Here is a 144,179-nt window from a genome sequence, read left to right as displayed (position 1 = left end):
GCCTATGGACTAGAGCTGGGCTCAGAGGGGGACACACTGCGGACTTTTTATGGACTCCTGAGAGAAGGGACTGCTCCACGAAACCCCACAATGGGTTTGAGAAAGGAAGGGGTGCCCTAGGTCAGCAGGCGAGGAAAATATTCCAGTGGGAATTTAATACATCTTTGCCTGCTGCTTCTCAGAGTTTCAGCCTATGGGCTAAGACTGGGTGCTGGCTACAACCAGACCGAAACAATCCTGGCAGGTGGTGGAACAACTAGCATGTGCGCTGTTGCTTAGAGCCCTCCCCAACTAACTCGCCCAGCTGTCCTGGGGACAACTTATTAAAAACATGATCTTTTTAATAGAGATTACAAAAATATAAGAGCGGAGACCTACTCAGGAGAATCGGAATGGCAACTGTGTGAAACCTGATGTACCTGCGTCTCTATATCTGACTCCCATCTTCACACAATCAAGCAAACGGCGGGTACTCCTGAGACGAAGTCTAGGCTACCTGGTGGGCCAGGGCATGGTGAAACCACAGTGTTCTAAAGTTGATGCTATTCTACAATGACCCTGTCTGAAAACAAAGAGGCAGATCCAAGCCTTTCTTGGATTAATGGGCTACTATCACTGGTTTGGGCCCCGTTGCTATGAAAGAGCGGCGCCCTTGACCAATCTCACAAGGAAGAGGAGCCCAATGGTTATGGTATGGGATGCTAAATCTGAAGCTGCATTTAGTGACTTAAAGCAGGCCCTTATGACAGCTCCAGTATTGTAAGCTCCTAATTTTTCCTTACCTTTCATCCTCCAGATGGACGCTTTGGACACAGGTCTTAGAACTGTGCTGAGGCAAAGTGTCGATGGAGCTAAAAACCACGCCATGTTCTTGAGTTGGAAACTGTTGCACCAGGAAATCAGGTATGTGGCCATGGAGGCCCTGGCAATTAAATGAGTGAACTCTCAGCTGAGGTACTACCTCTTAGGCTGCGAGTTCACCCTGGTAACAGACCATGCATCTATACGGTGGATGGCATTTCATAAGGAGTCAAACCCGCAAGTCAAGAGGTGGTTCTTGGACCTACAGCCTTACAAGTTTTCCTGCAAGCCAATGCCAAAGCCCTTTCTTGTTGTCACGACCTCTTGGCCAGGTATACTGACTCTATGGGTCTAGGCTAAATGTCACACACATGCGCATGGGAGGAAGCTAGAAAGGCCCAGTCATCTTCCATTTGTTACTCAGTTTCTGTTTGGAACTTAACCTGTACACTTTTGTCTTGCCAAAGCTCCATTATTGCAGCCTTACTCAAGTATACGGGTAGCTGCCCCAAACCTCTTTTTGGTGTCAAGGTCTATTGATTTTTACACCACATTAGGTGTGTAGGTATTTATCAAAGTCACTTTACAATTAAATAAATAACCCATCACCAACACATATTTACCATCAGGATCAGATACTACATCAGATACTGCAAATGAAATTGTTCTATGAATTAAAATTCCCACATCTCTAGATTTCTTTTTAGAACTGAAGTGGAATATTTGGCCTGTCCAGTCTCTTTGCAACCAAAACTGATCCTTGATGATTAATTGAGTCTCCTGTAAAAATACAATCTTGGCATTTAGACCTGTTAGGCAAGAGAATACTTTCTTCTTCTTCATTTCGCGATTGAGACCTTTAACATTCCAGCTCATAAAGTTCACTGTTTGATCATAAAGAGATTGCTTCTGAACTTTTGTTGTTATTGTATAGTCTTAAATTAAGGTAGTACATTATTACATATGATAGTTTAACCTTAGTTTCCAATATTGCCAGGGATCATGGTTATGACGCCTATTTTTGTGTTGGCACTTACAATTGTGGGCATAAAATGGACAAATCAGAAATAGCTTTCTCTCCTCCCCTAGACCACCTGCCTCAGTACTTTCAGTACTTCAGCAAAAACAGCTCTATTCAGCTTGAAACAGGAACAGCATGGTTATTTATTGTAGCAGGATCTGCCACTCTCCTATACACAGACACAGCAGTCGGACAGGGTTGTGGCTAGGTTAGTGGCCAAGTCATACTGTTTCCTGCATTTACAACGTTCATTGCACCACCCATTGAGATCTTTTATGTTTACTTCGGTGGTGAAACACAGCAGAGCTGTGAGCCTGCTGTTGCCCCAGCATCAGATAAACAGTCTTCCACAGACGCTGTGATCACACTTCGGGATGCTCTTCGGCATGTTGTCCAGTTGGGGGAGGTCCCAAGAGAGTTTAGAAACCTCACATTTTCTTGAATTAGTGACAGATTAATAGGAATGTTTCTTGAACAAGCATCACTGAACCACATAAAAGCAGCTTTTTCGACATCTTCAAATGCAGCAGGTTGCATATTTTGCAACTTGAGATTTGTCTTCTTTTTTTGCTCGGTCTTTCAAGAAAGTTGACAGTGTCAATGACGAAATTCTAAATTCACTGGCAACGTCTATTTTCTTTTTCCGGAATCGAGAACTGCAAAAATTGAAAGTTTTTTTCTCTAAAATGAAGTGTTACTGTTTTTTCGTGTCTGCCATTTCTATAGGAGGGTGACAATGAGTGAATTTCCAATGGATGTTTTTCAAATGTTGATGTGCAATAAGCAAAAGAAAACAAAGGTATCCCTGAAAACCACCGAAAACAAAAACAGCAAAAAAAAAAAAAAAAACAGTAGGAGGAAAGTTTGAAGAAAGAAAATTTTTTTTACAATGTTTCTATTTGGAGATCATTGTGCACAACTGAACTGCGACCACAGAACTAACTGCTCTGTGAATGATTCATTCAGGCATTTCAAGGTCTTTTGGGCACTTCGTTGTAATGAAAGTATCTGCTTAATTTTTTTTTCATAGTAACAACATTTCTATAGACTTGTGTCATATAAGGAAACTGTTGGGACCATAAATATACAATTTTGTTGTAAAGATATTGTTGACCTGTATATGTTAAAGTAGCAGGGAAGGGAAGGGAAGGGAATGGAATGTATAATTACTGCAAAAGTCTCATTGCAGATAGGCCAGTTTGCAGGTGAAAGCTTCTTTTCCTCGCCAGGACACAATGTGACTCACAATCGTATTTCAAAAAGTGTCAGGATTTTTTTTTTTTGCTCTTTTTCTGCTTTATCCGGAGAAGTAAAAATGTAGAACTTGCCTTGAATTACCACTTTATTAAGCTGGATACAAGATGCTGTATCTGATTTCGACTTTCCATAAACTCTGTTTAATGCTGTAAAATGCAACATGTTTAGCAGCTGTTGAAGGTGAAAAATCAGGGAAAACGCAAATTTCAAATGTAATGTCTTATTTCAGTCTAAGAAACAACATCAAATTTAGTTTAGATTGAAATTTGTTGAAACATACAATGAGGCTTCTAGGTTTTGAGGTGATTGATTCATGTATGTGGTAAGCTGCTGATATTCTGGTGTCTGATTTGAAGCTCCCTCCAATTATTTGAGAGAATAGTTCATCAATGAATTTCACTAGGTTTGAGCTGTCACTGTTTTCAGGGAGACCTTTAATTCTGATATAATTTCTTCTATATCCATCTTCCAGCGCAACTAGTCTTCACTTTGCATTCGGATTTTGTAGCCATCACTTTTTCATCAGCGGTGGAAGCCAGTTGTTCAACTATTTCAATACGAGTCATGCACATTTGGCTTAACATCTTCAAGCTGAGCACCAAGTGCTCTAAATTAATTTTCAAAGTTACACACATTTTTCTGTATTTTTCCTCATTTTTTTCTAGCATACCTTTAAGGTTTGCCTCAAAGCAATTACTTAAACGCTTATCCAAGTCTTTAATATCCTGAAGTTGCTTCTCATTTGTCTTGTTTATGTCCTTTATTTGTTTCCTTATATCATTTGTAATCTTCTTTATATTACTCTTTATCTCATTTATGTCCCCCCGAGTGCAGTAGTTATTGCGGTAGTAATTGCAGCGATCGTTACCTTCAGCTCAGATTATTTGTTTCGGTCTACTCTGTGCTCATCGGATGGAGTAGCAATCTGGTTGGTGCTGCTGACTCACAGTGGGTAATTGACAGAGCAGAAAGAGAGGCCATTTTAAGTTTTCAATTAACCTTCTGGAATCGATGAGTTCCTGGTTTTACTCAATTGCAGTTTCTCCCCACTTTCACTCTTGGCTAGACTTACTTTGGACTTTAACAAAGCAAATTTAAGGAATGTTTACCCTGAATATCACCAGCATATTACCAAAAGAGGTGCTAATACTCTAGTTTACTGCCACATCCTGATACCTATTACTGCTCCCCCACCTTGGATGGGTAGATCACCTTTCAGTACTAATGCTGACAGCTTAGAAGCAGTGACTGAAATGAGATGAACTGGCACAAAAAAAAAAAATAGTTCAGTGGTAACCTAAAGAAACAGACAGAAGTATGTAAGACTGCTTTGATTGTGTTAAATAGGGGATGTTTATAGATTTCTATAAATTCATCAAAAAATGTTTGGATAACTGTGTTCCTACAAAAATAATCTGTATATTTCTTAATAAGAAACCATGAATCACCATAGACGTTTGGAATTTAGCAATACATAGAAGAATCACAGATGCAAGCTCAGAAAAGCAAAGTGACTAAACGTGAGTATAGGACAGAGACAGAGTATAGCAGCTACAAAAAATTAGTTCAAACTTTAGCAGAGATCCAAGATGTGTATGCACTAAAAACTAAACACTAATCCAATCTCATCTACATGTTCTCTCCTCAATGAACTTAATGCTTTATATGACTGTTTTGATCATGACAACAAACAGCTTGCCATTCAATTGTCTGAAGCACCACATTATTCATCCTTCTTTGTTTCGCACATGACATAACAAAGACTTCAAAAAGGACTTTAAAAGGACAACAATTATTGTTTGCCCAAGAAAACTAAAGTGGACCATCCAGAACAGTGACAATCGCTCTAGTTAAGACGAATTTCTTTGAGAAAAAGTATTGGGACATATTAAACAGTAGCAAAATGCTAAGCGCTTTGCAGCGGCGAAGTACTGCCTTAAAATTTTTATTAAGAGGACAAGTAAACCTTTTTAAACTAAGGGAAAATATACCAATTTTTGGTAAGGATCTCTTTGTATACCATGTCAGTTTGGCCCTCCAGTTGTAATATGACCAAGCTGTGCACTGAGCTTACTCTTGAGCATGCAATGTACAGTTGGCCATGTGAAAAGCAATCTTGCCTGAAATCTCACAGCTTGGATTGCTGCTGTCATAATCGATTTGAGTTTCATGGTTTGTTTCAATTACGACAGTATTTGCAGGGCTTGTTGTGTTGAAGTGACATTTGGCATCTATCAAGAGTTGTAAGCATACAACCGGTTTCATTGATAACTTTGCATCCAACTTTTGAGAGTTTAAACATTCATAAACATCAAAGTGTCCACTATTGAAATCGTCACCTGTGAATCTAAGATGTTTAAGAGGCATTGGCGGTTGTCCAAAGGTGTAAAATATTTGGCCATTTCGGTACACTTGAAAGCGACAACCGAACAATTCAGCGGCAGCCATCAACTCACATGCAGAACCATAGGTGAAGGGCTTAAGCATTTTACTCTTATAGTGCTCCTGTATTGTATAATTATCTCCTGTACCGTCATCAGTCCACACCTTGAACCCGTCCCAATCATTTAATACATAAGACACAATGTTCCTCCGGATATCAAGTGTGAGCCTGATATGGCCGTGCAATATGTAACACAGAGAATGGAAAATGCAGGTGCCATCTCCGGGAATGGAAACCACTCGGTAAGTGACAGTTCTTTGATCGATGGTGATCACTTCGATAGACATGTTAATGGGGGTACGGTTGGAATGATAAAAGAAATGGGTACCTGAACAATGTAAAGTAAGTCTAAAATACCTACACAATAACTATAATCGTAATAAACAAACAATAAAACAGCGGAGAAGCCTTGGATTAAATAGAAAGGCTGCAGTTATCAGCAGGGAGACGTGAATTCCGTGGCAAAGCAAGGAAGGGAATGAAGAGACTGGAGTGACAGATGGCCTTAAATAGGCAGACAGCCAACAACGTGGGAAGCGTGGGAATGGGGGACCCAACGCCGCCTCACACGGCAACCGAGCTGCAGGCTATGGACGTATATATATTGTAATGGATGGCCGGCCATTTATCCCGGCCAATACCCCCAAGCCGCCAGGTGGAGCCCTCCTTGCAGCGTGGAGGTCCCCAGAAGACCAGCAGGGCATCACGGACATTGGAGTTTTATGCAAAGCCCTGCTGGATGCCGTGGGGGCCACAGGAGGGAGCTGCAGGGAGGACCGAGGGCTTCTTCGTGCCCTGTGACCCGGAGGTTCGTCACAGGAAGAGCGACGGACTTCTGGGTTGAAGAAAGGGAATATTTACCCTGACCCGGAAGGGAAAAGGACTTGTGGACTATTGGGCAGAAACATTTCCGGGTCAGGGATTATAAAAGGACTATGGAAACTCACAGACAATGAGCTGAGCTGGGTGGAAGGGTGGCAACGCGTCTGGGAGCTGGAGGATTGTTTATTATTGTGAGTTTAATGAGAATTGTGGTGGAGAGTGTGCTTTGTGCACTGTGGCGACAAAATAAAGTCAACTTGAGGACTTTTACCTGGTGTCTGGAGTCGTGGACAGGGGTTCAAGAGAGCGAGAGCGCCCCCTATCGTTCACAGTGGCGTAGTCGGCAGGATACTCTAGCGTCGTTTGCAGAGGACCTGAATCAAATATTTCTGTGGATAATAAACCCCAAGAAGACTACGGAGTCAGGAATCACCACAGCATCGCCAAAACCCGAAAAAACCGAGTCCAAAATGGGAAAAAAGAAGGGCAAGCAAAGCGACAACGCCAGCGGAGTGCCGTAGGTGCAATGGCCGATGCTCGGGAGGAGTTAAGGAGAGGCCTTACAAGTCCGGAGAAACCTCCAGGAAGCAGCGATCCCTCTAAGGTACGTGCCGGGAACGACATTAAAAATCCTTTTATTGTTTCTCACCTTGTCCCATGCATGTACCTTGGAGATGACCACCTGGAGGCTCCGAGGGGAAAAGGAGACTGCCCCGACGATGACGGCCTTCTCCTGTCGAAGCCAGAGCACCTAGAAATCGACTTCCGCATGATGGCAGCCGACGAGGGACACGGTAGCAAACCCGGTGCATCCTGGGATGGAGGAGCTCCGCGTCCTGCTGTTTGCACCTTCAAGCCCGAAGGAACGGACTTGGTCTTTCCGAAGGGGAAGGGGGAGGCGAGCGAGGCATCGCTAAAACCACAAGAAGGTAAGGAGGGTCGGAAGTAGCTGATCGGGATGTCGCTAAAGTATTAAAGACAGACCGCAGTTTGCCGAAGAAGGCAACTCGACCCTCCGAGAACTCCAAGTCCCAGAAGCCTCCGCGAGACCCGTCAGAGCACGTGCCTGAAGCGGGCGTGCTCATTGGCTTCCGGTCGGCAGGTAACACGAACAAGGAAGTGAGTGTTCTGCCGGTCGAAATGAATAATTATATAAACTTACGGGAGCTCGAAAAACTAATCGAGCCCGTAGCGAGTGTCTTGCAGGTCCTGGCGACCATTGAAAAGATCGTCGGGATTTGGGAGCGGCAGCCAGAGAGCCGTTGGAGAAGGTGAGGGCCTACGTGCTGCGATTTGGTGGGGAGCCTCCCGTAATGAATGATGCGGCGATACAGGTAAGCGAGACCCGTATCGTACATAATAGAGGGACGCGTGTGATCCGGGCCCGCGTTTAATAAGTAGCGGTGCCAATACACGCATACCCTACAAGAGAGGTTGGTACGTTAACCGAGCGGTCGGCGGAAGGGCTAATCGATCCGGGGCAGCTAGACAGTGCTGACTCCCGGAGCGAGGCAGCCCTGAAGACGCCGCCGTCGGTAATTTGTAAATCAAGAGGGGTGCAGACAGTAAAGGGGCTCTCTTCATTTAGTAGAGAGACTCAGACTGTGGACAAGCCCCAGATCAAGCAGGAGATCCCGAAAATAAACCGGGGTCTCCTGACAAGAAAGGGAAAGAAGCAAAAAGAGAAAAAGCACCAGTAGAGGCGGCAGGGGGTTTCTCTCCCAGCAAAAGGGGCGGACCTAACATTTCCCAATTGTTTTCAGTCCCGTAGGGAAGAATACCAGGAGGACAGAGGCAGTGTTACGGTGCGAAGGTTGGGCCATATTTGGCGGAACTGTCCTTGGAGAGAGGGGGACAAGATGTCAATTTGGAATAATATTCCCCCTAGGTACTCCAGGGACCAAGATGTTCGTTTTAATCAAGACTCAACCAGGACGTCCTCTTGGAGGAAGACTTCCCTCTCGGGGCAGGCCGCTCCAAATAATAATTCGTCGCTGGGGGGGGAATACTGTAATGGATGGCCGGCCATTTATCCCGGCCAATACCCCCAAGCCGCCAGGTGGAGCCCTCCTTGCAGCGTGGAGGTCCCCAGAAGACCAGCAGGGCATCATGGACATTGGAGTTTTTATGCAAAGCCCTGCTGGATGCCGTGGGGGCCACAGGAGGGAGCTGCAGGGAGGACCGAGGGCTTCTTCGTGCCCTGTGACCCGGAGGTTCGTCACAGGAAGAGCGACGGACTTTCGGGTTGAAGAAAGGGAATATTTACCCTGACCCGGAAGGGAAAAGGACTTGTGGACTATTGGGCAGAAACATTTCCGGGTCAGGGATTATAAAAGGACTATGGAAACTCACAGACAATGAGCTGAGCTGGGTGGAAGGGTGGCAACGCGTCTGGGAGCTGGAGGATTGTTTATTATTGTGAGTTTAATGAAAATTGTGGTGGAGAGTGTGCTTTGTGCACTGTGGCGACAAAATAAAGTCAACTTGAGGACTTTTACCTGGTGTCTGGAGTCGTGGACAGGGGTTCAAGGGAGCGAGAGCTTCCCCTATCGTTCACAATATGTACATAAGTAGGATTCATTTAGTGTTAGGAGCCTGCCAAATTTCAGCCTTCTACCTACACGGGAAGTTGGAGAATTAGTGATGAGTGAGTGAGTGAGTGAGTGAGTGAGTCAGTCAGTCAGTCAGTCAGTCAGTCAGTGAGGGCTTTGCCTTTTATTAGTACAGATAATATTTCACATGATCATCTCTAGTTTGCATATTGTCACAACACATCCACAGAGGATGCCATATCCCTTGCATGCTCATATCATCCTGGCATATCTGGATGGTAGACTACATCTCAGTATTTAACATTTTGTACCAGCAAAGCTCCACTAAACTGATCAATTTAGGACACAGCACCAACATCTGCAACTGGATTTTGGAATCCCAATAGACCAGTATATGTGGACTGGCAGCAACATATTCTCCATACTGACCACCAACACAGGAGCTCCACAGGAGATTATACTGAACTGCCTTTTATGCTCATGTTTCACCTATGACTACATGGCCAAACATGATTGCAACTCTATCGTTAAATTTGCTGATGACACCACCATCATAGGCCTGATCACCAACGACATCTGCTTACTCAGTAGTGTCAGGACAATAACTCTAACATCACCAAAATCAAGTCGAAGCAGACCACACTGATCTAGCTTTAAATTTCTTGGAGTCACTATCACTGATAAACTGAAGTAGCCACAACACATTCTGGCAGTTGTCAAGAAAGCTAACCAGTGCTGCTTCTTCCTCAGATGTCTCAAAATGATTCTCATTTCTCCCTCTGTTCTCACTAACATCTACTGGCACACAGTTCATCCTCACTGGCTTTGTGACATCCTAGTAAGGCGCCTGCTTGACTCAAGATCAAAAACCCTATAGAACGTGGTGAAGGTGGCAAAGAACATTATTTTCACCCAGCTGCTTTCTGTTCAGGACATGGCTAACACTTGCTACCTTCGACACTCACACAGGATCATTAAAGATATTCATCCTGCAAAGTCACTTTTCTTACTCTTTCCCTCTGAAGTGGGCTGCACCTTTGGACTGCAATTCACATGCCACCCTGCAGGGTGAATGGAAGGACCGGGATGCAAGAGGGAAGCCCCTAATGATTGCACTGGTGCCACAGGTGTGGGCTTGGAAGCTCAACCTTGTTGGGGGGCGCCCGGATCATTCCAGAGCCATGGACTGCAGCACTTCCGCCATGCCAGGAAGTGCTGCCGGAAGAGGAACCAAATGCACCTGGAGTGGTTCCGGGTGACCATGCAGCACTTCCGCCACACCAGGAAGTACTGCAAGATGTTCATCAGGATGCACAAGGAGCACCTCTGGGGGCAACATAAGGGGCCACCTCACTCCATTCAAGTAGCCAGAGTCAGGTGGCAGAGGACAGAGCTTGCGAGAAAGGAGTGGAGGCAGCAAAGGAAAAGAGAGGAAAAGGAAAATAAAGCACTGAGCAGTGAGCTTTAGTGGTGATTTGTGCACTGTGTGCAATAGAAGAAAATAAAAGTGTGTGTTTTGGACTTCTGTGTGTCCTGTGTCTATCTGTGTTGGGACTGATCTCCACATGGCATCCCAGAAGGGGACTGCCTGCCTGTAAATTTTCAGGGGACCCTGTTAAAAATAATTTTGTGAACAACCCGGCACAGCAGAACAGGGCTCGTACACACCTTTGCAAAGAGGCACGCACAGCAGTACAAACGGCACACCAGGAAAACTGCCGACGGTTCACGAAAGTAACGTCTCCAACCCGATGGGGAAGAAGAAGAATAGGAGAACCGTGAGAGCAGTGGACTCCTAAGCATGCACCATTGTCACAGATGACCGGGTCGGCACAGCTGCTGAAGAACCCACAAGGTGTTGTGCCCAGTGGCAGTCAGTCCTGGGGGGAATGCCTTGCAGTCCCGTTATTCTTACTTTTTAGAAGGGGACTGCCTTTATCCACGTCTGTGGCTGAAGCGTGTTGACCTGTGGAGCGACAGCGAGGCGACGTTGGAAGAAACTGCTGACGAGGAGGATTCGCTGCATGCCGAGAAGCCATGGCAGGGAAAGGAGCACCTGGAGGCTTATCTTGCCATCGGGCTCATTCAAAGGGAGGAGGAGATGGTGGAGGACCGGATTGCCCTCCCCGAAGTAGGGGCAGTGTGGCAGACGGCTGGGGATGCTGCCCTGACTGAAAGGACCGGGAGAGGGCAGCTGCCCTGGTCTGCATCAGGGTCACGGGATCAGAGCTTAGAAGATCAACCCTGTTGGGACCTGTGGCCACTGGCAGGGGGCACCCAGATGATTACAGAGCCATGGACTGCAGGCACAGAATCCAGGCACACCCAGAATGCTTGTGGGTGCTCATTCAGCACTTCCGCCACACCAGGAAGTGCTGCCGGAAGATCATTACGGAGCACCTGGAGCACATCCAGGGCATTATAAAAGGGGCCACCTCACTCCATTAGGGGAATCGGGTGGCAGAGGACAGACCTTGCGGGTGATGAGTGGAGGCGGCAGAAGAAAAGAAAGAGGAAAAGAAAGTAAGTGACTGAGCATTGTTGGGGATTTGTACACTGTGTTGTGTGCAGAAGGAAAATAAACAGTGTGTGCTTTTGGACTTGTGTTTCCTGGTATCTGTCTGTAGTCGGGCTGATCTTCCACTATATACTGTATATATTTTTATATATGTTGTGTACAATAGAGGGCACTGTTGCTCCTCAAACCCAACACAACAGACACAGGGCACAAGTTAAATTATAAATATATATAATCCAACGTCTGTCTGTCTGTGTGTCTGTCCGCTTTTCACAAGAGAACAATTTAACAGATTTAAATTGGTTTTTTTTTCTATAATTTGATGGAACATTCCTGTTGATTTATATATGTACACACACACACACACATATTGTGACCAAAAAGGGATAACATTAAACCCCAAATTCCAGATACAATGGCACCAAGACAATCCCAGGTTCAAAAGTAAGTGATTTTTATTTACATAAGAGGTTTGTATTATAGATATGAAATAACAACAACATTTATTTCTATAGCACATTTTCATACAAACAATGTAGTTTAAATTGATTTACAAGATGTCAAAGAGAAAGTTACAAGAAAAGAAAGACAAACAGGATTAGGCACACATATTAAAGAATAAGTAACAAAGAAACTACAAAAACATCTATGAGATCTTAAAAAACAGATAAATATCAAGCAGAAGTGTGGCATCCTTATGCATAATATCATAATATAAGTCAGAGTGCCAAGAGGACAGAAAAAACAACACAAAACAAAAGAAAAACACTTTAGTTAAGGTGGAGTAAAAAATGTAATCTGCTGTGGTTCCAAAGCCAAAAGACCGCTCAGCCCCTACTGGGCATTCCAGATAACACAGATGTTTTGAAGTCATTCCCCTTTATTTCCAGGCTTCATATGAGAGGATTTGAATAAGTCTTTCTCTTGGACAGCTGAGGCACCTGCCTTCATTTCAGCATCACAGATGGCTGCATAGTGCCTTGATCAGGGGGTGGTTTTGCTGCTAACTGGAAAAGATAGCAGAGAAAAATAGACTGATACAATATTTTTGTCTTTTTCCTTCCCAGAACTCTTGAGTGAGTGTCATCCACCTCCTCCCAACTCTGACATTTAGAGTGAGATTAGAATGCCTCCTTTTATGTTAGACCTGGGAGAAATTATGGCACCACGGCTATGCATGATAAGTGGACTTTTGGCCATATGAAAGCTGCATAAAACAGGGATCCCAAGGTCCCTGACAGAGTTGCCGTTCTGAAGTGTAAGTCCCAGGCAATCCTGTGGCTATCGAAACTGAGACCAAGCTAGAAGAGCACTGCCACCTATAGTACAAGGGAATTTCTTGATATACAGTCTCCCCCAGTCCATCCATTAGCCTATCAACGTAACTGGGATAAGAATTGAGAACCATCCTGGACATGTTGTGCCTTCATCCCTGATGTCCTTCCATTGTGGCCTCCCCACCAGAGCAAGTTATCACCCTCCATCCCATTTGGGATGCCAATTCATCCATTACAGTATCTACAATTTATATAGATGAATTACATATAATTTTATATATATACTGGAAATGTTAGGTCACTAACCAGAAGAACCCCATTTAATGCCTTAATACACAGAAGAAAAAAATGAAAAATTTGCAACAATAAATCACAAAAAGGATAAAAGTAGTTTTGAAGATTTGCAGGAGCAACTGTACAGATCAAACTCTTTTGGCCAAATGACAGCTCCTGTTGGGTGGTCGTTGGTGTAATCACAACTTGGCAGAAGAGGCAGAACTTGAAGAGGATGTGAAGTCAAGCTTCTTCTGACCACTGTTCTTCCACTCTATGGAGGGAAATTTAGATTACATGAATAAACGTTCCATCTTCTTGAATCACCCTTGGGTTATCCTAAGAAAAGTCTGTGTAAGAGACTTACCAAGCCTGCATGCATCAGAGTACATACATATATAAATAAAATCGTAATACCTTCTGTATGTAGGAATGTTCTGATCAGGATTTTAAGGCCGATACCAATCACCGATTTCATGCTACTTGATCGGTTATTTATTTTTTTTCTTTATCCCTTTAAAAACTTTTTACACTAAGCTCCTGTATAACCAGACACATAGATGGCTTTTGTCCTATGTTAAAGTGTATTTTTATAATTAAACTATAGACCAAAGGTGTTAACTGCTGATTTTTTATTAAAAAAAATGAAAATTTTGTAGGCTTATTGTTTAGTGACCATAAAAATAGTAATATAAGTAAACCTTTCTTAAAATATATACTAATAAAATATATACAAAAATATGTATCCATAATGCATATGGCATAAAAGAAAAGAAATTACATTAATTACAAGCTGTCATATGGATTAATTTTTTTCTGTAATGTACCCATCTGAAGCAAACATTTATTAAAAAAAGTAGTTTTCATTATCACTCTCTCTCTCTATACAGTATATTTTTTTCACACAATCAATCAATTGACATTGGCAATTAAACACCGCTTAAATGTAAATACACATGCACTTACAGGTTTTACTCATTTTAAATCATTAATTGCACTACAGCTTTTTTGCTGTTAAAATATACATTTACTATATTTATACAGGTGTGCTTTTTTCTTATGTGTATCAGCTAGACATTCATAATTCTAGAGATGTTACTATTAAATATGGATTAGCATTTAAATTAAGTAGTACTTGTTTCTTACCAAAACTTATGCTGTATGAAACACAGCAACAAATAATAAACACATTACAAATCTTTGAAAAATCCACAAGTATATCAAATGTTCATAAGTTGTTTCTCAAGAAGACAACTGTACAAGAGGACAACTTTTTGTTTATGCAGCTTGTTGCAAAAAAAAAGAAAAAAAGACATCTTCTCTATTTATCTGAGTAGTTATAGGCACGGACCTGCTGTCAAACTGTCAATCAAAATGATTAATGACCTTTAAGCCCACCCCTATGATGCAATACCGGAAGGACCGCCCCGTCGCCCCTGATGACGTAACACTAGAAAGTCCCGGCCCCTCACGTGACCTGGCACAGCCCCTTTGGCACCGCCCCCGACACCTGATTGGCTCAACAAACTGTCAAGGGCATTTTGATGGATGTCTGACCCCTCCTTGAACTCACCACTGCCCCCCACCCACTTCCCAGCCCCCATCTCCCGAAAGACAAGCCCGGGCATGTTACAGACTTTACCTCGACAAACACAGACATGCCCAGGGCATGTCCTGAAAAGATCAGACATGCCCAAGATCGTCCCTCGACCAGTCCGACCACGTTCCCATCCATACCCTGTCGGTCTGAAGGGCCTGCCTCAGCCTGCGGTGAGGCAGAACCTGACCGCCGGCCTCCCCACACTTCCCAATCCTCTCTCCGGAGGACGTGTGCTCCCTGTTGAAAGCCCTTCTGAAAGGGCAATATAAAACAGCAAAGCATTTTCTAAAGTCTCTGACCGGGGTCCCAACTTTCCAGACGGACCGAGCTACCTTATATAGCCTCTCCTGCTTTGGGTAAGAACCCCTATATCTATAACTAGCAAAATACCCGCGCTTCGCAGCGGAGAAGTAGTGTGTTAAAGAAGCAATGAAAAAGAAAATGAAACATTTTGAAAATAACGTAACATGATTGTCAATGTAATTGTTTTGTCACTGTTGTGAGTGATGAGTGTTGTTGTCATATATATATATATATATATTTACACACACACACATAAACATATATATATACATATCTACATATATACACATACATATACATACACACATACATACATACACACACATATATACACACAAATACATATATATACTGTATATACATACACACACACATATATAAACATATATATACATATACATACATATCTACATATATACACACACAGCTATTTCAGATCAGTGCAATACGCTGCTTGTTAAAATGGATAACTCCGCTCTTACGTGCAAGTCTGCGTGGATATTATGAACTATCGTATTTGTTCAAGTTCTATTTAAATTTTAAATAGAAGGAATTTTTATTTAGTCGACAGAAATATCTTTGGTAGGAATGGTAAAAACAGACAGGAATATTATTCCTGAATAAATCAACTCAAACCTTAAACAACTTATAATATTTTGCTCTCCATAAAAATATATCCTGTCTAAATTATACAAGTTAGAAATAAAGTAAACATTAAAAGAACAAACATTCAAATTTCTTTACTCTTATGTAATTTTATATAAAAATAAACTTAGATTTTAAATATCCCAAAAGATTTTGCTCTCCATAAAAATATATCCTGTCAAAATTATACAAATTCAAATATGAACATGCTGCATAACAAAACCTGGAAATATAAATAAAATGTGTTCCTTTCAGCAATAACAAATCAAATCATTCAGTTGTCTTTGCTCATATGTCATTTTAGAGCTGGACGCCTGGCATCTTTTTGGCAACAAATTCGTTTATGTTTGGTGTGAGGTTCTGTGTTGTGGAGATTCTCAGGATGGATTGCAGGTGCTCATCAGTGAGGCGACTCCTGTGTGCTGTTTTGTTAGTCTTTATCACTGAGAAGAGCTTCTCACACAGATATGTGCTACCAAACATGCACAAGGTTCGAGCCGCATGTAGACGGACTTTTTGTTCTTCAAAGTCACCAAAGCGCCGTGCAAACTCAGCGCTCAGTTTATCAGCAAAGTGCGTATTTGGGAACACCGTAGTGACGACTTGGTTTAACATTACTTGGCAACAGGGAAAGTGGGGCAAGGTGCACTGGTGCATTTGTGTCTCCCATAAAAGCAGCTTCACTTGAAATCACTTTGTGATTGTGCACCGGTAAAAACGTCCGCTGAAGTGTCAGATTCTTATTTAATTATTCTGCTTTCTGTATCTTCTGCATTGCATTCAGGTTACCCTGATGTTTTGTCTCATAGTGCCGTCTTAGATTAAATTCTGTAATTACAGCCACATTAGCTCCACAAATGAGACACACGGGTTCAGTAAACATATACTCAGCCTCCCATCGGTTTTAAAGGCTCTATTTTCAGAATCAACTTTTCTCTCAGCATCGTGTGAGCTAGCTTCGCAATAACTTGCAGCATCATAAGCTAGACTTGATTAACGCGTAAGTGTTCGCAAGGCAGCTGAAGCGCTGCATTATGGGATCTGTAGTTTATTGTGTTACCAGCGCTTCATATACCTGGGCCATTAATAACAATAATACAGTATATAAAATGATCTCGGGCGGATATAATTACGCCGGGCGGATGTGGCCCGTGGCCCTTGAGTTTGACAAATATGGACTAAATAGAACTTGAAAAGATATATTTTTGAAATGTGATCGCGCAATTCAGATAGAGTTGACGCGCACTACAGCCTGCATCCTCCCCTCGCTCTTACTTTTTTACCGTTCATCTAATGAATACACTGAGTATGGCTTTACCAAAACAATCATTGATGGCGAATAAAGTATCCATTATTCGAGTATGTAGATCGGGATATATATATATACATATATATATACCAGCGTATCGCAGCGGAGAAGTAGTGTGTTAAAAAGCTAGAAAAGAAAAGGGAACATTTTAAAAATAACGTAACATGACTGTCAATATACAGTATTTGTTTTGTGAGTGTTACTGAGTGTTGCTGTCATCAAGGATTTGATTATCATTATTTCTTTCAATCAGGTTCGTATTTGTAGGATGTGTTGTGTTCAAGTTACATTCCGTGTTTGTCAATCGTTGTAAAGATGACAGGTTTCTTTCATCGATTCGTTTCTTACTGCATCAATAAACAGCTTGTCTTCTTCTTTATCTGAGACCTGACACACTGCATGCACGGGTTTTTTTACACTGTCTTCCTTTAGCGGGACATTGACTTTTCCACCGTGTGCTTTGTTTCCGCAGTAGCTGGATTTATGAATATGCTTATCAGACGCTTCATATTTTTGCTGCCTTTTCAATTGTGTAATTCGGTTTTGTTCAGCGCTTTTGGAACTGTTGCTTTTATCTGTGCACTGCGTCAGTTCACGTGAGCCACTCGGTGTACATGCATCGAAGGTTCCCAGCTGTGCTGGTGCCATCTCGTGCTATGTCCATGGCTGTATTTAATGTTACCTTAGTCCTGGCACTTAAAACTTTCTCTCGCAGTTTCGCTGAGTTTGTGTCAAACACCACCCTGACCATCTCATCTTCCTCTCCATAAACACAGTCCTTCACCCGTGAATATTTAGTGGGAGTTTGCTATTGGATTGCCGCTGACGGACGGCCTTATATGGGCAGGCACTAAATTACAAATGCCAGCAGCAGCCTGTCTATGAACTTAATTTAAAGTGTAGGTTTACATCGTGCTTTGTTTCAGTAGCAGAACTCATGAATATGGTTGTATATGTCACTTTCGCTTCGCTTCTTATTGTTTCGCTGCCTTCTCAATTATATAATGCATGTTTTCTTCAGCGCTTTTTGGTGGTCTTCCTGGTTTTCTATGTACTGCGTGATTACGTAGGAGGCGTGATGATGTCACACGAAACTCCGCCCCCATGGCGTTCAAGCTCATCTCCATTACAGTAAATGGAGAAAAACAGCTTCCAGTTATGACCATTACGCGTAGAATTTCGATATAAAACCTGCCCAACTTTTGTAAGGAAGCTGTAAGGAATGAACCTGCAAAATTTCAGCCTTCCACCCACACGGGAAGTTGGAGAATTAGTGATGAGTCAGTGAGTGAGTGAGTCAGTGAGTGAGTGAGTGAGTGAGTGAGTGAGTGAGTGAAGGCTTTGCCTTTTATTAGTATAGATTTAAAATATCTATCTCATCTTTGCTTAATCTAAATCAAGATGCCTTTTCCATGTCACAGAAAATCCTAGACAGAATCCCAGAGAGAATGACCAAATAGCATGGGCCTGAGACATGCTCTGAGCCCCCTGACAGCCTCTGAGAGCATTTCTCAGTCAGCTCTTAACAGACCCCCTGCAAGCAGGCCTTTCTCTCTCTCTACACACAGAAAGGAAAGTCAGGATCTGCACGCGCGTGCCCACTCCTGCTACTCTCAGAGCGCAGACACGGGCTGAGCACCCCAGCATGTACAGCGATCGCAGCCCATTTCGAGCACCCATTTCCCCCGCTGGGTGAGTCCCAGCGAGGTCGCCTGCTTGTGAACAGCTGTGTGTAAACTCCCCTACCCCCATGCAGGAGCGGGCTAGAGACCGCGCAGACCCTAAAGTCATGAGCTGTACTTCATTTTTAAAGTGAAATTTAGGTTCTGGCAGGGATGATTTCACCTTTGAGCTGTGCAACTCATAGGATGACCCCCACGCTGCTGAGGAAATTGTTAGAGGTCCTTTAAAGCATCCCAGAGGACATTTTTCATCTCTTTTGAGGAATTTTAGGTTTCCACTTAACCTATACAAGCCACATAACAACAATGTTCAGATCTAAAGGACAGCTGTTTAAAAATTACTGGAGATTGCAGAGATTACATCACCTGCCCGTGTAAATTGTCTGGCAATTGGCTCATATCTCTTGATTATAAATAGCTGTTCAACCTTGAAAAAAATCCTGTCTTTTTCGTATAATTGGCCCATATCTCTGATTATAAATAGCCGTTCAAACTTCAAAAAATTCTTGTCGTATATAATAACACCGCGAGTGGCCCATAGGTCTTACACGTCTGCAGACTGCTAAGAAAAGACAAGATGAATGTCTCTCAAAATGGTGTGTCTTATTAGCATTAATTGAACGTTGCTGTATAATTTGTAATGGCTAAAATGCAATATTAACATTCTTCATACTGACTATTTTGCAGAAGCTATCGTCCCAGATGATCACGGTAAGCATTATTTTTGATTATTATTATTAATCCGTTATTAACTATTATACGTGTTAAACAAGCATGTATTAAAAAAAACAGAAGTCTAATTCCTTATATTTTTTTCTTAGCTGTCTATATCCAAACTGATTCTGGAAATGGTAAATTGTTATTTTATAAATATCTTGATTAAAATGTGCATGGTTTGTGTGGCCTGTTATTTTAAAGAGTTTATGCATTTTGTTTGCGTGCCTGTGTGTGTGTGTGTGCATGTGCTTGTCTGTGTGTGACAGTGTGTGGAATGTTATTTTAAAGAGTGTATGCATTTTGTTTGAGCTATGGCAGGCCATGTTATTTTAAAGAGCTTATGCATTTTGTACTCGTGCCTGTCTGTGTGTGTGTGTGTGAGTGTGTGTGTGCGCGTGCGTGTGTGTGTGTGTGAGATTGTCTGACCTGTTATTTTAGAGCGCAAACATTTACTTTTTTTTTTTTTTATAGATGAAAATCCTTTACAGAATGAAACAGTTTCTCAAAGGGAATCCCCTGAGTTGTACAATCTCAGTAAGTGTCATTTTCAGTGTATCGAAGAAACACAGGGATACAGATGTATCTCCAGATTTTGTGAAAAGAGGTCTTTAACTGAAAAGGGAATACTTTTATTTTCAGGTTCCCCGGGTGTTTTAACGCAATTGTTGGACGGTTCAGAAAATCTAGCCCTCTACCGTAACTGGCTGACTCCACAAAAACCACCCCCCTCTGAGATCAGCGTTGAGCATTCTCCCACTCCCTCTGACAGCCGCGGACGGCATTCTCCCGTCCGGTCTGACAGCAGCGGACGGCGTTTAGTCCACCAGGTGTCCCCTTCGCCGACAACGACTCACTCTGACCACGGATCTTGGCATAGAAATCGTTTTTCATCCCGATATTCCCTTCGGCCTATACATAAACAGAGACATCGAGAAAGACTACAAGAGCTGACTGAAAACCTTGGCCTGTTACTGAAACAATTTGTAGAATTAGAGGCTCCTATGTACAATTCTGCACCCGAAATGTGCTTACATTTGATGAATCTGTATGCTTTTTACATTGTTCTAATCTGAAATTAAAGGATAGGTTTTATATTACTTTTCTGCATGAAAAAGCTGTAGTTAACACTCTTCTGGAGCTTTTGAAGAATACCTCTTCTAAGGCCAGAACATCGTCAGTCCCTTCACCACAGCCTAATGCCCTAGACACAAATGTAACATTCCCACAACCTTCTACCTCAGGGGTCTCACGTACATCGTGTACATCAGTTACCTCAGGGCCCAGTAAGGCCGGTCTTCAACACTCGCCTTCTGAGGCCTTAACAGAGTCGGGTAATTCACCCCCGCATCCTCAGATGGTATCAAGAGTGACTAATTCATCTGGGGTAAACTTGAGTCTCGAAACCAACTCTCCACAGCCCTCTACCTCGCATACAGAGAATCCTTCGCCTCCAGAGCCATCAGTAAACTCTCCACAGCCCTCTACCTCGCATATGGAGAATCCTTCGTCTCCAGAGCCATCAGTAAGCTCCCCGCAACCCTGCACCTCTCGATTAAATAATTTGTCTATCACGAAGCGTCCAAAATTTTACACCGCTTCAATTTTTCTGAAGCCTACACACTTGATTCATTTGCCGAAGTTTTTAATCATATGCATGAGACCCTTCAGCAAATTTTAGACAGTTTTACCAACACTTTGAATCCTTAGGATCTAGTGCAACTATAATTATGTGCCGGCTATTTATAATCAGAGATATGGGCCAATTATACGAAAAAGACAGGATTTTTTTCAAGGTTGAACAGCTATTTATAATCAAGAGATATGAGCCAATTGCCAGACAATTTACACGGGCAGGTGATGTAATCTCTGCAACTCCAGTAATTTTTAAACAGCCGTCCTTTAGAACTGAACATTATTATTATGTGGCTTGCAACGGTTAAGTGGACTCCTAAAATCCCTTAAAAGAAATTAAAAGAAAAATGTCCTCCGGGATGCTTCAAAGGACCTCAAACAATTTCCTCAGTGGCGTGGGGGTCATCCTATGAGTTGCACAGCTCAAAGGTGAAATCATCCCTGCCGGAACCTAAACTTCACTTTAAAAATGTAGTACAGCTCATGACTTTAGGGTCTGTGCGGTCTCGAGCCCGCTCCCGCATGGGGGTAGGGGAGTTTACATACAGCTGTTCACAAGCAGGCGACCTCGCCGGGAGTCACCCAGCAGGGTTGTTCGAAACGGGCTGTGATCGCTGTGCATGCGGGGGGCTCAGCCCGTGTCTGCGTTCTGAGAGCAGCAGGAGTGGGCACACGTGTGCAGATCCTGACTTTCCTTTCTGTGTGTAGAGAGAGCAGGGCCTGCTTGCAGGGGGTCTTTTAAAAGCTGACTGAGAAATGCTCTTGGGGCTGTCAGGGGGCTCAGAGCATGTCTCAACCCCATGCCATTTGGTCTTTTTCTCTGGGATTCTGTCTACGATTTTCTGTGAGATGGAAAAGGCATCTTGATTTAAGTTGAGCAAAGATGAGATAGATATTTTAAATAATAGTTACCCAAAGCAGAAGAGGTTATAAGGTAGCTCGTTCCGGCTGAAAAGTTGGGACCCCGGTTAGAGTCTTTAGAAAATGCTTTGCTGTTTCATATCGCCCTTTCAGAAGGGCTTTCAGCAGGGAGCACAAGTCCTTCAGAGAGAGGATTGGGAAGTGTGGGGAGGCCGACTGTCAGGTGCTGCCTCACCTGAGGCCAAGGCAGGCCCTTCAGACCGACAGGGTATGGATGGGAACGTGGCTGGACTGGTCGAGGGACGATCTTGGGCATGTCTGATTTTGTCTTGTTTTAAAAACACAAAAATATTTGTTGTCTTACCCTAACTCATTATACAATGATAGCTAGGTAACTCCCAATACTTCATCAGGTTCTAAGATTTTTCAACCAGGCAAAGCCTTGTGTATGGCCACAGCTGATCTCTTCTTTGGTATGATGAAAAACTTTCATTTCCGTTGAGTAACATTTATATTTTGCCTGAAGGTTCACTTCAAGAGAAATGCTATTTTTAAATGCGCTGCAAATTCTTAGTGTAATAATTAACCTTCAGTTACCCTATAACTACAGTTAGCACAATTTTGGATTCACACTAAAATATGCATAAAATATTTAAAGACATGTACATAAATTACATGTACTATAATCTGAAGTTAATGCCATTGCATATAATTCTTTAGAGACCACAAAGTTAAAACATTTCTTTTGTTCATGAATATCCTGAACAATAAGGATTATACTACAAACCGGATTCCAAAAAAGTTGGGACACTAAACAAATTGTGAATAAAAACTGAATGCAATGATGTGGAGATGGCAAATGTCAATATTTTATTTGTAATAGAACGTAGATGACAGATCAAACGTTTAATCCGAGTAAATGTATCATTTTAAAGGAAAAATATGTTGATTACTGAACTGGCCAGTCTGCAGTCCAGATCTTTCACCTATAGAGAACATTTGGCGCATCATAAAGAGGAAGGTGCGACAAAGAAGGCCCAAGATGATTGAACAGTTAGAGGCCTGTATTAGACAAGAATGGGAGAGCATTCCTATTTCTAAACTTGAGAAACTGGTCTCCTCGGTCCCCAGACGTCTGTTGAGTGTTGTAAGAAGAAGGGGAGATGCCACACAGTGGTGAAAATGGCCTTGTCCCAACTTTTTTGGGATTTGTTTGAAATTCTGAATCAACATATTTTTCCCTTAAAATGATACATTTTCTCAGTTTAAACTTTTGTTCCGTGATTTATGTTCTATTCTGAATAAAATATTAGAAGTTGGCACCTCCACCTCATTGCATTCAGTTTTTATTCATGATTTGTATAGTGTCCCAACTTTTTTGGAATCCGGTTTGTACTTTATAATACTCCAGAAGCTTCAGTTCACCTTAATAATACAAACTCTAACAACTTGAGATTAGAATAAGGTACTTGGACCATTGGCAACACATCTCCAGAAGAAACTGGAGATAAAGCGGACTATCAGAGAAGGACTCGAACAGAAAATATCACTATATACAGATGATATGGAACTTTATATATCAGACCCACAACCATTAATCTTGTTCTAGGAGAATTTCATAACGTTTTCAATCTCAAAATTAATCTCAATAAAAGTGTGCTTTTCCTAGTGAATTCTTTAACACATTAAATTAGATTGGACAGATATTTATCCCTAATATCAAAACAGCTTAAATATCTGGGGAAACACATTACAAGTAAGTATAAATTCTCTGCCAATATAATTTTGTGTGAATTATGGATACAATCAAACAAGATATTAACAGATGGTTCTCCCTCCACCTCACCTTAGCAGACAGAATTAATTCTTTCAAAATGAGATGCTATATCTGTTTCAGAGTATCTCTTTATTTGATCCAAAATGCGATTCCACAAAGATTTAAAGCAGAAGGTGACAGTGCCCTATCTAATCTTCAGTTTTACTGTATTACTAGGCAGCAAATTTACGCACAATACAATCTGGGAAGTCATCATAAATTTTTGAATTTACATCGGCCTGGCTTGCAAAGAAAAAATAAATTATGCTCTAAATCTTCCTTGCATGCCTTGCTTTGTGCTCCAATTCTAATTATTGTCAGTTTATCAGAAATTCATCCATCCACCAATTACTTAAAATCTACAACCAATACAAGATACATTTCAAGGTACATTTCCACCTTCTCAATCAAAATCAGTGTTTAACATATGAACAGTGCTAAGGATTAAGCCATTCTGAGATCTTTATATAGGCAGCATATTTGCCTCTAAAGAACAACTACAAATTTAACTTTCCAGCTACACATTTTTTTCCTATATGCAAAGCAGAAATTTTTCTAAAAGAAATCTACCAAACCTTCCACATCTCACACCCATATCAAACCCAGAAGCCATATTGGTTAATCTTGCTGAAGACTCTGTGACACTATAGCCTAGGGATAGCCAGCTTCAACTCTGGAGAGCCATAGTGGCTGCAGATTTTTATTCCAAATCTGTTTTTTACTTAGAAAGTAAACCTTCATCACTATAAAACAGATCTTATGTAATTTCATGAATTTTAAATCTACCATGTCAGTTCATTCTTAACACATTCTTACATGTATCATCCAAGTGATATAAAGCCTAAATCGGATGAGTTTCAGTTCTTCACTTTCCCTTCAGTTTCCTTCTGAGTAGTTAATTAAACTAAACAGTGAATGATGAATACACAGGAGTGGAAATGGTGACAAGCTAGATGTATACCTGCTGGTTGCTTTATCATTTGCAACTTATTGCTAATAAAGGAACAGTTAAAACAATGAATACAGTTGTTTAAGATTAAAATCAGCAATTAAGGGTTCAAAATCTTAACAAGCGAGACAACTTAAATTAAAAAGAAAATTGTCACTTGAGCAATAAATGCTTCATTAACAATGAGAGATTTCTCATGTAACTATTAGGTGGAACAAAAACCTGAAGCCAGTGCTGCCCTCCAGGATCAATGTTGTTCAGCCCTGACTTAAAGGGTCTGAGTCTTAAATTGCAAATAAATTAAATGAAGTGAATTAGTAGCTATTCACTAATTAAGAAAATGGTTAGAATGAAAACTGTAACCACTCTGGCTCTCCAGAATTGGAGTTGGTCACCCCTAGTTATAACCTCACCAGGATGCAAATGCAGTACTGTGCAATTGGACAGACAGCAACTAGATGCTCCGTAAGCATTAACGTGAGCAGCAATAAATTCAAGTGATAAACAAGATGTTTACAAGGTTTTAGAATTTCCGGCAGGTTGTTTCTGTATTTTTGTATGTTTGGTGATTAGTTTCAGCTAAGGGGCTCAGACATAGTAGTTAATGTTTACCAGCCGGTATTTTAAAGTTGGCACTGAGGCTAAGCATAGTGGAGGAATTCAGAATGACAGCTACAGTAGAGTCCATTTTGTTTAGCATTTGATGTACACCGTAACATTTTTTTTTTAGTAATCGCGAGTTTAGTTGAAATTGTGGTTTGTTATGTTAGATAGTGTTCGATTATATTTATTTTGTTTGTTAATGCTTTGATGTTTGTTTGAGGTTTGCAAGTCCCCCTGCTGGACTAAAATGGTGTCTCCGTGTGTGTACACATGCTGTACGGCAATTGGGAATTGAGTTGATAGATAGATAGATAGATAGATAGATAGATAGATAGATAGATAGATAGATAGATAGATAGATAGATAGATAGATACTTTATTAATCCCAAGGGGAAATTTACATACTCCAGCAGCAGCATACTGATAAAGAACATTATTAAATTAAAGAGTGATAACAATGAAGGTATAACAAACAGACAATAATTGTGTATAATATTAATGTTTATACCCTCGGGTGGAATTGAAGAGTCGCATAGTGTGGGGGAGGAACGATCTCCTCAGTCTGTCAGTGGAGGAGGACAGTGACAGCAGTCTGTCGCTGAAGCTGCTCCTTTGTCTGGAAATGATCCTGTTCAGTGTATGCAGTGGATTTTCCATTATTGACAGGAGCCTGCTCAGTGCCCGTCGCTCTGCCACGGATGTCAAACTGTCCAGCTCTGTGCCTACAACAGAGCCTGCCTTCCTCACCAGATTGTCCAGGCATAAGGCATCCCTCTTCTTTATGCTGCCTCCCCAGAACACCACCGCATAGTAGAGGCGTTCGCCATAACTGTCTAATAGAACATCTGCAGCATCTTATTGCAGATGTTGAAAGATGCCAGCCTTCTAAGGAAGTATAGTCGACTCTGTCCTTTCTTACACAGAACATCAGTATTGGTAGTCCAGTCCAATTTATCATCCAGCTGCACTCCCAGGTATTTATAGGTCTGCACCCTCTGCACACAGTCACCTCTGATGATCGCGGAGCCCATGAGTGGCCTGGGCCTCCTAAAATCCACCACCAGCTCCTTGGTTTTGATGGTGTTCAGTTGTAGGTGGTTTGCACCATTTAACAAAGTCTTTGATTAGTTTCCTATACTTCTCCTCCTGCCCACTCCTGATGCAGCCCACGATAGCAGTGTCGTCTGCAAACTTTTGCACGTGGCAGGACTCCGAGTTGTATTGGAAGTCTGGTGTATATAGGCTGAACAGGACCAGAGAAAGTACAGTCCCCTGCGGCACTCCTGTGTTGCTGACCACAATGTCAGACCTGCAGTTTCTGAGACGTCCGTCTTTAAAATAGTCCACGACCCATGCTACCAGATATGAATCTACTCCCATCTCTGTCAGCTTGTCCCTAAGGAGCAGAGGTTGGATGTTGCTGAAGGCACTAGAGAAGTCCAGCAACATAATTCTTACAGCACCACTGCCTCTGTCCAAGTGGGAGAGGGATCGGTGTAGCATATAGATGATGTCATCCTCCACTCCCACTTTCTAATGGTATGCGAACTGCAGAGGGTCAAGAGCGTGGCAGACCTGTGGCCTCAGGTGGTGAAGCAGCAGTCTCTCCATGGTCTTCATCACATGTGACGTCAGAGCGACTGGCCGGAAGTCGTTCAGCTCACTAGGACATGATACCTTTGAGACTGGGGTGATACAAGATGTTTTCCAAAGCCTCGGGACTCTATCCTGTTCCAGGCTCAGGTTGAAGATGCGCTGTAGAGGACTCCCCAGCTCCAACGCACAGGCCTTCAGCAGTTGTGGCGATACTCCATCTGGACCCTCTGCTTTACTGGCACAAAGTCTCCCCAGCTCTCTGCTTACCTGTGCTGCTGTAATTGTGGATTGGGGGAAACTCTCTCCTATGCTGGTATCAGCAGAAGAATGGGTGGAGGGTGCAGTACTCCGAGGTGAGAGTGGGTTAGGGTGGTCAAACCTGTTGAAGATGTTGTTCATCTGGTTTGCTCTCTCAATGGTGTCACACCGCTTCGAGCTGCAGTCAGTGATGATCTTCATCCCATCCCACACTTCCTTCATGCTGTTATTCTGAAACTTCTGCTCCAGCTTTTTCCTGTACTGCTCCTTCACCACCCTGAGCTGAACTCGGAGTTCCTTCTGCACACGCTTGAGCTCATGCTGATCATCGCCTTTAAAAGCCCTTTTCTTCTGGTTCAAAAGGCCTTGATGTCACTTGTAATCCATGGCTTGTTGTTAGCATAGCAGTGTACTGTTCTTACTGGAACTACAATGTCCATACAGAAGTTGATGTAGTCAGTAGTGCAGTCAGCAACCTCCTCAATGTTCTCACTATGTAACCCCTGCAGGATATCCCAGTCCATAGTTCCAAAGCAGTCTCTCAGAGCCTGTTCTGCCTCAGGAGACCACTTCCTGAATAAGCGTGTAGTTGTAGGTAGCGCCCTCACTCTTGGTTTGTAAGTTTTCTTTATAAGTACGGTTGTGGCCACAAGAGGAGGAGCTTTTTCTGATTGATAATGGAGACTTGAGAGACAGGTTCATTGTGTGTGAGGTGCACGAGACATAGAGGATCTGGTGGTGAGGCTTCTATGAATCAAAAAAGGTTGTGAGATTTTTTTTGAGGAGTCATGTTTAGGAAACAGGCTCAAGCAGAGTTCGGTTTTTGTTGTTTTTTTTTTTAAAGGCTGCTAATACCATTGAGGCCTTTATTGCTCTTTTGTTTTCTTTTTTTCTTCTTTTTATTTCTCTTTTTGCTTTGTTCATTCTCACAACAAGGAATGTTTTAACTCTGGACTTATATATAAATATAAACTCCTCCAAAAAATTAAAGGAACACTTTAAAAATACATCAGATCAATCTATACATTATCCAACCCACTATATCCTAACTACAGGGTCACGGGGGTCCACTGAAACCAATCTCAGCCAACACAGGGCGCAAGGCAGGGAACAAACCCCGGGCAGGGCGCCAGCCCACCGCAGGGCAACATCAGATCTCAATGGGAAAAAAATCATGCTGGATATCTATACTGATATGGACTGGGTAATGTGTTAGGAACGAAAAGATGTAACATTGTTTGATGGAAATGAAAATTATCAAACTACAGAGGGCTGAATTCAAAGACACCCTGAAAATCAAAGTGAAAAAATGATGTGGTAGGCTAGTCTATTTTGCTGAAATTTCATTGCAGCAACTCAAAATTGTACTCAGTAGTGCTTGTATGCATGCCTGACAATCTCAGGACATGCTCCTAATGAGACGACGGATGGTGTCCTGCGGGATTTCCTCCCAGATCTGGACCAGGACATCATTGAGCTCCTGGACAGTCTGAGGTGCAACCTCGGATGAACCACAAAATAATATCCTAGTGGTTTTTTTATTGGATTTAGGTCAGGCGAGCGTGGAGGCTAGTGAATGGCATGAATTCCTTCATCCCCCAGGAACTGCATGCATACTCATGAGACCGGGCATTGTCGTGCACCAGGAGGAAATCAGGACCCACTGCACCAGCATAGGGTCTGATAATGGGTGCAAGGATTTCATTCCGGAAACCTAATGGCAGTCAAGGTGCTGTTATCTAGCCTGTAGAGGTATGTGCATCTCTCCATGGATATGCCTCCCCAAACCATCATTGACCCACCACCAAACTGGTCATGCTAAACGATGTTACAGGCAGCATAACATTCTCCATGGCTTCTCCAGCCCCTTTTGCGTCTATCACACGTGTTCAGGGTGAACCTTCTCTCATCTGTGAAAAGCACAGGGCGCCAGTGGTGGACCTGCCAATTCTGGTATTCTATGGCAAATGGCAATCGAGCTCCATGGTGCCAGGCAGTGAGCACAGGGCCCACTAGAGTATGTTGGGCCTTCAGGCCACCCTCATGAAGTCTGTTTCTGATTTTTTGGTTACAGACATTCACACCAGTGGACTGCTGAAGGTCATTTTGTAGGGCTCTGGCAGTGCTTATCCTGTTCCTCCTTGCCCAAAGGAGCAGATACCGGTCCTGCTGATGGGTTAAGGACCTTCTATGGCCCTGTCCAGTTCTCCTAGAATAACTGTCTGCCTCCTGGAATCTCCTCCATGCCCCTGAGACTGTGCTGAGAGACACAGAAATCCTCCTGGCAATGGCACATATTGATGTGCCATCCTGGAAAAGTTGGACTACCTGTGCAACCTCTGAAGGGTCCAGGTATCACCACATGCTACCAGTAGAGTATGCAGTAGCCAAATGCAAAACTAGTGAAAAGACAGTCAGAAAAGATGAGGAGGGAAAAATGTCAGCGGCCTCCACCTGTTAAACCATTCCTATTTTGGGGGTTGTCTCATTGTTACCCCTCTAGTGCACCTGCTGTTAATTTTATTAACATCCCCCTTTGCTACTTAACTGACCAGATCAATATCCCAGAGGTTTCATTGACTTGATGTTACTCTGTTTAAAAAGAGTCCCATTACAAATAAAAGGTGTCATTTTGCATGGCTTTTCTCTAAGAGTTCCATTAATTTTTTGAGCAGTATATATATACTCAGCAAAAAAAGAAATGTCCTCTGACTTTCAACTGTTTTTACTTTCAGTAAACTTAATGTGTAAATATTTGTATGAACACTAAAAGAGTCAACACCATAAGACATAAACTAAAAATGTTTCACAATGTGTCCCTGAATGAAGGGAGGCTCAAAATCAAAAGTACCAGTCAGTATCTGGTGTGGCCACCAGCTGCTTGAAGTACTGCAGTGCATCTCCTCCTCATGGACTGGACCAGATTTGTCAGTTCTTGCTGTGAGATGTTACCCCACTCACCCACCAAGGCACCTGCAAGTTCCTGGACATTTCTGGGGGGAATGGCCCTAGCCCTCACCCTGCGATCCAACAGGTCCCAGACGTGCTCAATGGGATTGAGATCCGGGTTCTTCCATTGCGAGGATGATCAGCTGTCCTTCCTGTCTCCCTGTAGCGCTGTCTTCGGCGTCTCACAGTGCGGACACGGCAATTTATTGCCCTAGCCACATCAGCAATCCTCATGCCTCCCTGCAGCATGCCTAATGCACGTTCACGCAGATGAGCAGAGACCCTGGGCATCTTTCTTTGGGTGTTTTTCACAGTCGGTAGACAAGTCTCTTTAGTGTCCTGCGTTTTTAGAACTGTGACCTTAATTGCCTACTTTCTGTAAGCTGTTAAGGTATTAACGACCATTCCACAGGTGCATGTTAATTAATTGATTATGGTCAATTGAACATGCATGGAAAACATTGTTTAAACCCTTTACAATGAAGATCTGTAAAGTTATTTGGATTTTTAAAACATTATTGTTGAAATACACAGTCCTGAAAAAGGGACATTTCTTTTTTTGCTGAGTATATATATGTGTGTGTGTGTGTGTTGTTGTTCATTGTATCGTACACTTTTCCCCATAAATAATTACAGTAAGTAATTTGATTTTCTTTATTTTTAAAAAGCCATTGTGGAATAAAAATCTACCTTTTTGTTTTGAGTATTTGCTTCTTTTGTGCCTCTCTTATTATACCCTCAGTCCCGGTCGGTCCAAAACCACTAGCAGGCCACCTGCTTTATAGACGACTGGTGACAGACTCAGAGCATTTCAACAATATACAAAAATTTCAAAGAATTAACCTTTTAAAGATCCTAGGGAATGGTTGGGAAGAGACAATTTGATTGGCATCTCAAAAAAAGAGTGGAACTTAGCCATATATGCTGTAGAATACACTCTAGTCCTACATGCACTAAGCATTCTATAATTCAACTGAAGGTCCTTCATCTATCACATTTATTTCATTTTAAATTGTCTGCAATGTACCCAGTGCAAGGCACAACATGCGAGCAATACTATACAGCTCCAGCTTCACTTAGCCATATGTTTTGGTAATGCTCTAAAATAACATGTTTTGGTTAGATAAATTTACACACTTATCAGGCAGCCTTAGTGTTACTATCACTTTATTCCCTTTCTTGGTGTACTCCTGGATGGCATTAAAGTGCATGGAAGTAACTTTATTGTAATAGTCTATAATATACAGTACTACAAGCACACAAACTTAATCTTGCTTAATTGAAACAATTCCAACCATCTATGTGTAAACGACATTCTATATCATCTCAAATTTGAGATAAACAAATTTTCTCTCAGAAGATATGTTCAAACTGCGGTGGGCTGGCACCATGCCTGGGGTTTGTTTCCTGCCTTATGGCCTGTCTTGGCTGGGATTGACTCCAGCAGACCCCCATGACCCTGTAGTTGGGATATAGCGGGTTGGATAATGGGTGGATATGTTCAAATGTTTTTAAAACCATGGCAAAAATTCATTAATCTTATTTTAAAATAAGCATATAAGCTTATGGTTGAATCACTCATGTTAGTTCTCAGTCAGTTTATTATATTTAAAAAAGTTAGACCAGTTAGTTTTTAATCGCTGAGTTGGGGCCAATGGGGTCAACACTCGACCCCTAGATCATCTTGAAATGCCGAAGGGGAAGCTTTGTATTCACTTCGAAGTAAATAGCTCTTATTTGTTAAGTTATTTTACTAAGTGCCATGCCATTGAAATCTTATGGTTTTTGGAAATAAAATAAATAAAAACAATAACAAAGCCTTATGGAAGAAATACTAGGAATGAAAGTACACGTGTATCTTAAATATTAATTTTTCACTATTGAATATTTTGTAAAATCTTATTTAGAGCAAGTTGCTGTGCTATTATGTGATTTATGCCTCAGTACCCAATCATTTGAAATTTATAAGAAATGGATTAATTCTTTTTACATTTTTGCTGAAATCGATATGCATAAAAAGTCTTCTAATGCCATATATCGAGAGGGGGTTAGAGTATTAGCTGTACTGTACTGTTACGTTTTCTTGGCCAATGTCATGCACTCACAAATGGTGTCATGGGACATTGTCACGCACGCACAAGACAGTGTCACAGGACAGTAGCATGCACTCACATGGATGTACGGACCAATGTCTTGCCTTGCATTACAGGTTACAGAGGTGTCTTCACACACTCTATAGCACGCTGGGCTGAGGAGGAAGTATGGGCTCCCAATGGCACAGGACTTTCATTACAATAGTTAGGAGCCAATATGTGAGCGTAGTTGCCATTGTAACATGTAACTTTTTCTCTTGTTCCTCTTCTTCTGAACGTAAACAGCATTACACCACAATACGAACACATGTAAATGTGCAATGGGACAGAGGCACGCATGCACAAGACAGTGTCACGGGACAACAGCGAGCGTTCATGGGGCAGTGTCTCGATTTTATGGGCCAATTTCTTGCCTTGCATTACAGGCTACTGAGGTGCCTACACATACTTCATAGGATGCTGGGCTTAGGAGCAGTATGGGCCCATTAATTGTACAGAACGTTTGTTACAATAGCCGGGGGCATTACAATTTCAAGTGTAGCTGCCGTTTTTAATAAGAGTATAAGTTTAATATGTTACTGTACTCTGTGCAAATGTATCTTATACATCTCTCTTTTTCTACTCACATGCACAGCTGACATAGAGCCAGATTTAGCACAGGGGTTCACCATATAGAACTGCTAGGCAAACATTATAAGACAAAACAGATAGAGACAACTGGGAAATAGGCAGTCAAACTGAGGACTGTTGTATACTATTTTTTGTCTGTCAAAGTCAGTATGAAACTGTATCCTCTTTTGCCTTGTTTGGAATGGAATGATTCACCTGTGGGGGCCTGCATGTGAAGAAAGAGTATAAAGCCTTGGAACATTGCCCGGTACACCTTTGAAGATGATGGATGGATGGGAGAAAACGTCATCCGATCCTGAAAATCCTTTCACTGCAGCAGCAAAAATGGCAGCCTCTACACATCGGGCCCCCTGCCATTGGCTTCCTTTATCTGTTATGCAGCGTATGCCTGTCATTACACAAAGCTAAGTTATTTCTCCTATGTGATTTCTTACCACTGTATCACTAAGGGAGGGGTATCACCTTTTACATTATATCTATATAGTTTGGGGTTATATAACACGGCACAATTACAAAAGAACTCATTCCCAGGGATCTAACGCCCCATTCTGGATACACCATTGTAACACAATTTTTTTCTTTTCATAATTTAAGTAGCATTACACCACAAGATGTAACATTTGCAATGTCTGAATTATAAGCAATGCCAAGTGTTGCATGGTAGTTCTGTATAGCAGTTAATTAAATTGTAATTTGTACCCTAAAACATTCTCTTTTGCTCCTAAGGGGCTATGTAGGACACTTCTGAAATAATTTCTACCCCTTTAAAAGTGTTTTTTCACTTTGTGGATGAGTAAAATTAAGTGTTTGAAGACCCCAGAAAAAGTAAATGTCTTCAAATTTTGTAGTGTGTTGGGGATGCAGTGCGGCGACAGTGGTTTAAGTATTGAGTGTACTGTACTGTACTGTTAGATTTGACTCTCACAGTCCAGTGTCATGCGCTCACAAGCCAGTTCCCCTTTCCCCAACGTCCAGCCCAGTCATTGACCAATGGCTCATCGTCACACACCAATAGCCCGCCATTTGCTGCAGGCCATTGGCTTGCCTTCACTGGCCCGCCTCTACAGAACAATAGTCCCCCTCCCTAGGCTAGTGATGCAACATAGAGAGTAAATAAAGAAACTTTTGACAACTGTGTGATTTTCTTAGGCTATCTAATTACTGTATGTTCTAGACCATTTTTAATTGTTTAAATGATTAAAAAAGAATTTCAATCAAAGCTTTTTTATAAATGTACTAGATTGCATGATTTTTTTTATTTTTCAGTTTCAGACTGTTTATTCCTCTGTTTTTCAAGTATGTTGAAATACAAAATTTAGTGTTGCAGACAGATTAAATGCCTCCAGGATGTGTTGTCCTTACTATCGCACTCAAACTGAGGTGTCACTGAAGCACATAGAGAAAAAACATGTTAAACACACAATTCATTATAGCAGCAGTTGTACAGGTAGTCATGTTAAAGCATTTCCAATGATGTTAAGAAATTCACATTTTAATACCTTACTGCAATTATGCAACCTGGTTTAATGGAGTTTGCTTATAATTCCTGAAATGTATGTTTGTAGAGGGCATGTTGTGGGTAACTAATCTGTTAAAACTGACATAAATATGGGAAAAAAATGCAAATAATAAAAATAATTTTTATCTAGGATAGGAACTTAGGATCCTGTAAGTGTGAGTCAACAGCACTAGTCATCACTATTCACATTAATCATCTGAGTTCATGATGTTTTCATTCCTTGTTTACACTATGTGACATTAATTTAAACTTGACAACTGGTGATGTACTAAATGTGCATTTTAAGACTCATGTGTCATGCCTAATTTCATATATTATATTTATTCTTGTTATTTGCTAATGCTGAAAATGCCATCTCTTCTTCCATTTTCCAAACCCTGAACATGTATTTTTCAGTAAATTCTTAAAAAGCAGTTTGAACTACACAATACTACTGTGCAATAATATGATACTTATTGCAAAATAACATTTTTTTGAGTGGCAGGAAAAATTTCTGCTGCTCTAAACCAAATAACATTCTGCTTTTAAATTAAGTTGGGTTGTCTCCTTAGTGTCTTTTATTTATAGTATTATTTCTAATAATACTATAAATAAAAGACACTAAGGAGACAGCCCAACTTAATTTAAAAGCAGAAATTTTTTTTGAGTGACAGGAAAAGTTTCTGCTATTGTCTCTAAACCAGATAACATTCTGCTTTCAAATTAAGTTTGGTAGTCTCCTTAGTGCCTATTATTTATAGTATTACATTTACACTGGCAATACAGATCTTCATACTGGATCGATCGAGGCCTGGGTTAACTATGGCTGCCACCACTAACGTTAGCCAACAGGGTAGTGGCAGAAATTGGGCTACTATTGTGCAAAGAATAATAAGAAGAAGGGGGGTGGAGGCAAGTCTGGGGGCAGGGAGAGAATAGGAAGGTAAAGAGAGTGGAAGTGAGGTTAGGAACGTTGAATGTTGGCAATATGACTGGTAAAGGGAGAGAGTTGGCCGATATGATGGAAGGAAGAAATTTGATATATTGTGCATGCAAAAGACCACATGGAAAGGGAGTAAGGCCAAGTGTACTGGAGATGGTTGGCAAAGAAGAAGTGAGATAATCAGAGAGTTGCAGAAAGTAGACAATAATACAAGGAGATAAGGAATAAGGTGAAGAGAAATGTGGTGAAAACTAAAGAAAATATTTATGATGAGTTGTATGAGAGGTTAGATACTAAGGAGGGAGGAAAGAACCTGTACAAATTGGCTACACAGATGGACCGAGCTGGGAAAGATGTGGAGCAGGTTAGGGTGATAAAAGATAAAGATGGAAATGTACTCATAAGTGAGGAGAGTGTGTTGAGCAGATGGAAAGAGTACTTTGAGAGGGTGGTGAATAAAAAGAATGTGAGAGAGAGAAGGTTGGATGATGTGGAGACAGTGAATCAGGAAGTGAAATGTATTAGCAAGGAGGAAGTAAGGACAGCTATGAAGAAGTTGAAGAATGGAAAGGCTGTTGGTTGAGATGATATACCCGTGGAAATATGGAAGTGTTTAGGAGAGATGTCAGTGTAGTTTTTAACCAGATTGTTTAATGCAATCTTGGAAAGTAAGAGGATGCCTAAGGAGTGGAGAAGGAGTGTACTTGTACTGATTTTTAAGAATAAGGGGCTGTGCAGAGCTGTAGTAACTGCAGATTGATAAAACTAATAAGCATAAAGTTATGGGAAAGAGTAGTGGGAGCTAGGTTAAGAAGGGAGGTGGTGCTTAGTGAGCAGCAGTATGGCTTCATGCTGGGAAAGAGCACTACAAATGCAATGTTTGCTCTGAGGGTGTTGATAGATAAGTATAGACAGTGACAGAAGGGGTTGCATTGTGTCTTTGTAGACTCAGAAAAGGTGTATGACAGAATGCCTAGAGAGGAGTTATGGTATTATATGAAGAAGTTGGGAGTGGCAGAAAAGTATATAAGAATGGCACAGATTATGTACAAGGGAAGTGTGACAGTAGTGAGATCTGCGGCAGGAGTGATGGATGCATTTTAAGGTAGAGGTGGGACTATATCAGGGATGAGCTCTGAGTCCTTTCTTATTTGCAATGGTGATGGACAGGTTGACAGACAAGATTAGACAGGTGTCCCTGTGGACTGTGATGTTTGCTGATGACATTGTGATTATGTATTGAAAGTAGAGAGCAAGTTGAGGAGACCCTGGAGAAGTGGAGATATGCTCTAGAGATGGCAGGAATGAAGGTCAGTAGGAACAAGACAGAATACATGTGTGTGAATGAAAGGGAGGTCAGAGGGATGGTGAGGATATAGGGAGTAGAGTTGGTGAAGATGAATGAGTTTAAATATTTGGGATCAACAGTACAGAGTAATGGGGAGTGTGGAAGAGAGCTGAAGAAGAGAGTGCAGGCATGGTAGAGTGGATGGAGAAGAGTGTCAGGAGTAATTTGTAACAGACAGGTAACAGCAAGAGTGAATGGGAAGATCTACAAGACAGAAGTGAGACCAGCTAAATTATATGGATTGGAGATGGTGGCACTGGCTAAAAAATAGGAGACAGAGCTGGAGGTGGCTGAATTAAATATGTTAAGATTTGCATTGGGTGTGACAAAGATGGACAGGATTAGAAATGAGTATGTTAGAGAGTCAGCTCAGGTTGGACAGTTTGTAAGACAAAGCCAGGGAGGCGAGATTGCATTGGTTTGCTCATGTGCAGAGGAGAGATGCTGGGTATATTGGAAGAAGAATGTTAAGGATGGCGCTGCCAGGTAAGAGGAAAAGACAAAGGCCTAAGAGGAGGTTTATTAACTAATAATACATATATATATATATATATATATACATACATACATAATCACCAACATCTAGCCCACAAAGGCCCTGAAAATACACAATGTAATATTTTTAATACCACAAATTTCTGTTCTGGAAAAAAGCTACTCATGAATTGTGCTGAATCAAAACCTCTGTCAAACTGCAAAATACCATAATCGAAGTATCACACCATTGAATGGGGAAGCAAAACACTGCCTACCAAGATGACTGTTTTCCAAACACAATTTCACTTTTTAGCCTTTTAGTTTCACACCCAGTGCTGCCAAATACACTATATACACTGAAGAATATACTCCTCAGTATGAATGAATGCTTCTGCTTTCAGTCTTATACTAGCCTTTACATATAACTTCTGTGTAGTGCTGTATCTAAAACTTTTTATGGAAATTTACTGTTTTGTTTTTGTCCTATGTGACTCTATTTTCCCCTTTGGTGCTCTTTCTTGTGTAGACTTAACCACAATGCCTCAAATATCATATACTTCGCACTGCATTTATAGTATTGTACTTTAGCATTTCTTCTCCCTTCTTTGCCACTTTTTCAATCCTGAAGAGAGCTGACCAGAAAAATGACTTGACCAAAAATATTTGTGTAACAAGTTTGTGTGTCACCTGAAACTACACATCTAGCATTAGATTGTATGGTTATGGTTTGCCAACATTCAGATTCCAGTTTGCTTCCATATTATTTTTATGAATATTATCAATAATACATTATTAAATGTGTAAACTGACACTTGTTTATCATTTTATACTAATTGCCTGAGGACATATATGTAGAAGTGGGGAGAAATTCCTAAAATACAATACCTTATAAAGAGTGTTAATTGTATGGGATTTGTGGCATTCTGGTAAAGCCTACATAATAAAAAGTACAAAAGGGTAAAGCACAGTCACAAAAAAAAAAAAAAAAAAAAAAAAAAAAGCAAGAACTTTTCAATTAGCACACATAGAATATTATCTTTATATGTACCAAGCACTCAGTAGTTCAGCTTAAAATCTTTCATCAATTACACTTACCTTGTTCAAAACTGTCCAAAATGTACCCAGGGCAAGATCCAACCTGAGAACGTTACCATCTAGCTCCAGCATCACTAGGCCATATGTTTTGGGTATATGTCAAATTAACATCATTTTGGACAAAAAATATTTAAATATTTAGCAGACTGCAATGGGGTCACAATCATTTCTAACCCATTTTCAGCTATATTTGGAGGATTCCCAGATGGGCTCATAGTGGATGGGGGCAAATGGATCATCTATGGCACACTACTAGCATGTAGACTCCCATGTTGTATGGGAAACTGATGTTGCATATTGTTTGAAACTGGAAAAAGTCTAATTCTTCCTTCGAGGATCTGTCCAAAACATCTTTAAAATATGGCAAGACTTAATTTAAAAAATCTTAGAATAAGCATACATACAGGGGAAAAATGTTTTTTCCATTGCTCTAGGCCACGGGTGTCAAACTCCAGTACTGGAGGGCTGCAGTGGCTGTAGGTTTTCATTCTGACCATCATCTTCATTGGTGACCATTTTTGGCTGCTAATTAACTTCTTTTTATTTAGTTTTAATTAACTAACTTCACTCAGGCCCCTTAATTGTCTCATTTTCCTTAATTAGCAGCCAAACAATAATGAGACACAAAATGAGCCGCCACGTGACCAGCTGACCTGTGTCCATCACACAATATGTGAAAATAAAGAAAGGTGGAGGTCTCAGTAAGGTTGATCTCCAAGGTCACCCAAACATTTTAACGGTGTTCTTAGAAAAAACAGAAAATCAACAGTTTTGGAAATGGTAGAATGAGAGTAACAACAAGCTGCAGAATTAAATAACGAGTTTAATGAACAGCAAGAATTGGTTTTCATTAAGAAACTGGTGGAAGTGAAATTGGTTGGAGTTTGACGTTTCAGTTTAGCTCATCATCTTTTGGCTCGTTTCATATCTCATTTCTGTTTGGCTGTCATTTAATAAAGAAATTAATCAATTCAGAGGTCTGAATCTTTAAAAACAGGGCCATTCTAATGAAGAGAAAGGAAGTTAAGTAGCAGTGAATCCTGGTCAATAATAAGGAAACAGGTTAGGATGAAAACCTGCGGCCCTCCAGGCCCAGAGTTCGACACCCCTGCTCTAGGCTATCCTCTCTTTCTCTTGGGTGGGGGTTGAATTTTTGTATTTTTAGGTTTTGTTTCATCCCTTATTCGTGCATCCACATTCCTCCTTCATAAGGAAACGTGCATATTCTTATTAATTCTTAGGGGGCTTGTTCTTTTTTTGCTGTCCTTAAGTCTTTTACTGCTTGCGTTCTTCCACGTCCTCAACACGCTGAAAAATTTGAACCTAATTTCGTTTTAGGACACAGGTGTAAAAAAATAACAGCAAAAACATTTCATGTGAGCATTGGTCAGGATAAAGGAAACTGTACGGAAGGCTGCTGCAACCCCTGTATTTTCTTTGGTTTTTTCTTGCATAATTTTTTAATTGCAAACATTGCATATTGTGGTGTAATGCTATTTACATTCAGAAGAAGAATAAGAAGAAAGGTTATGTGTTAAAGGACAGCTGCTCCTGCGTAATGACTCCTAACTATTGTAATAAGCGCCCTGTCCATTTGGGGGCCCATACTGCTTCTAAGCCCAGGATGCTACGGAGTGTATGAAGGCACTTTAGTAGTCTGTAATGCACGGCAAGACATTGGCCCGTGAGCGTGTGCTACTGTCCCGGAAACTTTAACAGTACAGTACACTCCGTGCTCTAACTGCTTCAGTATATCTGAGTGCAATTAGTCCGTATTTTAATTTCGATACCTTACAAAGAATCGAGCAATTTTTGGAGCTCAGCGGTACCTCTTCACTCGAAGAAAACATGCTTGCGCCTTTTCTTTAAGAGCGCCCAATTTTGACCATAACGTAAAACCTTGAAACGGGATTACACACTGGTTGTTTGCTCAGTTCATAAAAGCGAATAATATTTTAAATAAAGGGTAATGACACCAAGCTTTCTCTTGTCTTAAAATTGGCCGTAAATAAAGTAATGAAGCAGAGCAGACTGGTTTGGAGAACACTCCGAATTTATTGCTAGTTTGTTCACTTCTACAACACGCCGTTACGAGTTCACCGGGACAAAACAGACACACCCTATAGTATACCCAAGGGGGCAAAATATTATTAATAGTAACTCTATTAAAGAAAAGTACATTGTAGGCGGCCCTGATACAGTAAGATGGACCTTTCACTGCGTGCTCACGTTCTGTTTCCAGCGTACGGCCAGATCGTGGAACATCACTGTTTTGTGATTTTTCTGCCATAGGGGAGTGAATTGTACACAACACACGCTCCGCCCAGCCCCTTTGACAAGTGCAGTAAGAATGCATAAATCGTTGCTGCATCGCATCACTATGCTTCAATATTGTACGGCTTTCATACTTTCATTCACTTTGACGACGCTCACCCCCATCATCCAGGCATATTTTATCCAAAGTAACCAGCTCAAAATCAGATAAGCGGTAACATTCACCGGGATCCCGAATTCAAAACGGACCTCAATTATATTTCCGTACAGACACGGTCATAATGCAACCGAATAATTATGAACAGGTAAGTTGCTTTATTTGCTCAAATTGTGATTATCTGTTATTCTTTCGTGCCACAAAATTTCCAGCTCCGGGCTCCTTATTTGTATCGATAAGGCAGAACTGCGCGGAGTATTTCTTGGGGCACTCCGGTTATGCTTCCACGTCCCAAAGACATGGTAACCGACTTGTACCTGCATGACTATGTGTGGCCTGCGATTAGCTGGCACCCCTTTTTGATAGGCTTCTACTTGGGTGGTGCCCCCAATATTGCACCACGCGATTTAACCGATTTAAACGGGTCCGGAAAATAATGAATAAATGTTGTGCTTAATTACTTTCAAATTTAAGTCCATTAACTTTGGAATGGAGGAGGAAATTGTACCCCATTCAGTAAACCACCTCGTTCTGCTGAAGTGGAGGAATCTTAGTAGTACTGTACTAATACCACATTAAGAGGATCACATACTGTTTTAAAGTTTAATATGTTGTACTAATTTCTATATTTATATTTGTAATTCGATTTATAAATATCTGTAATCAATCCATTATGACTGCGGAAAGTATGAGGGAACCTATTTGGAGCTTTCAGTTGAAGATACTGTACCTACAATTACAACATGACTCTTAAAAATATTAATTACAAATAACTAATGCGTTTCAGTAACCAAATGTAATTTTACACATCAGAAATGAAGATATTTCTGGTTTTAATTTAAGTGCAAGTATATATGTCTCTGTCCATTGCATCTATTTTTAAATTTCAGATATTCCTAATTAACATTATGACTATTGAAAACACGTTTTAGGAATATAAAATGTATTTATGACTTCTCAGAATGGGACTGGGACTAGTCAAAGTAAGTTGTTAAAATTAATTACTATAATGTCAGTGATATTTTCTAAAAACATAAAGTTCATCGACATTTGTGATGCAGTTTGGGATTGTGAGTATGTATACTAATAATCTGGTTAAAAAAAGCTTTGTTAAGAACTCTGCTTTTTCACATAGCTTGGCTGAGTGTATAGAGCACCAGCCTGGAATTAGTTGTCACTGTAAAAAATGCGCTTTACACAATAAATGCTGTAGGATTTATGATCCAGGGTTCATGTAGAGCCAATGAGCTGAGAGAGGGTCTCACTTTTACATTTACTCATTTTTAATCGACAGCTGGAATTTTCACGGAAGATAAACTTAAAGAAGCACAGGCAATGTATTTGGGACTAAAGTTTTTAATAATATTAAAGGACAACAAGAACCGGTATAGCCTTAAGTATAAGGTGTAAATGCTGCTAACATCCTGCTAAGAGCATTTAACTCTTTACTTAACTTACTTCATCTAGTTTATTGGGTCAAGGAAATCTGGAGCCTGCCCTGCCTTCCACTCCTTTTCTGAAATGTTGAGTAAGAGATCCTTTTGCCACTGTACTTTGGGATCTTTGAAAGGAAGGGACTTTAAAATGTTGTATATTATAGAAACGCTGTCTGAGTCCCCAAGACTGATTAATATTTCTTTGCGAAAAATTGCGAAAATTGGGCAAATTTTGTTATCAAAGTTTCCAGTTTGGAAATAATGGAACAATTGTGTTGAAGAGATGTTAAATTTGTAGTGTAATTGTTTGTAGGATGCTAAGAAGCTGTCTATGTGTAAACCTCTAAGTGATTTAATGCCATACATTTTCCAAACATTAAAAACTATGTAAGTTTGAGAGGGTGGAAAAAGATGCTTATTGTGCAGAGGTGCCATACTGTAGGTAAAAGTTTCTCTATCTTTAAGTGCTTCTTACATTGGTTCCATATTCTGAGTGAATGAAGCATAATTCGGTTGTTAGTATATCGACGATAACTTGTATTTACTGGGGCACAAACAAGGAATATAAAGAAGTATTGTAGGATTTTTATTTGTGTCAATGTCAAGGTTTTTATAGTTTGTATATTTGCTGTCTAGTAATATCATTGAAAGTTAGGTAGAGCCATGCCACCTTCTGCCTTAGGCCTTTGAAGGGCCACCCTTTGGATCTGTGAATGCTTTGAATTCCAAATAAACAAGGTTATGATTGAATCTAATTTCTTAACAATGATTTGTTAATGTTTATGGGGATGCTTTGAAATAAGGTGTTTATCTTGACAGTGTTAATTCTCCCTGCTAAAATGAGATGGAGAGTAGACAATCTATGCAAGTTTTGCTTATGTTTTTCCATGCTGAAATTTTGTTGTAAAAGAGCTTTATGTTTACTTGAGATATATACCCCAGGCATTTAAACTGATCTGAGATGATTAAGGGGAAGGTGTGCAGTCTGAGATGATTAAGGGGAAGGTGTCCAGTCTAATATTGTGTGCTAGAAGAGGATACTTATATTTAAATTTATTTTGAGTCCAGATATCTTTTGAATTTTTTGCTAGTGCTTTTAGGAATGCAAGTGCAGTACTTTGTGGATCTGATATGTAGTACCATATCATCTGCATATAGAGATATTTTCTGTTCAAGTCCTTCTCTGATAATCCCCTTTATCTCAGAAGATTTTCTTATTCTTCTCTCCGTGTTCAAAGTAATGATGTCATGATTTAAAAATGAGTTGTTCCATTTCTTTCATTGTGAAGATGTTGAGTTCTGAATGCAAGTCTGTCATTTCATATAAAGTGCCTCATATGGGAACCTGGCTTGTTCTTCATCTGTTCTGATAATTTCACTGATTAACTCTTATGCCTTCTTGGTTTCCAGTTTATTTTGTGGGAGAGGTGTGAAATAATCTGTCCACTTAAAAATGCCATCAGAGTTTCCCAAAGTATTCCTGCAGAGACCTCTGAGGATGCATTTTTTAAAAAATCTGTTTGCTTGAATATAAACTCTGTACAGTTCTCATCAGCTAATAAAAGTGGGTTAAGATGCCAGCTGCAATATGAGTATGTGGGGCATAATGATTTGAGCTCCATGATCAAAGGGGCATGGTTGAAGATAACACTAGCGTTGTACTTGCAAGATTTAATTGTGGGCTAAAAAATTGTTATCTATAAAGAAATAATCAATTCTTGAGTAAAAGTGATATACTGGTGAGAACAAGGAATATGCTCTTGAGTTTGGACTTAGAAATCTGGTCTGATAAGTTGTGATCAATTACAAACTGTGCAATTGTTTTTGTAGTGTTAGATGTTATCGCTCCTGTGCCAGAAGACCTATCCAAGTCTGAATCTATACTAATAAAAGGCAAAGCCCTCACTGACTGACTGGCTGACTGACTCACTCACTCACTGACTCATCACTAATTCTCCAACTTCCCGTGTAAGTAGAAGGCTGAAATTTGGCAGGCTTACTCCTTACAGCTTACTTACAAAAGCTAAGCACGTTTTATTTCGAAATTCTACGCGTAACGGTCATAACGGTCGATAATGGTCGACAACGTCCGCCATGTTGAACTTTCTTATTTATGGCCCCATCTTCACAAAATTTGGTAGGCGGCTTCCCTGTGCTAACCAAAACCCATGTACGTACTTATTTCGGTGGTATGACGCCACTGTCAGCCGCCATATTGAACTTTCCAACGTCACTACTTCTCCAACTTCCCGTGTAGGTAGAAGGCTGAAATTTCGCAGGCTCATTCCTTACAGCTTACTTACAAAAGTTAAGCAGGTTTCATTTTGAAATTCTACGCATAACGGTCATAATGGTCAACAACGTCCGCCATGTTGAACTTTCTTATTCATGGCCCCATCTTCACGAAATTTGGTAGGCAGCTTCCCTGCGCTAACCGAAACCAATGTACATACTTATTTCGGTGGTATGACGCCACTGTCAGCCGCCATATTGAACTTTCCAACGTCACTACTTCTCCAACTTCCCGTGTAGGTAGAAGGCTGAAATTTGGAAGACTCTTTCCTTACGGCTTACTTACAAAAGTTAAGCAGGTTTCATTTCGAAATTCAACGCATAACGGTCATAACGGTTAACAATGTCCGCCATGTTGAACTTTCTTATTCATGGCCCCATCTTCACGAAATTTGGTAGGCGGCTTCCCTGTGCTAACCGAAACCAATGTACATACTTATTTCGGTGGTATGACGCCACTGTCAGCCGCCATATTGAACTTTCCAATGTCACTAATTCTCCAACTTCCCGTGTAGGTAGAAGGCTGAAATTTGGAAGGCTCATTCGTTACGGCTTACTTACAGAAGTTAAGCAGGTTTCATTTCGAAATTCTACGCATAACAGTCATAATGGTCAACATCCGCCATGTTGAACTTTCTTATTTATGGCCCCATCTTCACGAAATTTGGTAGGCGGCTTCCCTGCGCTAACCAAATCCAATGTACGTACTTATTTCGGTGGTATGACGCCACTGTCAGCCGCCATATTCAACTTTCCAACGTCACTAATTCTCCAAATTCCCGAGTAGGTAGAAGGCTAAAATTTGGTGCTTATTTCGGTGGTATGATGCCACTGTTGGCCGCCATATTGAACTTTTCAACATTCTTTGTTACTTATAGGCCCATCTTCAAGAAATTTGATACACGGGTTCCCAACGCTAACTGAATCCTACTTACGTACATATATACATCCATAGCCTGCAGCTCGGTCACCGTGTGAGGCTTTGTTGGGTCCCCCATCTCAATGCTTCCCACGTTGTTGGCTGCCTGCCTATATAAGGCCGTCCGTCACTCCAGTCTCTTCATTCCCTTCCTTGCTTCGCCACGGGATTCACGTCTCCCTGCTGATAACTACAGCCTTTTTATTTAATCCACGGCTTCTCCGCTGTTTTATTGTTCATTTATTACGATTATAGTTATTGTGTAGGTATTTTAGGCTTACTTTACATTGTTCAGGTACCCATTTCCTTTATCATTCCAACCGTACCCGCATTAACATGTCTATCGAGGTGATCACCATCGATCAAAGAACTGTCACTTACTGAGGGGTTTCCATGCCCGGAGATGGCACCTATCTTTTCCATTCTCTGTGTTACATATTGCACGGCCATATCAGGCTCACTCTTGATATCTGGAAAAACATTGTGTCTTATGTATTGAATGACTGGGACAGGTTCAAGGTGTGGACTGATGACGGTACAGGAGATAATTATACTACACAGGAGCACTAGAAGAGTGAAATGCTTAAGCCCTTCACCAATGGTTCTGCATGTGAGTTGATGGCTGCCGCTGAATTGTTCGGTTGTCGCTTTCAAGTGTACCGAAATGGCCAAATATTTTACACCTTTGGACAACCGCCAATGCCTCTTAAACATCTTAGATTCACAGGTGACGATTTCAGTAGTGGACACTTTGATGAATATGAATGTTTAAACTCTCAAAAGCTGGATGTGAAGTTATCGATGAAACTGGTTGTATACTTACAACGCTTGACAGATGCCGAATGTCACTTCAACACAAGTCCTACAAATACTGTCGTAATTGAAACAAACCATGAAACTCCAACCGATTATGACAGCAGCAATCCAAGCTGTAAGATTTGAAACAAGATTACTGTTCACATGGCCAACTGTACGTTGCATGTTTAAGAGTAAGCTCAGCGCACAGCTTGGTCATAGTACAACCAGAGGGCCGAACTCACAATGTGGTATACAAAGAGATCCTTAACAAATAATTATTGGTATATTTTCCCTCAGTTTAAAAAGGTTTAATTTTCTTTTTAATAAAACTTTTAAGGCAGTACTTCGCCACTGCGAAGCGCGGGTATTTTGCTATATATATACAGTATATAGATATAGATATAATGTGTGTAGAGAGAGAGAGAGAGAGAGAGATAGATAGATAGATAGATAGATATAATGTGTGTGTGTGTGTGTATATATATATATATATATATATATAGATATATATATAGATATACTAGCAGAATACCCGCGCTTCAGCAGCGGAGAAGTAGTGTGTTAAAGAAGTTATGAAAAAGAAAAGCAAACATTTTAAAAATAACGTAAGATGATTGTTAATGTAATTGTTTTGTCATTGATATGAGTGTTGCTGGCGTATATATATATATATATATATATATATATATATATATATATATATAGACACATATATAAACATATATATATACATATAAACATATATATAAATATATATATATACACATCTATATACATATACATTTACATATATATATACATACTGTATATATACACACACATATATATACATACTGTATATACAACATATACATATCTACATATATACTGTATATACACATTGTGAACGCTGGACCGGACACACACAGACGGACAACATGTTTTCAACCCACACACTGTTTATTTACAATATATACAATATAAAAGTCCAGTGCACACTCACACGACCCCAGTGCCTCTGCACCGATTTCCCCAAAGTCCAGGGCCAACAGTCCTTGTGCCTTCCTGGCCGCCTCCCGTCCTCTCTCTCCAGCTCAGTCCTGCTGCCTCCCGACATCCACTCCTGACTGGAGGGAGGCGGCCTTTTATGGGGAGCCGGATGGGCTCCAGCTGCTTCCGGCACTTAGCGGTGGCCACACCCTGTGTGGCGGAAGTGCCGGCTGCGCACCGGAAGCCGTTCGTGTCTCCCCGGTCGTCTTCCCCCCGGCACTTCCTGGTGTGGCGGAAGTGCCGGGCTCCTGGAATAAACAGGCACTGGGGTGCCGCCTGGCGGTGGCCACGGGTCCCTACAGGGCTGGGCTTCCAAGCCCTGTACCCGAGGCCCCCTGTCTAACCAGGACGGACGTCCCCACTCGGTCTGGAGGAGGCATACGCCCTCCTCCGGTCCTCTAAGGCGTCCCGGCCGGGCTCCATCCCCGGCCGAGGGCCACACGGGATGAACCGGCATCGGGGCGCCGCCTGGCGGTAACCACGGGCCCCTACAGGGTAGGGCTTCCATGCCCTCGACCCGTGGCTCCCAATAGAACCAGGACGGACGCCCCCTCGCGGTCTGGAGGAGGCACAAGCCCTCCTCACGTCCTCCTGGGCGTCCCGGCCGGGGACCACAACATATATATATACAAATCTACATATATATATATATATATATATAAGGGGTGGGACTCGATTAAAAAAATTAATCCAATTAATTAGAGGCTGTGTAAGAATTAATCTTGATTAATCGTATGTAATCGCACGTAAATTTGCCCCAAATCGCAAATTTTTTTTTTTTTATTTAAAACGGTTTTAGTGGGCTTACAGAATCAAATAATAGACATGGACATGAATATTGTAAACTGAAGCTGTTTTAATTTCTGAAAAAAAGCCTTTAAACTGCATTTGAATTCAAAACAGAAACAAAAATATCATCCCTGGTTAAAATTGGGCAGACTTAAAAATAAAGTGGTAGTTTAAGTACATTTTCAGAATAGTATTGTCTTTAAATAATAATAACCAAAATTTCACCATAAAGTGCAGTTTTCTTCTTAAAAAATAAGTCAGAAACATAAAAGGTAATTTGACCAGCTTACTCTTTAAACTCTGAGTAACATTAGCCAAAATTATTTTGTACATTAGGCTAAAACAGTGTGATCATTGAACATTTTGTAATTAGATGTATTTAGAATTACTAACGGTCACGGAAGTCCAATGATCCCCAGTAAGAGCCACAAAGTCCGCTTTCTGTAATGCATCTAATTTTGCTTGCTTTTCAGTGTGCACAAAACCATGCTTTTATCAAGGCTTCGGAAGTCGAAATGATCAGTCGTAGGAACGCGCTTTATTCCGACTCTAACATTTTTGTAGCTGTGATGTGTGCATCAGTGTAATGGATGTACCAGGAAATCATTCATTGACAAAAGTTCCCGCTTGCTTGGAATTGAAAGTGTGATTAAATCGTTATTTTTAACGCGTTATGGAGTACATGCATCGAAGCTTCTCAGCTGTGCTTGTGCTAAGAAAGGGAAAATTTTAAAAATAACGTAACATGATTCTGCGTTAACCTAATATTTTTCATACGTCCCAAACCAAGGAGATCGAAGGTAAAATGAATCGGTAGCGCATACATAGTCAGTACATCCCTCTCGGGAATCAACCTCGAATGTCGGCGTTAGAGGCTTAAGACTCTACAATTAGCCACAGCGTGTGGCTTGTCTATGCTAAAGTATGTATTGTAGATCGGGATATATATATACATTTATATATATACCCGTGTATCGCAGTGGAGAAGTAGAAGTTATGAAAAAGAAAAGGGAACATTTTAAAAATAACGTAACATGATTGTCAATATACAGTAATTGTTTTGTGAGTGTTATTGAATGTTGCTGTCATCAAGGATTTGATTATCATTATTTCTTTCAATCAGGCTCGTATTTGTAGGATGTGTTCAAGTTACATTCCGTGTTTGTCAATCGTTGTAAAGATAAGAGGTTTCATTCATCGATTAGTTCCTTACTGCATCAATAAACAGCTCGTCTTCCTTTTATCTGTGATGTGACAAACTGCATGCACGGGTTTTTTTTTACACTGTCTTCCTTTAGCAGGACATTCACTTTTTCCACCGTGTGCTTTGTTTCCGCAGTAGCTGCACTTATGAATATGATTGTATGTATAAGACGCTTCATATTTTTTTGCTGCCTTCTCAATTGTGTAATTCGGTTTTGTTCAGCACTCTTTGGAACTGTTGCTTTTGTCTGTGCACTGCGCCAGTTCACGGAGCCGCTTGGTGTTCTTGCATCGAAGGTTCCCAGCTGTACTGGTGCCATCTCGTAATGTCAGCTAAGACCCGCACTTAAAACTTTCTCTCGCAGTTTCAATGAGTTTGTGCCAAACACCACCCTGACCATCTCATCTTCCTCTGCATAAGCACAGTCCTTCACACGTGAATATTTACCGGCAGTGTTTGTATTGGATTGCCGCTGATGGACGGCCTTATATGGGCAGGCACTAAATTACAAACGCTAGTGGTAGCCTATGAACTTAATTTAATATAAACTTACGGTTCACGCCGTGCTTTGTTTCCGCAGTAGCTGTACTTATGAATATGCTTGTATGCATCATTTGCTTCATAATGTTTTTCTGCCTTCTCAATTGTGAAATGGCGTTTTGTGCTGATCGCTGTTTGGAGTTCTTCCTTGTGCTCTACGTACTTACGTAGGAGGCGTGATGATGTCACACTAAACTCCCCCCAGCCCATCTCCAACTCAAGACTCCATTACATTATATGGGGAAAAATAGCTTCCAGTTATGACCCTTATGCGTAGAATTTGAAATGAAACCTGCCCAACTTTTGTAAGTAAGCTGTAAGGAATAAGCCTGCCAAATTTCAGCCTTCTACCTACACGGGAAGTTGGAGAATTAGTGATGAGTCAGTGAGTGAGTCAGTGAGTGAGTGAGGGCTTTGCCTTTTATTAGTATAGATAGATATATAGATATACAGATAGATAGATAGAGATATATAATGTGTGTGTGTATGTATGTACAGTATGCATGTGCATATATAGAGAGATATAGATATAGATATATATAGATATTATATATATAGAAATATATATATATACTGTATATATAATCTGTGTGTATGTGTATATATATATATATATATATATATATATATATATATATATGACAACAACACTCATAACAGTGACAAAACAATTACATGTTACGTTATTTTCAAAATGTTTCCTTAAATTTTTCATTACTTCTTTAACACACTACTTCTCCGCTGCGAAGCGCGGGTATTTTGCTAGTTTAAGATACAATTAAAGTCTCAGGCCATTATAATTTTATGAGTGATTACATAAGGAATGGATGTAAATACATTTTGGATGAAGTCTCTATCATCCACATTGAGTGCGTAGATATTTATCAAAATCACTATACAGTTAAATAAATGTCCAATGACGATCACATATCACCTTTCAGAATCCGATACTACATCTGATACTACAAATTAAACTGTTCTATGTATAAAAATTCCCACACCTCAAGTTTTCTTTGTATAACTGGAGTGGAATATTTGGTCAGTCCAATCTCTTTGCAACTGAAATTGATCCTTGCTTAATAAGTGGGTCTCTTGTAAAAATACTATCTTGGCATTTAAACCTGATGGATTAGAGAATACTTTCTTTCTCTTTAATTTGTGATTGAGACCTTTGACATTCCAGCTTACAAAGTTCACTGTTTGGTCATAAAGACATTGCTTCTGAACTTTTGTTTTACATTTTGTAGTCTTAAATTAAGGTAGTACATTATTACATAAGCTATCTTTAACCTTCATTTCCAGTTTTGCCCGGAGTTATTACTATGAAGCCTATTATTGTGTATTGTGGGCACTTACAACTGTAAGGGTTAAAAGGATAAATTAGAAACAGTTTGCTCTCTTTCTTTCTACCCCCAGCCCCCTCAACCCCCCATTTTGCCTCCCCATGTTGGGCTTCACTAAGTCCCAGTACTTTGAGATGCCTAGTGACAGAGCACATCCAAAACAAAATAAGCACCCCAGCAGTAGTCTAGGAGGAGTAAAGTAGAGATATCTATTGTTAGTACAGTCTAAATACTATAAACATAGAATATAATCTTAGACAGTCCCGAAAGAGTAAACCCAGGGAATGATGTTAAACAGTAGCCATGGATAAATAGATAATGCATGATAGTATAGTCCTAATATGATAAACCAAGGGTATGATTTTAACCAGTCCCCTTTGGGGAGAAAAAAAAAAAAAACATAATTAAACATAAAAATAGCAGAGAAGGAAATGGAATGCATAATTACTGTAAATGTCTCATTGCAAATGGACCAAATAACAGTTAAGATCTTTTTTGACTTGCCATAGCACGATTTGACTCATGATCATATTTCAAAAAGTGTCTGGATCAATTTTCTTGGCTCTTTTTCTGCTTCCTCTGAAGAACTAAAAATGTAGAACTTGCTTTGAATATCTATTTTCAATTTACCAGGATACTAGAGGCTGTACCTGATTTCTGCTTTCTGTAAGCACTGTTTAATTCCGTAAAATGCAACATGTTTAGCAGCTGTTGAAGGTGAGAAATCAGGGAAAATACAAATGCAATTATTTTAAAATATAATCTCACTAGCCATGTGCGCCCAACTACATTGCGCGTGTTAAAGTTGTCTGTGAAGGGCTCCCTGTTTAAATCGGCTGCCAGTCATGAACTGGGCCCTTCGTCGCACAGCATTATGCTTTTTTATAAGGGAAACAAAATTACAAAAGAAAACCCTTGGATATTGATTCGATAGGAACAGCCTACTCTGAATCACTGTCCGAATAGTAATTATGTGGTAGTGTAGGAGCATTTCTGCTTTTGTCCGTTCACAGTCCGTCTCGTTTTCACGACGCTGTTGTTTCCTCTCACGATCTCTTCTCAACCTTTCTCCAATGTCGCAGGTTGCTTTGTGGCAATCCAAAGAGTAAGGCAATATACACGGTGCAATGGTTATAAAAGGGGGACACATAGGTATCCAGGCTCTTTAAAGCATAAATTAGGGATCACTTCACTGACATGTGAGCAAGCCACAGTATGACTGTGAGACGCGCAGCACTCGCCGGCTACAACGTAACAATAATAATTTCTGGAACGTGCTGTTACGTTGTCATTCATTTTACCCACTGTCTTTCTTTCATTCATATGTTACGTAGGCATGTACCTTTTATCTTCGGCAATCTCATTCTCTAACCAGGCCTTAGGAGCAAACCAACGTAACACTGTCCACCACCCCTTTCGTCATTCCGGCACATTGTTCACATCCGTGAGTAAGAACAACGTACTAAACTGGAAGGTGGTCTACGCATGAGTGGAATTCGCGGACAAACAAAGATCAAGATCTAAATGAAGATCTCTTTAGTTAATTTAAAGCACAACAATTTGTTTAGTTTGAATGTCTGTGTTTTGAGGTGTGACTGGAGTACTACAGTCTTCAGTAGTATAAACCTGGAGGAGATTCTTAAAGCAATGCCTATGTTTTAGCTGTCTCTCTACTGCCATCTAGTGCTTCTTCTTCTAATTCATTTGCAGACAAACAAAGATCAAGATCCAAATGAAGATTATATATAGAGATGTTTCAGTCTGAGACGTGACATCACATTTAATTTAGATTGTAATTTGTTGAAACACACAATAAGGCTTCTAGGTTTTGAAGAATTTGGTTCACGTATGTGGTAGGTTGCTGATATCCCGGTGTCTGATTTGAAGTCCTATCCAATTATTTTAGAAAATAGATCAGCTATGAATTTCAGGGTTTTCAGAGAGACCTTCAATTCTGATATTATTCCTTCTGTATCCATCTTCCAGTGCATCTAGTTTGTTTCCAAGCACTTTGCTTTCGGAATTTACAGCCATTGCTTTTCCGTAAATGGTAGATGCCTGATTCGAGTCGTGAATGTTTGCTTAATGTCTTCAAGCTGAGCACCAAGTGCTCTAAACTTATTTTGAAAATTTCTCACATTTTCCTGTATTTTCTGCTCAGTTTTTCCCCCAGTTTATCCTGGGATACAAAGCAATTACTTAAATGTTTCTCCTGGTCTTTAATAACCTGAAGCAGCTTCTCATTTGTCTTGTTTATGTCCTTTATATATTTCCTTATATCATTTGTGTCATTTGTAACCTTCTTTATATTACTCTTTAGCTTCTTTATGTCCCCCTAAGAGCAGTTGTTACTGTGGTAATCATTGCGGTGATCGTTACCTTCAGCCCAGACTGTTCATTTCAGTGTTCTCCATGCTCATTTGGAGTTGGTGCTGCTGGCTTGCGGTGTTTAGTTGACAGCGTGTATAGTTAGGTCATTTTGAGGTTCAACAAACCTGGAATCAACGAGTTCTCCTGGCCTGACTCACTTGCACTTTCGCTTCTGGCTCATTCTTGACAGATCCAGAGGGAATGTCTAGATGCACAAATAAAATGCTGTAACAGAATTATAAAAGCATTAAGCAGTAGTTTTCAAATCTACATTATGTAATAAACATACATATCTGTTTAAACACACAGTCATAAATTACCTAAATTTAAGTATTGTATTTTTTGTTTTTAACATTCCCAACATTGTAAATGTTACAGACCTCTTAATGTGTATCTAATATTTTCACTTCCTACATTCAATGTCCTACACTTTACATTTACCAGTAATTTAATCTGCCACAAATCTTTCCAATCTTACACTCTGTCCCAGTCTCTCTGTAATGACGTGACTTATTCTAGACTAGCCATCCCCACTGTAGTTCTCCCCAGAAATTATTTCCAGCCAGGTGGCATGAAAAAGTAGCCGGGTGGGGTGGAATGGGGAAATTTGGTGGTGGGGAAAATTAAATGTGCACTATTTTTATTAGTTAATTATTATTATTAATTATTTCCCAATGCTCAATATGACTTCCTTTTTTAAGGTTTGACACTTGTCCCAGAATATTTTTATTAAATGTAAGAAGTATCCAATTCAGGCTCCTGCAACCCTAACAAAAATTTTAAATAACAATTGTTATGACATAAACCAAGAGCCACAAGTATTGTCGCTGTCTGGAAGAAAAGTGAAAACAATAAAAAAAAAAGTATGGGAAACCTAATGAAGAAAAAGCAAACTTGCATATGCAGAAGGTGTCTTCAGTTAAATACTTATTCTTCTTTTCTTCCTAGAGGCCCAGTTGTCTGCAGCTTTCCCTTAATCAAAGTCCCCAGGATCTGGGCTCTCCAAGGAGACCAGCATGAGATTATTTAGTGTGCTTTGATTCATGCAATTTCTCAAACATGTCTTGATCCTTTTAAGGGCAGAAAACCCCCTTTCACATTCAGCTGTGCCCAATATGAGCTAGTTTGGCTAAATTTGCAAACGACTCATTGAGCTCTGATGTCTTTGCCATTTTTAGTAAAATCTTGTTTGGACTGAAGTCTTTGTATGATTGACTTCTGATCATTTTTGACACAACTGTCCATTCTTGCCTGCTACTTTCATATTTTAACATTGAAGGGCTACCATTTTTGGAGTAATGATCGAAAAGAATGTGGTATAGCAGGTCCACAGCTTCAAAAAAAAAAAAGGGCCAGTTTTAAATCCATAGAGCTGTGTCGCTGTCCGTGTGCATGATTGCACGAACGTGGGGAGTTATTGAGGTAGTTGGAGTGAGTCACACCTGCACGTGCAGGTATGATCATTCTCAATTGCTTCATTGGCTTCCTGCAGCGGGTGATTAAGGTGCTGCGCCCACGGAGACACGAGTATACAGAGGAACCTTGGTTCACGAATGTCTCTGAACATGTACAAATCGGGTTACAACCAAAAAGTTTGCCAAATATATATATATATATATATATATATATATATATATATATATATATATATATATATATATATGTGTGTGTGTATACAGGTCGGCACAAGGAAAGGGGGAGAATTCAAAGGGAAAGAATTCAAAGATGGAGAAATCAAAGAAGAAAAGAAACAGATGGAGGTTAAAGGATGTGAATGGCAGTCTTAGAAGGATGATCTCGCCACCTGAAAGGAGGAATCCGCATGAGCTGGGGCCCCGTGAGGGAGCGTTAGCTGTGGCACTCCAGGGGCTAGTTCGCCCCACTAAACATCCAGGTGGAGTGTGGCGAGCAAGGCAGGTGCCCTTCCTAGGCTTCAGAGGTGCGACCACGTAAGTGCGAAAGAAGAAGGGAGGAGAGCCAACCTCGGATGGTCTGGCCTTGATGCCTGGAGGCAGCCAAGGTAGAGGTCGGCCGAAAGGAGCTCATTGCTGCTGAGTCTCCGCCGGCTATGCGAGCAATGGGTGAGCCGGGGAAAATGAAAAGGAAGTGGGCTGAGATCAGGAGGAGTTAGACTGCATTTTAACCTCTGAACCTCTGATTTTTTAATGGATTTATTTGTTGATTTTTATTCTCACTTTTTATTGGATTTTTTATGGATTTATATATGTACTTTTTTTGGGGGTTTTACTTTTTTCATGGTCCAGCAAGTTTTCTTTTCTAATTCTTGTGCATGGCACGTTTACCCAAGGTAACTCCCCCCATGGAGGGTGTTTGTTTGAATATTTCATGCACAATTAGCACCACATACCATTTCCTTTGACCATTAGCCAATCAAAATCTTTAAACCATTGCTTGTTGATGCTGGATAAGCGGTGCCTAGATTTATCAGTTGGCAGAGTGTGTGCTGAAGTGATTTCCCCTGATGGACCAGCCTTTGCAATGTCTTTGAAATTGCCACATCAGGAGTTGACGCTGCACCATCATTAGTTTGTGGCATCTCTTTTTTGAAAAAACTGAACAGTGTTGTTTTCTGAACACTTTTTTTACTCATGTTGGTAAAACATTTGGAAAAAATTAAAAGTACCTATGAATAAGACTTTTGAGTGGGAAATGAATAAGACTTTTGAGTGGGAAAGTGGGAGCCTGTTGGATATTCAATGCACATTTGCACTACGGCAGGGCAAGATATGAACAAAAAAAGGAATGGCAGATGGGTCACTTTAACAAAACCCTCAGCAATTCAGTGACAAAACTTTTGCTAAGGACACAGTGTGTGGTGCAAGGGTTTCTACACACTTTATGCAATATGGACGCAGGTCCAAATATGAGCGAATATAAGAAGGGCAGATGGGGTCACTTTAACAAAACCCTCAGTATGAGCAAATATAAAAATGGCAGAGGGAGTCACTTTAAATGGAACCACAGTGAGTGCTACACAATGGATTTTTGCGTACAGAACACACCTAATGCTTAAACAACCGTATATATATATATATATATATATATATATTGGTTTGCTGTGTACTGAACAAGAAGAGAGCAGCTGTATGATTAGCAGCGCTACACAGACTGCACTAACACTGAGAACAGAGATCTCACTTCCTGACGCCCTTTTTCTGATATTTGACAGGCTGGTTCCACTAGACTTTTTTTATTTTATCAGTCCTCCTCTTGCCCGCCCACTTTCACATCCTCTTTCCTTGTGAACTGCCACTCCGCTCCCGCTATTAGCATGTACAGCCCCCTCTCGCCCCCCATCTCTCCATACTCCTTGCTACTGTATTAAGCTGCTCCGCCCCCGCTATTACCATGTACAGCCCCCTCTTGAAAGTCCACCTCCCCATACTCTTTGCTTGTGAACTCCGCTCCCCCTCTCCCCGCTATTAACTTGTTCATTATCAATTGATCGGCAACATCCCACCCTGGGCGCTCAACTAAATTATCCGGACACTCCGGCTAAAAGACGCTAGGAAGAACACTGCCACTGGCTTCACCCGTGTATTAGTGAAATAGGACATTGAGGAGGGCCCCGCCCTGCTCTCTACTCCTGATATTACTCTCTCCCCTCCCCTCGGCCTGCAGCCTCTGTCTCAGATAGTTCGCTCCTGTAAGCGAACTATAATTCTTAGCATAATGAGAGAAGCTCACAAAATCAACCAGAATGTTCATGCAAATTATAGAAAAAAAATGTAAATCTGTTAAGCATTTGTCTTGTTCGCTAACTAAGCAGAGTTAAAGTTACGCCCCGAGTGAGGAGGGCCCTGCCCTTGCAGCCCGATGAGTCTCTCTTGGATTCACACTAATAAATCGGTACTGCAAGCAAACTATGATACTTAGTGCGATGAGAAAGTCGCAGAATCAATGGAATGTTCAAGTAAGTTATAGAAAAAACCCGATCTAAATCCTTTAAGTAGTTCTCTGATGAAAGCGGACAGACATACAAATGGGTCTAAAAAACTCAAGAAATTTCGTGCTTAGACCATTACATTTTTTAAACTGTTTCTTAGTGAGCACCTATGGGCCAAGGGTAACCTACATTCCAAATTTCAAGTCCCAAGTCCTCATGGTTCGGGAGATTTTTTGATGAGTGAGTCAGTGGTATTTGGCCTATATATATATATATATATATATATATATATATATATATAGATTGGTTGCTGTTAACCAGCTTCTTATTTATATTCTTAACCAGATAATTTATACAGTACATGTTAAAAATAGCAATGGCCTCATCATAGACTCCTGATAAGGTTCCATACACCATAACTCTTTACTGCATGTATTTTAGCCAATTGTGAACCCATCTACTCACTCAGCCTTTGCATTCACTTACCCGCAATGCATATTAAACTTATTGACCTAGGACAAGTGTCCTTTCTGTGGAATTTTCTTGGTTACTATTACTGTTGTCTAAGGCTCTTGATTCTCACAACAGTGACTTGGAAAAGGATTGTGAAAATGGCTGTAGTGTTTATATATAAGCTACTGTGTTTCATTATATTTATTAATAGGAAGTGCTAAAATATTTTGTTTGAAATCGTGAGCTTTTTACTGATTCATTTTCCATAAAACAAAAATATATGAAATACATTTGCCTGACATTATATAATGTTGGTATAAAAAAGAGCAAGAAATGAAATGTACGCATTTTACACTTATTTTCATAAATGTCATTGATGGTATGTAGGCCTTAAGGCTTTATCCTTCTTAGTTGTATTGCCATTTATAACTTTAACAACTCAGAGTATAAATGTACACCTGGCTTTGAAAGCAGCGAGGTGTTTTGACCTCTCCCTTACAGGTCCTGACCTTTATGCCTTGTTTTGCAAAATGTAGATACTTTTTCTTTTTACTTAGATATACAAAGATACAGAGAAGAGTAAACTTTTATGGTTTGAGTTCTAACATTTGGTAGGTAAACTAAAATAATATGTTATTGTCTAAGAAGTAGCAGATTCTTTTATTTAATTTCAATTTTAAATAGTCAGTACAACACTTAAGTTGATTCTTCCTTCTGTTCTCCATTTTAAAAGGTTAACAACAGACAGAGAATGAAAACAGATAGATATTACTATTATGTAAGTATAAGAAATCACTGTTTATTTTACAGAAACAAATACAGTATGTGGAATTATCTGCTTAGCAGTCTGGATTAATATAGTTTTCTGGGAACCATTGTATCTTCTCTAACTATGTTATAACATGGGCTGAATAATAATTGACAGGTTGTAGTGATGAGTTTTATTTATTCATCCATGTTCTGAAAATGCCTTTTCTAACAGAGGGTCAGAGTATGATGGAGATAATCAAACGAGGAACAGCATTCACATCTACTGCAACACATTCTCCTGAACACACCTACAATCACATTATACTATTTACTTATAACTTTAACCATACAGTGATCCCTCGCTATATCGTGCTTCAACTTTCGAGGCTTCACTTCATCGCGGATTTTAAATGTAAGCATATCTAAATATATATCACAGATTTTTCGCTGGTTCGGTGGATTTCTGCGGACAATGGGTCTTTTAATTTAAAGTACATGCTTCCTCAGTTTGTTTGCCCAGTTGATTTCATACAAGGGACGCTATTGGCAGATGGCTTAGAAGCTACCCAATCAGAACATGTATTACGTATTAACTAAAACTCCTCAATGATATACGATGTGCTTCCCGAGCGGTGCTTGATTGTTTGCTTTTCTCTGTCTCTCTCACTCTCTCTGCCTGACGGAGGGGGTGTGAGCAGAGGGGCTGTTTGCGCAGAGGCTGTTTGCCTAGAAGATACGGACGCTACTCTAAAAAATGCTGAAAGACTACCTTCACATTGCTTCCTTCTTTGCGGCTGCTTTATCACGGTGGGCATACTTAAAAGCCCAACAGCACGTATTGATTTTTTGATTGTTTGCTTTTCTGTCACGCTCTCTCTCTAAAATTCTCTGCTCCTGACGGCACTCCTTTGAAAAGAAGATATGTTTGCATTCATTTAATTGTGAGAAAGAACTGCCATCTCTATCTTGTCATGGAGCACAGTTTAAACTTTTGACTAAACGGTGTTATTTCATGTCTAGAGGGCTCTAATAATGTTAACAGTGTTTATAAGGGCTTAAAATATATAAAAATAACCATACAAACATATGGTTTCTACTTTACGGATCTGGAATGCAACCCCCGTGATTGTGGAGGGATTACTGTATATGAATGTGGGAAGGAAAAAATCCATTCTGAAAATACAAGTTCCACACCCACTGACTAACCCAGCATTCAAGCCAAGATGTTTGGGTGTGAGAGGGAGTGACATTAACTACTACACCATTGTGTTGCCTGAATGAGTGCTTTTACTGTGTAAAACAGCAATGCATTCAAAATAGATTAGGAGTGAAAACCTAGAAAAAAGAGAACATAACCAAGAAAAAGAATGAGAGGAAAATGACAGATTTGTTAAAGCAGCTATCTGCTGTATGAACTTTTAGATGCCTTTAAAAATAAATTAAAATAATGTGCACGACATTTGATAAAAGGTCTTTCTTGTTTGGTGTCAGAGATGAATGAACCCCTTAGCACTGGGTCAAACTGTTACAATAAGTTGTGTATAAATTGATAATTTCTTCTTCTTGTTTCAAAATGCCTGCAAAAATTAATAAAAAATTACTTAAAAGTTGCCATGCCTGTGACAAGCACAGTGTAGATTTTTTTATTTAAAAAACCAAGAGCTTTTAAGGGATGGTCCACAAGAGTGGTCAGACAGGCTGGGTCAGTAAATGTTAAATCCACCAAAGCAACTAAAGGAAAGGGTTATAGGGGAAAAAAATTTGCAGCCAAAATTAAAAACCTGAAACAGATGAAACTGTTCCATTAGCTACCGTTCTCATTTGGTAAATCTTTTTCTCTTAGAATGAAGTATGCAGACACAAAATATGTGTTACAAACTTTTAATAAATGGCCAACATAATGTCACTTCAGAAACCAACAATGGTGCTGTTGGTGATATTGCTGAGAGAATTCCTCAAAATGGTAAAAAAAGTAAATAAATAATTTTAAATATCCTTATTTTCTGAAAGTACACTATCAAAAAAGAACATTGTGAGGAAAGGCTGATGGAAGGATTCCTAAAAATTAATAAAAAGATAAACAAATATGGTTTCTACCTTTTATCTGCTTGTTTAATGTGTAAAAGAATAGAATATGACTAGTATGACGTTTAGTTTAGTTTAGTTAGTTTAGTTACATTTATGCTTAGGTGCACAATTTTACATGTGTAAAATTAGTTACATTATACATCACTATCATAGTTTTTCCTAGGTTCAGCTTAGCCTTACAATTAATCATTCTACAACAAAAAAATCATTATTTATTATTGTGTTGGCCTTAAGTTTGAAGTGCATAATGTGTAAACTAATTCCAGAAGACAGTGTTTAAATGTTGAACTTGGCTATTATATTATTATAGTTATAATAATAATAATAACTTTATTTATATAGGATATTATCATATATTTGCATGCAACTCAAGGTGCTTCCCACAGATTAATCATCAAAAACAAAGATATACCACATTTACTTGGATTATCATTAATTAATATTATAATGGTTTATAATAAATTTAAGTATGCTATATACAAAATCAGCCAGGTATTATTAAGCAAAATTTAACCACTGAAGTGCAAAACAAAATTTCACTCTTATCAAAAAAGGTTTTCTAATTAAAATATTTATACATTAAGGTTGACAACCAGATCTAATTAATATATATAAAAACAAATACAGGTAAAATTCCGTTACAATGAACCCCCAGGGACCTAAAAAATATGTAACAAAAATTTTGTTGTAATGAGATTCTGTATTAGTTACTGTAGTGCTTTCTTTAACTTGCATCCAGGTATTTCAATAGCTTCTTTCACGTTAATTTTAATCCCTTCCTGCCTACAAGTTATGCTGACGAGAATTTTTCTCATCATTTACTTGCGATAATACACTTTCAGGGTGCGAATGATGCACACATCCAATGGCTGAAGCACTGCTGCTATTGGGTGGGAAGAATTCAACGCAAACATTATCTAAATGTAGAACCATGTTGCGGGCAGCACAGTTATCAATCAGGAGCCGAATCATTCTTTTCTTCTTCATATTGTGAGGTTTCTGAACCCTTTTGAGACACCGCTCCCACTCCCCATCCAACGGGAATGACACGCTGAAGTGCGTCCCGAAGCACGATTCCAGCGTCTGTGGAAGATCGTTTGTCTGTTGCCGGGGCAGGGCAACTTCAGGCTCATAGTGCTGCAGTGAAGCAACACAGAAGCAAATCATAAAAGATTGGGGTTGCCTTATAAGTGACTGTCTTACACCCCAAAACACGAGGCTTAGTCTCAATACTTTAGCAAAACCAGCTTTATTCAGCTTGAAATGGGAACTCCACACTTATTTATTGTAGTGTGATCTGCCACATTCTATACACAGACACAGCAGTCAGGCAGGGTCGTGGCCAGATCAGTGACCAAGTAAACCTGTTATCTGCATTTACAATGTACCTTGCATTACCCACCAATATTTTTTCTGTTTGCTTTGGCAGAGAGGCGCACCATAGCTGAGAGACGCAGTATAGCTTTGAGCCTGCTGTTGCCCCAAGTAACAGATAAACAGTCTCCCATAGATGCGGAGATCGCAATTCGGATGGATGAGGGTGCAAGGTGAGGAAAATCGGGAAGGTTCTGTTTAACAAAGTTCCTGATTTGAAGATAGTGAAAGAAATGTGTTGTTAAATTTGGAATGTAATTGCTCATAGGATGCAAAGACGTTGTCTATATAAAGATCTCTAAGCAAGTTAATTCCAAATTTTTTCCAGATATTAAAAACTGCATATGTTCGCGAAGGTGGAAAGAGATGGTTCTCTTGCAGAGGTGCCACAGATAGAAGCTTCTCCGTCTTAAAATGCTTTTTACATTGGTTCCGTATTCTAAGTGAGTGAAGTACAATTAGGTTATTAGTATATTGCCGATAACGTGTGTTTATTGGAGCGCAGAGCAAGGAAATACAATGAAGTACTGCAGGATTTTTCTTCTATTGCGGACCAAGCCTGTGTATGTTCTTCTATTTGTGTCCAGGTTTTTATCGCCTGTATATTTGCTGCCCAGTAATAAAACTGGAAGTTAGGTAGAGCCATGCCACCTTCTGCCTTTTGTCTTTGTAGGGTCGCTCTTTGGATGCGTGGATGTTTTGAATTCCAAATAAATGAAGTTATTGTTGAATCTGATTGTTTAAACAATGATTTATTAATGTATATTGGAGTGTTTTGAATCCTCAGTTAGAGGATCCGTACAGACCTTTTTCAAAACATGGCAGGATCTAATCAGTAATATTTTAAGATAAGTTTATAAAACACAGAGAATTTATTAATTTAGGTATGTTTACAAGCCTTAAATTTTACGCTGTTTGCGCGTGCTCTCTCTCTCAGGGTGGGGATCGATCTGTTCTTAACTCAATTCTTCTTTTTGTAAAATCTTGATTGCTTTGTATGGATTGTAATAAAATTAATAAAAAAATAAATAAATAAAAATAAAATGATTACCAGTTTTGCTGACACTATAATTTACAAGGGTGACCAAATCTCCAAATGACAATGAAATTCCCAAATTCAGGCTATGCATCCTGATAAATAACTGAAGAATATCAAAATGTCCAGGCTTTAACAGGCTGGCTATCTAGTAAAACACTAATCTGCTGACACAAATATTCTGTCAATATACTGTATTTAGAATTATGCATGTAAAATTCAGAGTACAAAACTCTTAAAACCATGCCATACATAACTTGTTTGTGTTTTATTTTTTGTTCAAGATCAATTTTAAATGGTTTTGTGTCATATTAGCATCTTGTTATAATGTGAAAAAATAAATACACCCCATGATTTTTTTTATTTTAATGTATGTGGACATTTCAAAATTTCATAATTCAAAGTAAAGTTTGCTCATGAACAGACCAGGGGCTTCATGTATAAACGGTGTGTACGCACAAAAGATGTTGCATACTCCCGTTTCCATTCTCAAATAGCTATGTATAAAACCTAAACTTGGCGTAAAGACACTTACATTTTCACGGTAGCTCAATCCTTGGTGTATGCAAGATCTCGATTTTGTAAACTGGTGGCACCCAGCGTCAAAACAGTGCTTTTCTTCCAGTGTGATTTCCCTTTCTTTTTTAGGTCCACATCCCTGACATAGCTTTATCATATACACTGAAATTAACCGCATATTGTTTATTAGTTTAAGGCATCTGATTGTTATTAATCTGTGACAATGTAATGGTCCACGGAATGGCCAAACTATTCCAAATACCATAGTTGCCTTAGCGTTGTTACTCTCACTGCACCTTCTTCTTCTTCTTTCAGCTGCTCCTATTAGGAGTTGCCACAGTGGATCATCTTTTTCCATATTACTCTCATTGCACCACTCTGAGTATTTATATAACTGTATCTGGGTGTATCTCTACAGTAGCTGAGCAGAAAGAGAATTATCAGTATACAGCATCTAGCACACGCTGCCTCAGCCATGCTGCCTATTTGAACTGCTCTCATGGGACAAACGCTTGAGAGCCTTTCCTAATACTGACCTCGTGGTATGGAAACAGTTTCAACCCAAGAAATATAAATGCAATCAATCGGTCCATCAAGTGCTCCTTTTAGAACTGTTTGTACTTATAAGTACAATTACCTCACTGTAAACTTGCAATGCAGTTATAATATTGCACAATCTGAGCCACTTTATGAAGCACGTATTTACATATGATGACGATATCATTTTTAAGATGAAATGCAGAAAAATATGTTTATTATATTATACAGATAAAACGTTAACTTTATTTAAATAATCTACACAGTATATTGTTAATAATTAAACATGTGAGGACACGGTGTCGCAGCGCTAGCAAGGAGCTGGTCCTCCATTCACAAATTGTCCCTGCCTCGTGCTGTATTCTTACTGGGGGTGGCGCGGAACTGGAAGGATAGGTGGATGGAATAATTAAACTTGTACTACGAAGATATTTCAATGTTCCTTTTTTGTGCGTACGAACATTTCCGCTTTTGTCTGTAAGCCATGTTTTAATGTGAATTCTACGCACAGCGTTATTCATGAGGCCCCAGGACTTCTGAAACAATGTCCTCTGAATAGATGAGGTTATTTGGACACAAAACTAGAAGACCTGTTTAGTGAAAAACAAAAAACTTTATCTCCCTGCATGGAGTTTGCATGTTCTCCCCGTGTCTGCGTGGGTTTCCTCCGGCACTGGTTTCCTCCCACAATCCAAAGACATGCAGGTTAGGTGGATTGGTGATTCTAAATTGGCCCTAGTGTGTGCTTGGTGTGTGGGTGTGTTTGTGTGCGTCCTGCGGTGGGTTGGCACCCTGCCCAGGATTGGTTCCTGCCTTGTGCCCTGTGTTGGCTGGGATTGGCTCCAGCAGACCCCCGTGACCCTGTATTCGGATTCAGCGGGTTAGAAAATGGATGGATGGATGGAAAAACTTTATAACAACTGTAAAAAATGCTGTAGTAAATGTTTTAAGATTTGATCTACCTTGCTGCATCAGAGCCTGGACAGCTCAGCATTATAAAATCCACTATACATTCTTCATTGTTTCAGAAGGTGTTTTAGGGTAATGGGAGACCATTCATCAGAAGTTTAAAGCTCAACCAAAAGTGGATCTTGCAGCATGACAATGACCCTAAACATTCCTGTTAATACATCAAGGAATGGCTTTAAATAAAGAAATGGCAGATTTAAGGAATATCCAAGTGAAAGGCCGAGTCTGAATCACATGGAGATTCTTCATGGAGATTTGATGCGGACTGTGCATGCAGGACAGTCTTTCATAGCCGAAAGAAATTCAGCATGAAGGAGTAGGAAAAATGTTCTCCCAATCGATGTACTGTATGGAACTGAACAACAGTTATAGGAAACACCTACTTGAGATTGTTTCTGCCAAAAAGGATAAGGTCAGGCATGAGAGAAAATTGTGTACTTACTGTCATATTGTAATTTATTTATTTACTTTTTGAAAATGAGATTATCTTCTTAAAGATACTGTTTTAAATGAAAATCAAATCTTGATATGTCATATATTTTAAAAAAGAAAAACAAAAAACATTTCATGGAATTTGTTTAAATTTTCACATGACTAGTTTTTTTTTGCAGTTTGCTTCTTACACCTTTTTTGTATTATTTTATATTATTATTTCATCTTTGTTCAATTACCATTTATTTAAACTGAAGTTTTTATTTTCTTAAAAGAGAATTTTTCATTCTGTTTGATTATTGATGCAGTATTTGCAATGTTCTACAAAATTTACTATCTAAGCATGCAAAGATGAACATATTACTAGTACACTTTGCTTTTCTGTTTGTTTTCTTCAGGCATCTGGGTAGGTTGATTGCAATCGGTAAATTGGTCCTTTGTGGATATGTGTGTGTGTGCCTTTTTTGGTTTATTGCTATATTATAACTCAGCAATGGAATAAGGAAATGTAAAAAGTAATGAATGAATGAATGAATAGATTTTGTTTGTAATTTTGTAATTGGTTGTTGTACCTGAGAGTAGATATTCTCTTAATACAGTATTTGCCTTCTTACTACTGGCATAAGGTATTTTGGTATGAAAAGAAAACAGAAGTAATTTTACTGTTCTTCATTACACCTTTCTTGTCACACAAGATTATATGAGATATTTTTCCTTTACCTTCTTTTTATATATATTTTCTTTCTTGCTCTTTTTTGTTCTTCTATAGAGTAGATATCTTTCAGTCTAAATTATATTTTTCTAATACTTTTGATATTTTATCAGTGTTTATTTAGTTTTTTGTCTTTTTTAGACTTTCTTCAATCCATTGACATTCATACTATTCCTGTACAGGACTGAGGGAGTCAAAGCCTATACTTCCATCATCAAGCACAAGTAGCCCATACAAAACATACTCATTCACACAACCACATTCAGTCATACTATGACCTAATTAACCTGAAATGTGTCTATTTGAGTTAAGGAGAATATCAGAGTATCCAGAGACAATCTCTACTGACACAGTATGTTCATGTAAACCACATACAGTCATTGTGCCTGAAAAGTATCTAAATCTCAGGAGTTATGAAACAGCAGTGGTAACTACAGAGCTGCTAAGAACCCTATCTACTGTCAATTGCAAAAAATAGACTTTTTGTGCTGTCCTGTTGTAGCGGGGCTACATAGGTTGTGTTGTCAAATGTCAGTACTGAGTGCATCTCGTTTCCATTGTCCCGTTTGCTATTTATGTGTGTGTATCAGTAATGGAAGAAGACCACAGCCTCAAACCTGGAAAACACCTGTTCACTATTAATCAATTACAGCCGCCACAGGACTATTTCAGTCATTAAAGAGAGAGAGAAGAGAAGAGGGAAGAAGAGAATAGAAGGAGACTTTTTCATTCCATGACCACGAGCCATCTATACCTGCCGTATTCTACCTTGTGCATTTCATCCAGTTTGTTTTTCAATTCGCCGGATTGACTTCGATATCCTCATCACGAGAGACCACGGGGTCGGACTTCATCATCCACCACGCTCCGAGGATCCACGGTGAGGCTGTTCTATTTTGTCCCGGGAAAATCAAATGACTCATTTACCATTAGTTCAATCAATCATATTCAGGACAGTTTTTATAACCGGACTCAAGTTCATGATCATTTCCGTATCTCATTCATTTTTGTTATTTGTGTTGTTTGTTATATGTTACAGGGGCAAGGGAAGGTTTTGTTGTATTTATATATGGTGGTGTCTCGTTGTTGATGTGGTGGAGGGATATTTATATTTAAGTTTCTTTCTATTTTTGCATTTGTCTTGTTGTTTCATTTAATACATTTAATCAGTATAATTTTACATATCTGCTTTTGTGAGTTTATATTTACACCGTCAATTGTGGGGAAAAGTGTAGTTTGTTAGAGGTACGGCTTGATAGTTAGATTCATCTCAGTAAATTATCCAGGCTACAGGTCTTGGAGGTGTAGCTGCCAGCTGGGTAAGGGGTCAGCCGTTACAATGTATTTCAGTTATGTGATAGATCAAGCTTCAGTAATAAGAGGACAATCCACAACCCAGCCTTAACTATTTTAATTCAGAGAAACCCTATCAACATTTAAGCCCTCCCTTAGCTCCCTCACTTCCTCACCAGCAAGATTGGGGAGTGTATGTATATGTGGGTGGGGGTGTGTGTGTGATAGCATGCACTTCAGACAGGTTGTTTACCTTAGACAATGTAGAGGCTTCAATAAAGTTCAAAGATGTTTCCTTCTTTTTTTTTAATTTTATTGATTTTATTGTAATCATTCCATACAAATAGATCAATTTTTGCAAAAAATAGGATTGAAAACAAATCAACCCCCACCCCTGAGAAAGAGAGCATGGCTAACTGAGTAAAACTTAAAGTCTGTAAAAATACATAAATTGATGAGTTTAATAGGCGGATAAAGATAAATGGAGAAGAAAAAAATGGGAAGAGAATCTACTCCCTCAGTGCTTTAAGAGTTTATTCTAAAATACTATTGATTAGATCCTGCCAGGTTTTGAAAACGTTCTGCACAGATCCTCTAATTTTGAATTTATTTTTTTACAATTTCAAATAAAATAAAACATCAGTTACCCACTGACTTAAAAGAGGAGAGTTAGGATTCTTCAAGTTTAGTAAAATAAGTCTACGTGCCAATAGTGTAGTGAAGGCAATCACAGTTTATTTGTCCTTCTCCACTTTAAGCCCATCTGGAAGAACACCAAACACAGCTGTTAATGGGTTAAGAGGGATTGTGACACCAAGACTGTCTCAAAGGCACTTAAAAAATTTTGTCCAGAATGATGTTAATTTGGTGCAGGCCCAAAACATGTGACCCAGTGAGGGTGGGACTTGATTGCAGAGTTTGCAGGTTGGACCTTGCCCTGGAAACATTTTGGACAGTTTCAAGCGAGACAGATGTGCTTGATATATAATTTTGAGTTGAATAATTGTATGCTTTGCGCATATGGAGAATTCTCTGCATTGCTACCTTCCACTCCTTTTCGGATATGTTGAGTGAGAGATCTTTTTCTCATTGTCCTCTTGGATCTTTGAAAGGGAGGGAGTGTAAAATAATTTTATATATTGCAGAAATGCTATCTGAGTCCTCGAAACTGAGCAATATTTTTTCCAGCATAGAGGAAGGTGCAAGATGAGGAAAATTGGGCAGGTTCTGTTTAACAAAGTTTCTAATTTGAAGATATTGAAATAAAATGTGTTGCTGGAAAGTTACATTTGGAATGTAATTGTTCATAGGATGCAAAGATGTTGTCTATATAAAGATCTGTAATCAATTTAATCCCAAATGTTTTCCAGATATTAAAAACTGCATATGTTTGCGAGGGTTGAAAAAGGTGGTTCTCATGCAGAGTTTTCACAGATGAAAGATTCTCCATCTTAAAATGCTTTCTACATTGGTTCCATATTCTGAGTGAGTGAAGCACAATTGGGTTATTAGTATATTGGTGATAACTTGCATTTATTGGGGCATAAAGCAGGGAATATAAAGAAGTACTGCAGGATTTTATTTCTATTGCGGACTAAGCCTGTGTATGTTCATCTATCTCTGTCCAGGTTTTTATAGCTTGTATGTTTGCTGCCCAGTAATAAAACTGAAAGTTAGGTAGAGCCATGCTACCTTCTGCCTTAGGTCTTTGTAGGGTCACTCTTTAGATATGTGGATGTTTTGAGTTCCATAAAATGAGGTTATGGTTGAATCTAATTGCTTAAAAAATGATTTATTGATGTATATTGGAATGTTTTGAAATAAAAAGAGAACCTTTGGAAGGATATTCATCTTAACAACGTTAATTCTTCCAGCTCGAGTGAGATGAAGGGTTGACCATCTATGCAAGCCTTGCTTTATTTTTTCCATACAGACAGTGAATTTTGTTGATAGCTTCATGTTTACTTGTGATATTTACCTATAGGTATTTAAACTGATCTGCAGTGATAAAAGGGAAGGTGTCCAATAGTGCTGGGCGGTATGACCAAAATTCTATATCACGGCATTTTTCAAAATTACTGCAGTAGACTGGCTAAGAATAACCTATTCCACTGTCATGAGAATTGTACATTGTACAAAAAAAACCTTTTAATGTGCACACAAGTATTAATACAGGTTTGCATGGCCCCATAAAGTGATAGTTTTCAAGGTGGTGGCACTAATGAAGAGAAGGAATCACATTGCATGACAGTTGCTGTAAAAATATAGAACCTTTTTATTGAGTAAATTTTGCAAACAACTTAAACTACAATTTTGACACATTTTCAACTATCCAAAGAGGCATTTAGACTCAGTAAAATATCCAGAGGTGCTTGTCAAAAGTTCTATTGCACTGAACATGTCTTAGAAAAGAAATAAATAGTAAATCTTTTTTGTAAACCAACTACACTTTATGTTAATGATAACAATCTCTGTTCAATGACACGTTAGCTTTATGGATTGTAATGGCGTTGGTTATCTCAATCCATCACTTGCTTTTGTTGTCGTAGGCAGTACCTCTAGCAAACGCGTCTATAAGTGACGTCTGACTCGAGTGTCCTCTAGCTTTTTCTGTTTTACCTGAGGATGTCGAGGGTGCCCATCTTAGTTCCATACATTCATGGTACTCCAAAGCATGTTTGCAGTTAAGGTGGTGCAGCAAATTGCTTGTGTTGTCGCCTCCAGCGACAACTTTACCTTGACAGCATTTGCAGTAAGTAGTTGTTTGGTCCACATCCGACCTTTTAAAACCAAAGTATCAACAGACACAGCTCCTTTTTTCAGCAAAAGTTTTCCTGTGTCATCATGTTAAACTTTATTGTTTGCTACAACTTAAGTTTCAGAATGTTTTCTGTCCATTTTCACCACTCATTACCTCCACTAACAGATGTACTGTGTTGCAGGCGTGTTTAGCAGTGTAGCAGTGAAAAAGGTCTGCCCTTAAACAGTTTTCAACTGAACCACTTTCTGAACATTATTTAGGCTATTTAAACCGGTGTTGCGGTATAAGAAAAATCCATATTATAACAAAAATAAAAAACGGTTTTCGGTATGAACTGGTATACCTCCCAGCACTAGTGTCCAATCTAATATTGTATGCTTCAGAATTGACTGGAAAGAGCACACTTTTATTCAAATTAATTCTGAGACCAGAGATCTTTTGAAATTCTGTAAGTGCTAAGACTGCAGGCACCGTATTTTGTAGGTCTGATTTATACAGTACCATATCATCTGCATATAGAGAAATTTTCTGTTCAAGTCCTTCTCTGATAATCCCCTTTATCTGATAAGCATTTTGACAGTGAACTGCCAGTGGTTAAGTGGTGATTGCAAATAGCAGTGGTGACAAGGGGCATCTTTGCCTGGTACCACGTTCTAGTTTAAAGTAGTCTGAACAAATGTTGTTAATACAAGCTGAAGCTTTTGGATTGGTATACAGTAGTTTGATCCATGCACAAATGTTCAGGCCAAACCCAAATTTCTCTAATGTAGTGAAAAGGTACTTATGTCAAATGCTTTTTCTGCATCCAATGATAATAATATCTCTGGGGGGGTTTGACTTTGCTGGTGAATATATTACATTATACAGGCATCGAAGATTAGAAGCTAAGCGTCAGCCTTTAATAAATCCAGTTTGATCTTGTGATATTAGTGAAGGCAGCACTTTCTCCATCCTTCTAGCTAGGACTTTGTAGAGTATCTTAACATCATTATTCAGAAGTGAAATTGGTTTGAATGATGCACATTGTAACAAGTCCTTATTTTGTTTAGGAAAGACTGTGATTAATGCTTGGTGAAAAGTTTGAGGTAGAATTTTATTGTCTCTAGCTTCTGTAAATGTTGCTAATAAGAGGGGAGCTAGCTGAGTGGAGAATTTCTTATAAAATTTGACAGGGTAGCCATCAGGGCCTGCTGCTTTCCTGCTTTGAAGTGACTTCATAGAATCTAGTAATTCTGATAGCGCCAGAGGTTTATCCAGTTCCTATGCACTAAAAGCATCTATGTGTGGTATCTATAATGTATCCAGAAATGCATTGGATTGTGTGTTGTCTTCTTTAAACTCATTAGAATATAAGGATTTATAGTTGTCTCTAAATATATATGTTTATGGTCAAAGATTTTATCTCCGTTCATGTTGGTGATTGCTGGGATTGCATTGCGAACATCTTGCTTATGGATTTGTTGAGCTAAGAGCTTATTAGCTTTCTCTTGGTGTTTATAGTAAATATGTCTTAATTTAAAAATGAGTTGTTCAGTTTCTTTGCTTGTTAAGAGGTTGAGCTCTGAATGCAGAGCCTGCCTTTTCCTATGAAGAGCCTCACTTGGACACCTGGCATGTTCTTCATCTATTCTAGTAATTTTGCTGGTTAGCTCTGATACCTTCTTGGTTTCTAATTTATTTCTGTGGGAAAGATATGAAATAATCTGTCCTCTTAAGAAGGCCTTTAGAGTTTCCCAGAGTATTCCTGCAGAGACCTCTGAGGATGTATTTGTCTCTAGGAAGAAACTGATTTCTTTGGATATAAATTCTGTACAGTTCTCATCTGATAATAGAAGTGGGTTACGATGTCATCTGTGAGATGAGTGTGTGGGGCCTAATGATTTTAGCTCCAAGATCATCGGGGCATGGTCGGAAATAATAATAGCGTCGTACTTGCAAGATTTAATTGTAGGCAAGAAATTATTATCTATAAAGAAATAATACATTTTTGAGTATCAATATTGCACTGGTGAGTAGAAGAAATATATGTTCTTGAGTTTGGGTTTAGAAACCTCCAGGGGTCTGATAGGTTGTGGTCAGTTAAAAACCGTGTAATTGTCTTTGCAGTGTTAGATGTCAAAACCCCCCCCGGTGACAGGAGACCTATATAAGAATGGATTTAAAACACAATTAAAGTCCCCAGCCATTATAATTTTATGAGTGTTCACATTGGGAATGGATGCAAATACTGTACATTTTGCATGAATTCCATATCATCACATTGGTCGCATAAACATTTATCAAAATCACTTTACAGTTAAATATATTGCCCATGACAATCACTTATCTCCCTTCACGATAAGATACTACATCTGATATCATACATGAGACTGTTCTATGTATGAGAATTCCCACACCTCTAGTTTTCTTTGTAAAGCTGGAATGGAACATTTGGCCAGTCCAGTCTTTTTGCAGCCGGAACTGATCCTTGCTTAATAAGTGGGTCTCCTGTAAAAATACTATTTTAGTGTTTAAACCTGTTAGGTGAGAGAATACTTTCTTTCTCTTTAATTCGTGATTCAGGCCTTTAACATTCCAGCTCACAAAGTTAACTGTCCCATCATGGAGACATTGATTCTGTAGTTTTGATGTCAGCTTTAACCTTAATTTCCAATTTTCCCATGAGTTATTGCTATGCAGCCTATTGTTATGTTGGTAGTTATAATTATAAGGATTAAAAGGATAGAATAGATATAGCTTGCTCTCTTTCTCTCCCCCCTTAAATTTTGCCTCCCCATGTGAGGCTGGACCCCACTTCACAAAGTCCCATTCCTTTGACATACCTAGAGACAGAGTACGTCCAAAACAAAGCAAGCCCCCAGCAGCGGCATTTGAGGATTAAAAAGTAGAGATATCTATTGCCGATAAAGTCTAAATATTATAAGCATAAAATATAATCTTCAACAGACTTGAAATATTAAGACAGTAAACCCAGGGAATGGTGTTAAAAAGTGGTCCTGAATAAGTATAGTATACCCTAATGCAATAATAACAATAACAATAAACCAAGGTTATGATGTAAAACAGTCTCATTTAGAATAGTAAAAAAAAAAAAAAAAAACCTACTTTAATTTCTTCCACACATAAGCCTATAAGTGCAATTAAAACATAAACAAAAAGTGTCCGAGAAGAGAAAATGATGTATAATTATGGTACCCGTATCGTTGCAAGTGGATCAGACAGCAGGTAATATCTTCTTGCCATGCCATGACAGGATGTGACTCACTATCGTATTTCAAAAAAGTGTCAGGATCTTAATTCCTTTTCTGCTTCCTCCTTGCTGGAGAATATGTAATATTTATCTTGAATATCCACTTTCAGTTTGACAGGATACAAGAGGCTGTATCTGATATCGGCTTTCCGTAACCGCTGTTTAATGTTTTAAAAAGCTGCACATTTAGCAGCTGTTGAGGTTGAGAAATCAGGGATATGAGAATGTGGTTATTTTCAAATATAATCTGTTGTTTCTGTCTGTGAAGTGCCATTACATTAAGCTTAATTTGTAATCTCTCGAAGCGAACAATTAGAGTCCTAGGTTTAGAGGTATTTGATCCATGTATGCAATAATCTGCCACTATCTCGGTATCTGATTTAAAGTCCTCTCCAATTATTGTTGAGAATAGTTCAGCTACGAGTTTCACTGGGTTTGGACTTTCACGATTCTCAGGTTGACCTTCGATTCTAATATTATTCCTTCTGCATCCATCTTCCAGAGCCACAAGTCTGTCTCCGAGTTTTTTGCATTCGGAATTCCCAGCTGTAGCTTTTCCATCTGCGTTAGATGCCGAATGTTCCACTGTTTCAATTCGAGTCGTGAATGTCTGCTTAACATCTTCCAACTGATTGGCAAGTTCTCTCAGTTTAGATACATTTTCCTGAATTTTTCCTAGCATACCTTTTAAGGTTGCATCAAAACAATTATATATACATTTTTCCAAGTATTTATTATCCTTCCGCAGTTTTTGCAGCTCCAGCCGCAGCTTCTCGTTTGTCTCATTTTGCAGCTTCTCATTTGTCTTGAGCAAGCCATTTATTTCTTTCTTCATATTTTTCTGAATGTCTTTCTTAAGCTCACTTATGGCCGTGGCCAATGTTGTGATCATTTTCTTCAGTTCGGACAAATCGTTACGGCTTTCGTGCTCCACGGGTGAAGTGGCAACCCCGGTTACAGCCAATGCTTCCGACTTGCGAGGAGTAGATGAAAGCACGGACTGCAAGGCCATTTCTAGTTTCACGTGATCTTCTGGAATCAGTGAGCTATCGTGACCTGCATCACTTGCACCTTCACTCCCATTTTCGCTCTCGACTGGAGATGATGCAGTGGAGCGGGGTCCTGGGAAGTCTGTGCTTCCGCCTGCCTGTTCCAGGTCAGTCTGTGAAAGGCCGTACCTTGCACTTGGGCTTGATGTCTATCTAGAATTGGGTGTAGCTTTAAGTTTCTTTTCCTTTTCTTTCTGACCCCCTTACTTGTTACTCATGTTTATATATTGTAGTAGAAACTCCTCGTGTTCGGTAAATACAGGATTACCTCGGGATAATAAGAAATAAGAGAAAAAACGAAGCTCCGCTTCAGACGTCCATCTTCTGTAACGGACGAGACCAACCCATCAAAGATGTTTCCTTCTTGAACAGTTGTTTGACCTATGGTGGTAAAGCTTTCTGTAATAACCAAACATTACCTATTTGGTAAATGAGAATGTGTGTTTATTTATGAAATAAAAGTGTAAGGTATAGTTAATTGATAAGGTTTTGCACTTTTATATTATCACACTATATTGTAAATATGTTTTATATTGTAAATAAGTGGAAGCCCTCAATAATGACATCAATGAAACAAATTAGACATTGAATTGAATAAATTAGTACTATAAGTGCTCATATTGTGTGTTTCCAAACATGCTTTAACCAGTCTACAAAATGCAGTTTTTTATCCTTTGTTAAAATAAATTAAAAATTAAATAAACACATTAAACATTGAGTATAAGCTGTACGTTATTGACAGCCACAAAAAGTTCAGCAGAGTCCTATGCTTGTCAAATGCAATAGAATTAATTTTTGTCTTTTGCCTTTCCCCAGTCTAGCCAAAATGCTAAAAATACATCAACACCATTTGTTTTACGAGCTAAAGGGCTGATTGTTAACTGGTGGAAAGACCTGGTGTACAGGTACCTGCATAAGAAAGACTGGAAGCAAGTGGTAGACGAGGCTCATCTACAACAGATTCAGAGGTAACTTAAACTATTAACAATCATACTTCAACTTTTACATAAACATGTAATTAACTAAAAACAAAACAGAAAAGGCATCTTTTTATACTTAGTTTCTTTATTCTTTTGCTGTAAACTTATGGAATGTATTTCTTCCTTTTATTGTACATGTGTGTTTAATATTTTGTTTATTAAGGCATAATAATATTAAAATAATGTGAAAGGTGCTATATAAACAGTCATTAATTGATATTTCTGATAAAATGAATAACTTATTTCTTTTGAATTTTTACAGATATTGTCCAATTACATTTTTTCTGTCATCAAAGTAAATAGTTAGAGAGCAATCATCTGTATTTTGCATTGAAGCACATACTCTCAGAAAAATAGGTAATTTTGTCATGCAGCCTAGTGCTAGTACAAAATACCCATTCTTATCACAAATCAGGCAGTGGAGTACTAAACACATGAGCATTAAGTAAAATGGCACTTAGCTTGACGTATAATGTTAATTAAACTTCTTCAGACAAACAGGTGTGAAGGAAGCACCATCAACATCATCAGCTAATAGTCTCTGGTAGAACAGGAAAGTAGGGGCATTTTTTTCTCTAAGTAAGGTCTTGACTCTCCATCTGCGTTTAGGTAGCTTGGTTGAGAAAGAATGTCCAAAGGCCTGATGGCTAGATAACTTCAAAATAGACAGCCCTCAGATGTTAAACTATTGTGATAAACTGACAGTCTGTGAGTGTAGAAGAAGCTTCAACAAGTACTGTTATCATTTTATTCAAATATTATTTACAAAATTATCCAAAAATCATACAGTTCCATAAATACCATGCCTTCCCTCTCTTTTACTGTCTGTTACCAGAATATTCCAACAACTTGTTAGTTATATGAAATAGATTTTGCCAAACCTTCAGCTCTGATTTGTTTTGTAATTTGTCTTTATCTATTTACATTTCAAAGGGATCTTGTTTTTACAACAAATTTGACCCTGGCTTTAAGTAAGGTCCGATGGCCAGGGTGGACAGAAAATAACCAAAACTCCAGCCTTCTGGAGTTTTTTTTTTTGTTTTTTTTTCTGTCCACCCTGGCCATCAGACCTTACTTATTCTATGTTAATTAATGTTGACTTATTTTTATTTTTTATTGTGTCTTCTAATTTTCTATTCTTCGTTTTTTAAAGCACTTTGAGCTACATTTTTTTGTATGAAAATGTGCTATATAAATAAATGTTGTTGTTGTTTAGCGTTGTGTATTGTTTATTTATTTATTGTAAATCATTTTGTATTTTCATGAATGCAATTATTTGTGTCTTTTAATATATGTTTATTTTTCCTTGATTACGTTCTTTGTCAATAGTTTTGCAAGCATCTTCCTATTTTCTGGATTGTTTTGTTTCTCTTTGCCTCCTTCCAATTAAGGAGGTGTACAGCTAATAGGGCCACCTAAGCCTCTGTTTAAAATGTTGTTGTTATTCCTTCTATTCTTAATCATCGTCTACAGTTTGAAATGGATTACCTAAGGTTAGTTTGGAATTCTTTGATTTAGTATTTTAGCTTTGTATTACTTTGTCTTTGCCTCATTACAAAATTTGTGGTGTTTTGTTTTTTTATCTCTTGCCCTTCTTCTAATCATAGTATTTTTTAATCCTAACTGGTTTCTTGGCCTTTGTTTTTATTGTATTTTTGCTTCTTACCCTATTTTTGTAATATTTTGATTGATCTTTAACTAATTGATTTTGATTAAGTGATTAGTCGATGTATCAAACTGTGACTTCTGAAGACTAAAGAATCTATTAGTATTAGTTAATTTTTGTTCCAATGTGTTTTTTACCAGTGACTACACTTAAAAGACTGGTGCTAAATTTGTTGTAAAACAAAAGCAATCTTGCATAATTAAACAGAATTTAGAACTGGTTTAGCAAACTAATGTGACTTTTTTCCATTACGAAATCATTACTTTCCAGAGGCTGTTACTGACTGAAATAACACACATTCCTTTCAATCAAATGTACTTGTCATCAGGTCAACATGCTAAGCAGAAATATCCATCGAAAAAATGAATACAAATTCTCCTGATTTTATTTAATTATAGCATTATATGTTTAACATGTTAAACATTTAAGTTACAAACATGCAAATTCTAATCTATTCTATGATGGCCCTATTTTTAAAAAATAATAATAAGAAGAAACCTAGAAACTGACATTTATATGAAAAGCGGTCTAGTGGCTGACAGGTTATGAAATGGGGTCAGTGTGAGCTGTTACCTTAAGGTAATTTCACCACCATTCAGTCAAGAATCCTTCTGAATGCCGCAATTGCTTTTACTTTATCTGCTTAATCCTCCCATGCTGTCATCTCAGCTATTGTTTTGTTACTGGAAATTGTATGAACACTTTCTTAAAAGGATTCATTTTGATTAAGCAAGTAATTCATACTGCAGTGGGCTGGTGCCCTGCCCAGGGTTTGTTTCCTGCCTTGCGTCCGGTGTTGGCTGGGATTGGCTCCAGCAGACCCCCATGACCCTGTAGTTAGGATATGGCGGGTTGGATAATGGATGGATGGAAGTAATTCATAATAAAAAGTAGTGTCGTAGAAACTTGAAAATAGCAATGTTGTGGTAACTCAGTACTAACTGATAGCCATGTATGTGTTCATATACAGAGAACTTCAACACCTCAAAAATGAACTTCACTATCTGTCTAAACATGTAAATAGTGTAGTATGCTGGGTGGCCTGTAGGAGGCGCTTCAGCTCCCCAAACACCCGACACAAGTCAGGCTCACACACAACAAACACGAAGATTTTATTCATGGGAAACTCTTCTGTCTTTGTCTTCCTTCTTCTTCTTCTCTTTCTCTCACTCTCTCTCTGTCACTGCCTCATCCACTCCTCCCAACAAGCTTGATCCTATTCCTTCTTCCTGACTCTGGCTTCCAGAGCAGTGGCAAACAGCTCCTTTTAAGTGATCCCAGAAGTACTTCCGGTATCACAAAGGCTTGGTCTGGGAGCACTTCTGTGTAAGGAGGGTGCCCCATAAAGTAGGGCACTTTTGTCCCTGCAGCACCCCCTGGCTGCACCCATGGAACCCTATAGGGCTGTGTCGAAGAACTCCCAATTCCCATCGTGCCCTGTGGGAATCCGTGGTGCTGTTGCAACACAGGGGGCTTGCCACCCTCTGGCTTGGAGGAGGTAATGTCCTGTGTATGCTATCTCACCCAGTTCTCCTCCACTAAGGCCGTCCCAGACAGGCGAGGCTCGCGGCCGTCCCTCATAGCTGATAAAGAAACTAAGATCCAATCCATGAAGAAATGCTGTAGCATCTCATTTTTATTTTAAAGAGCATTTATAGTAAAAGTGCGTATAAAAAGAAACAATAAACACAAAGGAAACATGTATTGGAAATATTCCTGCAGCCCTGCTTTATATTTAGCAGAACTGCTATATTAAAAATGTTTTGAAAAATTATTTAAAACCACAGAAGTAATAGTCCTAAAATACAAAAATTAAAAAAGGCCTCATTATCAGTATCATATTTTTATGTATATTTATCATCTGTCCAAAATTAGATCCAGTAGAACTGGGATATTCCCCGAAATTCACTAATACTAAAAATGTTCAGTGTTCTACATCACAATTCTGCAGGCATCCAATATATAAGATATAATTTTGCATCCTAACTTTAGAGGCATCTTCACAATTTCAACATGCCACGCATTAATATTAGCAGTACAGAGCACCTGACAGCATATTAGAGGAGTAGCTTATATTACCTCTAAGGGATGTGTTTTAGCTACATCCCAATACTCCATACAACCATAAGCTAAATTGTCTTAAAAGGCATAATATATTGTTAGTAAAGTTTCTCTAGATGCTCCCATATATCAAGTCACAGAACATATACAGTAAGTGAATAACTTTCTTGTATTTATCCTCTAAAGACATTTATGACATTTAAATGTAAATCTCACATTAAACTTCAAGGCTAAATACATAAAAACTGAAACATTTAGCAATATCTGACTATATAAATAAATATAATAATTACCTAGACACTTTATTAGATAAATAAGAACTGTGTGAGGTGACAACTGTTATACTAAGGATGTCCCCATCATTGGTGTACCGGTGCAACTGCTGAAGCGAAGTTAGTTTGGAGTTTATGGAGAGGAGTCAAGGTTGGGAAACAAAGCTAGGGTCAGACAAAATTTGACAGTCAAAGCCACAAGCACATACTAAACAATGAGCAGAACAGAATAAAAAAGTAATCTCTTTTATATGGAATAGCCTCCTTTCTGCCAAAAAACAATAGACTGATACGTTTTGTGAGAAACAAGTTTCATTTTGACCATTTTTGAAGCCAAAAATTAACTTGAGGTATGCTAGCACTTTACAACAAATGTGAAAAGAATAACAGGTTTCAGCAGTTATAATGTATGTAAAAAGATTTCTCTTATAACCAATTAGCATTTATAGATGACTAATTAAAGATAAGACAAGGGAGTTTACCATTAAGACACTGAAGCAATGACTTCTGAAAATGGGCTTTGCAGTCTGTTGTGGTGTGGAATTTTGTATATACTGTAAGTTGATAAATATTCTGTATGTCTTTATTTGTAATTTAGACAAAGCAATGTAATATTAGTGTTACATTATTGATAGGAACAGCAATGGTTTGATGGTTAAGAACCTAACCCCCAGTCTTTAGGACTGAGTCTTTCTAATTTTATGACAGGGTCAGGGGAAGTACCTAAAACCAGTTTGGCAAGTGATTCTTTGCAGGACTCTCTCAATCAACTCCCGCATGGAGGCCAAGTACCTAAATGTCATGCTTCACCTTAACAAATGGTATTGGGGGCAGGTGTGAAACCATTGTGCCGCACCAGAATTCTATTGGTCTAAAGTTACCTATTGGGCTTTAAATCATAAGCCATTAAGTACCTCAACGCCCTATTTGCTGCAAGGTTAGGAAAAACAGTCAATAAATTTGCTTGCTTTACCCTTCCCTCACTCTCTTATACCAGACAGGCATGTGGCCTTTTCTGAAGAAAGCTATTAGAAACATTAGTAATGTCTTGGCCATATTTTTAAATAAGTATAATGGGATCTTAAAAAAAAGTATTTTATCAAAATGATGAAAATTTCTGGGCGAGTCCAAACGTTTCATTGGTTGTTTATTTATTTATTTATTTGTTTGTTTGTTTTTTCATTCAATAGATCCATTGGAGAGCAGAGGTAAACACTTTGTTCTGCTTTAAAAACTATAGCTAGAAAAAGAGACTCCTAGGCTTATGTAGACATGAATAGGAAAGCAGCTAAAAAGCAGTAAATCATTCTATGAACTTTGGAAACTTACTTGGAAAGATCAAATGATTCAAGCTATGCTATGTTTCATGTGAGGTTAAAATAAATAATTTCTTGTACAATAGCAATATATATATGAATGAATAAACGTCCATCCATTATCCAACCCGCTATATCCTAACACAGGGTCACGGGGGTCTGCAGGAGCCAATCCCAGCCAACACAAGGCAGGGTGCCAGCGCACCACAGGACACGCACCTACACACACACACCAAGCACGCACTAGGGACAATTTAGAATTGCCAATGCACCTAAGTTGCATGTCTTTGGACTGTTGGAGGAAACCGGAGGAAACCCATGCAAACACGGGAGAACATGCAGACTCCACGCAGGGAGGACCTGGGGAGCTACCCACTGCGTCGCCGATGAATATACATAAAATAATAAAATGACTTCCTTTACAGTTGCTCCAGGGGTTCCTAGTATCACTTGTAACCCCCTATCCTCCAAATATGATACAGTTATTCCAGAGGATGACTAAGTGGTAACATTGTCCACACACACATACTTCTTTTTCGGCAGAAATAGATCCTATAGACAGTCCAGAACACAGAATCCATATACTGTATAAAGTAATAAGTTTAGTTACATATCAATAATTTTGTGAAATGGAAACAGGTTTAATTCCCATCTTCATTATGTTTGCATTGGCTGATTGCTATTACTGAGTGGGCATAACTGTTCATCGTGGGATATTAGCACACCGTCTAGTAGGGCACAATAAGTCAGAGCCAGAACACTGGTAAAATTTAAACTGCATATTGCTTATTGATTGAATGATGTTAAACGCTGCTATGATGTACTGTATATAATGGAAAAATAGTTCTACAAGAGCACACACTAGAATGACTTAAGAGAGGGATATTTAAAAAAAAACTTTTGACTTAGCAGTCACCGTCACAGTTAGGCATTATATAGGCATATTGCAGTTGGTGTAAAGGAACCCCTGTGACTTTAACAGCATTTAAAAAACACAATGGGAAGTACAATATCCTGCATAACATACTTTCAGGGTTTGTAAAGTAGATAGGTTGATGGATGGATGGAGGATTAATTATTAAGAAGCTCTCTGTATACAAAAATACGGTACAGTAGCATTTTGTGTGTATGTAGATATATCAATGACTATAAATTATAGCTACAAGAATAAAACAGCTAGGTTGTGCAGTTATTGGAACTACTGTCTCACATGTTGCAGACTCCTTGTACAGCTGCAGTCAGGGAGGGTTATGGAATGCTCCTTACGGATGATGCTGCAGTTGTGACCCACTGGGCTGGCTACTTTGAGCATCTGTTTAAAGCTGATCCTCTGGCTAGGATGTTAGACATCTCTCGGTCCACTATCTGATATAGCAGGTCCACAGTTCAGAAAGAATGGCCAGTTCTGAATAAATAATCTAGTGGTAGTGTGGCTGGAGCAGTTCCAGGGCGCGATGTGGGCATGGGTGTTTCTGCGTTGAAGTGCACAGGTATGGGATTGCCTATGACCGTAATTGATGCCGGAAGCTGCTAATCACCACACCAGTGCCACGTCCCCATTATAAATAGGAGACGTGCGAGTTGGGAGGAGAGCTATAAAAACAGAAGGACGGAGGTTAAGGGAGAAGAAGGCTGGAGAAGGAGAGCCGGTGCGAGTCAACGAGCAAGCGAGAGAGTTAGGCCGACAGTCTGGGGGAAAAATGAAGTGGTTGCTCCAGCTGAGCAGTTTGGAGTAGCTGGAGTGACCGGCAGAATAGACGACTCGTCATGGAAGGCAGTCAGGAAGGCTCGGGAGAGCTGACCCCCAGCATTAGCGCCTTGGCCGCTGGGATCCCAAATCTTGGTCCGGCTGAAGTTCTATGTAGTTGGGGAACAGAAGGCTACTGGACCAGAGTAGGGGGCAGCTGCACCTGCAGATAGGGCGACTCCCCTGTTGCAGGGCCCGTATGGGAGTTGCAGGGGAGCCGCCAGGTAGAAAGAAGAAAGCACCTGGTTTTTAAAGAAAGGGACTGCTTCCAGCCAGTATTTTAACCTTGTTTTTAAATTATTTATACTGTATTATTATTTTAAAATTTTTTATTGTGGTTTTAACCTCTACTTGTTGTCATAATGGATTATTTATTCATTGATGTTTTGAGCACTGCAGTTTATTTGGACACTGTTTTAGTTTGGTTTTATTGAATAAAAGCACTTTTCCACTTTGCACCTTCCCCTTACTTTGTATGGCAGTGTTTCCCAACCTCGGTCCTTGGGGCACACTGTGGGTGGAGGTTTTTGTTCCAACAAGCTTGTGTTTTTAATTGGACTCCTGGGCTAATAAAGTGATGTGTTCTTTCCCAAGTTCTGTGTTTTGGGAACAATATAGAAAATAGAAAACTAAGTTTGGTAAAAATATATATATATATATATATATATATATATATATATATATATATATATATTAAAATGTAGCAAGTAGTTATATGGGAATAATGTAATTTCTTCTTTTCAACAATATTTTCATCTTGATTTTCATTCTTTTCTAGGTGCTCTAATTGTTAAATTAATCCATTATTTACTAATTAGTGGGTCTGATGCTAAAGTAGTTGCAGCCTTTGATTATTCAGTGTTGTTTGCCAGCGTGTCTGCTGTGCTCATTTTTAATTACCATTAATAAGATACACTTAGGGAAAAGGGAAAAACTTCACAGGGAAAGGGCAAAATACAGTTTAATGAAATCAACAAAATAGAGTTAAGCATTTAAATCTACAGCAAAAGCAGAAATATTTTTAAAAGTCTTATAAATGTAAAAATCATGCTGCTGTACGTGCTGAATTTAGAATAAAAGAAAAATAATACCAGCTAATTAAATGAGATAAGTGTTATCAGGTGTTGCCACTGATTAGGAATCTGGTTGGAACAAAAACCTGCAGCCACAGTGTCCCCTCAGGACCGATGTTGGGAAACACTGTTGTATGGTGTCCTCATTATCTAGCTCATCTGGTTACATTACCGATGGTGTTGGGTTAAGAGGCTCCCAGAAAAGTGGTGGGAGTATGAAGCTGTTCTTGAGGCTGATCATCCAATTATCTGTGCACCACCCAATCTCACTGAGATTACGCAGGTGGTGAACCAGCTGAGGGTAGGGAAGATAGCGGGGATCTGAGGTCAACTTCTCCAGGTTGGTGGTAAGGCATTGCAAGCAATTTTTGCTTCCATTTGAGAGACGGGCATCATCCCAACTGACTGGAAAACGGTACTTGTCATCCCTATGTGGAAAAGGAAGGGTGATTGCCTGGTCTGAGACAACTACAAGGGTATAACACTGATCACTTGCCAACCTACCAGCGACCAGAGCAGTCTGATTTTATGCCTAAGAAGTCTACCATTGACCACATTCTTTGCAGCCTTTTTAGATTTTTGGAAAACGTTTGACTTGAGCTGCCCTGTGGGACATCCTGAGACATAGCAGGATTCCCCTTGAAGTTACTGGATATTGTGGCCAGCCTGTATACTGGTACTGTGAATGTTGTGCAGAGTGGAAGCAGAACCTCTACATTTTTCCTTGTTGATTCTGGGTTTTGTCAAGGGTTTTCTCTTGCTCCTATTCTCTTTAATGCTTACTTGGACTGGGTGTTAGACAGGGTTGTGGGGTCCAGTGGCTGTGGGGCATCTGTTGGTGAAGAGAGATTCACTGATTATGACTTTGCTGACGATGCTGTGACCTTTGTGGAGACAATGGAGGCTGTAATTGGGGCTCTCGAGTACCTGAGTGAGGATTCTGAGTATGTGGGCTCACGAGTGTTCTGGATAAATACCAAGATCCAGGCCTTTAATTACCTCTTGAGCACAGCCATCAACAGTGTGTCTGTCTACAGAGGGAATGTCAACCTTGTTGAGAGGTTTACTTACCTTAGCAGCGACATTCATACCTCATGGTGACTTGTACTATGAGGGGTGTGTGATGCTCCTGATATCTCAGTGAAAGGACAAAGGTCCATGTCTTTAGAGTCCTGGAGCTTCCTGTTTTGCTATACAGTTGTGAGACATGGTTGTTATCCAGTGATCTGAAATGAAGACAGGACTCCTTTACTCGGTACTGTGTCTCTTTAGAGAATTCCTTGTGTGCTGCTGGTTTGACTCTGTGTTGAATCAGTGGTTGTTCACAGAGTTCAGAATGAGGCACATTACCTGCATTGGCAAGAAGTGTCAGTTATGGTATATAGCATGATTCCCAGAGGGTGATGCAGCTCGCAAGATCCTTATTGCAGAGTATCTGAGCGGTTGGACCAGGCCAAGGGGATGCCCACATAACACCTGACTATGTGAGATATAGGATGGAACTGAACTGTGTGTCTGTCTGGGGGTTGCCAACTGGCAGGGCCAGACTGGGAAGCTTATTCAGGCTGCGAATCCCAAGTCTAAACCAGGCCACACAATATACATCAGTTTCCTTGTACACCATTTTGTCTTGGTATTTATGAATGAGGAGACAGTAGATTCAGCTTTTACACATTCATTTCACTTTAAATATTAGTCTCAAGACAACCTCTGATAAAGTGTGGAACAACACTTCATAAATGTAAGCACTTCATAAATAAATAAACCATGTAGTTCTATAATATTTAAACAAATGTGCAAAAAGCACTGAACCACAAAAAGTAGTTGTCAGTGGAATCCACAGTGCATAGATTATGTTTGCAATTTCAACTGTGACTCTGGAATCTACAAAGCCGCTGTCCAAGTCTAAATGGTAATGCTGAATACTCTTGCACAAAGTTTGAAGTATTGGTCAAAAAAGACCACTTTGAATTTCTTCAATAGACAAAAGACTAAAAAAATGTCTCAGTGCTACAGAATTCTGTCAAACATTTTTTAAAGAATGTACTTAGTAAACAAAAAACTATGAAACATTTTGTGTAGCCTATTCAGTCACTCTCTCATCATAGCGCTAAGGTTTAACTGTCAGAGCGTGAGAGACTCACTTTAAAAATATTAAAATAAAAAGAGACACTTTCATTAACAAACATGAAATAAAGAACAACAGGTACTTTTAAAATCACAAATCATTCCACTCATATGCATGTTTTATTAATAAAATAAAACATTTCATGTAGCCTATTCAGTCACTCTGAAGGAAAAAGGAAAAAAAAATGTTGAAAATGTGACCATATGCTACAACTCATTACAATTTGAAACAAAAATAAAACAAAGTATACAGTATCAAATACCAAAATCCCATACAACATCCAAATATAATTAAAAGTATATTATAAACTTTTTTTAAACAATCTTAATATATAACTTTAATCACAAAAGCACCAGACGTACGTACCTCTCATCATAGCGCTCCTGTTTAAGTGTCAGCGCGAGGTGCACGCGTAGTCAAAACAAGAAACCATCCAACCAGAAACCAGAAAAGAAACTCTTCAACGTTAAACCGAAAGGATTTGTACCCACAACAGAGCAATAACGCCTGCTTGTTTTCCAGTTTAGTGAAATTAAATAATGTTATTATTAGTTTATTTCACTGGTTGCTCTGAATGACAGGCCAGGCCAGGCAGCAGGCCACCAGGAGAGCTCCTGCGGATTGTAAACATCAGTCCGGTTCTGCCAACTGGGATCCTGAACTGTTTTGTCATATGGTGTGTGCGGCAAGACGCTGTACCAGTGCATACTTCCCAAGCTGTCCCGATTCATCTGGATACTACAGTAGTCTCAAAGGACAAAGTAAAATAAAAAATGTAAACATGCAGACAAAAAGATAAAAACAAAAATAAAAAAAATTAAAGCACAAACCAAGAATAAGGAAAACACACAAAAAAGAATGCAAGTGAAAATTACATACAAAAAATGAAAAATACAAAGGAAGATGAAAATTCAAGGAAAAGATTAATTAAGACTAATTTTCTAATCATCCATAACCATTTTGCTTTACTGTTGTGCAATTCTTATTAATGACTTTGTTACCTTTGTTGACTCTGTAATGAAATCTGCCTTTACTCATATAAGGACTTCCCTACCTGATTTAAATATATGTCAATAGTTTTTGTAAGGCATGCCTCATGTAACGGTGTGGGTAGGCTCCACACTACCGGGTCCTTCCGGGACCATCTCAAACCTGTCACTCCTGCTAACATAACCAAAGGATGAGACTGGCAAATGAGGACACTCACACTAAAACAAGGGGTAGGTGTCAAAATGGTTCAGTGCTTTTATTAAAGCACAACCAATCAAGTGTCCAAAATTGTAGTGCAAAAGTTCAGTCAATAAATAAATAATCCATAAAAATTAGTGATTGTGGAGGTTAAAATCAAGTAATCCATTAAAACTCCTTCCTGATGCCTGCCTCCCATCTCTCTCTGGCCCACTTGTGCGCCAGCTCTCTCCATCTCCTGCCTTCTCTCTCTTTCCTTTAACCTCCTTTCTTCTTTCTTCTGATCTGTTTTCCCCCTCAGTCCCATGCAGGCTCCTTTATCCTGGGCTTCCTAATTGGGTGCAGGTGCGAGGAGCTGCTCCTTCTACGGCATCATTGAGGTACCTAACTAGGAATGCTGCAGCCAGTTCCCCAATTAACCGCAGAGCGAAACTCACTTATGCACACCTGCACGTGACTTAAGCCTGTACCTTCTCGGGGGCGCAATTATTTATTTGAAATTAGCAACTAATTTCCTGGCCGCGGACCTGCTATTCCGGACTCTGTCTTTCTGATTAGTCTTTTCTGATTCTATATAAAAGTACGACACAATCACTTTTCATTGTCCATTGTCTGAAAACTAAGCATTTTGAGGTATGCCTCTTTCGAGTCTTATTATTGATTTCACCTTTGTACTGGAATGCCAGCCCTTCACCTATTGACCCTCATTAGTTTTTGTCTTCATCCTTGAAGGTTGTTCACATATGGAATGCTTACTTTCAGGTGAAGCAGCCTTTTTTTCCTAAAGACTGGAAGAGATGAGGCTTGGGGTAATGTTACAGTTACGTCAACACAGACACCATTTTCTTGATCTGCCAAACTGAAAAGAGTAATGGTTTCCATTTTATATTCCTCTGCATCTTCATAGCAGCCCTTGCAAAGTATTTACCAGGCTCATATTCGATTTACTTCTTTTTTATTGTGAATGATTTTATCAAGAATATACCTGCTAAATCTTCTTTACACTGTTCACAATTTTACTATTTCTTTTGATTTGGCAAAAAAAAAAATACTACCTTGAACTGAGTGAAGTGAAAAAATGTACAAGGACTGGGACTATTAATCATCATCAGTCTTTGATTATTACAATTCAATTAATTTTATTCTAATTTATTCTTCTATATTATAATTCTACAAAGGGACACCTCAACTTAAAGGTAGTATCTTTACTAGGCCTGGGAAAACTAATACGTTGATTTTTGTGATTAAAGTGGAATGTTTAACGCGTTAAAAAATATTATTGCATCCAGGGCTTACAACAAGGCAATTAAGTCAGGCAGTACTTTGGTCCGGGAGGCATTTTAATGTATTTTTTTACATTACAAAACAAATATATAAAAAAAGTTAAGTGTGAACCTAAAGAATTACATAAACATCAAGTACTGTATTTTTATACTACCTTTACAAATTTTGGGAAACAAAATTTTGTTTAAAGGTTTCTAATTTCACACTTCACAACGCCTTACCATATGTCAGTATCTGGTACTGGTATTCATTTCCTTAATTTATGCAAACCAACAAAAGTGTAGGGGCGTAGGAATAAGGGGAGTTTATGATAGTCCTGGAACAATACTAAAGAAAAGAAAACGCAAATGTAAAAATTATGCTCTCTCTCCTTTTTTATGTCATGTTCCTATAAGAAGATTGAATCAAAGTCATATCACATACATGCAAAACAAGTTTTCTTTGAATGGCACTAAAACCAAAATAAGTCTCTAATATATCTGTATTTAACTTGCCAGTCTGTCAGGTACCTTGCAGTGCTTACTACATTCCATGAAACAGACGTGTAGTGTTTATCCCTACCCATTATTCCAGTTTGCAGTAATTAATGGTGTAATTTTTAAGAAAGGTAGCTGCTACAGAGGACTTTTTTGCAGTTCCAGGAGCAAAGGTTTAGGTAGAGCAGTGTTTTCCAACCATTCCGTGCTGTCACATTTTGCGTAACCTAAAAAATCCACTATTCTACCAACCACAAAAGCATTAAATCTATACATTTGCTGTCTGAAGGGGTGGGATGATCAGAGATGCTGGCAAAAAAGCAGCTTGAGGGTTGGTGTTTGTAGACACAGCACATAGTGAGCTTATAGAGGTGGTCCTGTACAGCACCCCTGGATATCTCTCATTGCACACCAGTTAAAAAACACTTTTTTTGAGTATAATTATCAAATCATTGATGGTGATGAACAATTGAGGATGACATTTGTGGATTTTTAACACAAATTTTAATGTATGCCCATTTAAGAGATGCTTATGATTTCAGTTAAATCAGTCTTTAGCAGTGCATTCAAAGTCTACAGTCATTCCATTTTGTTTGTATATGTCTTTGTTTCATATGCCATAACAATTTAAGAATTAATACACTACTGGCCTCGTTTTCTTATTTATTGCCTTCTTTTCAGCTTGCCTTTAAGAAAGGCATTCAGATTCAGGTTGTTCAAGCTCAAGTAATATTTTGTTAAAAGGTCAGGTTTCAGGTCATTGTTTAAGTTTAAACTATGTCATATTTTTTTTAATTCCTTTGTGTTGATTCTACATTAATTTGTGAATTTCCCCTTGGGATTAATAAAGTATCTATCTATCTAATTTTGTGATTCAGTGTATATTTACTTCATGATTTATGTGTTTATCTTATGATTGCATGTTTTAATGTTAGATGCGATTAATCACAATTAATTCCATACAATTATACAATCAATTTTTTTAATCGACTCCCAGCTCTAGTCTTTACTATTTACATGTATTTAATATATAGTCATTAGTATAAGGATATTAATTTGATGGCCATATAAACAGTGGTTTCAGAAAGTATTCAGTCCCCTTCACTTTCTGCACACTTATTATTATACAGTATTGTCAATTTAATTGTAAATAGCAAAATTAACCATTTTCATCCAATCAGTCAACACATCTTAAACCATAATGACATAGTTAAAACATGTTTTCAAAAAGCTTTGCAAATTTTGTTCAATTTATTTTTGTGCATTTCATGCTGTATTTCTGGACATTGGAGTGGATCGCTACCCAAGTGGAATTAGCTTTCCTGCAAAGACTTATCTTGCTAAGATGATCACTGTTGGGTTACTGTTCAGTCATTATATTATTATCCCACATTTTTACTGGATCAAAAACTCCAAATAGTTGAGCTTGTGCTTCCTTTAAGGGCTCGCTGTGTTACTGCAGGCACTCTCTTTTCTTTGCTACATAAACATGACTGACAGCCTGTTCTGTGTGTTGTTTAGTCTTACCGGCTAAGGGTTGTATTACTACTTTGCAGAAATGCTCCCATAATAAACTTCACTATGTTACATGCTGAAATACTCATAAAACTTTTGGCATACAAGGTCTGTTAATTAAGTTTGCAAACTTGCCACTGTGCCTTTACATTGGCAGCACTGTACAAACAGCTCGGTATGGTTTCATAACCTTGGTATTTCAGTTTCTCACAGATGTTTTAATGTCAATGCGTTAGCAGTGTCTTGCTGCGTGGCATTCATTATTGTTGTTGCATGTTCGTGTGTACCATCGCGAGAATGTTGGAGCTTGTTTTATTTAAACAAACACTAAAGTTCTTGTTAAACTTGGCAAGTGTGGAAGTGAAATCAGGGAAATGTTAGTCCAAGTTTATGAGGATAATACCACGAAGAAAACGGCAGTGTAGAAATGGATTAAAAGGGGAGAGCAAGTGTCACTGATGAAGAGAGGTCAGTTTGGCCAGTAATGAGCAGAACTGACGAAAGCATTGCAAAGATTCATTGAATTGTGCGTTAAAATCATCGACTGACTGTGAGAAGCATAGCAGACCAAGTAAATATCGATAGAGAAACAGTTACTAAAATCTTAACTGAAAATCTTGGTATGAGAAAGGTGTGTACAAAAATTATGCTTGAAAGAGCTTACCGATGAACAAAAGCAAAAGAGAGTCGAAGTTTGAAGACCTTTGGGAGAGGCAAGACAATGTTTTGGGCTGTGTTATCACTGGTGATGAAACATAGGTGAACAAACACGACCCTGAAACAAAGTGTCAAAGTGCACAATGGAAGTCAGCCAATTTTCATCAGTCCAAATCAAGAGTCAAAACAATGTTACTAACCTTTTTTGACATCAGTGGGATTATTCATTATGGGTTTGTACCAACTAGACAAACAGTTAACCAAGTTTACTATTTGAAAGTGCTGAAAAGGCTGTGTGAAAACGTTAAGAAAACAACAAACTTTTCTCAACAACTCATGGTTCTTGCATCATGACAATGCACCAGCTCACACAGCACTGTCTTTGAGAGAGTTTTTAGCCAGTAAACAAATATTGGACCGCACTAACTACTCACCTGATATGGCCCCCAGTGACTTTTTTCTTTACCCAAAGATAAAGGGAATATTGAAAGGAAGATATTTTGATAACATTCAGGACATCAAGCATAATACGACGGCTTCTCTGATGGCCATTCCATAAAAAGAGTTCAAAAATTGCTTTGAAGTGTGGACTAGGCGCTAGCATCATTGCATAGCTTCCCCAGGGGAGTACAGTAATCCCTCGCTATATTGCGCTTCGACTTTCACGGCTTCACTCGAGCAAAAAAAGTTCTCCTAGCTGAAGTCTGTTTATCTGGGTGTGAGGTGCCTGGAGACAAAGTACATGTGCAATGCTACTTCAGTACGCGAATGACTTTAGCAGCAGGTGGAAGCTCCTGTCGCATTTTACGCAACTGTTGTTACGGTTCTGCCTTTGTCCAGAAATGGCTCCATAAGCTTTATGACCTTAATATCAGAAAGTCTTTCTCCCGTGGGATGACTGGAATCTTTTCCTGAATAAGGAGTGGCATTGCACATGTACTTTGTCAGCATGCTCATGTCAATCAAACACAGGAAGCTCTGCAGTCTACTTTGACTTTATGCTATAGGAAGGTAAGTAAATAAACCAGGTAAATAACATTCAATGTGGCTTTTATGTTATAAGTAACATATAAATGTTTTTTATATAAAGACCATCACAAAACATAATCACAACAGAACTTTGCACAATATCTTGGCAAGCTCTGTAAGCCCTGCTGTTTCGTTGAAGTACTTGCGTGTGACATATTGACTGGCAGGATGACGCCCAACCTGTTGCTCTATCCAAACAGTGTCACGTTTCACCTTTACGCCTAGTGCAGCTGCCTTGTTCTTATGTGTGACTGGATGTTTCTTGCGGTGAAGGCTTCTGTTCTCTTTCTCTGATGTAGAACCCTCATCCTCATCTGAGTTCACCTCTGTTATAGCATGTCTTTATTTGAAAACAGCAGTGTCAGATCAGGGGCAGCGTGAACATGACTGAGAGAAAAAAAAATGAATAAAAACAAAAATGCTAACCTTTACCAGCACCATAAATTAACACCGGCTGCTACAGACTGAAATCAAATGTATGTTTTTATTCTACTGTATAATAGTAACAATAAGTGTAGCTGTCTACTCAAAACGCTAATTCTGGGAAGTAATCAGAATCAAACCGGCAACCTGTTGATTATGAGTCCGCAGTTCTTACTTACTGCTGCTGCATCACCATGAATAAACGCGCATTTGTTTTGTTTTATGTGTACCTTTTGTGAAAGTTTTTATTTGATATTTGGACTTCAGTCTTGACACATATACTTCATGTCAAAATTTTGTCGTTAGTACTATAACATTAAAAAAGTTTCTGATTTAGGTATGTGTTCAAAATTTCTAGCTTTACATTTACTGTCATCCTACATTTACATAGATTGATGTAGACATGGAACACACATGAAATGCATGTGTTCCAAATAACGATATATTAACTATATATATAATTCACTAAGGCAAGACGACCATGGAAAGCACGCCGGAAGGGGCGTGGATTCACTAAGCCGCCGACAAATGAGACAACAATGGCGCACGCAGGAAGGAGCCACGCCCACTATCTCCAAGTCCATTGGATACGATGACAACTCACAGAGCCACGCCCACCAACTCAGAAAAAATGGCGTCATTTATATTCGTCTGTCGTAGAGGCAACATTCGGCTCCGACCCACGCTGACTGTTCATAGAGGCATGTTTCTCGCGGAGGTGAATTGCCATATGCAGCGTGTATAACGGTTTGCGAGGGTTATCCCATGGGATCCTTAAAACATTCCTTTACAACTAAGGTTGAAACACAATGAAGTAAGCAGTCTTTAAAAACCGAGTTTTCGGTTACGATGCACCATAGCACACTGTTTTACACGCTACATACAGCAAGTCGCTTCCGCGACAAACATGCGTCTTCTTAGATGCTCCTGCACTTTGTACACACCCACCTCGCTACCTGTGCCTCTGTTTCATTACCGTCTCACCTGCTTCACCAATGCAGGCCCTGCAACAGTCGAGATGCTCTCAGCAGCTGAACTTCCCTGTGCCCGACCGGTTCACACAGAGGCACCACACAACGCGGCAGGACTATCTAAGAAGAGACATGTTTGTCACGGATATGAATCGTTGTATGCAGTGTGTAAAACAGTTTCCGAGGGGTTTCCCATGGTCTTAGACCCATCTAAGAAAAATCATGTCGCAGCTGTGAATCACTGAATGCAGTGTGTAAAACAGTTTGTTTGTCACAGATGTGAATCATTATATGCGTTGTGTAGAGCAGTTTGCGAGGGGTATTCCATTGTCTTACAGTTGGTGGGCGAGTCTCTGTTGGTTGCTCTTGCGAGCAGGCACATGACCACGCAGTATGTGTGCTTCGAGAGCGTGGGTGGACGCGACAGCACCATCTAAGAAGATTCACATTTGTCGTGGATGTGAATCGCTGTGTGCCGCGTGTACAGCGCTGTATTGTATGTTACCCTCTCCAGAGTTATATCTTTTCATTCACCTACAGTCGTATACACAATGAAGTAAGCAGTCTTTAAAAACCAAGTTTCCGGTTACAGCGCACGAGCGCGTGACCATATCAAACTGTTTTACATGCTACATACAACAATTCGCATCCACGACAAACATGCGTCTTCTTAGATGCTCCTGCACTTTGTACACACCCCCCTCCCACCTCGCTACTACCATGGTCGGGTGTCTTTGTGGATTATATATAGAAAGGCAGCCAAAACCGCAAAGAGCAATGAAAAGTCTACGTGAGTCACAGGTGCATCTGGACTGTGCAAAGACAATGAGCGGGCAGTGCATACTGGACGAGAAATCAGCAGACTAGCATGATGGAGGGAGCGGGGTGGATGTCCTTCTCCTCTCTTCCCGTTCCACCCTCCGCCTGAGCGCCGCACGGACGATTGTGTGTTGGTTTGTTCCGTGCATTGTTACAATGTTGCTTTTCTTGCTGATTTATTACATTACCAATTTTTCAAATGTTAATTTTCTCCCTGTGCTTAAAAATCATTAAAAAAACGGCCTGATTATGCGGCGTATGGTACGCCGCAGGTTGGCTAGTTTACCTTATAAAACTCCAGGCACCTCACACACAGATAAACAGACTTGAGCTGGGAGAATATTTTGCCCAAGTTGAGCTGCGTTGGTAGGGGGATGGGATAGCAGGCTGCTTGCTCCTTGTGCTTGTGACGTGGAGATGTGTCCCCATAGAAGCTTGCAGCTGAAACCGGCACAACTCTGAGTGCACAGCAGCACAACAAGGATTTAAACAGCACAGTTATTGTAACAGGGAAAAGCTGAGAACAAAGACATTTAAATTAGAGGACTTACCGTAAGTCATTAGTGCATGAAGAGAAGGGATTACCATAGCTCCTTATTCTCCGGCCGTCTCCTTGCAAATAAATACGCATGTGCCAGTCCAGATGCCATTTTAAATGTGACACTTTGGTTGGGCGCACGCACCATGCTCTAGAATCTGGGAAAAGACAGTCATGAGGGGAAAGGTCTTTTAAAGGAATTGAGTTTATGTTGGTTTAGCTTTTTTTTTTGAGTTTGTTATTATTGAGATCGCAGAGGTACAAAAGTGATATTGGTTTTGGTGTTATTGTTTCTATTGAGTGGGGTTAGGTTTAGTTTGTTTGTGAGGCATTTAGGTCATTTTCCCCTTTAAGGGAATACATTTAATTTTGTCCAGCAGCAGTGTAGTCTGAGAAAGAAATGACATTGGCTTTATAAGGTGTGGGACATTTTCCCTAGGGGTCGGTTAACTGACTTAGGAATAAAGAGCTGTTCATGAGCCATCAGTAACGAATGAGTGACTCTGTGTCTGACTGCTTCCATTAGATTAATAGCCTCCTATTAGTTAGTTCAGGCTCTTGGTAGTTCTGTAGTTTGAGGAGCTAAATTATTTAAGACTGCTTCAGAGCCTTATTTCTAAAATAGTGGTCAGACCGTTTTTTTTTCTAGAGGGGCAAAATTGCCTTTGAGCATAAAGCCATATTTTATGATTTCCATCCATCCATTTTCCAACCCGTTGAATCCGAACACAGGGTCACGGGGGTCTGCTGGAGCCAATCCCAGCCAACACAGGACGCAAGGCAGGAACCAATCCCGGGCAGGGCGCCAACCCACCGCAGTATTTTATGATTTTTTTTTTCTTTATTTTTCTTTGAACAACTTGTGTCCTTGCAGAAGCTTATAGATTTTTTTTTCTTTCTAAAATGTTTGTGTGTGAGTGTGTGCACTATATATATTTCTGCACCAGAAATTTTCTTTCCAAGGGACTGATGTAATAAACATTTGTTTTATTTTTATCCATTCCTTCTGCCATAATATTTTGTTTTGACTCTATCGGCATCACCTTCCGGTCCTGGTCGGTCCTGACTTCTAGCAGGCTACCTACTCCCATGGGCAGCTTGTGACAGTGCTAATCGGCACATTTGCAAAACAAAGAAATTTAAGGTGGCCGGGGATTACTAGTTTTTCGTAGGCTTCAGGGATTCTAGTGTTAAGGCAGACAAAGATAACATATTAATGCATATGACTGATTTTTTTTTAATCGTGTTAATGGCATCCCTTGCTATCTAAGTCAATTAGGTGCTATTGCTCTGGTGAGGTTAACATTATTAAAAACATCAAGTACAGTTTTAAAGACTGTCTATAAATTACCTAGGTTATTAATCAAACATATGGGTAACTGAACATGTTCTTCAGCTGTTGCATAAAATAAATCTTATATCAGTGAAGTTATACACAAGAGCAGCGTGGTACACAAACAGCTGTCTGGTGGCATGCAAAGTAACTAAAAAGAAAAACTGAGTAGAAAGTGAGAACCATATAAACTTCCATGTTCAGCTATGTAGTTCAATTGTACCACTCCGCCTTACTGTGCTCCTGTTACTGACACTCCACTCCCCTCTTTCCATGAAAACATTGGCTTAGAGGGAACAGCTTGATATAACTTACACAGCACACACCATGGCTTGTTGATTTCTGTGAAAATGGGTGTCGTTAAGGTGTTGTGACAAGAAAAAAGGCCTAAAACCTCTGGCCTGGAGATATTACATGACATTTAATCAAGTATGCATCAGTAGTCTGCTGTCGTTAAGCATTTGCTTTGATTAACGGGTCTACTATTATACAAAATTGTGCAGTGTTATTACTGTTAGCAGTACCAAAGATCTAAGATCATGCTTCACTTCACTGCATTTAATTTATATTAGTAGGGGTCCTGAACAGAAGGTACAACATTTTGGAAGCTTAAACTTAAAGTTTGGAAACCCCGATCTAAGGTATTTTGTTAACAATTGCTGAGAAAAATTAGTTTATGATGCTTACTTTTAAATATAAACACTTCCCAACTGTTCAGTGGACAAAAATGTTGATACTTGTAAACTTAGTGCAACCAAATTTAAACATTGCATTAGTACAACAACCTTATCACATAAACACATTCCATGCATAATATCACAATTAAAACTCTAATGTTATGCAACAAAATCTGCTGCAGACTTTAGTCCATAAATGAAACAAAATTTGCAGCATCAGCTAACACAACGTATTGTAAAATAGATTACATGAGAGTGCAGACCTCTAAATTTAGCTGAAGATACAGTGTTGAGACACATCATTCAACAACAATTTTTTGACTGCATGACTTAATATCTTTAAATTTTAAGTATTAACAAGACAAACTTAATTTAAATATGGACTGAAATTAGCCAGAGTCAGCTCATCCAAGGGAGTAGAGGACCCTTTTGGTACAGAGAGAAATATTGAACATTATGTCAAAACTGATCTAAAAAACAGGGCATAGTATGTCTATTGCGAGAATGTCACATAAAAAGATACTGTAGGACAACAGATAATGTACCACCACCAGCTGATTAAAGTTCTGTGTAGTCACCTGTGATGGTTGATGAAAGCAGGTACCCCAATTTGTCACAAGACCCACTGCATCAAATCCTCTAAGAAACAAATCCACAAAGACAAAGCCTAAAAAACAATAAAGAACTACTTAGGAACATTTATTTTTTGCAGAATGCCCAGAATGGGCAGGATGGGTTTTGGTCTGGAACCCCTTCAGATTTGTTTTTTTGTCCAGCTCCACCCTGCCCATCTGACCTTATCATCAGACTGTTATTTAGAAACTTAAAAAAATCTATATTTAAAGATCCAGTTTCTCTTAGTTATATATATTTCTTATTTTAGTGTGCATTATTTATCTTTTGTATACTCTTTTTTTCATTATTATTCTTATCTAAAGTTACTTTTTTAATGTAGCTACTTCTTTGACATGTTGTAAAGCACTTTGAAATAAATATTATTGTTGTTGTTTTATTGTCTTTAAGCACTTTGTATTTTTTCACTGTTTATTACATTCTTTTGCCAACCAGCAGTTTTGACTTTCACGTATTTGTTTTATTTGATGTTTATTTAGTTATTTGCAAAGTATTACTGTTCCTGTTGTACTCATTTGAATATAAGTGCTCTCATCATGGAAAAGCCACTGTACTGTATAAATATTATGTATTATTATTTTGTATTAATAATTTGTATATTTGCAATACTTTGTTACATTTATTATTTATTGAAGAAACACTTTCATATTCCAATTTTCTAGGACCACTGAGAATTTTCTGCTACTTGCTGCCAAGAAAAATGATGTGGCAACTATAAAGAAAATGAGTAAACATTCTGATGCAGACTTCTTTGAAAGAGGTAACATTAGTATGCGCTATGCTACTTTTATGGGTTTAACTATGTCAGAATCAACATTTAGATTTAGCACATGATTGAAACTCTTACTGTATCTTCATTTTCACTGCAACATACTGAACTGGACAAGTCAACCTAGTCTTTTGCCCATTGTTCCAACTCCCCTTGAGAAATTCCCAGACCCTCCCATGATATTTACAAGATATAATCTCCCCGGTGTATCCTGGATATGCTCCAGATCTTTTACAAGTAGGCTATGCCTGGCACACATTTAGTTGCCTAATCCAATATTGAATTTTACAAAACGAATCAAGTAATCAGTTTTAATATAGTGTGTTGTTAACGCATTGTACTTGTATGATAAATGAGTTTGAACTCAAAAGAATCAAAAGTTAAAGTTAATTTTGTTTGTTTTTGTACATGTGCTTTAAACATTTACTGATCCCATTATTTAGGACACGCATGCATGTTAGCAATCCAGTTTAGCTCCACTGAATCGATTTGTTCATGCTCAAGAATAGATCACTTTAATGCACTGAAAAGAGTAATTAAGAAAACTTTCACGTTCACAGGTTACTCATCAATAATTACATATATATTGTTACAAACTCTTTTTAACATTTAGTTGTTTGAATGATAAATCTGTAAACGGCAGGAGTCAATCTGTACTTAAAAATGGTGTGTGATATAAAATGTGATTAATGTCACATTTTTGATTTTAACAGGTTTATTTTTTTGTCATTTTTTTATTTAAACAATTTTAACCATTGTTTCGGTGGTACCATCGCAGTACCATATTACATGTAGGTTTTCACAGAAGTCACCCTATTATTGTTTATATTCTGTAACAGCTTCCGCTACAAGCTGCACGGTCTTGACAGTGCACATATGTGTGACAGCACTTTGCCACTTTAAAAGACAAAAGTGGTTTTCTTGTTCAGACTTTAGCTTTTGTTTTTAACATCCATTTTGTTCATTAGTGTTTCAGATCCCTGCTTGCCCTTACAAGTGTTTTTTTGCCTTCCCACCTAATCAAAGGTGTTTCTTTTTTTGTTGTGTTTAATTATACCAAGTAAAACAAGAACTTTGGCTTTTCTGAACATGATTGTTTCGAATTTTCATAACATATACATACAATTTATCATCATCGGTATAAGTCCAAATTTGAGACTTTTGGTTTCAATACCATGTCATAATAAGATGCACAGAAGGTGAATTGATATTGTCTTGATGTTTAGTTCCCATAGTGAAATATGGGGACAGAAGTGTAGTTATATGAGAGTGCTTTGCAATATGCACTGACAGCAATTTAAATATAATTGAAGGCTCTCTTAAACAGCACAGCTACCAAAAAAAACCTTGTAACACATCATCCCATCTGGTTTATGCTTAGTGGAACAAGGGCTTTGACAGATAAAGAGCTGCACCTGTATGCATAGTTAATCATTAATGCTTATGGTATTTGCAAAAAAAAAAAAATTCATCTGAAAAGTACAGTATAGACAAGTACATTGTGCTGATATGTACTGAAACCATCAGAGTTTCCATTTATAACTTGTCCTCCATTCCTCCCTATGTCCACATCAAGATATGTTCATCCTAGTCACCAGCTGCAGCAGTTACTACTGACATTTGCATTGATGTTAATTTTAACTTGTTGCAAAAGTTTTTTTTATAAAATGTGGCACACACTACTTACCTCAATGAAGATCGTAATAAGTGAACTATGCAGTCAGTCTGTCTGTCCTTAAGAGTACTTTCATAAGCCATTAGCCAGATCATTAAAGCATGAACATTTCTATATATCGTATGAGCTTGTCTGTCTGTCTTTATTTCTTGAAGTCTTTTAACTGATATTATTTCACATTGCAAGGTGCACTTGGTGAAACTGCCCTACATGTTGCTACTCTTTATGACAATCTAGAGGCTGCTGTGGCTCTTTTGGATGCTGCTCCTGATCTAGTCAATCAAGAAATGACATCTGATCTCTATGCAGGTAATTAGAGTTGTGCTTCAAAAACAGATATCTTTTTTATTTATACTTTTTGAAGTTTCCAGTATTTCTGATGCATTGGTTTGTGAAAAATAAATACTGTTCAGCATTTGTTTTTAATGTTGGTGCACAGGTAAGACAGCACTACATATTGCAGCAGCAAATCAGAATCTGAACCTGGTCAAAGAACTGATTAGAAGAGGAGCTGATGTGATTAAGCCTCGTGTAACAGGGTCATATTTTTCAAAGAATCGAAAAAATCATATTTTTTATGGTAAGTAATGCTTCAAAACTGCCCTAAATGCAAATATTTGATTTGGCTGATAGCCTGTGTTAATCTCCCTAAAAATACTGTTTGGAAATGCTAATGTTTTAATGTAGTTAAAGGAGCACCTCCTGCGAGTCTATCAAGCCTGGAATAAAAACAACCAAAAAAAAAACATGATAACATGATAATATTTTTTATTTTTTTAATACAATGAAACTGTTATAATTTTCAAAGTATCAATGCAGCACAACTTATATAAGTTAAATAACTACTTATAGTTTTATAACAAGTATCCTGTTTAATAGACAAAAATAAAATGTCCCTTTAAACCATCAAGGAAAAAAAGTATATTTAGAATTAATAAGAAAAGCAAAAAAGGGAGCTTTGGCCAGGCATGTTTTGTAATGATTTTAAGTTATGGAATTTTTAAAATTAATTCATGACATGTTTGGAATTTTTGTATATATTTTTCCATTATTTATTTATTTTATGTGAACTGTTTATGTTTATTGTGAAAGTGATGTCTCTACGGTGCTGTCTTGGAAGGTCCTTTGCCACAATTGCTTCCATTTTATGGTATTTTGGGCATCAGCTGCCATGTTCTTGATAATAAAAATGCCATTACTAGCCACATGAAAAAATTTGAAACATTTGGGCATGTCAGTGGCCAACTTCATTTAATTGAATTTTCCAAAAATAATAAACCACAGTGTAAGACAACATTTCTGTGCTTTCCTGTGCCTCTGTCCTTTGAAAGACAGAGAATTTGCATGCCGGTGGATATTTAAGCCAGAGGATATGAAAAGACATGGCGAGACAGGGTAACTACTCTTAATCTGGAAAATTTAATTCTGGGTTGAGAGTGGAAAAGAAAAACAGGTAAGTTGCCGTGTTACACCTATAATCTTCCTACCTAGGTGTACTTTGAACTATTTCCCAAAAGATGCCTATTACACCAATATACAGTATGGTATATTCAATCCTACCCCAGATTTCCCCAATTCTAGCATTTAATTCAAGTAACAAATGCTTTCTGGATTTAATCATTCACTACCTAAGATGTGTGGAGTTTATACTGTTTCACTGCTTGCTTCCCTCTTATTTATGCTTGCTAAAAATAAATTGAACCGCTTTAAAATATATTATATAAATATTATTTTATAATAATTTCATTTATAAAACAGCAAGCATTATACTTTGAGTAATTTTAGGATTTTTATCAAGTGTTCAATGATTGAATCAATCATAGTTTTATATAAAACATAGAACTCATTACGTGTACTGTATCATCACTAGGTGCTTTCCAGTGAACTTTACAAATTATATATTTCAGAAATTCAGAATTTGTTTACTTTAATTATCAAATTTTCTAATTTCAGGAGAACATATTTTGTCATATGCTGCCAGCACTGGAAATGAAATTATTGTTAAGTTATTGCTTGACAATGGAGCAGATATCCGGGCCCAAGACAGTTGGGGTGAGTTTTCTCCATAGTTCAATAGTCTCTTATGTTTCTTTCTTTGATACCTGAATTCTGGTATACCTGTTGTCAGCTTCCATAATTATTTATAAATCTACATTCATCCTTCATATACACATATGGAGATACCTGCTTCTTGCAGTTGCTATAAACAATATTTGTTCTTAATATTATATTTCTCAAGAAACGAATACAGAGCTGTATGCCAGTATACATTAGATTTTGAAGGGAACAAATAATGTGTGACAAAACCTGGTTTAGTATAACTAATTCCAAAAAAGCACATTTAATGAACATTTTATTCATAAGTTGAAGGTAGAAATAAAATACATATTTACATTTATCCGTAAAAGTTTTATTATAACTAAAAGTTAACATTTTCATTTGATATCTACAAATATGGTTCTTCCAGTAGTCCTCTTTTCATAGGTCCTGTCCCTTTCTGGTCCAAAAGGAAACCGTTTCTTCTTCTTTCTTAACTTTTCTTGTAGTCATGGAGTTGGTGACACCATTACAATTAGTCTTTGATATTCTGTCTCATTCTGTTTGAGTAGGGCCCAACATCTTAGATTTTTTATAGTGCCTTTACACTGTATTTTAGACTGGATTAGGTTCCTTTGTGAGAAGTGAAATAAGTAAAAAAAACTAGGTATTCATGGCTCTTTATACCCACCCCAATGATTTTTGCTACACTTCTGTATGAAGTAGCAAAAATAATCAAAGCAAACCATGACAGAATGCACTTACCACCATTTCTAGGATAAGGGTTTTGTTTTGCTGTGTGAACATGGTGAAATGGTAAGGCTGGTGGTAACAAAGTGATGTGTTGTCCATAACCAAAGTACATTTGTGTAATAGTGTGGACCCTGTTCATATTTAAACACAATATTCTTACTCAACATCTGCTTTCTATTTTAGATTTCTGTTTTTAAGTTATATTTATATTATTACAATCATGGTATTCTGGGGCAAGTGACAGCATGCAATGGTGGTGAAAATGTAGCTTTAACTTTAAAAATATGAAACTTAACAACAAAGTACATCACTGAGGAATCCATTGTTTTCTTGAAAGCATCTATCTGGTAAACAAATTACCTTAAAACTCATAAATGTGGCTGAGCATAAAGCCATCTGAATGTCACCCAAAGTACTATATTCCTGCTTATAAAGTCCAAAGTTTTAGATGCCTTTTTCATTCTTTTGTTAGTATTGGATTGGGTGGTCCACTAACAGTATCCACTTATCAAACAAACTCTTGACATACCCTACCATATAATGCCATGAAAAATTGTTTATCTGATAGTTTAATTGGAATTCTTCCTAATAAACATCTTAGGTAATTGTTCACTTACTCTGAATGTATATTTTGCTGGTTTAATCTGAAACTCTTTAAGTGGGCTAGAATTTTTTTTATTAGTGTTTACTTTTCTTGTCTTTTAACAGCATTTTATTAGAATCAAGACTCTAAAGGGAATATACAATGCTTTACAACTTTCTCAGTTCTTTAAACTTTGCTTTATTTTATACATATTAATTATTGATGTTATCCTAAATTGCATAATGACCAGTCAAACTTAATGCAAAGCACCTTCTTTATTATTAGGCTTTGATTTGGTGCACTTTCTTGGATCCACATTCCATTTATTTGCTTTTCAGGTAACACAGTCTTGCACATTCTTGTCCTTCAGCCAAATGCAGTGAACTCCTGTCATATGTTTGATCTGATATTGGCTGCAGACAAAAAGATCAAGGGGCAAATTCCTCTTGATCTCATCAAAAACAAGAAAGGGCTGACACCATTTAGACTTGCGACAGCTATAGGTAATCTGAAGGTTAGTAGACATTTAAGACATCTAACAATGTTTCCACACCTGCCTACTTTGCTTAACTGTAGTTTGTGATGCTTTATGTTAGCCTTAAAACCTATGTTGTAAACGGCTAACATACTATATATCTCAAAATAAAATACACCCACTACTCCTCAATGAGCAAACAGAGAAAAGTAGATATGTTAAAGAGAAATGCATAAATAATAATAGAATGTTAAAAAAAATAAAGAAATAAGCAAAAGCAGATATATGTGAATTGCATCAACAGTAAACCAATCAATCGACATCAAAAAAGGATAACCTAAAATATTGCATAATAATGATGACAATTTTTGCTTTTGTGCCTAGTAAGCAATTTAACAGGTAGGAGAAATGATGCAACCAGTTTCCCAGTTATTTTCTTTGGAGGTGTACTGTCATTAAATATGTACAGTACTTCTGTCACATCAGGGGGCGAACCCGGCAGTCAAAGGTTGAATGTTCCCAAAACAGCAAGGACAGAGAACCTACTAAACAGGAAAACTGTTTTAAATATCTTCACTCCTTTGATATCGCTGTCTGAAATTTGAAAGTTACAAAATGAAGCGTTGCTTAAAGTTTAGATGAAAGGGACGAAAAAGCTAAAAATTAGACTATACATAAATATGTAATAAAAACAATTAATGACTCTGTTAAAAATACTTTTAAACATCAATGAAGCAAATGATAGTTGTTCTAGGCAATGTCTTAGTTTGGTTAGGTAAGAGAAATGTATACATTGTGGTCACACAGTCAAAAAGCATCAATAAAAGTGGGGTATTAAATCCAATACATTATCCTGGTTTTAATCCACCACAGACTTCTCTCCACAGTAAATCCTCCATCTCTCCTCCAGGCAAGCTTTGTCCACCTCCTCCCGACTCAGCTCACCTGGATGGTGGCTGCTTTTATCTCCGGACCCAGGAGTACTTCTGGTGTCAAATGACTACAGTCTGGTAGCACTTCCAGGTCAGGCGGATCTTCCTTCAAGGTTTTGTACCTTTCTTATACCTCATTCTGGCGGCACCCACAGACTCCAACAGGGTTGTTCTCCGAGACTACATGTCCAAAGGTGCCCTTGGGAATATGAATGGGAGCTATGCCTGAGGGAAGCTGCCATCTTGCACACTGGGGGAATAAACAGTCCCCAGAGACAGTCCTTCCCTGTCTTTCCATTTTATTCTGGCCAGGAAAGGCAGTGAAAATGCACACCCAGCCATGACGCCTGATCATCTACCTGGGTCTTCCCTTCCAGGTAAAGAACATTCCTCTCACTTGGTCGGGGATACCCATCCATCTTCCTGGGGCCTCCGAGTAAGAAACTTTCCTCTCTCCTGGTCCCACCCATCCTGACAACATTAAAAGCATTAATCTGCAAGTTTTAATAAACCGCTGATTATCCACTACTTAGACTTGTGAACAGTAGGTTACAGAAAATGTCAATAAAGCTGTGAGAAATCGTAAGTAACATGGAGATAAAGAAAATGTGAGATGAAATTTGTCTTGGGTTTTAGATATCAGATTACAAATGTGTATATTATTATTTATAAGAGTTGTCAAACTTTGATTCTTTGTTTATATCAGACTAAAAAATTGTACTGACTCAATCTAATAAATTTAATTTTTAAAAGATGTTTCAGCATATCGTGAACAAGCGCCATCTTGTCCATGGACATTGTGGTACCAAATCTTACCTTTATGACATTTCTGAAATTGACTCATTTGAAAATGAGAGTTCAATCCTGGAGCTTATTGTGTCCAGCCAGGAAAGAAAGGTAATTCTTCTTTTTAGCAAACTTGCCTAATTTAAATCATACAGTATATCATAGACATTATATATAAATCAACAAAGCCAACAACATTAAATAAATTGCGTAGAATTAAAAGTCAAGGAGGCCCAGACATTTCTTGTATTCTAGAGTCTTTGATCAAGGACTAACAATAAGGTGTCATTCTTCCTGTAATTTTTGTGTCTGACTGTAATTGATTATAGGTTATACTTCAATGCAAAGGGTTGTTTGCTATTTCTTTTATTTGGCCTTGATCTATATCTATCTCTGTCTATCTGTCTACTGTATCTGGAGAGAGAGTGCAGAATATAATCCTATCCGTTCCTGTTTTTAAAATTTTATTTAGTAAGGTACTCTTAAGTTTTTAAATTTGTCTTGTGCTATATAACAGAAATATTTGTAATGAAGTGGAAATTTTATTGACTTGACAGTTAATTTGACCACTTACCGTGTGATGTTGGTTTTTGTGGGTTTTGTCTATGTGCCAAAATTTTAATCAACCAATCATGATTGATTTTGGACTGTAATTGTAATAAATTCTAGAACCCTATTGTTTCTGAACAAAAGTGGCCCACAGAAACTTCGGTGACTGTTGAATTTTGATATTTTAAGTAAATGTTGTACACAATGAAAAGGTCTACAGTTTTTGTCTGAATTATTATTTCTACTTTTTCAGCCATGTTTAGTCTGCATTCCTGTTATGTTTAGCATGGGCAATGATGTTAACAGATATAGTATTGCGGTTTATCTATTTAGAAGTTCACTCAGGTGAAGATCTACAGTATATGCCCAATTGCAGAAGGTCTATTTATCTTCATTCACCCTTTTTCTTTGTTTAATCTCTTAATCAGTTATTTATTTATTTTCATTTTGTAATGCTTTCATTATTGTGGCTTGCTAATGATCACAAAAATGTAAATGACAGTGAAATATCCACTTCTTTTAAATAATTCTTGTTTTGTGAAAGCATGAACTTATTTTAGACTTGCATCCACAGACATCTTCTGTAAGCTGACTTAAAGGATATATTTGGTATTTTTTAAGATGAAGTTATTTCTTCACAAGCATGGCGTAAATTTGCCAAGCAAAACATTCAGCTTTTTTTTATAAATTAAAAAAAAATTCTTACCAGAAAACAAAAGCCTAAAACTTTCTGAATACATGCTCTTTTAGTTTTGATAAAGGAACACATCTCTTCCAATTTTTAGATGCCTGCTTTTTTGACAACAAAGGGTCTAGAAATAATCATTTTATCACATATTTCTGGTACTATTTTTCTCAAGGTAGGGTTACATTTTCTTTTGCTTGCGTGAGTTGTGACATAAATGCAAAACTCAATCAAAACAAAATCAACCACTTGGTACAAAACGTTTACTGTGTTTTTGTCTTTTGAGAGGAAACCACTTCGAAGAAAGGTTATTGTGGTAGAATATAAGTGCTGATGTAGTGATGCGTAATGTAGTATGCGCAGCTGGTACCTGGTGTTCTTTGAAAAAAAAATTAGAGGGTTTTTTGTTTAAAATTACATGTATAAGCTATTTTACAATGTATGTGTAAATGTACATGGATCATGCTTGACATCTGTTTTGGCTTAAAAAAGGGACTTTTTTTAAGGTATGTTTTAAAGTTTTTGTTTTCCAGTTTTACTTGGTCCCCATTAATTTCAGTGTGAAATGCCAGTGTGGGTAAGATTTTTTTTTTAAATGCATAGCAAATGCTGGACTTTATAACACAATTTCATGTGGCAGATGCATATATACTATGTTTGTGAAGAAATAACTTTGACTTGAAAAATACCAAACTTATCCTTTAGGTGCCTTATGAGCTGATCATTGGTAAACAATCCCAATCAAATACCTTAAAATGTGAAAAAGAGAACATGTAAAATCTATGCTTAGCTACTAGTATACTGTATATTGTTTTCCGTTTATTATAGTCCATTTTAAGTTTTGAAATACTCTGAAAAGTGATAAAAATATATATTTTAATGCAAAAGAAATATGTCTTATATTTAAGAGATGAAAAGCAGGGAACAACACTAAATGGATCAACAGCATTTCATGAATTTGCTACTTGGCCCATTTCTGGATGAAATACAGACATTCCCCAAGAAACAGAAATGTGGAACAAACACCATTAATTTATTATTTCAACCTGTGGAATCAATAATGCATATTTAATTATACTATATACATTTACAGAATATGTAACACTGAGCCATATTTATTTATCCAAAGTATTTGGATAAATTTCTTGTTTGATGTTGTGGCTTCTTTAACTTTTTGTATTTCACCCAAAAGGCTTTTAGAATTCTGGAAATGACACCAGTGAAGCAGCTGATCAACCTTAAGTGGAATAAATATGGCAAATACTATTTTTGTATCCTGATGCTCTTTTATCTGCTATATATTACCCTCTTCACTCTCTGCTGTGTATTCCGACCTCTGAAACAGTACAATTCAACCAACCACCAGGATGTCACTATTTATGTTAAAAAAACTCTAAAGGTAATTTATGCAACTTAACCTCCTGACTCATGTAAATAGAGTTAAAGAATAGCATAGTTTAAGACAACAAAAATGCAATATATATTATACATTTATGCAGTTTGAAAATGTAAATGTGAATATGGTCAAATCCTATACCCTTTTCTAACATGTATAATACTGATTGTATCTATGAGAAAAATGAATTATGCTTACAGGTATGTTAGTTTGGACTGATGGGATTGTATCCATTTGCCTGGTCAAATAAGGCATTTCATGGAATGGTACTGTTTTAAACAGTGTTTCCAGTGTCAAAACACAGGTGCAAAGTTAAATTTAAAATTGCCTGTAATATTAAAATTAAAATTCTATGTAATCTCACTATTATAAAAAAAAAATCCTCGAGAGAAACACAAGGGCATCGAGACGTGATCTTCACGTTAAGATCATGGAAGACATTTAAAAGAAACAGCGAGATGGCCACAGAGCGTCTTGCCGGGGACCTTAAACATAAGACTTTGTACCTGGACCGTCTCGCGATGACGTGGAACCTGAGGTTCTTGCAAGACACGCCATACTTAAAATCAATATCAAACTAGCAGAATACCCGCGCTTCGCAGCGGAGAAGTAGTGTGTTAAAGAAGGTACGAAAAAGAAAAGGAAAAATTTTAAAAATAACGTAACATGATTGTTAATGTAATTGTTTTGTCATTGATATGAGTGTTGTTCTCATATCTATCTATATATATATATATATATATATATATCTGTATCTATCTATCTATCTATCTATCTATCTATCTATCTATCTATCTATATATATGTTGTTCTCATATCTATCTATATATATGTCTATCTATCTATCTATATATATATATATATATATATATATATATATATACCCGCGCTTGGCAGCAGAGAAGTAGTGTGTTAAAGAAGGAAAGAGAAAGAAAAGGAAACATTTTGAAAATAACGTAACATGATTGTCAATGTAATTGTTTTGTCACTGTTATGAGTGTCGCTGTGATATATATATATATAGCAAAATACCAGCGCAGCAGCGATGTCATGTGTTAAAGAAGTTATGAAAAGAAAAGGAAACATTTTAAAAATAATGTAACATGATTGTCAAAGTAATTGTTTTGTGTATTTGGCGGCAGCGTCACAAAGTTTTTTCGTCTAGCTGCATCAGAAAATGTACCACGACGTCTGACACGCCTCCTTTTTACTGTTTTCTCACAGCTTGGATTGCTGCTGTCATATATATATATACACACACACACACACACACACACATACATACATATATATATACATATATATATACACATACATATCTTCATATCTACATATCTATATACATATCTACATATACACATATATATATATATACATACCTATCTACATCATATATACACACACATACATACATACACACACACAAATTATATATATGTGTGTATGTATGTATGTGTGTGTATGTGTGTGTATGTATATATATATATATATATATATATATATATATATAATGTAGATAGGGGTGTGTGTGTATATATATATATATACATACATACATATATACACATACATATACTTGTGTGTATGTTTGTATGTGTCTATATGTGTGTGTATAGCTTTGGTCACTGAGTGCAAGGGAAAAATAATAAAATATAGTCTATAAGTTATTAAACAGTAAAACATTAACGTTTTAAGAAGTACAGGTACATTGAGCACTACTGGAGTGGTTATGGTTAACTACATTTTAAAGACTGTGTAACACAACAGGTAAGTAACTAACAGCAGCTAAAATGTATATGGATCATCTCTCGGTAGTAGATCCCTTTTGAAAGGCGCTACACGACGGCTGTGGTATAGAAATTACATTTTCTATGTGAGCGTTCAAATTTGTGCCTCTGGTAATGTGCCTTACCGGCATTTAAAGAAAATTAGTTTTGTGTCCTCTGCAGTGTTAAGAGAGAAAGGCTTTGGTTTGGGATAAAAGGAAAAAAGGTGTAAAGAAAGGAAAGTTGCCTTTTTCTTTTATATAGTATAGAGAGATGTGTTCGCTGACGCTATGATCGCCTTTTGGGGACAGTCGCGTGGGTCTTGTGTAGACTGGTGAGACGTCCCGCCATTAATCGGCTGTGATGGCACTGTCAGTCCTCCACTCCTGTGCGTGTCTTCATAATCCGAGTGAGGACCTCATAATCGTATACGTGCAAAAGAAAGTGTGAATCGCCTTAATATTATTTTGCCGTGGTGTAGAAAAGGGGTCCCGTGTTTGCACTTGTCTGGGCTATAGCGCAGGGGGAGGATGAAAAAAATTAAAAGTGCTCACTTTGACTTAAGGCAGAAGCGCAGTCAGCGTCTCAAAGGCCGGCACAGCTACAGTATGCACGCGCTGGCTGCTCGACTTTTGCAGGGCAAGAGACTACAGTTTTTGCAGACACGATCATGATATCAAAAGTCTCAGCGCTCTTTGGAGGTCATTCATATATTATATATATATCAAAATACCCGCGCCTCGCAGGGAGAAGTAGTGTGTTAAAGAAGTAATGAAAAAGAAAAGGAAACATTTTAATAATAACGTAACATGATTGACATTGTCATGAGTGTTGCTGTCATATATATGCCTGCCTAAATAAGTCACCCTCGCTTTGCTCTTACTTTATTTACCGCTCATTTAATCATGGCTAATGGCGGAAAAATTATAAAATGGAAGGAGGATGGCTTTACCAAAACAATTATTGATGGCGAATCGATTATTCATAAAGCTTGAATTGGTGATCTGTTTTTCTGTGTTAACCTCATATTTTTCATACTTCTTCTCAAACTAAGGTGGTGCGAGGGTAAAATGAATCGGGATGTGCTGATCAATGTAATCGGTGTACCAGGAAATCATGCATTGACAAAAGCTCCCCTTTGCTTGTAATGCAAAGTGTGATTAAATGCATTATTTTTTAATGCGTTATGGAGCACATGCATCGAAGCTTCTCAGCTGTGCTTGTGCTAAGAAAAGGAAAGATTTTAAAAATAACGTAACACATTGTCAATGTAACCTTTTGTAAGTAGTGCCTGGAGGATTCAGTGTGGAGAAACTCTAGAGACAGCGTGTGTATTAACTTGTGGATTTTTCTGTGAGTATTTGGTGGCAGTCTGACGGTTTGCTTCGAAGACGGCGTTAGCTGAGCTCAGCTCAGAGCGAAATGAGATGAATGGGAGGGGAGATGATGACGTGACTCCCCCACCCACCTTAACTGTCAATCCCCACAAACACAGTCTCGAATTTGCATAAGCACACCCCTTCACCTACAATTTTAACTTAGTTACAAAGTGATCAAAACTCGTTTATATCCTCGTCCTCTCATTAAACTTGTATCCCGCATTACCTGTGGGCATGTGAAATGCCAGCGATAGCCTGTCTATGAACTTAATTTAAAGTTTAGGTTTACACCTTGCTTTCTTTCCGAGGTAGCAGCACTCATGAATATGGTAGTATATGTCACTCGCTTCTTCTTATTGTTTTCGCTGCCTTCTCAATTATATAATGTATGTTTTCTTAAGCGCTTTTTGGAGGTCTTCCTGGTTTTCTACGCACTGCGTTGACAGTCAGTTCACGTGATTACGTGGGAGGCGTGATGATGTCACACAAAACTCCGCCCCCACGTCATTCCAGCTCAACTCCATTACAGTTAATGGAGAAAAATACCTTCCAGTTATGACCATTAGGCATAGAATTTCGAAATGAAACCTGCCCAACTTTTGTAAGTAAGCTGTAAGGAATGAGCCTGCCAAATTTCAGCCTTCTACCTACACGGGAAGTTGGAGAATTAGTGATGAGTCAGTGAGTGAGTGAGTGAGTGAATGAGTGAGTGAGTGAGTGAGGGCTTTGCCTTTTATTAGTATAGATAAGCCAAGAGGCAGCAAAACATTCAGCCGTCTAAAGGATTTGAGCACACATAGATTCAAGGCTCTCGGCGCATATAAAGCGTATAAGGACAGTGCTTTATAAATGAAATGTCGACATTTAAGCGAAGAAGAAACCAGGGCAGAGAAAAGAAACTCGAAAGCGTTGGAGAGGAAAAAGAGCAAAAAAGAATAATCGAGGTGCAGAATCAGAAAATAAGGAAAGTAATTATCAGCCCAGAACAAGTGGAATTGAAAAAAAAGCACGTCCAATCCGGCTCAGAATTAAAAGGCAAAGAGTAAAAGACAAAGTAGAACTTCATAAAGACGTTTACAAAAGTTGGCGCTGAGCATATGCAGAGCAGGTTAGAGATTATGAAAGCAGTAAAATTAGAAAGGCTCAGAAAAAAAAACAGCGCTATACACGCGGAGAAAGTTAAAGGATATGAAAGTAGGAAAATTAGAAAATATAAAAAAAAGAAAGTAAAGATCGCAGTAGCGCAAACAAACTGCCTCATTTAACTATGCACCAGTCTAACTTTGGTTTTGCACAATAATCACTACACTTTTGCACCTTATCACTTAATTCTACTTTATTCACATAATTTTACTTATCTATTATGTTCTACTGTACTGTTATCTTTCAACATGACTTTTTGTTAATCTGACTGATATTCTTGTAACTTTGCCCAATTTTTGATAAGTGGATCAGGATGCATTTCACTGCATGTTGTCCTGTATAACTATGTATGTGACAAATACTTAACTGCTGATGATGTAGATTGTTTTGTCTGTGCTGAAATTCCAAACAGAGAAACCTATCCTGAATTATGGTACAAAGTCATTAAACACATGTCTCACTGACCTTATTAAAAAGATTCAGCATATTGGGACTCGCAAGATTACAAATATTGTTTTTACAGAAGTTCAAAGAAAAAAAATCTTAAAAGTGTATATTTGGAAAACCAAACACAGGGGTTGGCGAGCGAAGCGAGCAGGGGGCAAAGCCCCCTAGTAGTAACACAAAAAAATTTTGGACAAGAAAAGGTCAACCCTATTCAATTTACTTTTACAAAATATTGTCTATCAAGTTGAGATCTGAAGTTCCGTAAAGTATTTTTATTATGTATAATACTTTATAACTTACTGCATGCATCTATGATTTTTTGTGTGAAAATTCTTTCTACTGTTTGCATGTTTACCGCCAAGTTTTTGCTGAAGAATTAATTTTATAGTAACAACTGGCATCTACATTAAAATCTTTAAACTTCTCTGTTGTATCACCTCTGTTTGCTTGCATGTAAAGATTAAACTTCTTCAGTCTTTCATTATAGTTCATACCATAGAGTCCTGGAAAAGGTCTAGTAACACGTTCTGGAATTTCATAATCACACTATCATTGTTATATGCATTTTGTTTTACAGACGCTATGACTAAATTAAATATTCCACATCAGGCCTCACAAGAGTAATTTCCGTTGACTTGTATAAAAGTTTGTACAATGTGTTATGAAATGTGTTATGAAATCCAGCATGCCCGCGACAACCTTCATCGCTTCTGTACTTTTTCTAGTTGGGGGCAGTAATGAGTCCTCTATAACTTCTGTTTGGCTATATGGTGTATATTCAAATGATAGACCCCACCAATATACAGTATAATTTTATATAATATTTTAACTTATTGTATCTTAAACATTACACTTATTTGCTAGTTATCTGCTCAAATTTTTTCTGGGTCTAATGATCTTAGACCAGTGCTTTAAAAATTTTTACCATGGCAACACCCCAATGAATTTCAAAATTCAGATCAACACTCCAACTTTACAAGCCTTTGCATTTACATTTATTATATTTTACTAAGGCAATACCATAAAAGTAGTCATGTTTACATTTAAAAATAAATTATTTATGAAAACTTCTGTACAATTGGTGACTTACATGCCCCTGGTGAGTTTTACAAATTTCAAAGTTATGTTATTTTTTAAATGTATACATTTTAATGCCCTTGGATTTAAGGTTGTGCTATAAACACATTTTTGAACACTCCCTGATACTCTGAAAAATATTGGTCTGCTGCTGTACAGTTTTTAAATAGCAAAGTGATTCAAAGGTTTATCTTTCAAACACAGATACACTGAAACTATCGAGGCAACCTTTATACACTGAAACTATCGAGGCAACCTTTAACTCTTCCCACTGATGACATCAGTAATGGAATTCTGGGAGTGGTTTCTGTGGCAACAGTTAATACACTAGCCTAAGATGTCAACATCAATAGGAAAACAAAATAGTGTTGTGGTAAAATGTAAACAAGTTTTGAACCTAGTAACAGAGAAATATACACCAAAATGGATTTTATATTTGGAATCTCTTGGTGTCGAAACCCCATATTCAATATATGGCTAGCCAGAGCTGTAACTAGAAGATGTAAAATAAATTTATAAAAGTCAGCAATCCTAAATTAATTTCCATTTTATGTAGTTTGCCGACTAGCCTCTTATGATATTGCTCATCAAATACTTTCTGATAATCAAGACTAAATTATATCAAATGTGCTTGATACTTGGTGTTTGAATTCTTTTATTTTTTTTTATAAATGCTTCAGTATATTTTTCCCTTGTATGTATATTAACTAGTTTATTGTTGCTTGGTTCAGAGAGATCTCATTTTGTATGCGAGTGTGTGTGTCTTGGTAATGGGTAATGTTTGCATATTCCCAACTTTAGGAATATTCCCTGTGTAAAAAATACACATTGAAGGTTATAATATAAGTAATAATGTGCTTGACCACTCATGGGAAAATGTTATCCAACCAATATAATAACTCATTCCAGAACCTGAATGGGACCCCACACTGCTCAGTCTCAAAATGTGTCTGAATAAAATTGTTTGGACTGGGCCAATACCAAACCATATCAACTCCCACTATTCCCACTCCATGATTAATAAAGAGAATTTCAGAATGTATTAAATTAATAAAACTGCTAAACAAAACACAGATATACATACAGTATACTCAATATAATAAATAGGAACAGCTCTACCATTTTGATGACCTAGTCAGTTGCCTAGGCCCGAAAAATTTGGACGGTGGAATTTTTTTTTTAACAATACTGACCCTTACTTACAAACACTCAAAATGAATACAAGTATATCCATCTATCCATGCATTCATCCATGTATTTTCTGCCACTTATCCAGATCTGGGTCGCATGGGCAGCAGTCTAAGCAACGATGGTTAGACATTGTCATGGAGAAATTTTCTTCACAAAAAATAAGCAGAGTCTTCAGATAGGCCGTCAGAATTTAGATTTTTTCGCAGAGCATAGGAAATCATTGCAGAGCCCACAAAGCCAGCTCAGTTCATGAAATGAGCCCAGTGTATTGTGCGCGGCTCGTTTTTATTTCAGTTTTAATCACAAAACATCCCAGTTTTGTACATATTTCTCGCCATCCACTTTACATTTTATCTTCATAATAATTGACTTGTGCTGTACCTGTTTTCATAACAGTTACCTTGCCTTGTAACCTTCTTTCCCCTAATAATCATTAATTTTTTCATAACAATCATTAGGACTCAAAGGTTGTTCTTTCCGCCTGGCTCAGAGATGACCATCACTTTTCTCAAATGTCTGTGCTTCCCACCCTACCTCTAAGGCTTAGTCCAGATACTCTGTGAAGGAAACTCATTTTTAATGCTTTTATTTTTAATCTAGTTCTTTCAGGCAGTACCCACAGCTTGTGACTATATGTGAGAGCAGGAATGTAGACTAACAGGTAAATCAAGAGCTTCGCCTCAACTGACCAATGCAACGTCTGCATCACTGAGGATGCCACTCTGATCTGCCTGTCAAGTTCTCGTTCACTTCTGCCTTCACATGAGAACAAGATCCTGAGATTCTTAAACTCAGCATAAGGCAGCACCTTATACTCAACCCAGACAGGGCTTCCCACCTATTTCCATGATCTGGCTGAAAACCATGATAAATGTTATGAATAGAATTGAAAACAAAAGGCACCCCTGGCGGAGTCCCACACCCACCAGGGAAGAGTCTAATTTAATGCCAGCAATGCAGACCAAGCTTTCACTCTATTCGTACAGGAACTGAATAGCTAACAACAGCTGGCTCAGTATCCAATACTCCCGAATTACTCACACCCTGAGAGACATAGTTTTATCCCTTTTCCAATTCTATAAAACACATGTAGACTGGTTGGGTGAACTCCCATGCACCCTGAAGAATCCTTGTGAGGGTAAAAAGCTTGTCTAGTGTCCCACACCCAGGACAATATCTGCATTGTTCCTCTTTAATACAAAGTTTCACCAACACCCAAATCTTCCTTTCCAGAACTCTGACATAGACATTCTCAGGAAGGCTGAGGAGGGTGATCCCCTTTTTCCTTAAAGATTGGGAACATCACCCCAGTTTGCCAATCCAAAAGCACTCAATAACTTATATAAACCACATGGGTAAAACACTGTTTCTCCCTTCTGAGCCAGCTGACAGTTTGCCATAATCACATCAAGATCGACTGAAATTTGTTTTCCATGGCCTCACCAAACTCCTCTCACACTGAGTTTTTGCTTCTGCAACTACCATTACTGCACTATGCTTGACCTGTTTGTACCTATCGACTGCCTCTGGAATCCCTAAAGCTAACCAGGCTCAAAAAACCTTCTTCACTCTGATGACTCCTTTTACTGTTGGTTTCCACCTCCAGGTGAGGGAATTACTGCCTCAACAGGCACCAATGACCTTATGTCCACAGCTCAAAGCACCCACCACAGCAAAGAGTTCACGGAACATGGCGTATTTAGGTTCAATGTCCCCAGTCTCCCTTGGAATGCAAAAGAAATTCATACAGAATTCAGAGTTTGTAGTTTCAGATGGAGGCGTATGCCAAACGTTTCGCCAAATGCCATCTGATAACTAACAGCAAGGTACTGGTCATGTGTCAGCTCAGCTGCTTTCTTCACTTGAGTGTGCTAGACATATGGTCATAGATCTGATGATGCTTTCAAAATCAATCATTGAGTTATGGTGTAGGGTGTTGTGGTGTCAGGTACACTTATGAGCACCCTTCGGCCCAACAAAGCTCACCAGTCCTATCAATTTAACTCTTCTAAAAAAACATCAAGTCTAGTTTTGAAAGTCACTAAAGTCTTATACCACTTACCACACTACTTGGTAGCTTATTCCAAGTGTATGTGGTCATCTATAAAAAATAATTTTGTGCGAAATTTACTCTTAAGTTTCCAACTGTGTCCCTTTAATCTTGATGAACTAATTTTAAAATAACAGTCTTGATCCAATGTACTAATTCCCTTCATAATTTCAAAAAATCATGTCACCTCTTAATTTTCTTTTGCTTCAACTGAAAAGGGTCAGCTCTTTTAATCTTTCCTCATAATTCATCCTCTGTAGCCCTGGAATGAGCATAGTTGCTGTTCTCTGGACCTTTTCTAGCACTGCTATGTCCTTTTTTTTAGCCTGGAGGCCAAAACTGTACACAATACTCCAAATGAGGACTCGGCAGTGCATAAAGTTTGAGCAGAAGCTGCTTGGACTTGTGTTCTACACAGCATGATGTATAACCTAACATTCTGTTAGCCTTCTTAGTGACTTCTGAACACTGTATGGAAGTTGATAGCTTAGAATCCACTACAACTCCTAAATCCTTCTCATAAGGTGTACTTTCGATTTTCAGACCTCCCATTGTGTATTCAAACCTAAAATTTTTACTTCATATATGCAATACTTTACCTTTAGTGACATTAAACCTCATCTGCCACAAATCTGCCCAATCCTGTATGCTGTCCAAGTCCCTCTGTAATGATTTACTGAATTCTAGTTTATCTGTCAATCCACCTATCTTGTTATCACCTGCATACTTAACCAACTTGTTATTTATATTGTTATCCAAATCATTTATATATATTAAAACCCAGCACTGAACCATGTGGAACACCACATTTAACATCTGCCAATTCTGATAAGGTACTTACATCATCACCCTCTGCTTCCTGTGTCTGAACCAATTCTGCACCCATATAAAACATCACCCTGAAATCACACTAGTTTGAGGCCCAACCTCTAATGTAGCACATTATCAAATGATTTCTGAAAGTTCAAATAAATAATATCATAAGCTCCACTTTGATCATACTCTTTTGTTCTCATAGAATTCCAGCATGCTAGTAAAACATAGCCTCCCTCTTCTGAACCCATGCTGACTGTTCAGAAAACTCCTGTACTTTCCATATGCTGCTCAATCTCATCCTTAATAATTCCCTGCATTAATTTTCCTGTGATGCACATTAAGCTTACTAGCCTATAGTTGCTTGGATCTGCCCTGCCACCCTTTTTATATAACAGGATAATGTAGTATTTGCCATTTTCCAGTCCTTCAGAATTTCCTCAATGTGCAATGACTTCCTAAAAATATGTGTCAAGGATTTATAGATGTACTCGCTAACATCCTCAAGAAATGAAGGGTAGATATTATCTGGTCCTGGAGATGTGTTTGACTTCAGCCTATTTAATCTGAGCGGTACGTCTCCCTCTACAATTTCCAAACCAATCGGTACCTCCTTAGTAGTCCCATTTACTACTGGGAGGTTTTCCATTTCCACACTTGTGAAGACTTCAGAGAAATGCTTACTAAGAGCATCCACTATTTCACTGTCTGTATTTATTAATCCCCTTTACTACAGTATTCCTGATGCACTTTACCCCCTCCTTGTCTGATTATTTACTTCTAAAATATTGAAAGAATCTCTCTGAGTCATCTTTTGCCTTATCTGCTATATTCCTTTCCAACTGTCCCTAATATCCTTCTAAACGTTGCCCAAACGTTGCAGGTTCTCATATGCCTGCATTGGATATAAATTATTAGTCTTATACACCTTGTAGCTTCTTTTCTAACTCTTTATTAACCCACTGTGGAGTATTTTAAAATTTCCAATTAATTCCAAATGTACGTATGTACTTGTCCTGAATTGCATGCAAAACATTATTAAACCTGTTCCACTGTGCCTCAACTGTCTCCACACTTAAAAGCTGAATCCAGTCTACCTTCCTTAGACATCACTGCATTTGCTTAAATTTGCCCTACCAAAGTTAAATTTAACAATTTTAGTGTTTGCATATACACTCTTACAAAACACTGAGAATTGTATTATATTTTGGTCACTTGACTCTAGTGGTTCAATCACCTCTACACCTTCAATTTTATCCTAATTATTACAAAACACTAAATCCAGACACACTTCACTCCACATTGGTGTGTCAATATACTGTGTTAAAAAACAATCACTGATTACTTCTAAAAACTCCTGCTCTTGAGCTCTGCTAGTTACAAGGTTATCCCAGTTAATATCTGGAACAGTGGGCAGTTTTTTTTCCCTGGGGGCTATTTTTGGCAATGATTTTGTTCAGGTTACAATATCTACCCTATTGTAGTCTGAAATCATAGCAGGTTGTATGTCCTCTCTGTTACTCACAATTGTATCTTTGTGAATTGTGTTTTTCAGGAGGACATCTATGTTTTTCTGTGGACAGAAGGACATAAATGCAATATGGAAGATTTCCTATTCATATTGCAACAAGCTCTTTTGGAGGCTGTGATTTATTATTTCTTAGTGTTTCCAACGTTCTCCCATATAGAATGTACAAAAATGACCACTGAGTTCATTATTTGCACATAGTCCAGTGGACATATCCAAGATAACCTTTATAAATAACCTGGTTGTTTTCAAGTGCACCACTTGGAGCTTTTTCAATATAAATATAAAAAACCCATCTATTGGAAAGAACATTCTCCTTTGTAAGATAACAGAGGGACGTGGGATGAACAACAAGACCAGTTGCTGAACTTGTCTATCCTAAACATTCTTTATGGCTGCTAGCTTGTCTTTTTCCCTACATACTCTTAACTCTTTCTTATCTAAGCATATGAAAGGGAAAGGATATGAGATGTCTCAAAAAACACTGTGTCTGGGAATGTTGACATACAAGAATCAGCATTCTTAAGCCTTGTTTCTTCACATTTAGACTGGTACACTCCTGGCAGAATCAGTAACCCTGGCTTTTTGTAGGCTTTTTTATGATCACATTTACATATATCTTTACAATTTTCACCATAAACGCACCTCACCTTTAAGTTTGTCATCTAGAGAATCATGTTTAGTACTGGTGAGATGTACAACTGATTTTATGTTTGTGTTTGATGGGGCCTGAAACTAATGTGGTTGCATTTTGAGAGTTAAGTCTCCTCTTTTCTCATTTTTGGAAGTGAGGGTGTCTCCTGTATGTAGGTTAGTGACTGGTACTCATTGAATTTGGGATACTTTAAAAGGATCGTCCTCAGGAGAATTACTGTCCTCAGATTAGAATACTGCATTACCAAAATATTATCAGTTGCATACATATCCTCCTCACTGTCAATGAGGCATATTTACCGCAATAAAAACATTCTAGCAGTAAATATCATTCTAGCATCAATTTTTCAACATCAAAGAACAGCACAGATAAATGCACTGGTATAAGAGAAAAAGAAATGATTTTGAAGCTTCTGTCCTCCATATTTATACTCTTGCCCCATACCTATGTTCTACAAGTTAAAACTAGTTTTCCTTGTTGATTATTATGGTGGGACTGACAAAAAGAGAGCGTGAAAACCATGATTTTCATATTAACCATCAGATACTACCAAGAGCTTTACTGTTAAAAGCAACAATGTGGCAACCTTGTGGCCTCTGGCTGTTGGTATGTGATTGTGAGGGGGACAGAAAGGGAGACATGTCAGTTTTTGCAAAGACTTGTGTATATGTATGTAAACAATGACATATCTGTGCATAACAGCCAGTTTTCATGTGTGTACAGTGTGACAGATAGGGGGTGCTGTTGACCCCTTGAACCCTCAGACAATACGTCAGACACCAGGTAAAAGTCCAAAAATAATTTATTTCCGGACTATACAGTGCACAAAGCACCCTCCTCTCCACAGTACTCTTTCAATAATAAACAATAATCAATCACAATACAAACCTCCAACTCTCCCAGACGCGTTGCCACCCTGCCACCCAGCTCAGCTCAACCCTCTGGGTTTCCCACAATCCTTTATAGTCCTCAACCCGGAACTGTTTCACTGTCTCTGTCCATTTGACTAGGAACACTTCCAGGTCAGATAAAAACTCCTTTTCTTCAACCCGGCAGCACGTCATTACCTCTGCCCAAGTGATTAGGACAAACTTCCGGGTTGTAGGGAAAATACTCATTGTTCCTCCCTGCAGTGTCCTCTAGCGGCCCCCATGGTATCCAGCAGGACTGTGGATAAAAACTCCATTGTCCAGGATTCCCTGCTGGCCTTCGGGGCACCTCCATGCTGCAGAGAGGTCTCCATCTGGCGGCCTGGGGATATTGGCTGGGATGAGCGGCCGGCCATATATCACAACAGATTTTTGGAAGGGATAGTGAAGTGCACCAACACTCAACACCAGTAACACAATCAAAGAATATAAAAATTTATTGCATTTAATTATGTTTTACAGTTAGTGTCTCTGAAACCCCAAAGAAAGAGAACTTGTTATAATTTTCAATATAAAACATTTAAAACAAGTCAAAACATTTTTATACACAGGTAAATTAAGCATTGTAAGTAACTGCTTTCATAATCAGTTGGTGGTATGGCAAAAAACCCATTTCACAGTATAATTGAACATTCTGATGGTTTAGGTAGATATAGGTTTAATGTATCTGTATATACTTTTCAGACAAAAACATATTTTAAAGAAATAACAAATGTACTACTGATTAATTGTCAAAATATTGGATAAAACACTCTACTGCTAAAGCAGATTTGATAGCAGGTATTGCCTTCTGTGAAAGGATATATGAACAGGTTTTTGCTCTCTCACTCACACTGCCAGTACTGCCTTGGACTCAGCTTTTTCCTATTCTGTCTTTCTGTTTGCATCAGCTTGCATCAACTGGGTAACATACTTAACGGGTTAGGTTCACTTATTGTACACAGGTTAAATACAAGGTCATACACAAAGATATTCATTTTAGGACACTTGTACACAGACAAAAAAATTACATTTATAAATTCCTTTAGCATGTACAGATTAACACACTTTGAGCTATACATGTAAATGTGTTCACAGGTTTTTCACCCATTTTTAACATTTGGGTAAAATGTTTTTATGAAATCAGTACCGGAAGATATGGCAAGCCAAATTAACATTTAGAGATATCTCAAAATAAATTTAAGCTATCTTAAAATGTAATTTACTTGTTAAGATATCTGAAACTCGCTTTGAGATATCTTAAAATAATTTCCTTTACATTTTAAGATATCTGCAATACATTTTGAGATATCTCAAATGTATTTCAAGATATCTCAAATGAATTTTCAGATATCTTAAATTGACCTTTCATGCATTTTAAGATATCTTAAATGCATTTCAAGATATCTCAAAATCATTTCCTGTAAAATTGCCTATTATTTCAATGGGACTACTTGTTTATTATAAGATATCTTAAAATGTATTTTAATATATCTTGAAATGTGCAGGAAGTCATTTTAAGATATCTTGAAATGTATTTGAGATATCTGAAAATGGACAGGAAGCTGTTTTAAGATATCTGGAAATGTATTTGAGATATCTTAAATTGTATTGTAGATATCTGAAAATGCTATTGAGATATCTTGAAATAATTAAGTGTCCTTTTAAAGATATCTTAAAATGCATTTTAGATATCTTGAAATACAATTTGAGATATCTTGAAATACATTGTTAGATATCTGAAATGGAGCAGAGACCCATTTTAAGATATCATGAAATTAATTTTAGATATCTAAAAATGTATTTCAGATATCTGAAAAAATGAATTTCAAGATATCTTGAATGCTTTTTAAGATATCTAAATTATATTTCGAGATATCTCAAAATAACTTCCTTCTCATTTTAAGATATCCCAAATTCATTCTGAGATATCTGAAATGCATTTTCAGATATCTTAAAATGACTTCCTGCACATTTCAAGATATCTCAAATACATTTCAAGATATCTTAAAATAACTTCCTGTGTATTTCAAGATATCTCAAATTCATTTTGAGATATCTCGAAATAGACAGGAAGTCCCATTGAAAGAATAGGAAATGTTACAGGAAGTTATTTTAAGATATCTCAAAATGTATTTGCGATATCTCAAAATGCACAGGAACGTATTTCAAGATATCTCAAATTGCATTAAAGATATCTTAAAATGCATTTCAGATATTTCAAAATGTACAGCATATCATTTCAAGATATCTTGAAATCTATTTAAGATATCATAAAATGCTTTTTAGATATCTTAAAATAGATGCATTTTTAGATATCTGTAAGTCAATTTGAGATATCTAAAATGCATTTCCAGATATCTTAAAATCCATTTTGAGATATCTCTAAATGTTAATTCGGCTTGCCATAGGAAGAAGAATTTGATTCTGTATATTAGATCAACTGGTATTTTGTTTACTCCTAATTTTTTATGCATATTAGTGTGTGGATAAATGCAAATGTGTTTAGTATGAAGTGAATTCAAACTAGTTACTTTGGGTCAGTCATTTTGTTCTACCAAAGAAAACAAGGATTTACTTATTAGATATCCACAGTTTAGTCAAGTTGGTATTTTGTGTTGGATTTCCGGGGAAATTACTACGATACTAAGTTTTAAAGAAATGTAGTAAATCAGGCATGTCAAACACGCGGTCTGCAACAGAAATCTGTGCGGCCCACATGACAGATCCTAGTTAGCTCTGAACTTGTACAAAATGATTACTATCGTTTGTGATTGAATCATTCTGCATCTTCGGCGTTACTTATTGACTTTTCTTACTTCTGCCTTCTGACAAAAGCGTGTTTTCCAATGGCATTACGGTACTGGAAAAGTCATCTGCTAGTATAGCCACGAGCTTTGACCAAAGTTAATGAGCCGCAACGTCACAATTGAAGTGCTAGGCTGCAGCAGTGGGCAGCAGGGGTGGCCTTAGGCATGTGCAAACTGTGCACCTGCACAGGGCCTACGAATCCCAGTGGCCGCTCCGCCAATATATATTGAATATAAACCAGAAAGAGAAAATAACGACACAGCTGACGGCAATGTGGCCGAAAATCATTGTGTTTTTTGTTAATTAGCACGCTGTATTTACTAATGTCACTAGAGTCGGAGCAGTAGGCTATATGTAGTACTAGCGAAATACCTGCGCTTCACAGCGGAGAAGTAGTGTGTTAAAGAATTAATGAAAAAGAAAAGGAAACATTTTAAAAATAATATAACATGATTGTCAATGTAATTGTTTTGTCACTGTTATGAGTGTTGCTGTCATATATATATATATATATATATATATATATATATATATATATATATATATACACACACACACACATACAAACATATATATACATATACATATATACATACATATCTACATATATGCATATACACATATACAGTATATATGTACACATACATCCACATATATATACATACTGTATCTACATATATACACACATACATATATATATACACCCATACATACATACACACACATTTATATACACACACACACACACACACATATAAAGATATATATACATATACACATATATATATTGAGGTATCCGGCCAGGGCTGGAGCCCGGCTGGGACGCCCAAGAGGACCGGAGGAGGGCTTGTGCCTCCTCCAGACCTGAGGCGCCGCCCTGGTTATGTTGGGGGCCTCGGGTAAAGGGCTTGGAAGCCTAGCCCTGTAGGGACCCGTGGCCACTGCCAGGCGGCGCCCCGGTGCCTGAATATCCCTGGAGCCCAGCACTTCCGCCACACCAGGAAGTGCTGGGGGGAAGACGACAGGGGACACCCGGACGGCTTCCGGGTGCGCAGCCGGCACTTCCGCCACACTGGGGCGTGGCTACGGAGGAGTGCCGGGAGGCAGCTGGAGCCCATACGGGTTCCTATTTAAGGGGCCGCCTCCATTCAGTGGTGGAAGTCGGGTGGAAGAGGACGGAGCTGGAGAGAGGATGGGAGGCAGCTAAGAGAGAGGCACAAAGACTGTGAGGCCTGGACATTTGGGGGAATGGTGCAAGAGGCACTGGGAAGTGCACTAACATCAGTATTGTATATATATTGTAAATAAACGTGTGTTGGGTGAAATTAAGATGTCCGCCTGTCTGTGTCCGGGTTCAAGTCCACAATATACATATACATACATATCTACATATACACACATATATATATATATATAAATATACACACATACACATTTATATATATATATATACACATAATCCCTGCGGTGGGTTGGCACCCTGCCCAGGATTGGTTCCTGCCTTGTGCCCTGTGTTGGTTGGGATTGGCTCCAGCAGACCCCCGTGACCCTGTATTCGGATTCAGCGGGTTAGAAAATGGATGGATGGATGGATACACATAATCCACATATATATATACATATATACATACAGTATATATCTACATATATACACACACATACATATACACACATATATATGGTTGAAATAGTTTTTACTGTCAAATAATGCAAAGAGTACGCGACACGTGCGTACACACTAAATGCATCCCTCTCGGGAATCGAACCTCGGGTGTCAGCATCAGAGGCGCAGCATTTTACATTGCGCCATGCTGTGTGGTTCGTTTATTTGGCAGTATGTTGATCGGGGTAATTACTTTCAAGGCATTCATAGTCTGAATCACAATCTGACTGTATGGGTGGTTACCTACCAGGTAACACTTGTGGTTGGTCAGCAAGTCGGCTAACGCCACGGCGTGAGGTTCATTTATTTCATAGTATGTAGATCGGGATATATATATATATATATATACTAATCAACCCACGGCGTACCATACGCCACATAATCAGGACGGTTTTTTAATGATTTTTAAGCACAGGGAGAAAATTAACATTTGAAAAATCAGTAATGTAATAAATCAGCAAGAAAAGCAACATTGTAACTATGCACGGAACGAACCAACACACAATCGTCCGTGACTGAAAACTGGCGGACCGCCATCACGCCTTCTCCTCCCAGCCTGAGGGATGGGGGTGGATGGTGCTGAGGCACAGAGAATAGAATGGGAGGAGAGGAGAAGGACGTCCATTCCGCTCCCTCCGTCATGCTAGTCTGCTGATTTCTCGTTCAGTATGCACTGCCTGCTCATGTGCCCACCTGCAACTCGTCACTTGAGTCGTTGTCGTCTTTGTACAGTCCAGATGCACCTGTGACTCACGTAGACTTTTCATTGCTCTGTGCGGTTTTGGCTGCTTTTGTATATATAATCCACCAAGACACCTGACCACGGTAGTAGCGAGGTGGGAGGGGGGTGTGTACAAAAGGTAGGGACATAATCAGTGGGAGCGTATGAGTCGCACTTAGTGGGAATGGATCAACTGGGTGGTCGGTGAGTTTTTGCGTCCGGGCACATGGGCAGGCAGTGTGAATGTCTAGAGAGAGAGGATAGACACGGGCCGGTAAAAAAGGAGTGTTGGAGGGCAGGGAAACGTCTTCCGTGTTCCTGCAAGAGCATCTAAGAAGACGCATGTTTGCGAATTGCTGTATGTAGCATGTAAAACAGTTTGCTATGGTGCATGCGGTCGTGCATCATAACTGAAAACTCGGTTTTTAAAGACTGCTTACTTCATTGTGTTTTAACCTTAGTTGTAAAGGATTGTTTTAAGGATCCCATGGGATACCCCTCGCAAACTGTTTTACACGCTGCATATGGCGATTCATCTCCGCGAGAAACATGCCGCTATGAACAGTCAACGTGGCTCGGAGGTGCATGTGGCCTCTACGCCAGACGAATATAAATGACGCAGTGTCTTACTTGTCGGCGGCTTAGTGAATCCACGCCCCTTCCGGCGTGCTTTCCATGGGTGTCTTGCCTTAGTGAATTATATACAAAGTGGTACCTTGGTATACGTCTGCTTTGGAATAAGTCCAACTTGGTATACGTCCTGTTTGGACACAAAAAATTTTGCTTGGTATACGACCTTTGTTTGGAATACGACTCGCGTGCTAACCTTGTTTACCTCTCTCGAGACAAAGCCACGACTGCCCACGAGCATTAGTGCGCCAGTTGCTAGCATTCAGTGAACTTTCACATGTGTGATATAGCGGGCCCACAGCTCCTGTCAAAGTCCAGCTTTAAAATAAATAATCACCACGCTCACAGCTTGGTGAGGGGGCGTGGTAGTTATGTGGCTGAAGGTTGTCAGGGCGATTAGCGATGTGGGCGTTTCTCACCAAAGTGCACTTGTGAGGGACCGTCCGCATTCATGATTGTTCCTGGGGCTGCTTATCTTGATAAACAGAAGCGCGAGTCGGCTTGAAGGGGAGTAAAAAGAAACATACGGGAGGATGAGTGAGTGAGAGAGAGAGAGAGAGAGAGAGCGAGTGAAGTAGGCAGAGTTAACGTCAGCTGCAAGTAGGACGATTCCCCTGTTAGGAAGCAGGGGGGCTGCCAGATAAAAAGGCACCGGGCTTCTTCTTGTTTTTTTTATTTTAAAGAATGCTTCCTGCTCTATTTTAACTTCGTTGTTTTTAAGAAAACTTTTTTCTATAGTTTTTAACCTCCACGTTTCACTTCTGATTTTATGGATTATTTATTGGAACTTTGGAGACTGCATTTTAATTTGAACACCTTGTTTTGTTAATTGTTTTAATAAAAGCACTTTGAACTTTTTGCTTTACCAATGAGGTTAGCAGTGAGGCACATTACCGATGGTGTAGAGTTCAAGGGCTCCCCGGCAGCAGATGGGAGCATACAGCAAACCTGCATCGTCACAACGCGATTTTGTGTTTTTTTCATGTAAATTTTAATTGATTGTTGAAAAGTATGAAGGTGGCATGCGTATCGGACATGGCTGTTGCATACCGTTTGCCGAGAACGATGGTATCTACGATTGTGAAAAACAAAGATGTTATTAAAAAGTAAAGTGAGGTAAAATTTTCATTTATTTCATCTAATTGCTTTTGTATTTATGTATTTTAGTATTAAGCAGTGTTTAAATTATTTTATACAACCCCATCAATGTACAGTATAATATGCCAATAGCAATAGGATTTTTTTGTCATGGGAACGGATGAATCATTTCCCCATTATTTCTTATGGGAAAAATTTGTTTGGTATACGTCCTGTTTGGTATAAGTCAAAGGGTCTGGAACAAATTAAGGACGTATACCAAGGTTCCACTGTATATAGATACTAGCAAAATACCCGCGCTTCACAGCAGAGAAGTAGTGTGTTAAAGAAGTAATGAAAAAGAAAAGGAAACATTTTGAAAATAACGCAACATGATTGTCAATGTAATTATTTTGTCACTGTTATGAGTGTTGCTGTCATATATATATTTATATATTTATATACACACACACACATATAAACATATATACATATACATACATATTGTGGAGGACTGCCGGCTTCCCATGCCGGTCCGCACCCCCAGGCCGCCAGGAGGAGCTCTCCCGACAGCAGGATAGTGGCCCGAGGTCCAGCAGGGTCTCATGGACTTTTTAGTATTTATACACAGCCCTGCTGGATACCTTGGGGGCCACCAGGAGTCGCTGCGGGGGGGCTTATGGGCTCTTTTGTGTCATATCACCCGGGAGTACGTCACAGTCATGTGACGGGAAGGAACGACGTGCTCCCGGGTTGAAGAAAAGGACTGATTGCCCTGACCCGGAAGGAATAAGGAACTGTGGACTGTTGGGACAGGAACACCTCCGGGTCAGGGGCTATAAAAGGACAGTGCCTCAGTCCAGACGCTGAGCTGTGCTGGGTGGGAGAGGAGCAAAGTGTCTGGGCGAGGAGGAGTGGTTAAGTGTTTCGTGAATAGAGTAGTGTTTATTGATATATGAGTAGTGTGGAAGGTGCTTGGTGCACTCTAAGGAATAATAATAAAAAGTCTTGGACTTTTACCTGGTGTTTGGAGTCATCCCTGAGGGTTTAATGGAGCACTAGCGCCCCCTACTGCCACAATATGTACATATATACATATACACATATATACAGTATATATATATATATATATACAAACATACATATATATACACACACTCACCCACATACATCCACATATATATATATACTGTAGCAGATAGAGGCGTGGTCCACCTCTAACACCCTCAGGTACCACTCTGAACACCAGGTGAAAGTATAATAACTATTCTTTTTATTATTATACAGTGCAGAAAGCACCCTCCACTCTACACTCATAAATTACAAATAAATCCAACACAGCAACACTATTCTCTTTCCTTCTCGCCCAGACACTTCGCCCTCCTACCTCCCAGCTCAGCTCAGTGTCTGGACTGAGGCATCGTCCTTTTATAGCCCCTGACCCGGAGGTGTTCCTGTCCCAACAGTCCACAGTTCCTTTTTCCTTCCGGGTCAGGGCAAACAGTCCTTTTTTTCAACCCGGGAGCACGTCGTTTCTTCCTGTCACATGACTGTGACGTACTCCCGAGTCATACGGCACAAAATAGCCCATAAGCCCCCCCGCAGCGACTCCTGGTGGCCCCCAAGGTATCCAGCAGGGCTGTGTATAAATACTACAAAGTCCATGAGGCCCTGCTGGACCTCGGGTCACTATCCTGCTGTCGGGAGAGCTCCTCCTGGCGGCCTGGGGGTGAGGACCGGCATGAAAAGCCGGCAGTCCTCCACAATACATACATATATAGACATATATATATACATTTACACATATATATACACATACATATACATATCTACATATATTCACACATACAGTACAGGCCAAAAGTTTGGACACACTTCCTTATTCAATGTGTTTTCTTTATTTTCATGACCATTTACAGCACTCCATCACTCTCCTTCTTGGTCAAATAGCCCTTACACAGCCTGGAGGTGTGTTTGGGGTCATTGTCCTGTTGAAAAATAAATGATCGTCCAACTAACCTGACTTCTGCACAACACAACTGCTGGTCCCAACCCCATTGATAAAGCAAGAAATTCCACTAAATAACCCTGATAAGGCACACCTGTGAAGTGAAAACAATTTCAGGTGACTACCTGTTGAAGCTCATCGAGAGAATGCCAAGAGTGTGCAAAGCAGTAATCAGAGCAAAGGGTGGCTATATTGAAGAAACTAGAATATAAAACATGTTTTCAGTTATTTCACCTTTTTTTGTTAAGTACATACTGTAACTCCACATGTGTTCATTCATAGTTTTGATGCCTTCAGTGAGAATCTACCAATGTAAATGGTCATGAAAATAAAGAAAACACATCGAATGAGGAGGTGTGTCCAAACTTTTGGCCTGTACTGTACATATACACACACACATACATATACATATATATAAATTTATATATATATATATATATATATATATATATATATATATATATATATATATATATATATATATATATACACCCTTTGGGGTGCGAGCAGATGTTGCTGGGTGTGCCAGAATCCATTGGGGAAGAAAACAGAAAAACATTATTTGTACAAATTCTTAATTTATCTATCCATTCCTGAATAATTAATTGGGCAGGCTATTTGGTATCAGTGCAATACGCTGCTTGTTAAAACGGATGACTTCCGCTCTTACGTGGGCATTATGAACTATCGTATCTGTTCAAGTTCTATTTAAATTTTAAATATAAGTAATTTTTATTTAGTCTACAGAAATATCTTTGGTAGGAATTCAACTTACATTCCTACCAAAGATATTTCTGTCGACTAAATAGAACCTACTTATATCCAAATAGAACTTGAAAAGATATGTTTTTTCAAATCTGAGCGCGCATTTTAGATCGACTTAACGCGCACTACATCGAGCCCCGTGCTATTGTGCTCTGGCCTGCCTGCATTAATAAGTGACCGTCACTTCGCTCTTACTTTTTTACTGCTCATTTAATCATGGGCCTCTCTACAGTTTTGTTTATTTTCGGGTTGTAATGTTCATTAAATTTACGTATGTTCTGGTCCATTGGCGGACCATGCATCTCACACCTAGGCCTTCAGTACTGCTCCATCTGAATCAACCCGCCCCTCAAAAACTAATTTATGGTTATAAAAACTATCTTAATATGCAGAAATACAGTATAAAGAGCCGCTGCATCGCAGACAGATAACTCCTGTAGCCACAATAAATGCCTTTATTGAATAGACAAAACATGGGTGAACAAGTTCCTTTCTACTGCAGCCACAGCCGCGACACACATAAAAAACATCAATAATAACTCATACACTTGCAATATTATTCAGGAAAAATCGCAACATTTTACTCACCAAAAATTCGGATTATTTGTAAACAAAATCCATCCTCCTCTCTTTCCTCAAAATCAGTTCAATCACTCTGTCGTACGGATTATCCATGCGCCTCAGTTCCATCAAAAAGTCCCTTTCTATCACCATCGAAGCTAAAGCTGAAAATTGAACCTGCGGCTTCTATCCAATCAATGGGTCTGAAGACGGTGACGTCGCCATACGCCTGCTAGAGGGCCGTACTGACACCAACTCAAAATCTGATTGGTTGAAGCAACAGGTTAATCAACATTTATTCTGTGTTAAGAGTGCCTGCACAACAGATTGTAAAGTCCTATCTGCCTGGCAACAAATGATGGCTGAAATGTGATTGGTTAAATGCTTTAATACGAAAATACAAGCCTGGAATCAGCACAACCATCGGAAAAGCTATGAAAGGAAGTGGACAGACTATTTGGAATTATTTAATAAGTATTCATGGACAAAATATAATTAACATCAGTTTGTGATTCAGATATTTTACGTATGAATATGCTAAGCACAGTCCTTGACCCGCGAATATTTACCTTATATGGGCAGGCACTCAATTACGTGAGAGGCGTGATGACGCGAGACATAACTCCACCTCCCACAGCCATCGAGCTGCAGTCTATTACAGTATATGGACAAAAAAATAGGTTCAAGTTATGACCATTACGCATAGAATTTCGAAATGAAACCTGCCCAACTTTTGTAAGTAACCTACACGGGAAGTTGGAGAAGTAGTGATGAGTGAGTCAGTGAGTGAGTGAGTCAGTCAGTCAGTCAGTGAGGGCTTTGCCTTTTATTAGTATAGATATATAGCAAAATACCCGCGCTTCGCAGCGGAGAAGTAGTGTGTTTAAGAAGTTCTGAAAAAGAAAAGGGAACATTTTTAAAATAACGTAACATGATTGTCACTGTAATTGTTTTGTGACTGTTATGAGTGTTCCTGTCATCAAGGATTTGATTATCATTATTTCTTTCAGTCAGGTTTGTATTTGGAGGATGTGTTGTGTTCAAGTTACATTCCATGTTTGTCAACCGTTATAAAGATAACAGGTTTCATTCATCGATTCCTTTCTTACTGCATCAATAAACAGCTCGTCTTCCTCTTTATTTGAGACATCACACACTGCATGCATGTTTTTTTTTACACTGTCTTCCTTTAGCTGGACATTGATTTTTCCACCGTGTGCTTTGTTTCCGCAGTAGCTGCACTTATGAATATGCTTGTATGCGTCACTTGCTTCATATTCTTTTGCTGCCTTCTCAATTGTGTAATGAGTTTTTTGTTCAGCGCTCTTTGGAGCTCTTGCTTTTTTTCTCCGTACTGCATTCACAGTCAGTTCACGTGAGCCGCTCGGAGTACATGCATCGAAGGTTCTCAGCTGTGCTTGCGCTATCTTGTGCGATGTCCACGGCTTTATTTAATGTTAGCTAAGACCCCAGCACTTAAAAGTTTCTCTCGCAGTTTCGCTGAGTTTGTGCCAAACACCACCCTGACCATCTCATCTTCGTTTCCATAAGCACAGTACTACACCCATGAATATTTAGCGGCAGAGTGTTTCTATTGGATTGTCGCTGACGGACGGCCTTATATGGACAGGCACTCAATTACGTGGAAGGCGTGATGATGAGGGACGCAACTCCGCCCCACACGGCGTCCAAGCTGCAGGCTATGGCCGGTATATATGTACATAAGTAGGTTCCAGTTATGACCATTGCGCGTAGAATTTCGAAATGAAACCTGCCTAAGTTTTGTAAGTAAGCTGTAAGGAATGAGCCTGCCAAATTTCAGCCTTCTACCTACATGGGAAGTTGGAGAATTAGTGATGAGTGAGTGAGTCAGTTAGTGAGGGCTTTGCCTTTTATTAGTATAGATTATATAACGTTCTGCCATAATGAGAATATCATGGACCGCCACTTGGTTTTCAAGTTACGGACATGCGCATATAGAAGCGTGTCATAAGCACGAGGCGGCTATGAAGTTTCTGCAGCGGACGTGGCCATCCGCCGTGCATAAGTTACCGTATTGACATTGGCGGGCGAAGGGGCCACTGATTCTTTCTCTGCCCAGGGTCGCCACGAGCCTAGAGCCGCCCCTGCTAGGTTACACTACTAGTTAGGCTGCTGAGACTGGCCACTGAGCAGAACTGACCATCATGAGTAGTAATAGCTCGCATATTTTCACGTTTTTTTGCTCTAGTTTTATGTAATTTTGTGCTAGCATTGTAACGAACAGTTAGTGCAGATTACAGCTGAAGATCTGAAGTGGACGCGAGAAGTTGGTGAGTTATAGTGTAGGTCAGGTGGCTTTTTGCATATCGGCTTATTTTACAATATAAACTTTGAAGTATACTTATTAAAGTAAAATTAGATTTTTGGAGGATTTGTTTTCCAACTTGAATTACTGAGCAATGAATTCAGTGAGCGTTTTCGTGATTTCTGTTCACAGGAACAGGACTTTGCACTGTTCTCTTACAACATTGAGAAATCGCCTGAGAATACCCAAATCAAATTGATGGAACTGCAGTCAGATTCTATTCTGAAGGCAAAATACAACAAAGTTGGTGTGCCAGGCTTGTATGCTTACCTGTCACCCTCGTATGTGCAGATCTGTAAGTTGGCATCAAAAGTACTGTCTATGCTCAGAAGCACTTACCTTTGTGAGCAATTGTTTTTGTTAATGAAAGCAACCAAAACCCCACATCGCTCAAGACTTACTGTCGAGCACCTTTCATCCCTCATAAAACTTGCAGCTGCACAAGATTTCAAGCCTGATATTGACAAACTGGTTATTAACAAGAGATGCCAAGTGTCGGGACAAAATGAAATAGATCTCACACTGTAAGACTCCTATATAAGCAATGATTATAATATAATAATATAAGGACCTAGCTAAGAGGCTGACTCTAATTGTATGCTGTTGTACGGAGAGTGTATGGAAATAAATTGCCTTTCTTTAAACTTTAAACGTTACATTTTTTAAAGTTTTCAGTATTGGAAAGAAAGCTACAGTAACTTTGCATAATAGTATAATAGTATTTGTTACAGTGTGGCCCACTGATGCACATATGGTGGTTGAAGTGGCCCACCAATGGTAGTGAGTTTGACATGCCTGCAAATAGATGGATAAATGCATACATTGAATATATTCTGTTACAAAACATTCACTTTTAATAATCTTTCTTTCTTTCTTTCTTTCTTTCTTTCTTTCTTTCTTTCTTTCTTTCTTTCTTTCTTTCTTTCTTTCTTTCTTTCTTTCTTTCTTTCTTTCTTTCTAGGAAAGTTATATCACCCGTAATGACTACCTCAGGCTTGGAGGAGAGATCATTAGTGTATTTGGTGCTATTGTTATCCTGCTGCTAGAGGTGAGTCTTTTTTTTGTCTTTCTCAACTTCTAGGACCTCCATTGAATTCCCATTTTCCGGTAAAAATCTGAAATCAATCTAATCCAATAATACATTATCATTCTTACCCCCATTCTTCTTCTTTAACCTCTTCATTAGGTTCCAAATATTTTGAAAGTTGGAGTTACTCGATATTTTGGGTACAATGTCCTAGGTGGTCCTTTTCATGCAGTCATGTAAGTATCTTTTAGTTTACTCATGCTAGACAACCATGAATAGTAATCAAAAGCTGCCCAGTGTTCTAGGTAATTGGAGAAAAGATTCTGGCATTGCATGTTAATATCACAGGAAGATCAGAGATAGGAGAATGAATGGGTGGACTATAGTGTTTCCCATACTGATATTGACTTTCATACTCTCTCCCAGCATTAGCTATGCGATTTTGGTGTTAGTATTGCTGATACTGCGGCTGACAAGTTCCAAAGGGGAGACAGAAGTCATGGCACTTGCACTTGTCCTGTGTTGGGGTAACAACCTTTACTTTGCACGTGGGTTTGAGATATTAGGACCATCTGTCATTGTACTTCAAAAGGTAGGCATTAGAATTCATTTTTTGCTTATTGCAATTTCTGTTTATTGATTGTAATTTACAGTTGATTTACTAGGTTTCACAAAACATTTCTTCCTTATTTTGTTAATTTAAACAGGAAACCATACACTTAGTAACCCAATTATTCTTTATCTTATGAAAAATATTTCCTAATAATAAAACAAATTGAATTATTTATAAACTGTGTATTGGCATGGAAATTCTAATGGTGTACACAAAATTTACACACGAATATTTGATTATTCAGGCATACCAAGAAAATATTACACTGAACTGAATCACACTCATACAAGCAGTAAACCTCTTGTGAGGCAGAAAGGGAGAGACTCTGCACTTCTCGACTATCCAAAACATTGATTATAAAGTTTTACCTGAATAATTCCACCAAAAATAATTTAAACAATGCAGATCTATGAACATAGCCTGTTACACCAAACGTATACACACAGTGCTAAAAAATATCTCAACATCAAATGCTAAAACCAATGTCTGAATAAGGACACCAGTAACACAAATCAGTTTCCATGCAGTAAATGATGCAATCTCAGTCAACACACCAATTAGTCCAAGAAGAATATTACAATAAACTATCTGATTAAGTTTGTTTGTTAAAAAGAAAGATGGTGATTCTTTACATGTATAAACCTTTTAACTTTAAAATTATATAGTGTAACTAATTATATCTGACTAGTAAGACGTAGGGGATTACTCAAAAAATTTAATCAAGTAATTGGAAGCAGGCACCTGGTCTGTCTCATATTTTTGAAATCCCCACTGGCATCATCATCTGTTAAAGTATAGAATATACTGTAGATTTAAATATTAACGCTAAAATTAGCGAAGCCTACGAAAAACACCTAATCCCAGCCCACCTTAAATCCCTTCGCACCTCTCCATCAGCGTGTTTTGTGTTGTAAATGTGTCAGTCAGCTCAAGCAGCAAGCAGTCTGCTCTGCAATCCCCCCGTCCACTTCTGCAGTTCAATTCGCAAAGAAGATTCTCAGTATTTATCTTGGAGTGAAGTGCCTGTTGTAGAGGGTAAATGATATATCGTCATTTGGAATACATGCATTTCATGTGTGTTCTGTGTCTACAACGATCTATGTAAACACTTTGCTAAAACAGAAACATTTTTCATGTTTTACTGATAATTGACAAAATGTAGACATGGAGTGTATAATGTGTGAAGACTAAAGTCTAAATATCAAATAAACAATTTCACAAAAGGTAAAAAGGTAAAAGGCAAGTGTGCTTTTATTCAAGAACTTATCCGAAGAAAAAGAAGTTGTCTTAGGGTAACTCAATGACATGACTGCTTGGGTGGTGCAGTGGTAAGAGTTGCTGACTCATAATCAAGAGGTTGCTGGTTCAATTCCCGGGTTCACCAATTACCATTTAGAGTAGTGAGCGGCTATTTTTATTACAATCTTATATATAAACATGTGAGAGTGTTTTTTCTGTCCGGCCTGGAAGTGAGAGGTGGAGTCAGGCTAAGGGCTCCACCTCCGAGGATACACAAGTGAGGCCAGCACGTCGGCAAAACAAAACATCCGAAGAGAGAGTCACTGGCTTATCCGCTATTACAGAAGTATGGTGAGCACATCGGCAAAACAGTATCCCTTTTACTTTTCCTCTCCCCACTAATACACAAGCGAGGTGAGCATGTTGGGAAAACAAAACATCTAAAGAAATACAGCCACTTAGCCGCCAATGCACAAACGATGCAAGCATGTTGGCGAAACGCAGCCTCCTAGGAGAGATATGCCCAGAGTAGTTCCTTTCAATTACCTGATATCTTTACATTTCAGTTTTTTTTCTGACAATTTCAATAGTTTCTAGGACCCCGTGCTTTTTACACCATGGGCTTACACAGCAACTATATAATAAAAGTATACATTTGATTTGAATCTGTAACTGCCAGAATAAATGTAAGGTACTTATAAAGCTTAGCAGGTTTTTTTTTTCACTTTTTTTCTCTCAGTCATGATCACGATGCAACCTCCCAACACCACCCCAGATCTAACGCTGTTAGTTTCTTTTTAAAATTGGGAATAACTGTGACTGTGAGTGGTGTTTTCAGACGATGGAACTAGAAATTCTCTGATCTGAAGGGATAAAAGCTGACACACAAACGCTGGTGAATCTGCCTTCTTGGTATCTCATTGTCACTTGAAGTTTTTTATTCAGTTTTATTGAGTGTTTCTGCTCACGCTGAATTAGTATGCACCTTATGGTCCATGATGTCAAAGTCGCACTGACAAAAAAACAGACATAGGTATATATGATATTTGGAATAATTAATTTTATGACTTTTATAGTACATTTCGGAATACACTGTGGCACTGATGCAACATTATTCATGTTATTCATATTCATTTGCATACCTTCATGCAGTTGTAATCAGTGACCGTGTTTTTTTGGTTTTTTTTTTTCCGATCTTGCCCAATCTCCACATTTTGGTGCATGGTGGTGTTTCTTTTGTACTCCAGGAAATACAGAGGAAAAAATAGTACAGAGAGGTCAGTTCCGCACTGTATACAATCATCAAATTCAAATGTTAACAGGTCCCACACACCCAAGGACCATCCTTCCTACATTTATAATATGTGTACCTGTTGCAATGTACACACCTCTCTCTATACTGTGGTTCTTTTTACATTGAAGGGGCACCTGACACGGAGTTTGCTTTCCTGGGGGAAATGGCGGTCTTAGAACAAAAGTTTGTCAATGTTGCATCCTCTTTTCTTTCTCCGTCTCCTTTTCTTGTAAGAAGCGACGACGAAGCTCCTCTGCAAGGTGAGCCAAGAACACTCTTCTTCTCTCAGTGGATCCTATGTATCCCTTGTACAGTACATGTGCGTTCATCGCCGCCAGGTCAAGCGTGTTGTAGAACGGCAGCAACCGGCCACCTGCGTGTTCCTGTTCTCACTGAGTAAGCTCACACGTTCTGGTCCATGATGTCAACGAAGCATTGGGGAAAAAAAGAAAGACACAAATATATGTGACATTTTGAAGAAATCATTTTATGACCTGAAAAGTACCAATCAGAAAACATCATCGCACAAATGCAATATTATTTGAAAACTAAGAAATTATTTTTAGGAAGTTTATGGATGTGGTGAGAAAGGACATGCAGGTGATTGGTGTGACAGAGCAAGATGCAGAGGACAGGAAGATATGGAAAAGGATGTTCTGCTGTGGCAACCCCTAATGGGAGCAGACAAAAGAAGAAGAAGAAGATTGTGGCTATCTTTAATAATATAAATCATACTGGACCTTTTGTAGCTCTTCACTTGCTTGCCCTGCATTGTTTTGACTGGGAAACGTTCAAACAAAAAATATAGATATATGACTAAAAAAAAAATATTAATGCAGAGAATAGGGTGCCGTAGCCTTCAGGCATCCTTATTAATTTGAAAGTTTATTTTTCACATGCATACATATACTTAAGAGTAAACCAAGAATACTGCAGGGCCAGTAAAGCCAACATTACAAGATGCAAACAGGCTTGCAACCACAGGCATAATAATATGTTCTCATACTGCCAAAATCAATATTTTTCTAGATAAGAAATTGCATTAACCATATGATGAGAAATTGAAAAGTAAATATTAAGAAAAGGTTTTGGGTTTTTATGAAACTTTCAATAATATGATGAATTGCTGAGGGAAACTTATTACTCATTTTAAACAACTGTAATCTATTGAGGCTGTGCTCCTTTGGCTCTTTATGTAGGAGCATCACTAGTATGCAGTAGGTATAGTAAATGAATGTCCATGTCAAGGAGTTTTGTCCATGTCAATATTCTATTTTCGTGACTTTTGTTTTAACCAATTAGATTGTTGTTGCTGCTGCTGGGTCATTACAAACACCACTCTTTTTTAAAAGTAAAGAGAAGAACATAGTATATCTATCATGTTTACATTTTCTATGAAACGTATAAGAAGAGAACGCATCTATCATGTTTATATTTGTAATTGTCATGTCCATTTTGAACACTAAGACTCAGAGGTATACATAAACGCAGTCAAACACAGTGAAAGCAGTGTATACAAGCCATATTTTTGCAAATGGAGAAATTATTTCTTAGTGGGCAGCAACAGCTGCCTATAACTTCCTTCCGCATCACTAAAAGAAAAATTACAGTTTATATTCTATATAAATTTTGAATTTGTGTCTATTCTTCTGCCAGAGACAGGCTGAATTAATATTTTTGTGAAATAAAGTTACTGAGACTTGTAATTGCTGAGATGATACTCTTTAAATACAATATACTGTATTGAACAGTTTGATCATGTCATGGGAGTTGCTGCAAGCAAGCACACAGCAGATGATGTTTAAGTTAATGTGAAAGAAAAATTTAGTTTAAATGATATATAGTGCAGTGGGTGGCGCTGCTGCCTCGCAGTTAGGAGACCCAGGTTCGCTTCCCGGGTCCTCCCTGCGTGGAATTTGCATGTTCTTCCCGTGTCTGTGTGGGTTTCTTCTAGGTATTTGGTTTCCTCCCACAGTCCAAAGACATGCAGGTTAGGTGCATTGGCGATTCTAAATTGTCCCTAGTATGTGCTTGGTGTGTGTGTGTGTGCGTGCCCCGCGGTGCGGGCCCTCATTTGTTTCCTGCTTTGCGCCCTGTGTTGGCTGGGATTAGCTCCATAGGACCCCTGTGACCCAGTAGTTAGGATATAGTGGGATGGATGATATACAGTTTTCTATGGTAAAATAGGTTAATGACAGAATTAATTGATGTATACCACAAAAGCTGCCCTCCTTTTTTTGCTATTTGTAATGTCATACAAATTTGTGATACTGATTACATTTCATAGTTAACGTATCTTTCTATAAAATAACATTGAACTAAAGATATAGTTAACCCTGTAAACATCATTTTTGTTAGATATAACTAGCTGTTATGTTTTTATCAGGTCATTTTTAGTGATCTCCTGAAGTTCCTCTGGCTATTAGTATTTACCCTGATTGGTTTCAGCACAGGTATGTACAAAACACAAAGGAGATTAAGTAAATGTTATCTGGCATTTTATTTACATTTTACTGCCAAGCATAAACTGATATTCTTTACATTTTATTATTCCACTTTTAGCACTTTGGATGGCTTATATGACTCAGAATTCTTCGGCAGATATCTACTTTGCTGATTTTGCTACAGTATTCTTGCTTGAGTATAAAATGTCCTTGGGATTAATGAACATACCTATCAATACTACAGTGTGGACACCAAGTATTGTAAAAGTTGTTCATACAGCCTTAACGGTTTTTGCCCTCCTTCTTCTCATGAGTCTACTCAGTGCCATGCAACGAGATACATTTGCAAGGGTGAGAAAGGAGAAGGATGAGTTGTGGAGAGCACAGGTAACTTAATGAGTTCTCCTTAAATGATTCTTCTGTAATATTCCTTATATTCAAAGTGTATGTCAAAAAATAAGTGATAAAATCACAAAACCTCTAACGATGTTTAGAAAGAGAATCTGAGATTTTTTCTGAGAAAAATTCTCTTCTTGTGGTCTGGTTACATAGCAGAGAAATAGTAGCTGGATCATCACATTTTTCTCTACAATATGGGTACTATGTTTGTAAATCTTTGGGGTTGATTTTTAAGCATATGTTGTGCTTTTTACCGTTATAGGTAAATCAAGCACATCATTAGACAAGACCAATATATAAAGATAAGATGATTTTATTTTAAAAAATCCATATAAAATCACATAGGAAGGTTACCATAGAAAGATAGGTTTAGGTTCATACATGAGAAATACAACTTTCATATCTTATACATCTAAATTTACAGTGAAGTCTTTCCTATCCATTGTCTCCCCAACAAACACTGTCCTGCTTTTTCCTTCTTTTTTCCACCATTCTTCCCTTTTTTCTGAACTTCTCTTTTTCTCCAGCAGTCGATCCCTTGCCTGCACTCATTTACCAACTCCACTCCACTCTCTATGTGAGTATCCAACATTATAGGAACGTGTCTCTATAGCACTTCCAGGTCAGCTAGAAATAGTCTACCTCTTAAAAGAGTTCCCCAGTGGCATCAGAGAGCTCTGCCAAGAGAGCTTCGAGTTCATGCTACAATTCACAGACAACCGTGTGAGAGACCCATCTGGGGCAGCCTTAGATGTGTGCTGCCAACTAGGGAACTGTGGGCATATCTTGCATCTCTTTGTAGGCTACAATAATTCTACCTTTCCTTGGAAATAAATAAAAAATAAATTGTTAATTCTTCATTTTAACAATACATTTTCAGACATTCACAGTTTAATGATGAATAAATAATGACATTTTTGTGATCTTCGTTGAAGGACCTGTAAATGTACAGTTCAAGTGAGTAGCAACCATTTACAGAGCCACACCACCATATGTCACCGCAGATCTAGGCCTGCAGTTTCAGGATGGAAACAACATCATCGCAGTTTCAGGACAGAGTACTAGAAGATGAGTTTCAGAAGGTTTCAGCGGGTTTCGGCAAGTAATGTTGTTGGAAACTGACTTCACCGCTGTTTCAGGACAGAGATTTAGAAGGTTTTTGTACATGTCACTGTGAAGTTCTGAGGGTTTCTGTATCATTGTGAAGTTTGGAGGGTTTCTGCCATCACGCTGTGTCATAGATCAAACTAAACAATATGGAGCATTTTTTGTAAAATACACTATTAACTTTTACCTTGTGTTTGGGAACCATTTAACATGTCGACAATATTAAAATCATTAAAAATTGAGTCAGCTGATTTCATTAACTTAGGGAGGTCATTCTAAAGTCAGGGCACTATAGAGTTGAAAGCTTTGTCCCCCATAGAGCACAGGTTAATATGGGGCACAACAGCATTGCCAGAATAAGAGGACCTTAGTGGGTGAACAGGAGCAGAATGATAGAGGAGGTCACTGATATAGTCCAGTGCATCTGCTTAAAAATGATAACATTCATCTAATGTCTATTAGGCAAGCTTATATTTTAGAAAACTAAGATGCTTCATGTAGTAGATGAGCTGAATATCATCCACACAGCAACAGAAATGATCATACTTGCAACATATATAAAGGAAAATATAAACGACCAAGCTCTGAGCCCACTCAGAGAGATTCCATACTTTATCCAGGTTATCTCAGGATATTCAATATTTATATTTAGAAACTGATAACAGGTTACTTAAGTAAGATCTAAATCTGAGTGCATGGCAACTTATACTAACAAATTTTAGAGATAAAAGAAAGATTAGAAAATTGATCTGTAACTTGATAGCTCACTGGGATCAATATATTTTTTTTCTTAAGAGGAGGTTATTAGCCATTGTAAAAAGTTTAGAAGTTTAGGTACATATCCAAGATTTAACAACAAATTTTTAAATGTGGTTTACCAAAGAGAGGGTAAAAGATTTTTAACAAATGTAGTAACAATATGGAGGCATGTAGAATGTTTGGACCATTTAACTAATGCACCAAAGTCTTAATATTCAGTTTGGGAAAAGATTTTAATTGCTCTGTTTTCTCAAAAGCAACCTCATTTGACACTGGCTGAAAAAGAAGACATTATTATTATAAGGTGGCATAGAAATTTTCAAACCTATCCCTAGATTACCTTCTCATTAAATACCTTAATAAAATCCTCACATCTAAACCAAACAGGAACATGTTGATTGTTTCATAAAAACAAAAAAGATAAGAAATGGATGGATTAATCCAGTTTATACAACAAAATATATAATAATAATAAATTGAAATAAACTTAAAAGATCTTAATTTATGTTAAATATCATCTTAAAGTACTGGGTACTGTCAATCACCCCAGTTTTAATACGCGCCAAACTGAACAGCACTGTAACTAGTGCTACAGTCATTAATGATTAGCTGCTTACCAAACAACATACATAACATACATACAGTACATGTAACATTACGTTAACTTTTCAACCTGTTTTAAAAATGTTTGCCTACTGTACACTTTTTATAATAATAATAATACCAATACCAAGCTGCTTTCTGCCATCTTTGAATTTGCTTTGTGCTTGAATGTTGTGTTTGCCTAGAAATGGTAATGTCACTTCCGTCTTCAAACGTCTGGTCTACACTTGTTGACCTAGACCTACAGAGATGTTATGGTGCTGTGGCTCTGCAGTTGAATCATATTGGCTCAATTTGACATGCTGGCATTTTTTATTAAACTCTGTTTACAATATATAAAGATATTCATCTTTTATTTAATATTATTTAATATACTGGTCATTTTATTAATTAATTTATATTTAATAAAGTATTTTAAACTTTTGTCTAAGGTTTACTATAACTCTCTACAGATCGTGGCTACAACCATTATGCTGGAACGAAGACTTCCTCGATGCATGTGGCCTAGGCTGGGGATATGGGGACAGGACTATGGTCTTGGAGACAAGTGGTTTCTCAGGTTAGAAAACTGTTAAAAATATTACATTTCTCCATCTGCTAAGTATTACTCATAATTCATTCTTGAGAGATGGTTGCAGCAATTCTTTTTTCCTTTTCTTCAGGATAGAGGAAAAGCAAGAAAATACTGCCTACGCCCAAAGACGCTGAATGTAAAGCTTTATAATACACAATGCCCGTTTTGGCTCAGACTATAAATCAGCACACAACATCTTTGAAGACGAACATTGCTTGACTTTATAGACTTCACACCGTGCATTTACTTTAGTAATAAAATAATTTCTCATCTCTGTTTTTATGACCATATCATGAAAATTTATTTAACTGAAAAACATTTTGACTAATATACATTGAACCAGTTGTGTATCTGTTTTATTATTGATACTTGTATCAAGATGCTACTTCATGCTACTTGGGCTTTGAAGAGTTCATGAATAAAATAAAACCTTGCCTCTTATTTATTATTTTTAATTTTATGCCATCTACTACTATAGTAAGAAATGTAGTTGATCCTTTCACATACCCATATTTCCACCGCTGTTTTTGCTCAGTAGTAATTTTTTATCTGAAAAAGCTGCAACTCTTCTGAAATTTTGTTCAGAATCTCAGTAATTACATTATGAAATGCATAATCACTGAATATACCTAAAGAAACTGGATTGATCCCAGAAGGTAAGAATCCACCATTTTAGTTGCACAAAAAATGACATATCCTTTATAATATGAGAGTAATCTACAAATGACCTACCTTTTTTGTTTATTAAAGCTGCTTTATATTTGGGGTGCCATGGTGGCGCCATGTTTAGAGCTGTTGTCTTACAGAACTATTAGCTTGGTTAACCTTTTGCCTGGTCTCCCACACATTAGGTTATTTCTAAATTGTCCTCGTGTAACTTGACAGGCATGTGGGATAAACAAAAA

At 38.5% G+C, this 144,179-nt stretch overlaps 2 protein-coding genes across 3 annotated transcripts; both read left to right on the top strand.

Annotated features, from left to right (window-relative positions):
* The first annotated feature begins 10,933 nt into the window (after positions 1–10,933).
* LOC120534906 lies at positions 10,934–20,293 on the top strand. Its single transcript, XM_039762413.1, has 3 exons — positions 10,934–11,027; positions 19,659–19,754; positions 19,860–20,293. The coding sequence occupies exons 1-3, from the start codon at positions 10,934–10,936 to the stop codon at positions 20,291–20,293; spliced, it is 624 nt and encodes a 207-aa protein (XP_039618347.1).
* Positions 20,294–40,243: 19,950 nt separating this feature from the next.
* On the top strand, positions 40,244–143,703 carry LOC120535727 (transient receptor potential cation channel subfamily V member 6-like). 2 transcript variants are annotated; one of them, XM_039763753.1, is made up of 16 exons: positions 40,244–40,547; positions 75,066–75,217; positions 97,698–97,795; positions 99,666–99,788; positions 99,919–100,059; positions 101,433–101,531; positions 103,191–103,366; positions 105,013–105,156; positions 107,472–107,678; positions 134,177–134,263; positions 134,402–134,478; positions 134,669–134,834; positions 139,775–139,841; positions 139,951–140,219; positions 143,153–143,259; positions 143,363–143,703. In XM_039763753.1, the coding sequence occupies exons 1-16, from the start codon at positions 40,524–40,526 to the stop codon at positions 143,406–143,408; spliced, it is 1,983 nt and encodes a 660-aa protein (XP_039619687.1). In that variant the 5' UTR covers positions 40,244–40,523; the 3' UTR covers positions 143,409–143,703. The 2 variants fall into 2 exon arrangements, with proteins under 2 accessions (XP_039619687.1, XP_039619688.1); XM_039763754.1 differs by lacking the exon at positions 40,244–40,547 and adding an exon at positions 74,474–74,638.
* Positions 143,704–144,179: the final 476 nt, after the last annotated feature.

Source organism: Polypterus senegalus, chromosome 9 (genome assembly GCF_016835505.1).
Source record: "Polypterus senegalus isolate Bchr_013 chromosome 9, ASM1683550v1, whole genome shotgun sequence".
Lineage (NCBI taxonomy): Eukaryota > Metazoa > Chordata > Cladistia > Polypteriformes > Polypteridae > Polypterus > Polypterus senegalus.
Note: the sequence above shows the minus strand (reverse complement) of the source record. Positions and strands in the feature narration are given on the sequence as shown.

Bases quoted from the DNA above. Each gene is read 5' to 3' on its own strand.
- LOC120534906 (XM_039762413.1), top strand. From the start codon at position 10,934: ATGGCAGGGAAAGGAGCACCTGGAGGCTTATCTTGCCATCGGGCTCAT. The intron at 11,028-19,658 runs GTAGGGGCAGTG...CTGTTATTTTAG, and splicing joins ACCGGATTGCCCTCCCCGAA to AGCGCAAACATTTACTTTTT. The intron at 19,755-19,859 runs GTAAGTGTCATT...TTTTATTTTCAG, and splicing joins CCCTGAGTTGTACAATCTCA to GTTCCCCGGGTGTTTTAACG.
- LOC120535727 (XM_039763753.1), top strand. From the start codon at position 40,524: ATGCAACCGAATAATTATGAACAG. The intron at 97,796-99,665 runs GTAACATTAGTA...TCACATTGCAAG, and splicing joins TGCAGACTTCTTTGAAAGAG to GTGCACTTGGTGAAACTGCC. The intron at 134,264-134,401 runs GTGAGTCTTTTT...CCTCTTCATTAG, and splicing joins TTGTTATCCTGCTGCTAGAG to GTTCCAAATATTTTGAAAGT.